This window comes from Indicator indicator, chromosome 17, assembly GCF_027791375.1.
Source record: "Indicator indicator isolate 239-I01 chromosome 17, UM_Iind_1.1, whole genome shotgun sequence".
Lineage (NCBI taxonomy): Eukaryota > Metazoa > Chordata > Aves > Piciformes > Indicatoridae > Indicator > Indicator indicator.
Window position 1 is genome coordinate 21,889,898 of NC_072026.1, and position 139,577 is coordinate 22,029,474.

The following is a 139,577-nucleotide window of genomic DNA, read 5'->3' on the forward strand; positions in this document are numbered from 1 at the left end:
TGAGTCTGAATGCAAGGGGAGTGTGTGTGAGGCTGTGAGTCTGAATGCAAGGGGAGTGTGTGTGAGGCTGTGAGTCTGAATGCAAGGGGAGTGTGTGTGAGGCTGTGAGTCTGAATGCAAGGGAGTGTGTGTGAGGCTGTGAGTCTGAATGCAAGGGGAGTGTGTGTGAGGCTGTGAGTCTGAATGCAAGGGGAGTGTGTGTGAGGCTGAGTCTGAATGCAAGGGGACTGTGTGTGAGGCTGTGAGTCTGAATGCAAGGGGAGTGTGTGTGAGGCTGTGAGTCTGAATGCAAGGGGAGTGTGTGTGAGGCTGTGAGTCTGAATGCAAGGGGACTGTGTGTGAGGCTGAGTCTGAATGCAAGGGGAGTGTGTGTGAGGCTGAGTCTGAATGCAAGGGGAGTGTGTGTGAGGCTGAGTCTGAATGCAAGGGGAGTGTGTGTGAGGCTGTGAGTCTGAATGCAAGGGGAGTGTGTGTGAGGCTGTGAGTCTGAATGCAAGGGGAGTGTGTGTGAGGCTGTGAGTCTGAATGCAAGGGGAGTGTGTGTGAGGCTGAGTCTGAATGCAAGGGGAGTGTGTGTGAGGCTGTGAGTCTGAATGCAAGGAGACTGTGTGTGAGGCTGAGTCTGAATGCAAGGGGAGTGTGTGTGAGGCTGTGAGTCTGAATGCAAGGGAGTGTGTGTGAGGCTGAGTCTGAATGCAAGGGGAGTGTGTGTGAGGCTGTGAGTCTGAATGCAAGGGGAGTGTGTGTGAGGCTGAGTCTGAATGCAAGGGGAGTGTGTGAGGCTGTGAGTCTGAATGCAAGGGGAGTGTGTGTGAGGCTGAGTCTGAATGCAAGGGGAGTGTGTGTGAGGCTGAGTCTGAATGCAAGGAGACTGTGTGTGAGGCTGTGAGTCTGAATGCAAGGGGAGTGTGTGTGAGGCTGAGTCTGAATGCAAGGGGAGTGTGTGTGAGGCTGTGAGTCTGAATGCAAGGGGAGTGTGTGTGAGGCTGAGTCTGAATGCAAGGGGATGTGTGTGAGGCTGTGAGTCTGAATGCAAGGGGAGTGTGTGTGAGGCTGTGAGTCTGAATGCAAGGGGAGTGTGTGTGAGGCTGTGAGTCTGAATGCAAGGGGAGTGTGTGTGAGGCTGAGTCTGAATGCAAGGGGAGTGTGTGTGAGGCTGGAGTCTGAATGCAAGGGGAGTGTGTGTGAGGCTGAGTCTGAATGCAAGGGGAGTGTGTGTGAGGCTGTGAGTCTGAATGCAAGGGGAGTGTGTGTGAGGCTGTGAGTCTGAATGCAAGGGGAGTGTGTGTGAGGCTGTGAGTCTGAATGCAAGGGGACTGTGTGTGAGGCTGTGAGTCTGAATGCAAGGGGAGTGTGTGTGAGGCTGAGTCTGAATGCAAGGGGAGTGTGTGTGAGGCTGAGTCTGAATGCAAGGGGAGTGTGTGTGAGGCTGTGAGTCTGAATGCAAGGGGAGTGTGTGTGAGGCTGTGAGTCTGAATGCAAGGGGAGTGTGTGTGAGGCTGTGAGTCTGAATGCAAGGGATGTGTGTGAGGCTGAGTCTGAATGCAAGGGATGTGTGTGAGCTGAGTCTGAATGCAAGGGGATGTGTGTGAGGCTGTGAGTCTGAATGCAAGGGGAGTGTGTGTGAGGCTGAGTCTGAATGCAAGGGGACTGTGTGTGAGGCTGTGAGTCTGAATGCAAGGGGACTGTGTGTGAGGCTGTGAGTCTGAATGCAAGGGGAGTGTGTGTGAGGCTGTGAGTCTGAATGCAAGGGGAGTGTGTGTGAGGCTGTGAGTCTGAATGCAAGGGGAGTGTGTGTGAGGCTGAGTCTGAATGCAAGGGGAGTGTGTGTGAGGCTGAGTCTGAATGCAAGGGGAGTGTGTGTGAGGCTGAGTCTGAATGCAAGGGGACTGTGTGTGAGGCTGAGTCTGAATGCAAGGGGAGTGTGTGTGAGGCTGAGTCTGAATGCAAGGGGACTGTGTGTGAGGCTGTGAGTCTGAATGCAAGGGGAGTGTGTGTGAGGCTGTGAGTCTGAATGCAAGGGGAGTGTGTGTGAGGCTGTGAGTCTGAATGCAAGGGGAGTGTGTGTGAGGCTGAGTCTGAATGCAAGGGGAGTGTGTGTGAGGCTGAGTCTGAATGCAAGGGGACTGTGTGTGAGGCTGAGTCTGAATGCAAGGGGAGTGTGTGTGAGGCTGTGAGTCTGAATGCAAGGGGAGTGTGTGTGAGGCTGAGTCTGAATGCAAGGGGAGTGTGTGTGAGGCTGAGTCTGAATGCAAGGGGAGTGTGTGTGAGGCTGTGAGTCTGAATGCAAGGGGAGTGTGTGTGAGGCTGTGAGTCTGAATGCAAGGGGAGTGTGTGTGAGGCTGTGAGTCTGAATGCAAGGGGAGTGTGTGTGAGGCTGTGAGTCTGAATGCAAGGGGAGTGTGTGTGAGGCTGTGAGTCTGAATGCAAGGGGAGTGTGTGTGAGGCTGTGAGTCTGAATGCAAGGGGACTGTGTGTGAGGCTGTGAGTCTGAATGCAAGGGGAGTGTGTGTGAGGCTGTGAGTCTGAATGCAAGGGGAGTGTGTGTGAGGCTGAGTCTGAATGCAAGGGGAGTGTGTGTGAGGCTGTGAGTCTGAATGCAAGGGGAGTGTGTGTGAGGCTGAGTCTGAATGCAAGGGGAGTGTGTGTGAGGCTGAGTCTGAATGCAAGGGGAGTGTGTGTGAGGCTGAGTCTGAATGCAAGGGGAGTGTGTGTGAGGCTGTGAGTCTGAATGCAAGGGGAGTGTGTGTGAGGCTGAGTCTGAATGCAAGGGGAGTGTGTGTGAGGCTGAGTCTGAATGCAAGGGGACTGTGTGTGAGGCTGTGAGTCTGAATGCAAGGGGATGTGTGTGAGGCTGAGTCTGAATGCAAGGGGACTGTGTGTGAGGCTGTGAGTCTGAATGCAAGGGGAGTGTGTGTGAGGCTGTGAGTCTGAATGCAAGGGGAGTGTGTGTGAGGCTGTGAGTCTGAATGCAAGGGGAGTGTGTGTGAGGCTGTGAGTCTGAATGCAAGGGGAGTGTGTGTGAGGCTGTGAGTCTGAATGCAAGGGGACTGTGTGTGAGGCTGAGTCTGAATGCAAGGGGAGTGTGTGTGAGGCTGTGAGTCTGAATGCAAGGGGATGTGTGTGAGGCTGAGTCTGAATGCAGGGAGTGTGTGAGGTGAGTCTGAATGCAAGGGGAGTGTGTGTGAGGCTGAGTCTGAATGCAAGGGGAGTGTGTGTGAGGCTGAGTCTGAATGCAAGGGAGTGTGTGTGAGGCTGAGTCTGAATGCAAGGGGAGTGTGTGTGAGGCTGTGAGTCTGAATGCAAGGGGAGTGTGTGTGAGGCTGTGAGTCTGAATGCAAGGGGAGTGTGTGTGAGGCTGTGAGTCTGAATGCAAGGGGAGTGTGTGTGAGGCTGTGAGTCTGAATGCAAGGGGAGTGTGTGTGAGGCTGTGAGTCTGAATGCAAGGGGAGTGTGTGTGAGGCTGTGAGTCTGAATGCAAGGGGACTGTGTGTGAGGCTGTGAGTCTGAATGCAAGGGGAGTGTGTGTGAGGCTGTGAGTCTGAATGCAAGGGGAGTGTGTGTGAGGCTGAGTCTGAATGCAAGGGGAGTGTGTGTGAGGCTGAGTCTGAATGCAAGGGGACTGTGTGTGAGGCTGTGAGTCTGAATGCAAGGGGAGTGTGTGTGAGGCTGTGAGTCTGAATGCAAGGGACTGTGTGTGAGGCTGAGTCTGAATGCAAGGGGAGTGTGTGTGAGGCTGTGAGTCTGAATGCAAGGGGACTGTGTGTGAGGCTGAGTCTGAATGCAAGGGGAGTGTGTGTGAGGCTGTGAGTCTGAATGCAAGGGGAGTGTGTGTGAGGCTGAGTCTGAATGCAAGGGGAGTGTGTGTGAGGCTGAGTCTGAATGCAAGGGGAGTGTGTGTGAGGCTGAGTCTGAATGCAAGGGGAGTGTGTGTGAGGCTGAGTCTGAATGCAAGGGGACTGTGTGTGAGGCTGTGAGTCTGAATGCAAGGGGACTGTGTGTGAGGCTGTGAGTCTGAATGCAAGGGGAGTGTGTGTGAGGCTGTGAGTCTGAATGCAAGGAGACTGTGTGAGGCTGTGAGTCTGAATGCAAGGGGAGTGTGTGTGAGGCTGTGAGTCTGAATGCAAGGGGAGACTGTGTGAGGCTGTGAGTCTGAATGCAAGGGGAGTGTGTGTGAGGCTGTGAGTCTGAATGCAAGGAGACTGTGTGAGGCTCTAAGTGTGTCTACCACCGTGACAGCTTTTCGCAAGAGAGACACAGAGGTTGGATATTTTGGTTGTTTCCTTCTACAATCTTTGTTCCTTCTCTCCTCCCTCTCTCCTTTCCTCCCTTCCCTGCCTCCCTCCCTCCCTCCTTCCCTCACTTCCTCCTTTCCTCCCTTCTTTCTTTTCTCTCCTCCCTCCCTTCTCTTCTTTCTTTTCTCTCCTCCCTCCGTTCTCTTCTTTCTTTTCTCTCCTCCCTCCCTTCTCTTCTTTCTTTTCTCTCCTCCCTCCCTTCTCTTCTTTCTTTTCTCTCCTCCCTCCCTTCTCTTCTTTCTTTTCTCTCCTCCCTCCCTTCCCTTCTTTCTTTTCTCCCCTCCCTTCCCTTCTTTCTTTTCTCTCCTCCCTCCCTTCTCTTCTTTCTTTTCTCTCCTCCCTCCCTTCTCTTCTTTCTTTTCTCTCCTCCCTCCCTTCCCTTCTTTTCTCTCCTCCCTCCCTTCCCTTCTTTCTTTTCTCCCCTCCCTTCCCTTCTTTCTTTTCTCTCCTCCCTCCCTTCCCTTCTTTTCTCTCCTCCCTCCCTTCCCTTCTTTCTTTTCTCTCCTCCCTCCCTTCCCTTCTTTCTTTTCTCTCCTCCCTCCCTCCCTTCCCTTCTTTCTTTTCTCTCCTCCCTCCGTCCCTGCCTCGCTCCCTCCGTCCCTCCGTTCTTCTCTCCCCTCCTTCCTTCCCTCCTTCCTTCCCTCTCTCCCTCTCTCCCTTTCTCCCTCTCTCCCCTCCTTGTGTTGGTTGGAATTGCTGATGTGTCTGCCTGGTGGCATGGAATTCTAGCAAGGTTGCTAGTTTTGTTTGAGCTTATTTTCAGGATTTCCTACTTCACAGATGGTAGGTGTTAGAAGGCAGCTCTGGAGACCAAGTCCAACCTGCCAGAGCAGGTCACCCAGAGAAGGAACACATCCAGGCAGGTTTTGAATGTCTCCAGAGATGGGGACTCCACCATCTCTCTGGGCAGCCTATCCCATCACCCTTAAATTGCAGAAGTTCCTCCTCATGTTTAAATGGACCTTCCTATATTCAAGTGTGTGCCTGTGACCCCTTTAAGTATTGATCAGTATTTATGAGATCCCCCCCAGTCTGTTCTTCTCCAGGCTGAACAGCCCCAATTCTCTCAGCCTTGCCTCACCAGAGATGTTTCAGACCCCTCAGCATCTCTATAGCCCTAATCAACTCACTTTATTTTTTTTTTTAAGACAATTTAATCCCTAATAAGCATCCACACTATGTCAGTTGCAATGAGCAGAGGGAGCTCAGGTCCATGCTGTCCTGCCCTGTCTATCCTCTTCCTTTTTCTCACCCCTTCAAAATCGACAGCACTGCTGAAGAGCAATGAAGGAGCAAGACCTTGTTGCAGCAGTGCTTCACATGCACCAAGAAGGCACTTTCTGTCCCCAAACCTCATGCTGCTGCTGCAGTCTCTCTTTCATCAGTTATTTTAGTGAGGTTTGTGGTGAGGTGACTACAGCTGAGTAACAAAATGGTTAATGTGCTGAGCAACAGACAACCACAGACTGCCAGCTTGGAAGGGACCTCACTAAAGAATTTCTTCCTCATCTCCAGTCTCAGTCTCCCCTCTCCCAGCTCAAAGCCATTGTCCCTCATCCTGGCACTCCCAGCCCTTGTTGAAAGTCCCTCCCCAGCTCCCCTGGAGCCCCTTCAGGTCCTGGAAGGCTGCTCTAAGGTTTGCCTGGAGCCTTCTCCAGGCTGAATCAGCCCCAACTCTCATCCTGTCCCCACAGGAGAGCTTCTCCAGCCCTCTGATCATCTTTTTGGCTTCCTCTGGACGCTCTCCAGCAGCTCCAAGTCCCTCTTATGCTGGGGGCCCCAGAACTGGAGGCAGTGCTGCAGGTGGGGTCTCATGTGGAGCATTACATGAGGTCTTCTGCAGAATGTCAACCCAGATCAGCTAGGTTGGTTGAGAGAACCTCAGTAATCACTGTCTCCATTGGCTGATCCTGAGGAAATAGGTTAGAAGGTACTTAAGAGCAGCTTGGCTGGTAACCTCCTGGCAGAGAGCAGGGCCCAGCAGCTGAGGGTGCTGAGCTCTTCATGGCACAACTGTGCTTAGAGGAGAAGACCTAAGCCCAGTGCAGAGGTTCAGGAGCTCAGAGGCCACTTGAGAGGCAGAAATGTGGCTTCTGCCCTGCAAATAACCCTGTGGTTAGAGGGGAAGGAGGAGAGTCCCAGGTCATTGTCCTTGTGGGGAATGGAAGCATGTCCTGGCTAGGCTGTAGGGCTCAGTTGGTGCAGAGTGAAAGAGGTGGTCACATTCAGCCTTGGGTTTGGGGCTGCAGGGATGGCTGCAGTGCCAGCACAGAGTCAGAGAATAACTTGGGTTGGAAATGCTCTTAAAGATCTTTGAGTCCAACCATTCCCTAACTCTGCCAAGGCTGGGGCTAAACCATGACCTTCAGCACCACATCTCTGCCTCTTTGACACAGCTCCAGGGGTGGGAATTCAACCACCTCCCTGGGCAGCCTGTGCCAGGCTTTCAGAACCCTTTCAGTGAAGAAGTTTCTTCTCATGTCCAGCCTAAACCTCTCTTGGTGCAACTTGAAGCCATTTCCTCTTGTCCTGTCACTTGTTACTAGGGCAAAGAGACTGACCACAGCCTGGCAGAGAGCAATGAGGTCTCCCTCAGCCTCCTCTTCTCCAGGCTGCACACCCCCAGCTCCCTCAGCTGCTCCTCCCCAGCCCTCTTCTCCAGAGCCTGCCCCAGCTTGGTTGCCCTTCTCTGGACCCAGTGTCAGTTCTGCTGGTGCTGGAGGCTGTGCCTAGAGGAGAGGCCATGCTGTGGTTGTAAGCAGCTCCATTACTAGCTCAGATTGTTTATTCATTAGTCAGATTAATGGTAGGAAGGAGTTGGGCCGGAAAATGCAAATGTGCCAGGGGGAGGTTGCATGGCAACACTTCACAGTCCTGAGTGTGGAGTCAGAAATAAAGAATGATGGAAAAAAATAAATGGGAGGAGGGGAAAAAAGGAAAAAAAAAAAGAGTGGGTTGGAGGAAAAATGCTATCTTTGTACTGACTTCATTGTTTCAGTGCCATCCCAGATGTGTCTAACAAGTCTGGCATTGTTGGAGCTTTCCATCACTGGGAGCCTTTCACAAGCCCTGTGCTGTGATGCTTCTGTGTCCCAGGAGCAGCCTGACACAGCCTCCCAGAGACACAGGTTGTGGTGGGTGCTGGGGAGCTTGCACCTTACAGACCTGCTGGCCATCAGGAACTGCTTCCTAACTACTTAGAATCACAGAGTGTTAGGGGTTGGAAGGGACCTCCAGAGCTCATCCAGCCCAACCCCTCTGCCAGAGCAGGGGCACCCAGGGCAGGGCACACAGAACACTTCCAGGTGGGGTTGGAAAGTCTCCAGAGCAGGAGACTCCACAACCTCTCTGGACAGCCTGCTCCAGGCTCCAGCACCCTCACAGGGACAAAGTTTTCCCTCCTGTTCCTGTGGGACCTCCTCTGCTCCAGCTTGCCCCCAGTGCCCCTTGTGCTGTCCTTGGCCATCCCTGAGCAGAGCCTGGCTCCAGCCCTGCACATCTTTATCCCCAGCCATGAGGGCAGCCCTCAGGCTCCTCTGCTCCAAGCTCCAAGCCCCAGCTGCCTCAGCCTGGCCTCCCAGGAGATGTTCCACTGCCTGCAGCAGCTTTCTGGCTCTGTGCTGAAATCTTTCAAGCAGTTTCCTGAGGTCCTTCTTGCACTGAGGGGCCCAGAACTGGACACAATATTCCAGCTGTGGCCTCAGCAGGGCAGAGCAGAGGGGCAGGAGAACCTCTCTGACCTACTCACCACAGCCCTTCCAATCCACCCCAGGCCGCCCTTGGCCTTCTTGGCCACAGGGGAACATTACTAGCTCATGAGCATCCTTCTGTCCACCAGGAACACCTTCTGCCTTTCTTCACCAAAGTGCCCCAAGAGACATCCTGAAGCCTTGTGCAGTCCATCCCTGACACATCAGTGTTCTGTTAGCCCTCCCTTGTGTGCATGGCTGGTGGCTGCCATGTGCAGACTTGCATCTGGAGCAAACAAAAGAATTGGACATGTTGTGAAGAGAAATACTGAAAGAAAGCTTCATGCATCAGCCAGCAATTAGCTCCTTAATCTTCAGGCACCTCCTTTGTTCTGCTTGTAAAGGTTGAATGTCTCAGAGGGTTTCATTCCTTGGCTGCTATCCTTATCTTAATCAGCAGTAGTTGGTTGGTTTGCAGTTTCCTGTGGGATGTCGTTGGGATGGGGTCATTGTTGTAGCTGGATGAAGAAGCCCAGGTCAGCAAGGGGTATGCAGGTGAAGAGAGGTTGTTCACTGCGTTGCAGGAGTGACTCTCACTCCTGCTGCTAGCTGGCTGTGCCAGGATCCAGGTGTGATGCTTCCATTCTTTTCTGAGAGGAAACCCAGAGGAAGGGAATGGTGGCAGCCCTATTCCAGCTTTGGGTCACTGCTCTGGTAGAATAAATAAAGGAAATGACTTCCCTTGCAAATGAGCTCATTGCCCTTGGCCTTTTGGGGCCAGCTTTTTGCTTTCCAGTTGGCTGAGCTACCTTGTCAGCATTAGGAAGAAAAGCAGTGCATCCCCTCAGCTTCCTCAGGAGCTCCTTCTGGCCACTGAGATGTCTTCCAAATGACTGTGAAACCCTTGGCTGTAATGTTGTGCTATTTCATATTGGGTTGGAAGGGAGCCTCAAAGGTCAGCTTGTCCAACCCCCTGCAGGCAGCAGGGACACCTCCAGCTAGAGCAGGCTGCACAGGGACACAGCCAGGCTCAGCTTGAATGTCTCCAGGGATGGAGCCTCAACCACCTCCCTGGGCAGCCTGTGCCAGTGTCTCACCAGCCTCACTGTGCACAACTCCCTCCTGATGTCCAACCTAACTCTGCCCTGCTCCACTTTCAAACCATTGCCTCTCATCCTCTCCCCACAGCCCCTTCTGAACAGTCCCTCCCCAGCCTGCCTGCAGCTCCCCTGCAGATCTTGAAATGCAGCTCTGAGGTCTGCCTGGAGCCTTCTCTTCTCCAGGCTGCACAGCCCCAACTCTCTCAGCCTGTCCCCACAGGGGAGGTTCTCCAGCCCTCTGATCATCTTCATGGCATCCTTCGGACCCTCTCTATCAGCTCCAGGTCTCTCTTGTGTTGGGGGCTCCATGGGGTCCCACATCTGGCCCCAGCCCTGCAGGTGAGGTCTCCCCAGAGCAGAGCAGAGCAGAGGGGCAGGATCCTCTCTCTCCAGCTCTGCCCACACTGCTTTGGATGCAGCCCAGGCTGCCCTTGGCCTTCTGTGCTGCCAGTGCCCATTGCTGGCTCCTGTCCAGCTTCTCCCCCACCAGCACCCCCAAGGCCTTCTCTGCAGGGCTGCTCTCAATCTCCTCACCCCCAGCCTCCTTTCTGAGTGGGGCTCTCTTTTTGCAAGCCCAGCCAAGCAGTTTCCAGCTGTGGTAGCAACTGTTGGGTGACTTTGTGGGAAGCTTGCTTGGCTTAGTGTCTAACCCAGGGGATGAGTGCTGTGTGCCCTCCTGTGCCTCCTGCCACTTGTGTGCATTTGGTGGGGGCTCTGCTTCTGACACCTGCAGAGACTGAGTGGTGTGAAAGCAAAAATTAACCCTGGCCTTTTTTTCTTTTTCCTTTTTTCTTTTGCACTGTTGCTGCAATGTCTTTTTTCTGCTCTTGCAGAATGTTGTATGGAATATTCTGACTAGATGGCAAAGAGCAGGATGCTGTAGATTGGTGGTGAGTGAGGGAACTTCCCCTCCAGGCAAGAACTGGGTCTGTCCAATCTTCCACTGGTAGTGGAGATGGAGCTCCAAGAGCTGCAGAAGCCAACAGATAACTCTGCTGGAGATGCTCTGCACTGCCCTTCTTGCAAAATAGCAGCTACAGTGAAGCACAGTCTGGAAATGCTTCTGACCAATGTTTTTTTCTCTTCCTGCACCTTGTTCTAGATGTCAGAATTAACCTGGACTACTTGGGAATGGCGAAACACAGCCCTGGGATCCTGCCATGAACAGTAAGAGAGTTGAGATGTGTTCTCTGTGCAAATAATGATGATTTGGTAATGGCTAAACCACAGTGATACTGCTCCTGTGCAGTTAGCACAGCAGGACAGCACAGTCCTGAGGCTGGTGCTTAGGATGTGCTCCCAGCTGTTCCTGCAGGGAAGAGGCAATCAGAGGAGGGTCAGCAGAGCTGTGCTCTCTGGGAAAACCTTTTGGGGAAGGCAGCATGAGCCAGCAATGGGCACTTTGCAGCCCAGAGGGCATCTCTGTGCTGGGCTGCATCCAAAGCAGGTGGTACAGGAACCATTACAGACTGGGACCTGGACTGGAAGTGTGGCCAGCAGCACAGGGAGGGGATTCTGCCCCTCTGCTCTGCTCTGCTCAGACCCCACCTGCAGCACTGCCTCCAGCTCTGGTGCCCCCAGCACAAGAAGGACCTGGAGCTGCTGTAGAGCATCCAGAGGAGGCCACCAAGATGATCAGAGGCTGGAGAAGCTCCCCTGTGGGGACAGGCTGGGAGAGTTGAGGCTGTTGAGCCTGAAGAAGAGAAGGCTCCAGGGAGACCTCAGAGCAGCCTTCCAGGACCTGAAGGGGCTCCAGGAGAGCTGGGGAGGGACTTTGGACAAGGGCTGGGAGTGCCAGGATGAGGGACAATGGCTTTGAGCTGGGAGAGGGGAGATTGAGACTGGAGATGAGGAAGAAATTCTTAGAGTGCCGTTGGGAGACACTGGCACAGGTTGCCCAGGGAGGCTGTGGCTGCCTCCTCCCTGGAGGTGTTCAAGTCCAGACTGGATGAGGCCTTGAGCAAGCTGTGCTGGTGGGAGGTGTCCCTGCCCATGGCAGGGTGCTTGGAACTAGATGATCTTTAAGGTCTCTTCCAACCCAAGGCATTCAGTGATTCCATGAAAATGTTCCCATGCTCCTAAGAGATGAGCTAAAGTACCAGCATGTGACACATCTTATTCAACTCTGATGTCATTTGTTTGGCTGAGGATGAAGCAGTGAGTGGTGTGTGCTGAATTGTGCTCTGGAGAGCCTTCTGACCTGGTGTTTCCTGAAGTATCAGTTGGGTGGTTTTGTCTTCTGAAGGTGTGCTCAGAAGAAGGGACAAGGAATGCCTTTCAGTTGACCTGGCAGCCTGACGTTCCTTTGGCCTCCACCTTCTTAGCAGCACTCCAGAATTAGTAAGCTTGCTGGTGGTGACTGGGGCTTGAAATCATGCTGACTAACTGGATCCAGAAGCATTTTTCCCACGCCTTTATCTGCATATGGAGATTTGGGATGTGGTTTATGTGAAGCCTGCAGGTGGAAGGCATGGCTGCTGAAAGTAACAGCTGACGAGAAGGCTCAGAATTCAGGGGAAAGTGATTCCAGGGTGGCTTGTGGTGAACCTTTTAATGGTAGCTGAAGGAAACACCTTGGCTTTAATCTGTCAGTGAAGTGTAGAATGGTAGTGGTTGGAAGGGACCTCCAGACATCACCCAGTCCAAGCCCCCTGCCAGAGTAGGGCCACCTGGGATAGGTCACACAGGAATGCATCCAGGTGGGGTTGGAAAGTCTGCAGAGCAGGAGACTCCACAACCTCTCTGGGCAGCCTGCTCCAGGCTCCAGCACCCTCACACCAAAGAAGTCTTTCTTCAAGTTGAGGTGGAACCTCCTGTGCTTCAATTTGTACTCCCTGCTCCTTGCCCTATCACAGGACACCACTGAAAAGAGCCTGGTTCCTTCTTGACCCCCAGCCCTCAGAGATTGACAGACATTGATCAGATCCCCTCCCAGCCTTCTCTTCTCCAGGCTAACCAGCCCCAGGGCCCTCAGCCTCTCCTCATCACACAGATGTTGCAGTCCCTTCATCATCCTCATAGCCTGCATTGGACACTCTCTAGTCTATCCCTGTCCCTCTTGAACTGGGGAGTCCAGAAGTGGACACAATACTCCAAATGTGGTCTCACCAGGGCAGAGTAGAGAGGAGAAGAACCTCTCTGGCTCTGCTGGCCACACTTTTCTCTATGCGCTCCAGGACACCATTGACCTTCTTGGCCACCAGGGCACTTGGCTGTCCCATGGAGAACTTGCTGCCCACCAGGACACACAGGTCCTTCTCCATGGAGCTGCTTTGCAGTAGGTCAACTCTTCACTCCTGGTGCATGCTGGTTTTCCTCCCCAGGTGCACGGCTCTTTTTCTTGTTGACCCTCATTAGGTTCCCTTTGCTCAGCTCTGGCTATCCAGAAGTCACTGCTCTAGACCATGAGATTCTGGGCTGGTGCAGTCTGTGGTATTTTACTGGGAGCTTCCTGGGGTTTCCCCTCCTGCCATGATCCCTTGTCTTCAGCCTGGTGGGAGCTGACCTCTTCGTTAACACTTCCAGAGCAGTGTTTAGTTGATGCCTCTAAATTTGTGGCTGGCAGTCCTCAGAATGGAGCTCGTGACAAATGGAAGGAAGCTGTGTGGGCTGAGTGACAACTCTGTGCTTCCAGGGCTGGTGAGAGATGATGATTCAAACCCTTCCTCTGGTCAGGACCATGGAGGCAGAAGTCCACATTGCCTCCAGCAGAGGAGTGGCAGGAGAGATGCTTGATGCTTACTTTGCAGTCTGGCCATGGGCAAACAGGAGTATGGGCATTGTCACAGCATCACAGGCTCACAGTACATCAGAGGCTGGAAGGGAGCTCCAGAGATCATCAGGTCCAACCCCCTGCCAGAGCAGCATCACCCAGGGGAGTCTGCACAGGAATGCATCCAGGTGGGGTTGGAAAGTCTCCAGAGAAGGAGACTCCACAACCCCCCTGGGCAGCCTGCTCCAGGCCTCCAGCACCCTCACACCAAAGAAGTTTCTCCTCATGTTGAGCTGAAATCTTCTCTGTTCCAGTTTGTCTCCATTGTTCCTTGGCTTATCACTGTGCACCACCCAAAAGAGCCTGGCCCCCTCCACGTGACCCCCACCCCTCAGCTATTGATAGACATTGATCAGATCCCTCTCAGCCTTCTCTTCTCCACACTAAACAGCCCCAGGGCTCTCAGGCTCTCTTCACAGGGGAGATGCTCAAGTCCCCTAAGCATCCTCCATGAAAGGAGGTTGGAACCAGGTGGGGGTAAGGCTCAGAACTGGACACAGGATTGCAGCTGTGGTCTCAGCAGGGCAGAGCAGAGGGGGAGCAGAACCTCCCCAGCCCTGCTGGCCACACTTTTCTTGCTGCCCCCCAGGATGCCATTGGCTCTCTTGGCCACAAGGGCACATTGCTGTCCCATGCAGAACTTGCTGCCCACCAGCACTCCAAGGTCTTTCTCCATGGAGCTGCTCTCCAGCAGGGCAGCCTCTGCCCTGTCCTGGTGCCTGTTGTTATTCCTCCCCAGATGCAGGACCCTGCCCTTGTCCTTATGGATCTCCATGAGGTTTGCCTGCAGCCAGCTCTCAGCCTGTCCAGGTCACACTGGATGGCAGCACAGCCTGAGGGGTGTCAGCCAACCCCCAGTTTGGGATCATCAGAACTTGCTGAGGGGACTCTCAATGCCCTCAGCCAGGTTGTTGATAAAGATATTGAACAAAACTGGACCCAGTACCCATCCCTGGGGAACACCACTGGCCACAGGCCTCCAGGTTGGCTCTGTGCCACTGCTGATGACCTTCTGAGCTCTGGTGTGGAGCCAGTTTGCAATGCAGCTCCCTGACAGCCATCTGAGCCACATCTCCTGAGCTGTTCTGTGAGGATGTTATGGGAGACTGTACCAAGAGCTTTCCTGCAGTCAAGATCTATGACACCCACTGCTCTGCCCTCCTCTACCCACTTGCTCACAACTTCATGGAAGGCTTTCAGATGAGTCAGACAGGGTCTCCCCTTGGTAAATCCATGCTGGCTACTCCTGATAACCTTCTTGCCTTCCATGTGGTTAGAGATGACCTCCAGGATGAGCTGCTCCATCATCTTGCCAGGGATGGAGGTGAGGCTGACTGCTCTGTAGCTGCCAGGCTCCTCCTTCTTGCCTCTTTTGAAGACTGGAGTGACATTTGCTTTCTTCCAGTCATGAGGCACCTCTCCTGCTCTCCAGGACTTTTCAGAGATGATGGAGAGAGGTCCAGCAGCAGTTAGCAGCAGCTCTTTCGGCACTCATGGATGCATCCCATCAGGGCCCATGGATTTGTGTGTCTTCAGATGGTGTAAGAGATCTCTAACCCTGTCCTCTGCAGGGACCTTCTCTGAACTGTGGCTGTAGGGATAGCAGCAGGAGGACAACAACATTTGAGAGGGCTTCCCTGCTAGGCCAGCTGGGTGCTGTGCACAGCTCTGAATGATGCTTTGAGCTGCAGCTGTGCATCAAGACATCATAAGGTCATGGAATCATTTTGGCTGGAACAGACCTTTAAGATCCCTGAGTCCAACCATTCTCTAACCCTGGTGCAGCTGTTTGGGCCTGGGGCAGAAGAGACAGAGCAATGCTACTGTTCAAACAGCAAAGACAGGGTGAGCCCAGCAGAGCTGCTGAGCTCTCAGCTCTGCATGACTCTGGCAGGCAGGTGGTTTGCCTCCCTCATGCTTCCCTGTGTTTTGGGGCACTGGTTCCTGCTGCTGCCACTCCTTGACCCCTCCCTGTGCTGGCTCCTTGAACTCTCTGCCACTGCAGTGTGTGTTATCTGCAGCTTTCTCCTTGGCCTTCTCCCCTGTGGTCCCAGGCTGGGATCTTGCTGTATGCAAAGCAAAGTCCATCACCCATTCCCTGGGGTTGGATTATGCTGGAATTGCTGAAGCTCCCAGTTTTGAGAGCCTGTTCTATGCCAGAGGGGCATAGAATTGCCTGCTGCCTATGGAGCAGTTCAACCTGCAGCTGTGTGACCTGGCTGTGATTTGTGAGCAGAGAATCATTGGGGCTGGAAAAACCCTTTCAGCTCATCCAGTCCAACCATTCTCTAACTCTGCCAAGGCTGGGGCTAAACCATGGCCCTCAGCACCACATCTCTGCCTCTTTGAAACACCTCCAGGGATGGGGATTCCACCACCTCCCTGGGCAGCCTGAGCCAGGCTTTGGGAACCCTTTCACTCAGGAGGTTTCTTCTAATGAGCAACCTAAACCTGCCCTGGGGCAGCTTGAATCCATTTCCCTTCATTCTATCACTTGTTCCTAGGGAGAAGAGACCAACCCCCACCTCACTGCAACCCTCTTTCAGGCAGTTAGAGAATGATCAGCTCTAAGCCTCCTCTTCTTCAGACTAAACAGCCCCAGGTCCCTCAGCTGCTCCTCACCAGCTCTGTTCTCCAGACCCTTCAATGCCTTCCTTGCCCTTCTCTGGACATACTGCAGCCTCTCAATGTCCTTCTTGGGGTGAGAGCCCCAAAACTGAACCCAGGGCTCAAAGTGTGGCCTCCCCAGTGCCTAGGACAGGGAGGCAGTCACTTCCCTGGTCCTGCTTGTCACCTTCTTGGCCACCTGAGCACACTGCTGGCTCTGATCCAGCTGTCAGTTAACAATGTGGTTCAGTCTTCCACAGAGAACAGTTTTTCTCTTGCTGTATGAGTGAAACACCATGCTGAGAGGCTTGGTTACTGAATCTTCTAAGCTTGTGTGAAGATACTGAAGCTTGCTTTATTTTGAGGTCCTGAGGGAGACTGAGTAGAACTTGTAGTGACCTTATTTGTGAGGTGCGTTTCCAAAGGACACTGTGTGATGGCAGTTCAGCAGCATGGGAGCATTGCTTCTGGTGGGTCAGGCTTCTTCACTTCATGCAGTGGCTACACTTCTGCTGGGGTGAGATCTGTTCTTCTACCTAGAGTTGTTTTTCAGTACTTTATTGGCTGCCTTTAGGACACTGAGTTTTTCAAAATGCAGTTCCTTGGCTGACTGAAGCAAATTGAGGATATTGAGGTGCTGAGTGTGTCCAAAGAAGAGCAGCAACCAAGTTAAACACAGCTCCACAGGGGCTGAGGGAATGGCTTTAAGATTGAGGAGGGGAGACTGAGATTGGAGATGAGGAAGAAATTCTTTCCAGTGAGGGTGGGCAGACACTGGCACAGGTTGCCCAGGGAGGCTGTGGCTGTCCCCTCCCTGGAGGTGTTCAAGGCCAGGCTGGATGAGGCCTTGAGCAAGCTGGGCTGGTGGGAGGTGTCCCTGCCCATGGCAGGGGCTTGGAACTGGATGAGCTTTGAGGTCCCTTCCAACCCAACCCATTCTGTGAGTCTATGATCTGAGGCTGTTTAACCTTCAGAAGAGGAGGCTGAGGGGAGACCTCATCACCCTCTGCAACTCCCTCGAAGGAGGCTGGAGCCAGGTGGGGGTTGGTCTCTTCTCACATGCAACAAGTGTCAGGACAAGAGGAAACAGCCTCAAGTTGCACAGGGGAGGTTCAGGTTGCATATTAGGAACAATTTCTTCCCATCAAGGGTTCTCAGGCACTGTCCCAGACTGCCCAGGGAGGTGGTGGAGTCTCCATCCCTGGAGGGGTTTCAAAGCTGCATGGATGTAGTGTTGAGGGATGTGGTTCAGTGGCAGTGGCTTAGCAGCAGTGGTGGATGGTGAGCTCTGGGTGAGCTTGGACTTGATCTCAAGGATCTCTTCCAAGCTCCACAGTGAGGTTGGTGTGCTCTGGTGTGTTCTGCAGGCTAAGAGAGGTGATTCCTTTTGTGCCTGGACCTATTTTTTACCTATTTATGTAATTGGTAGTTATCCTTCACAGGTGGAAAATGGCAAAGATTCTACTTGTTAATTATTGATCCCCAGGGGCCATTTGATAGATGTTAATCCTGCTCTCAGGTAATGCAACTCTGCTGCCTCCTCTGAGCACTGGGAGGCTGTGCTGATGTCCAGCAAACACAGAGTTCACTCTGAAAGGTGCCTGCAGCAGCCTGTCCTGCACCCTGCTTTCCAGACACAAATGTGGGGGTTAGCTAAATGTTCTGTGCTTAGAGGGTGCTGCTTATTTAGAGGAGAAAGGAGAGGAGACTGCTGGGGAGAGTTCAGCAGAGGCTATGAGGATGATGAAGGGACTGAAGCATCTGTCTGATGAGGGCAGGCTGAGAGACCTGGGGCTGTTTAGTCTGGAGAGGAGCAGGCTGAGAGGAGCAGGCTGACTCCTTGTAAGTGTCTACAAATTCCTGCAGGGTGGCTGTCAGGGGGATGGAGCCAGGCTCTGCTCAGTGATGTCCAGTGATAGGGAAGGGGGCAATGGAGGAGAAACTTCCTTGGTGTGAGGGTGCTGGAGGCCTGGAGCAGGCTGCCCAGAGAGGTGCTGGAGTCTCCTTCTCTGCAGACTTTCCAACCCCACCTGGATATGTTTCTGTGTGCCCTGCCCTGGGTACCCCTGCTCTGGCAGGGGGGTTGGACTGGATGAGCTTTGGAGGTCTCTTCCAACCCCTACCATTCTGTGATTCAGTAATTTAAGAGTGTCAGAGGTAAACAGCTGTGACTAAAAGGGACAATCCTGCTTGTTCCTGCTCTTTGCAGGGTTACTCAGTGGGTGCTGAGGCTGCTTTGCTCCTCTGATGGGAGGCAGCTTAGCTGTGCTGGGCACTGCTGGCCCTCCAACAACTGCTTCCTGTTCAGCACAGGGTGGTTGTTAGACCAAACAGTGTGATATGGTCCTGTATCCTGCATGAGTGTTCCCAGGCCAGAGCTCAACCTCTTGTTCCCTAGGGATCTAGTCACCAGTGCCCTTTGACTCTCCTCTGCTGAGTCCTCACCTCCAATCCTGCCTCCAGCTCTGGTGTCCCCAGCAGAAGGACACAGAGCTGCTGGAGTGAGGCCAGAGGAGGCCACAAAGATGCTCCAAGGGCTGGAGCAGCTCTGCTGTGAGGCCAGGCTGAGGGAGCTGGGGGTGTGCAGCCTGGAGAGGAGAAGGCTCCAGGGGGACCTCAGAGCTGCCTGCCAGGACCTGAAGGGATCCTGCAGGAAGGCTGCAGAGAGACTTTTGCTGAGGGTGTCTAGAGACAGGCCAAGGGGGAATGGTTTGAAGCTGAGGCAGAGCAGGGTTAGAGTGGAGCTGAGGAAGAAGTTCTGCAGTGTGAAGGTGGTGAGACTCTGGCACAGGCTGCCCAGGGAGGCTGTGGCTGCCTCCTGCCTGGAGGTGTTGAAGGCCAGGTTGGATGAGGCTTTGAAAAACCAAGTCTAGTTAAGAGGTGTCCCTGCCCATGGCAGGAGGGTTTGGAGTAGATGATCCAGAGATCATCTGGATCAGAAGTTCCCTTCCAACCTGAGCCATTCTGTGATGATTCTGTGGAACAGAAGCATAAAAATAATGTCACAGGGTGTCTGCTGTGGGAGTTGTGTGGCATAGAAGTTTTTATTTGCTTTATAGAGTTGGAGTAGTTTAACTTCTCTATTAATGAGGACAGGATGAGGGAGCTGGGATTGTTCAGCCTGGAGAAGAGAAGGTTCCAGGGACACCTTAGAGCCTGGTACTTGAAGGGGCTCCAGGAGAGCTGGGGAGGGACTTCTGACAAGGGCTGGGAGTGCCAGGACAAAGGACAATTGATCAGCCTCTGCTGATCAATTTTGTGTGGGTCTTAACCACATCCCTTTCAAATTGTCTCCCTAAATTCATGCTGAAGGTTGTTAAATACAATAGGCTATATGAGAAATTAAGTGTTACACATGAATATATGTTCCTGCTTTGGATATCTGAAAGAATGATGGCAAGAAATAACAGGAACAACAAAACTGAAAGCCACAAACCAGAGGGATCTGAGGAACTTGCACAGCACTGAGCTCCTAGCTCCCTGGCAGGGGGAGGCAAGTTAGTTATGATTCAATAGATTCACAGAATGCTCTGGGTTGGAGGAACCTCAAAGCTCATCCAGTTCCAACCCCCTGCCATGGGCAGGGACACCTCCCCCCAGCCCAGCTTGCTCAAGGCCTCATCCAGCCTGGCCTTGAACACCTCCAGGGAGGAGGCAGCCACAGCCTCCCTGGGCAACCTGTGCCAGTCTCTCCCCACCCTCACTCTCAACAATTTCTTCCTCATCTCCAATCTCAGTCTCCCCTCTCCCAGCTCAAAGCCATTGTCCTCATCCTGGCACTCCCAGCCCTTGTCAGAAGTCTCTCCCCAGCTCTCCTGGAACCCTTCAGGTACCAGGCTCTGAGGTCTCCCTGGAGCCTTCTCTTCTCCAGGCTGAACAATCCCAGCTCCCTCATCCTGTCCTCATAGCAGAGGTGCTCCAGCCCCCTGATTGTTTCTGTGGCCCTCTTTTGTACCCTCTCCATCAGGTCCATGTTCTTCCTGTGCTGAGGGCCCCACAGCTGGCCCCAGCCCTGCAGTGAGGTCTCCCCAGAGCAGAGCAGAGGGGCAGGATCCTCTCTCTCCAGCTCTGCCCACACTGCTTTGGATGCAGCCCAGGCTGCCCTTGGCCTTCTGTGCTGCAGGCACACACATGGCCATGGCACTTTTTGCCCATGTTGGTTTTGTGGTGGGGGATAGGTAAAGGAAGTCCTCTTCACTCTCAGGCTTCTTTAATTGAGGACAACCTGAAGCTTACTGGAAACAAGAGGACGTTGAAGGTGCAGCAGCAGCAGGAGGAGTTAAGGACAACCTTATCCTACCAGCTGCTCTAGCATCAGTGGGAAGCACTGCCTGAGGTGGATGCTGCTAAGCAATTCTGTTTGCTGCCTCCTTTGTGGTGTGCTGGAAGCACTGCAAGCACTCCCTGGGTTTCTAATTCATGCTTACAAACACTGTCTGTGATTTCCTTCCACTGCAGGTCTAAATTGTCTTTAACAAGACAGCCTTTGAGACAGGCTCCTAAATCAGCACTGCTGGTGACCTGTTCTGGGAAGGCAGAATTCTGTTTGTAATGCTGCAGAGCAGTTGAAGGGCAGAGGATGATCTGCAGAGGTTTCTGTTCTGTATAAACTGACTTGTTATTAGAATCTGTTACTGTGACTGATTGCACTGGGACCATGGCTGAAGATACTCATGGAATGGTTTGGGTTGGGAGGAAGCTTAAAGCTCATCCAGTTCCCACCCCCTGCCATGGGCAGGGACACCTCCCCCCAGCCCAGCTTGCTCAAGGCCTCATCCAGCCTGGCCTGGAACACCTCCAGGCAGGAGGCAGCCACAGCCTCCCTGGGCAACCTGTGCCAGTCTCTTCCCACCCTCACTGCAAAGAATTTCTTCCTCATCTCCAGTCACAATCTCCCCTCTCCCAGCTCAAAGCCATTCTCCCTCATCCTGGCACTCCCAGCCCTTGTCCAAAGTCCCTCCCCAGCTCTCCTGGAGCCCCTTCAGGTCCTGGAAGGCTGCTCTGAGGTCTCCCTGGAGCCTTCTCTTCTCCAGCCTGAACAGTCTCAACTCTCCCAGCCTGTCCCCACAGGGGAGCTTCTGCAGCCCTCTGATCATCTTGGTGGCCTCCTCTGGAGCCTCTCCAGCAGCTCCAGGTCCTTCTTGTGCTGGGGGCCCCAGCAGTGGAGGCAGTGCTGCAGGTGGGGTGTGAGCAGAGCAGAGCAGAGGGGCAGAATCCCCTCCCTGTGCTGCTGCTCTCCCTGCTCTGGATGCAGCTCAGCACACAGCTGCCTGCTGGGCTGCCAGGGACCAGTGCTGGCTCCTGGGCAGTTTGTCACCACCTGACACCTCCAAGGCCTTCTCCTCAAGGCTGCTCTTGAGCCACTTTGATCTGTATGTTAAAAGCATTAATTGAAGGAAAAGGAACTCCTACTTTGGACTGTGAATGAGTATTAAATTGCTTGAAAGAAATACCTGATTCATATGGCTGCTAATTTTTTCGTCTTAATTTACATTGATAGAGAAACTGAAAATATAAAGAAGACCAAAGCCCAGGAGTGTGCCTTTTTTCATTCAGGGGTATTGCATAGTTTCTATTTTGCAATGCTTGCTGCTAAATGATGTCAGCAAAATGAAATGTTGCAACTTTTTCCTTGTCCCTTTAAGGGGAATCAGGAGATCACAGACTTGAGTGCAGCCTGTAATCTTTGGGTTGGTTAATGGCTGGAAGATCTCACACTCTTGAGACAGGGGGAAAAAAAAAATCCCTGAAACAAAGAGGTTTTTTACTCAGCTCTATTCCATCTTAAAATTGGGAGTCATGAAAACGTTTCCCTCTTTCATACAAATGAAAGCATCTCTTGCACATAAACAACCTCAGCAGTTTCTCCCCTCTCTCTTTAAAGGTGGTTGGAATGAGTCACAGCTTCCAGTTCAGTAAATTGTTGATGGGGTTAGGCAGGTTCAGGAGCAACTGGGTTAAACCAAGAGATTATTTGAGAAATCTAGGCCATGTGCTCTGCCTGTGCACTTGATTAGTTTTCATAATTCAGCTCTGTTGGCACAGCAAGGAGCTGTGTGATGCATGCAAACAAGAAGCCTTCTCCCTTTTGTGCTGCTTCCTCTCTGTAATTTTACTGCAGGAGAGAGTTAGTGAACTTGGGAGAAAGTTGTGGTGTGTGGGAATGCTTTGAACAAATCTTGGCTGGTTTGGGCAAAATCCAAGGGAGCTGAGAGGCAGATGGCTGGAGAAAAGAAGGCTCCAGAGAGACTTCAGAGCAGCCTTCCAGGACCTGAAGGAGCTCCAGGAGAGCTGGGGAGGGACTTTGGACAAGGGCTGGGAGTGCCAGGATGAGGGACAATGGCTTTGAGCTGGGAGAGGGGAGACTGAGACTGGAGATGAGGAAGAAATTGTTGAGAGTGAGGGTGGGGAGAGACTGGCACAGGTTGCCCAGGGAGGCTGTGGCTGCCTCCTGCCTGGAGGTGTTCAAGGCCAGGGTGGATGAGGCCTTGAGCAAGCTGGGCTGGGGGGAGGTGTCCCTGCCCGTGGCAGGGGGTTGGAACTGGATGAGCTCTGAGGTCCTTTCCAACCCAGAGCATTCAGTGGGGGTATGACTGTGTGCTGTTTTGGGATGTCTGGCTGTGCTTCTCCTCTAGATTCACTGAATTCTTTGAATTCTTTCCTGTTTGACTGCAGGTGCATGAAGAACAGGGGAGACATTTCAGCTGATCAGAGATGATGTGGAGAGACACTTTGTGAGTAATTGCTGTTTGTTGTCTACAAAGCCCAAAGTGCTCCTGGAGCAATTAGTTATTTTTTTGTTTTATTGTTCTTTTCCTGACTTGGAATAACTCTGCCTAACAGTTGCCTGGGGAAGGTTTGGAAAGCAGAGAGAGAGCTGTTGAAATGAAGAGCTGGGAGGCAGAGCAATTGAATCTGTATGGATTCATACACAATGAGCCCTGGTGCTTAACTTTCCTGGAGTGATCAATCTACCAAAGGCTTTTACTCTTGACTGGTGAATGGATCTAGGCAGCAGTCACCACCTCTGACACTGGGTGTGTGGTAACCTTCAGGAGGGTTAACTTGGTACTTAGTGCAGCTCTTGTGTCGAGCTCACAGGCTCTTACTCTTCTACATGGCAGGTTATGAACACTTCAGTGTCCTTGTCCAGCTCTGACTGGAAGGCTGAGGTACTTGGCATAAAGGAGATGGGAATGATAGTCATCAGTAGAAGCCTTCCTGGAAGTTCTCAGTTCCTGGCTGCTGGAACACAACAATATTTAGTTTGTAGCATAGGGATGACATTACAGGATAGGAGGAGCCTCTGGGACAGAAGATAACTCTACCAAAACAAGTGCAGACAATCCCAGTGAGCTGATGCAAGGTCTTGTTTGTCAGATGGGCTCCATAAACACTCTGGATGTGGGTGCTGCAGACTCATTAGCTCTTTCCTTCCAAGCAATTAGGTCCAGTGTTTACTGGGGGGGATTGGTACAAATTTCCAGTTAAAGCAGCAAGTTAGTTTAGGATTTTCCATCACAATCTTTTGTTTCTTTTTTGTTTACTTGTATTATATTTAAAACCATGTGATCATCAGTGCCTTTTTTTGTGTTTTAAACCATAAGCTTTGATCCTCTGGAGCTCCTCTCTGATCCTGCTCTGGCAGGGGGGTGGAGTTGATCTCTGGAGGTCCCTTCCAACCCCTAACATCCTGTGAGCCTGCTTAGTTCTCCTGGTAGTTATCTAGGTGAATGGTGCCTTTTGTGGACAGCTTCAGTGCTTTAGTATCCTAGAGTGGCTTAGGTTGGAAGGGACCTTAGGAATCAGCTACTTACAGAGGAACTAGAAGATTTTTGTCAAGCTTTTGCCCCACAGCAGCCTTCTATCCAAGCTGGAGAGATGTGGGATGTGCAGTGGATGAGGAATTGCCTGGATGGTTGCATCCAAAGGGTAATGGTCAGTGAGTCCATGTCCAGGTGGAGATGGGTGACAAGTGGTGTGCCTCAAGGGGGGACCAGAGCTGTTCAATGTCTTCATCAGTGCTACAGAGAGGGAGAGTGAGGCACCCTCAGCAGGGCTGCTGCTGATAGCAAGCTGAGTGGTGTGGTTGGTAAGAGTGAAGGATGGGATGGCATCCAGAGGGACCTGCAGAGGTGGCTGAGGAGAACCTCATGAGGTTCAATAAGGCAAAGTGCAAGGTCCTGCACCTGGGTCAGGGCAACCCTTGATATCAGTCCAGGCTGGGGGTGAGGAGATTGAGAGCAGCCCTGCAGAAAAGGCCTTGGAGGTGCTAGTGATCATCTTTAAGGTCCCTTCCAACCCAAACCATTCTGTGATTCTATGTTTAAGAAATGTAGAGCTTGTCTGAAACCAGAGCAATTGAATTTTGTGACAGCTGGATGCAACCTGAGTAGCTGCTGAGGGAGCAAAGCTGCAGGAACAGCTATGAAGCCTTGTTGTGTATTGGACAGGAAATCTATGCAGGCAGTGGACACTTTGGTCACAGTTTATCCTAATTGATTTGATGACATGAGCTGATAAAAGTTAACTGAGCAATGTAACTGCATTTGTGTGAGGCTCTGGCTTGCCAGGATGTGTGGCTTCAAGATGGAAGCAGCACCCTTCATGTTTCATCTATCTTCAGCCTCTTGCCAAGGGGAAAGATGGTCAGAGGGCTGGAACACCTCTCCTGTGGAGACAGCCTGAGAGAGTTGGGGTTGTGCAGGCTGGAGGGGAGAAGGCTCCCAGGAGACCTTCTTGTGGCCTTCCAGGATCTGAAGGGGGCTCCAAGAAAGCTGGGGAGGGACTTTTGAGGGTGTCAGGGAGGGATAGGACTGGGGGGGATGGAGCAAAACTAGAAGTGGGGAGATTCAGATTGGGTGTTAGGAAGAAGTTGTTCCCCATGAGGGTGGTGAGAGACTGGCACAGGTTGCCCAGGGAGGTGGTGGAAGCCTCACCCCTGGAGGGTTTTGCAGCCAGGCTGGATGTGGCTGTGAGCAACCTGCTGTGGTGTGAGGTGTCCCTGCCCATGGCAGGGGGTTGGGACTGGATGAGCCTTGAGGTCCCTGACAATTCTGTGATTCTAAGATCTTGCAATTATGAAACCTTCTTTCTTTTTTCCCCAGCACACAAGGTACCAGTCAGGCAAAACTGCACATCCCTAATAACAAAGAGCTGCAGGCAAGATGAAAAACATCAATGCAGATCTGTGCAGACACTTGAGGCAGTGTGTGTGTAGCAAACAGGGCATGGAGAGATGATTTTGATGTCATTATTGCCACATTCACCCAAGGCTGAAGCCCTAGTTTGACCTTTGCATTTTGTTTTGATCCTCAGTGCTGGACTGGCAAAGAGAGCAGGCAGTGAGGGGCAGTGGGGTTTGCTTTTCTAGAAGACAGGATGTCTGCTTTGTTTAGAAGGTGGCAGCAGTGACTTCAGGTAGAGAATCACAGAATGGGTTGGGTTGGAAGGGACCTTAAAGCTCATCCAGTTCCAAACCCCCTGCCATGGGCAGGGACACCTCCCCCCAGCCCAGCTTGCTCAAGGCCTCATCCAGCCTGGCCTTGAACACCTCCAGGGAGGAGGCAGCCACAGCTCCTAGGGACTATGTGTTTTCTGCCAAACAGAGCAGAAAGCCCCCAGCTTTATTCTGAATGGTTCTAATACAAGCTTTCTGTGGATTTTTCTGATTTATTCAATCCAACTTTGCTGCCTTTAGGTATTTAAGCTCCAATTTTAGGAAAAGCAGGCAGTAATGATTGCTTCTCAAATCTTTTCATGTGCTGAGAGCATTCCTGGTAGGGCTGGAGAGGGTTTTCTGTCTTCAGATTATACTGAAAGGAGCCATTCTGTCTCTTGCTTACACTCTACCTCTTATTTAATCTTTCTGTGAGTATGATTTTCAGCAAGACACCCCCCAGGTTTAGGGCAGGAGTAGATATGATCAGCTTCTCCTGAAAGAAATTCCAGTAACCTGATTTCAGTGTCTGCCTTCCTTGAAAGGAAATTCTTAATAAAGGAGGAACTCTGAAAGCAGCTTCAGTTAGTTAAAGCAGCTGTAAAATGGTTAATTCCTTATCTTGTGCTGCACTTTGCAGATCTGTGAAGGTGGTTTGGTCAGATCCAATTAATTTGTTGGAGTGAATGGTTTCATTCTTTCAAAGAAGCTAGACTGGAGCTGAGGAGGAAATTCTTTAGAGTGAGGGTGGGGAGGCACTGGCACAGGTTGCCATGTGGATGCCCCCTCCCTGGAGGTGTTGAAGGCCAGGCTGGATGAGGCCCTGAGCAAGCTGGGCTGGTGGGAGGTGTCCCTGCCTATGGCAGGGGGTTGGAACTGGATGAGCTTTGAGGTCCCTTCCAAGCCTTTCTGTGATTCTGTGAGTCAGGACAATCTGTGTGTTCCTAGTGCAGCAGCTCTCTGCAGACAAGCTGTTGGGATGTGTGCTCTGCTTTTGTGAGCTTTCCTCTGAATCTGGGACTATGAATTGGGAGCTTCATGTTGAAATGGAAAAGCAAAGAGAAGGTTGGATGCCTGAAGTTTCTAATGAAATAGCTCCTGGTACAGAAGTTTCTGGCACTCCTTTGCAGCTTCCTGGTGCCAAGAATGTTAGCAGGGATCTGTTGGGTGCTTTCTGCACTGCTCTGTGGAATGCATCAGCACCAACAAGAGTGTTCCAGTGGGGCAACAGCCTTGGGAGGGTTTGTTTTCCCTTGGAGATGGTTCATGCGTAGAGCTGCATCAAAGGGCATTGCTCATGACTAGTGATTTGCTGTTAAGGGCATTTAAGACTTCCACATTCTTCATCCTGATTGTTAATGACAAAGCTGTGAAGGGCCTGGAGAACAGAGCTGGTGAGGAGCAGCTGAGGGAACTGGAGGAGAAGAGGCTGAGGGGGGACCTCATTGCTCTCTACAGCTCCCTGAAGGGAGGTTGTAGCCAGGTGGGGGTTGGTCTCTTCTCCCTGGTATCAGGTGATAGGAGGAGAGGAATCACACCTGGACACCAGAAAATCTTGCATTATGAACCCAACCAATAAACCAACCCCACCCACTGGTCTATTCCATTTTTTTTTCGTGTGTTGTGTTCCTGTGTGCAGCTTGGGAATGCGTTTGTGATGATTCCATTGCCTTTGGACATCTGGGCTGTGTCTGGGATGCAGGCTGTAGTTCACAGGGATGCAAACCCAGGCATATCTTAGGAAGTAATTGCACAGAGGAGGGGTCTGTGCTGGAAAAACAGGACAGCCACTCTGGCTTGGGTGATCACTGCATGGGGAGACAAGGAGGGTTTGCATCTGAAATTAAGGGATTTGCTTTAATGAGATGTGCTCCAAGCTTGCTGCTGTTGTTATCTTGTAAAAATGAGGAGTGCACCAATTTGCATTGGTGTCCTGCTCCCCATGGCGCATGGTGAAACATTTACCAAGCTTTCACCTGATTGCTGTAGCATGAGGGGTTACAGACAGCAGTCTGCAGCACCAGGAAGGCTGTTGGGACAGCCCTCATTATCAACCCAGGCTGGGGGGTGAGGAGACTGAGAGCAGCCTGCAGAGAAGGCCTTGGGGGTGCTGGGGGGGAGAAGCTGGACAGGAGCCAGCAATGGGCACTGGCAGCACAGAAGGCCAAGGGCAGCCTGGGCTGCATCCAAAGCAGTGTGGGCAGAGCTGGAGAGAGAGGATCCTGCCCCTCTGCTCTGCTCTGCTCTGGGGAGACCTCACCTGCAGGGCTGGGGCCAGGTGTAGGGTCCTTGACACAAGAGAGACCTGGACCTGATGGAGAGGATCCAGAGAAGGCCATGAAAATGATCAGAGGGCTGGAGAACCTCTGCTGTGGGGACAGGCTGCTGGGAGAGTTGGGACTGTTCAGCCTGGAGAAGAGAAGGCTCCAGGCAGACCTCAGAGCTGCATTTCAAGATCTGCAGGGGAGCTGCAGGCAGGCTGGGGAGGGACTGTTCAGAAGGGGCTGTGGGGATAGGATGAGAGGCAATGGTTTGAAAGTGGAGCAGGGCAGAGTTAGGTTGGACATCAGGAGGGAGTTGTGCACAGTGAGGCTGGTGAGACACTGGCACAGGCTGCCCAGGGAGGTGGTTGAGGCTCCATCCCTGGAGACATTCAAGCTGAGCCTGGCTGTGTCCCTGTGCAGCCTGCTCTAGCTGGAGGTGTCCCTGCTGCCTGCAGGGGGGTTTGTACAAGATGCCCTCTACTCTGCCCTGCTGAGACCACAGCTGCAATCCTGTGTCCAGTTTGGGCTCCCCAGTTCAAGAGAGACAGAGACCTGCTGGAGAGAGTCCAAGGGAGAGCCAGGAGGATGCTTAGGGGACTTGAGCATCTCCCCTGTGAAGAGATCCTGAGAGCCCTGGGGCTGTTTAGTGTGGAGAAGAGAAGGCTGAGAGGGATCTGATCAATGTCTATCAATAGCTGAGGGGTGGGGGTCAAGGGGAGGGGGCCAGGCTCTTTTGGGTGGTGCTCAGTGATAAGCCAAGGAACAATGGAGACAAACTGGAACAGAGAAGATTTCAGCTCAACATGAGGAGAAACTTCTTTGGTGTGAGGGTGACAGAGCCCTGGAGCAGGCTGCCCAGGGGGGTTGTGGAGTCTCCTTCTCTGGAGACTTTCCAACCCCACCTGGATGTGTTCCTGTGCACACTACCCTAAGTGACTCTGCTCTGGCAGGGGGGTTGGACCTGATGATCTCTGGAGCTCCCTTCCAACCTCTGATGTACTGTGAGACTGTGATACCTTTGAAGGCCCCTTCCAACCTGATGCAATCTGTGAAGCTGTTGAGGGAATCCACTCTGTTTCTCAGGCAGTAGGTTCTCCTACAGCCCAGTAACTGCCAGTGCCAGAATAGATGCACCTGCAGTCTGAAATCCAGCTGGCTGTGCTTCCTGCAGGTGACAGTGAATTTACCAACTGACAAGTGTGATGCTGAAATGCAGAAGTGTTTCTGTCAGAGCAACCTTTCAGCTGTGGCTGCTGCTGCTCTGCCTCGCTGCAGTGCTGCCTCACCTTCCCCTGACACTTCTGAAACTTGAGCAGCTTGCTAATCTCTTTCCATCTTCCAGGCTCTGTTACCACATCCAGCTCCTCCATGTTGGATTCCAAAACGTTTTCAGCAAGCAACTTCCCTGTTCCCAACTCCAGATTTCTGGCTTCTCTCCTCTGCTCCAGCTCACCTGCTGCAGGCTGAACCAGAGCTGGCAGCCAGGTGAGTGGAGGTGCAGCAGCCAAGGAGCTGGAAGGAAACTTCATTTGAAGTCAAAGTGTTAAGGCTTGAGATGCTCTCAGGTTACTTCTGCTGTCCCAAAATGCAGGGAGGTGATGTATGAACAAGTCAGGAGTGAGTCTGTGCCAGAGCATGTCCAGAGAAGGGCAATGAAGCTGGTGAGGGGGTTGGAGATCAGGGCTGGTGAGGAGAGGCTGAGGGAACTGGGGGGTTCAGCCTGGAGAAGAGGAGGCTGAGAGGAGATCATCCCAGATGTTCTCTACAGCTCCCTGAGAGGAGGCTGGAGTGGAGCTGGTGTTGGCCTCTTCTCCCAAGTAATTAACACAGGACAAGAGGAAATGGCCTGGAATTGTGCCAGGGGAGGGTTAGGTTGGAGACTGGGAAGAACTGCTGCAAGAGTGGTCAGGGATTGGCACAGGCTGCCCAGGGAGGTGGTGGAGTCCCCATCCCTGGAGGTGTTCAAGAAACCTGTGGCCATGGCACCTGGGGCCGTGGTTTGGTGGCCATGGTGGGGCTGGGTAGAAGGTTGGACTGGATGATCTTAGAGGCCTTTTCCAACCTAGGTGGTTCTGTGGTTCTTCAGTCCCTGAGCTGGACAAGGACAGCAGAGCTGTGTTTGCTGTTGTTTAAGCAGGACTGATGTGAGCTGAGTGAGTCAGAGCAGTCTGTGAGTGCAGCAGAAAATGAGAACTGGAGCAGGGGAGCTTGCAGGCTTTGGAGAGCTGTTCTCTCCTGTCTAGGGCAGCACCTGGGGCTGTCCTCTGGGCTCCTCTCTGTGCTCCCAGCAAGTTTTTCTCCTCTCCTCAGTAATGAGAGCAGCAGTGTGCCTGTGTTCAGTTCTGTTTCCAGGTAATTAGAGCTGGGCCCATTCAGTCAAATAGAGAGGAGCCTGTCTTGGCCTGGCCCAGGGCCTTGGCCAGGGCACCTCTGCTCTGTCATTGTGAGCCAGAAATCCTCTGCACTGCTGCCCTGCAGTGGGGTGTGACAGAGCTCATCTGGGGAGCAGTGATTAGGTGATGCAGACTGCCCTGCTCTGAAGGCAGCCTGCTGTGCATGGTTCAGGGGTAGTGAGGAGTTGGAGGAGAGGTGTGGCTTCCTCTCTGGACAGTTAACACACTGGGTTGGCAGCCCATTAACAATGCAGAGCTTGGAATCAGAGAATTGTTTGGGCTGGAAGAGACCTCCAAGATCATCAAATACAACCAGCAACCCAACCCCACCATGGCCACCAAACCATGGCCCCGGGTGCCATGGCCACAGGGTTCTGGAACACCTCCAGGGATGGGGACTCCACCACCTCCCTGGGCAGCCTGTGCCAATCCCTGACCACTCTTGCAGCAGTTCTTCCCAATCTCCAACCTAACCCTCCCCTGGCACACTTTCAGGCCCTTCCCTCCTGTTCTATCTCCTGATAGTAGGGAGAAGAGCCCAACCCCCACCTGACTGCAACCTCTGTTCAGGGAGCTGTAGAGAGCATTGAGGTCTTCCCTCAGCCTCCTCTTCTCCAGACTAAGCAAAGGGAGGCAGAAGGAGGCTCCATGAACCAAATCCCTGTTCTAAGGAGTTTCTTGTGTGCATTCATCAGCACAAAGCTAAGTGCAAGCTTAGTCACTGTGCCTTGTGCCTTGTTCTAGGGCACTGAGAGAAGGTCATCAGAAACAGGCCAGATTCAGTTGGTTTACATTGAGCTGCTTGATAAGACAGCTGAGAGTCTGCACACCTGCCTGGCTCTTGGTAGATGTTGTTATTTAACATCTTTGGTGCCCTTCACCAGCTGCTTTGAAGGGCACCAAAGCTGGAGAAGGGTCTGGAGAACAGGGCTGGGGAGGAGCAGCTGAGGGAGCTGGGGGTGTTCAGTGTGGAGAAGAGGAGGCTGAGGGAGACCTCATTGCTCTCTACAGCTCCCTGAGAGGAGGTTGGAGTGAGGTGGGAGTTGGGCTGTTTTCCCTACTATCAGGTGATAGAAGGAGAGGAAGTAGCCTGAAATTGTGCCAGGGGAGGGTTAGGTTAGAGATTAGGAAAAATACTTTGGTGCAAGAGAGGTCAGGGATTGGCACAGGCTGCCCAGGGAGGTGGTGGAGTCCCCATCCCTGGAAGTGTTCCAGAACCCTGTGGCCATGGCACTTGGAGCCATGGTTTGGTGGCCATGGTGGGGTTGGGTTGCTGGTTGGACTGGGTGATGTTAGAGATCTTTTCCAACCCAAACAATTCTATGAACATCCCTGGTAGTTGCCAAAGAAGTCTTTCCTTTCAAATTAATGACTATTTTGTGCTTAAATTGAGTATTGGCTTTGTACTTGCCCAAACACATCTCCTGAGTCACATTTTGGGACCCAACACATTTTTGATGTTTGGATTTATTTATTGCTGCTTTTTGTGCAGCAAAGTGTTGATAATTTGCTGATGTTTGTACTTCAGGGGGTGGGGGGGAAGAAAGGCAAACAGAAGAAGGTGTGCTGGTGCCTGTTACTGTTTGATGTAGGATATGAGTCAGAAGCTAAGTTTGCAGGAATTCCGTGAGAAGCAGTAAAGGAACAAATCCCCTACACCAGGATGGGTTGGGGGTGACCTGCTGGAGAGCAGCTCTGTGGAGAGGGAACTGGCAGTGCTGGTGGACAGCAAGTTCCTTGTGAGCCAGCAATATGTCCTCATGGCCAAGAGCAACCCCATACAGGCTGGGGACAGAGTGGCTGGAGAGCAGCCAGGCAGAGAGGGACCTGGGGGTGCTGGGTGACAGCAGCTGAACAGGAGCCAGCAGTGTGCCCAGGTGGCCAGGAGAGCCAATGGCATCCTGGCCTGGATCAGGAATAGTGTGGGCAGCAGGAGCAGGGAAGTCATCCTGCCCTGTGCTCAGCACTGCTCAGGCCACACCTTGAGTGCTGTGTCCAGTTCTGGGCTCCTCAGTTCAGGAGAGATGTTGAGATGCTGGAAGGTGTCCAGAGAAGGGCAGGAAGGCTGGGGAGGGGTCTGGAGCACAAGGCTGGGGAGGGGTCTGGGGCACAAGGCTGGGGAGGGGTCTGGGACACAAGGCTGGGGAGGGGTCTGGAGCACAAGGCTGGGGAGGGGTCTGGGGCACAAGGCTGGGGAGGGGTCTGGAGCACAAGGCTGGGGAGGGGTCTGGAGCACAGCCCTGTGAGGAGAGGCTGAGGGAGCTGGGGGTGTTCAGCCTGGGTGAGAGGAGGCTCAGGGCAGACCTCATTGCTCTCTACAACTACCTGAGGGGAGGTTGCAGCCAGGTGGGGGTTGGTCTCTTCTCCCAGGCACCCAGCACCAGAACAAGAGGACACAGTCCCAAGCTGTGCCAGGGGAGGTCTAGGCTGATGTTAGGAGGAAGTTCTTCACAGAGAGAGATTTGCCATTGGGATGTGCTGCCCAGGGAGGTGGTGGAGTCTCCATCCCTGGAGATGTTCAGCAGAAGCCTGGATGAGGCACTCAGTGCCATGGTCTGGTTGATTGGATAGGGCTGGGTGATAGGTTGGGCTGGATGAGCTTGGAGGTCTCTTCCAACCTGGCTGATTCTCTGATTCTATGAAGAAGGTCAGTGGTGTCCTGAGATGCATGAGCAGAGTGTGGCCAGCAGGTCAAGGGAGGTTCTCCTACCCTTCTACTGTGCCCTGGTGAGGCCACACCTGGAGCATTGTGTTGAGTTCCAGGCTTCCCAGGTCAAGAGAGAGAGGGAGCTGCTGGAGAGAGCTCCACTGGGGCCACAAAGGTGCTGAGAGGACTTGAACATTTCTGTGAGGAGCAGAGGCTGAGAGCCCTGAGGCTGTTGTGCCTGCAGGAGAGCATCTTGAGAGGGGATCTGAGCAATGCTCAGCAAGAGCTAAAGGCCAAGTCTCAGGAGCATGGAACCAAACTCTTCAGTGATGTCCAGTGACAGGACAAGGGGCAGTGGGCACAAACTGGAACCCAGGAGGTTCCATCTGAACATGAGAGGAAACTTCTGTGGTGTGAGGATGCTGGAGCCCTGGAGCAGGCTGCCCAGAGAGGTTGTGGAGTCTCCTCCTCTGGAGACTTTCCAAACCCACCTGGATATGATCCTGGGCAACTTGCTGTGGGTATCACAGATTTAGCAGGGGGGTTGGACTGGATGATCTCCAGAGGTCCCTTCCAACCCCCACCATTCTGTCATTCTTCTGTCCCAGTGTTTCTGTGAAACTCTCTGGTCATAGCTGCTGTAACCCTTGGTTGTTCTCCACAGGTCTGGGACTCACTGAACACTTTGGATTTCATCTTATCTCAAGCTTCCAGCCTCATTTCCCTGCAGTACACAGAGGTCCAGTGCTGACCTTGGTGAACCAGGGCCTGGCTTAGGGCCCTGCCTTCTCCCCTGCCTCATCTGACTGCTGGCTCCTATGCTTTGGGACTTGCAGTAGCCTGTGGCTGGCTCAGCAGAGATTCCCCAGGTGCCCCCAGAATTCACCTTGCCAGCCTGTGCCTCAAAAGCTGCAGCGTTCAAGGATTTTAGTGTCATGAAGGTACTGAGCTCACCTGAGATTACTTGTGAGTTGTTAGATACCAATTCTGCTTGGAGCTGGAGGTTTGAAATTGGGACCCAGTGTTCCAGTGAGTGAAGAAAGGCTTTGCTGAGCTGCAGAAGTCTCTTCAGTGGCAGTTAGAAATGGCTGTGAGGACATCAGCAGGCAGGAGCAGTTCGTCCATGACTGCTGCCACTGCTTGGCTGCCTTTATTTCTTCAATTTGATGCTTCAGAGCCAGTGACACCAGATTGGGTGGCAGTGTTGATCTGCTGGAGGTAGGAAGGCTCTGCAAAGAGGTCTGGCCAGGCTGGATCCATGGGCTGAGGTCAGCTGTGTGAGGTTTATCAGGGCCAAGGGCTGGCTCCTGCACTTGGGTCACAACAACCCCAGGAAGGCTCCAGGCTGGGGACAGAGTGGCTGGAAAGTGCCCAGCAGAGAAAGCCCTGGGGGTGCTGGGTGCCAGCAGCTGGAGATGAGCCAGGGGGTGCCCAGGTGGGCAAGAAGGGCACCAGCAGCCTGGGCTGGAGCAGCAATGGTGTGGCCAGCAGGAGCAGGGCAGGGACTTTGCCCCTGCATTCAACACCTCACCTTGATTCCAGGGTTCAGTTTTGGGCTCTCACTCCAAGAAGGACATTGAAGGACTGAGGCAGGGCCAGAGAAGGGCAACCAAGCTGGGGAAGGGTCTGGAGAAGAGGGCTGGGGAGGAGCAGCTGAGGGAGCTGGGGGTGTGCAGTGTAGAGAGGAGGAGGCTGAGGGAGACCTCATTGCTCTCTACAGCTCCTGAGAGGAGGCTGCAGCCAGGTGGGGCTTGGTCTCTTCTCCACAAAAACAAGTGATAGGAGGAGAGGAAATGACCTGAAATTGTGCCAGGGGAGGGTTAGGTTGGAGATTAGGAGAATTTTTATTTCCTGCAGGAGTGTTCAGGGATTGGTCAGGCTCAGTTCTGCTGGGCTCTATCCCATTGCTCTTGTAGAGCAGTTCTGAGGAGAGCCAGGAGGTGGCAGAACTGATTGTGCTGAAAGTGCTTTGGTTGTAAGAGGCTCCCAGGATCTTACTGAGGGTATTTGAAAGCTGCTGGGGACATTTGGGTCTAAGGAAGGTTGCATCAGTGTAACCCTTATATAAAGGGAGCTATTTGAAGGTGTGGTCACTGAGTCACAGAATGGTTTGGGTTGCAAGGGACCTCCAAAGCTCATCCAGTCCAACCCCCTGCACTCAGCAGGGACATCCTCCCCTGGATCAGGTTGCTCAGAGCCCTGTTCAGCCTCACCTTGAAGATCTCCAAGGATGGGGCCTCAACCACCCCCCTGGGCTACCTGTTGCAGTGTTCCAGCAGCCTCCTGGTGCAGAACTTGTTCCTCACATCCAATCTCAATCTGCTCTGCTCTAGTTTGAAGCCATTGCCCCTGGTCCTGTCCCTGCAGGCCTGTGCAAACAGTCTCTCTGCAGCCTTCTTGTAGCCTCCTTCAGGTACTGGGAAGCTGCTATTAGGTCTCCCCAGAGCCTTCTCTCCCCCATCCTTCTTCCAAATATGAACTCTGGTGGGATTCAAGCTGCCTTTTCCATCTGAAGTTGAGGGGTTGTCTATCATGTGTGCAGTGGAATTCTTGCCTGAGCTGCTCCCCAGACTCCTGGCTTGCCACAAGCAGGTTGTTGCTTTACCAGTTTGCAAAGTGAGACCAGACCCTGCCTGTTTTCAGCTCTTCAGGTCAGCAGGGGCTGGGCCAGGAGAAATTAGCAATACAGTAAGCTGGAGTTTTCTGCTCTAACCAGAGCAGAAAACCCCCAGAGAGGTTGTGGAGTCTCCTTCTCTGGAGCCTTTCCAGCCCCATCTGGATGTGTTCCTGTGTGACCTGTGCTGGATTCTCTGGTCCTGCTCTGGCAGGGGGGTTGGACTGGAAGATCTTCTGAGGTCCCTTCCAACCCCTGGCATCCTGTGAGCCTGTGAACCAGGTGCAGTTTTGCAGGTGTGCCAGTACTAAGTGTTAGGAGTAAGTGGAAATAGTGTGCAGAAGAGACCAATAAACACTGAAATGAAAATCTCTCTCCTTCAGCTGCTCCTGACTGTGCTCCAGGCCTTTCATGAGCCTCATTGCCCTTCTCTGGATACATTCCAACACCTCAATGCCCTTCCTACAGTGAGGGTTCCAAAACTGAGCACACTACTCAAGGTGTATCCTCATCACTGCTGAGTACAGGGGGAAAACGTAAACACGAGGAGAGACTTCTTTAAAGGTGCTGGAGCCCTGGAGCAGGCTGCCCAGAGAGCTTGTGGAGTCTCCTTCTCTGGAGACATTCACAAACCCATCTGGATGTGTTCCTGGGTGACCTGCCCTGGGGGTTGGACTCAATCTCTGGAGGTTTCTTCCAACCCCTGCCATCTTGTGATTCCTTGAAAGTAGGTGTTCTTTCCATTCAGAGCTGCAAGGGGACTTCTTTGTACAGTATGGGACAGTGACAAGTGGTGTCCCTCAGGGGGATCAGCAAGTGTGCAGATGGCAGCAAGCTGAGTGGTGCTGTTGATACACCAGAGGGACAGGAGGGCATCCAGAGGGACCTGGACAGGCTGCAGAGGTGGTGCCCAGGTGAAGCTCCTGAGGTTCAACAAGAGCAAGGGCAGGGTTCTGCCCCTGGGCTGGAACAACCCTCACTGTCAATACAGACTGGGGGAGGAGGGGAGAGAAACAGCCCTGAGGAAAAGGACTTGGGGGTGCTGGTGGGGGAGAAGCTGGCCAGGAGCAGGCAGTGTGAGACTGCAGCACAGAAGGCAAATCACAGCCTGGGCTGCATCCAAAGCAGCACTGCCAGAGAGCCAGAGAGGTGATTCTGCCACTTTGCTCTGCTCTGCTGAGACCTCCCCTGGAGTGCTGTGTGCAGGTCTGGAGCCCTCAATACAGGAAGGACCTGGACCTGATGGAGAGGGTCCAGAGGAGGCCACAAAATGCTCAGGGGGTTGGAGCAGCTCTGCTGTGAGGACAGGCTGAGGGAGCTGGGGGTGTTCAGAATGGAGAGGAGAAGGCTCCAGGTAGACCTCAGAGCAGCCTGCCAGGACCTGAAGGGGCTACAAGAAGGCTGCAGAGGGACTGTTTGCAAAGGCCTGCAGGGACAGGACCAGGGGTGATGGCTTCAAACTAGAGCAGAGCAGACTGAGATTGGATGTGAGGAACAAATTCTTTACTATAAGGGTGGTGGAACACTGGAACAGTTTGCCCAGGGAGGTGGTTGAGGCTCCATCCCTGGAGATATTCAAGTTGAGGCTCAGTGAGGTTCTGGGTAACCTGATCTAGTGGAGGATGTCCCTGCTGAGTGCAGAGGGGGTTGGGCTGGGTGAGCTTTGGAGGTCCCTTCCAACCCAAACCATTCTGTGATTCTATGATATTTAGCAGGGTTTTGGCAGAAGGCTGTTGGGGCAGGGGTGCCCTGTGTGGCTGAGGCTGTGACCTCCCTGTGCCAGACACAGCAGGGCTGATTTTGCATTGAAATCTTTTTTTGTTCTAAAGAGTTACATTAATTGCTGCAGGCCAAATCCCCAACTTTCCCAGCAGGGAGATCCATGGATTTTTTTTTTCCTTCAGCTCCCTCTGGCAGGCAAGCACCGAAATTACAGCTGCTTTAATTCCAACACCAGGGAAAGGCTGATCCCAGCTGGGAGTTACCCAGAGCTATCCCAGCTCTTTGACTAGGTGACTGCAGCTGGGAATTGTGCTAAAATGCAAAGCTTTCTTGGCTGAGCTGCCTTCTGCCCACTCTGCTTCTGCCACACAGCACCAATGGCAATGCCATTTCACCACCAGGACCACTGCACCACACTCCATCTCTATTTCTCTTCCTCTGTTGTGATGTCTGCTGAGCTTGCTGGGACTCAGCAGAGCAGCACAGCTGAGAGGTGGATGTTTTGCACAGTTCACCTTTGTTTGTGGAGTTGTTAGAGCCTTTTCTTTCCCTGCTGCTTGACTACCAGGACAGGTGCAGCTCTGGTAGCTATCACTTAGACTGAGCCCACAGCAGGGACACCTCCCCCCAGCCCAGCTTGCTCAAGGCCTCATCCAGCCTGGCCTTCAACACCTCCAGGGAGGAGGCAGCCGCAGCCTCCCTGGGCAACCTGTGCCAGTGTTTCTCACTCTAAAGAATTTCTTCCTCATCACCACTCTCAATCTCCCCTCTCCCAGCTCAAAGCCATTGTCCCTCATCCTGGCACTCCCAGCCCTTGTCCAAAGTCCTTCCCCAGCTCTCCTGGAGCCCCTTCAGGTCCTGGAAGGCTGCTCTGAGGTCTCCCTGGAAAGGCTCTTCTCCAGGCTGAACAGCCCTAACTCTCTCAGCCTGTCCCCACAGGGGAGCTTCTCCAGTCTCTGATCATCTTGGTGGCCTCCTCTGGATGCTCTCCAGCAGCTCCAGGTCCTTCTTGTGCTGGGGGGCACCAGAAGTGGAGGCAGTGCTGCAGGTGGGGTCTCACAAGGGTAGAGCAGAGGGGCAGAATCCCCTCTCTTGTCCTGCTGGTCACTGTTTTGGATGCAGAAACCTGGTCTAGTAGGAGGTGTCCCTGCCAATACTATAGGGATAGGACTAGATAATCCTTCAGGTCCCTTCCAACCCAACCCATTTTACGATTTTATGAATCTCTGAACTGCCCAGAGTGGTAAAATGGCTCAGCAGTGGGACCTGGGGAAGCTACATTGGACATTTGTGAAAGCTCTGAACTTCAATGTTCATTAGGAGTCAGGGGTTTGAAGTTCTGTGAAATAAAAATTTATCATCCAGGAGACTTCAAATGATTTGATTGAAATATTTTATAGTTTTTTTAAATTTCCAAATGAGATTTACAGGGTTGGGTCAGTCTGGAGAAGAGAAGGCTTCGAGGAACCTCTTACTACCTTATTACAGCTCCAGCAGTATAGAGAGGATGGCTGCCAGGAGGATGGAGACTCAACCACTTCAGTGCCATTTCTCTTTGAGGGCTGCCTGCAGCTCTCTAGGCAGGCATGGCTGTGGCTCAGGGAGTTTCTGCTAGCCCTGATCCTAGCACTGCTGGGGTGGTGAGGAGGACAATACCTACTTCCCTGCCCTGAAGCATGAGGCTGGTAGCTGGCAGTTCCATTTTCCTCTGTGGGCACCAGAGGTGTCTGGTGCTTGCAGTTCTGGGCAGGGAGAGATGCTGAGAGGCTGCTTCTCCTTGCCAGAAAACTGTGCCCATGGAGTTTGAGATTGGATGTTAAGTAAAATTGGAGATGAGGAGAAATGTCTTTCCTGGCAGAGTGGTCAGGGATTGGCACAGGCTGCCCAGGGAGGTGGTGGAGTCCCCATCCCTGGAGGTGTTCAAAAAAGATGTGGCCATGGCACTTGGGGCCATGATTCAGTGCCAGGGTGGTGCTGGATTGATAGCTGGACTGGATGGGTCTGTAATTACCTCTGTGCTCCTTGGAAACCTGCTTGTAGATGGGGGCAGCAGCCTGGAGGAGAGCAGGCTCAGGGGAGACCTTATCCCCATGGAGCAGGACACAGAGGGTGGCTGCCAGCAGGATGGAGACTCCCTTTGTACAAGGAGTGCCATGGAACAGACAAGGGAGGATGGGGACAAGTTACTGCTGGGGACATTCCCTTTGGACTGCAGGAGAAAATGTTTGCCATGAGCACAGTCAGAGCCTGGAATCATCTCCCAAGGGCAGCAGTGGAGTGCCCTGCACTGGGCAGTTTGAGACTCAGCTTGCCAGGGTGCTGAGCCAGCTCATGGCAACTGCACTGCCACCCAGAAAGGTTGGAGCAGAGGATCCTTGGGGTCCCTTCCAGCCTGGCAGTCTGGGATTGTGTGAGATCAGCATCCTGCTGTGGGCCTTGCTAAAGCCCAGCTCCTGCTTAGCCTTCCCCTGCTGTGTGCTGTGTTCTGTGCCCCAGTCCCTGTGTCCTGATTGATCCTAACAGATCTGGGTGGGGACTTTGTCGCTGCATGGGGATGTTGTGGCTGCCAAGTTGTTCCAGTCTGGTGAGTGACTTAAAGCTGTCACTTGAAATCTGCTTTCTGAGATGAATTTGGAGCTCACACATTTGCCCACCAGAAAAAATGAGAATGAAGTAATTAACTTCCATCTTGGGAAACATGGCCTAGGGAACCTACGGTTTTCTTCCTCTCCTCAGAGCTTTGCTGATTTTGTTCCAGTTCTGTATTTTCTAAGAACAGTTTGCAGGGTGCAGTTGTGGTCACAACTGCAGCACTATAAATTCATAGAATCATAGAGTGGTTTGGGTTGGAAGGGACCTTAAAGATCAACCACTTCCAACCCCCTGTCATGGGCAGGGATGCCTCCCAGCAGTCCAGGTTGCTAAAGGCCTCATCCAGAATGGCCTTGGGCACTTCATAGAATGAATCAAGTTGAGCCACCAGGATGAGCAGAGGGCTGGAGCTGCTCTGCTCTGGAGACAGCCTGAGAGAGTTGGGGTTGTGCAGTCTGGAGAGGAGAAGGCTCCCAGGAGACCTTCTTGTGGCCTTCCAGGATCTGAAGGGGGCTCCAAGAAAGCTGGGGAGGGACTTTTGAGGGTGTCAGGGAGTGATAGGAGTGGGGGGGATGGAGCAAAACTAGAAGTGGGGAGATTGAGATTGGATGTTAGGAAGAAGTTGTTCCCCATGAGGGTGGTGAGAGCCTGGCAGAGGTTGCCCAGGGAGGTGGTGGAAGCCTCATCCCTGGAGGGTTTTGCAGCCAGGCTGGATGTGGCTGTGAGCAACCTGCTGTAGTGTGAGGTGTCCCTGCCCATGGCAGGGGGGTTGGAACTGGCTGAGCCTTGAGGTCCCTTCCAACCCTGACAATTCTGTGATTCTGTGATTCTAACTTGGAAGAGACCTCCAAGATCATCAAGTCCAACTGATCACCCAACAGTAACCTCCAGGGAGGAGGCAGCCACAGCCTCCCTGGGCAACCTGTGCCAGTGTCTCCCCACCCTCACTCTAAAGAATTTCTTCCTCTTCTCCAGTCTCAATCTCCCCTCTTCCAGCTCAGTCATTGCCCCTGCTGCTATCACTCCAAGGCTTGTAAGAAGACCCTCCCCAGCACTCTTGCAGCCCCTTCAGCTGCTGGAATAGAATGGTGTGTTTGAGAGCAGTGCAGCTCTTGAACATGGAGTGTCACTGTTGTGATCCTTTCTGGAGAAGTCTGAATATCAGCAGTGTCTACAATTTGAAACTCTTTATCACCATTGAGTCCAACCATTCTCTAACTCTACCAAGGCTGGGGTCTTTCCCAGCCTGATCCCACAGGGGTGGTTCTCCAGCCCTCTGATCATCTTCATGGCCTCCTCTGGACCCTCTCCAGCCCAATTATTACTGCTTCGTTTTCAGCCAGCTCAGGCTGGCTGCTCTGGCTGTGCAGTCAGATTTCTGTGCTCATTTATTAAATGCAATCTCCCAGAGAAGGGCTTTGAATTGGTGTTAACTCAAAACTATTTCTTCTTAACCAGTCTGTTCTCAGCAGAGTACAGAGGCCTTGATGAGAAGCTGGAAAGCTTCATTACCTCATTTTGTTTCAGTTCCAACTAAGTGTTTTGCAACCATCTGTGTAAGGCCTTTTCTGTAATGGTAGATTACTGAATCATAGAATTACAGAATTCTCAGGGTTGGAAGGGACCTCAAGGCTCAGCCAGTCCCAACCCCCCTGCCATGGGCAGGGACACCTCACACCACAGCAGGTTGCTCACAGCCACATCCAGCCTGGCTGCAAAAACCTCCAGGGATGAGGCTTCCACCACCTCCCTGGGCTGCAGCCAGAGGAGTGTGGGCAGCAGGGCAGGAGAGGGGATTCTGCCCCTTGGCTTTGCTCTGCTGAGACTTCACCTCCAATCCTGCCTCCAGCTCTGGGGTCCCCAGCACCAGAAGGACACAGAGCTGCTGGAGTGAGGCCAGAGGAGGCCACAAGGATGCTCCAAGGGCTGGAGCAGCTCTGCTGTGAGGCCAGGCTGAGGGAGCTGGGGGTGTGCAGCCTGGAGAGGAGAAGGCTCCAGGGGGACCTCAGAGCTGCCTGCCAGGACCTGAAGGGATCCTGCAGGAAGGCTGCAGAGAGACTTTTGCTGAGGGAGGCTGGAGACAGGCCAAGGGGGAATGGTTTGGAGCTGAGGCAGAGCAGGGTTAGAGTGGAGCTGAGGAAGAAGTTCTTCAGTAGGAGGGTGGTGAGATTTTAGAATAGGCTGCCCAGGGAGGCTGTGGCTGCCTCCTCCCTGGAGGTGTTGAAGGCCAGGCTGGATGAGGCCTTGAGCAAGCTGTGCTGGGGGGAGGTGTCCCTGCCCATGGCAGGGGGATTGGAGGAGATGATCTCTGAGGTCTCTCCCAACCTGAGCCATTCACTCAACACCATCACTGCTCAGCCAGCTTCTGCCTTTTTGGTTTGCTGCAGAAGATGTGTTGTGGGATTCTCAGAACCAGGTGAGGAGGTGAATGTCTGCTAGCTGAGGTGTCTGGGAGGGAAGGGGAAGTGGCTGTGCCAGCTTCAGGGTAGCAGCCATTTGTCCTTTGTTTGTCCATAAGCTGCATGTCTGTGCTGTCTGTGTACACACATGCTGGGGACACAAACACAGACATATTTATAGTGTGCCTATGGAGATTCATGGCTAAAAATAATTCTCTCTGAACTGACTCATCCTGCAATGTTTCTCCAGCAATTTCCTCATTTATCCAGGAAAAAAAAAAAAAAAAGGAAGAAGCTGGGTGGGTGGACATGAAATTGCAGTGCCTCTTGTCAGGCACATGGGACATGCCCTGGATGCCTAACTTCAATGTTTTAAGATGTGGGGACCTGATTCCTGTTTTAGAAATGGCCCTGCACAGATTGCTGTAGAGACAGCAACCCATGGTGATTGCAGCAGCCTGGCAGCAGAAGGGGTTGGCTGCAAATGTGGTTTGTCTCAGGTCCTTGTCGGGGTGGCCACAGGAGCTGTTACCCAGGGCTCAGTGCTGGGACCACTGCTCTTTAATGGCTTTACCTATGATCTGGGTGAGGAGGTCAAGGCACCCTCAGTCAGGCTGCAGGTGATGGGAAGTTGAGTGGCAGTGTTGATCTGCTGGAGGTAGGAAGGCTCTGCAAAGAGGTCTGGCCAGGCTGGATCCATGGGCTGAGGTCAGCTGTGTGAGGTTTATCAGGGCCAAGGGCTGGCTCCTGCACTTGGGTCACAACAGCCCCAGGAAGGCTCCAGGCTGGGGGCAGAGTGGCTGGAAAGTGCCCAGCAGAGAAAGCCCTGGGGGTGCTGGGTGCCAGCAGCTGGAGATGAGCCAGGGGGTGCCCAGGTGGGCAAGAAGGGCACCAGCAGCCTGGGCTGGAGCAGCAATGGTGTGGCCAGCAGGAGCAGGGCAGGGGTTGTGCTCCTGTGTTTAGCACTGCTGAGGCCACACCTTGGGTGCTGAGTTCAGTTTTGGGCCCTTCACTCCAAGAAGGACGTTGAGGAGCTGGAGCAGGTCCAGAGAAGGGCAACCAAGCTGGGGAAGGGTCTGGAGAAGAGGGCTGGGGAGGAGCAGCTGAGGGAGCTGGGGGTGTGCAGCCTGGAGAAGAGGAGGCTGAGGGAGACCTCATTGCTCTCTACAGCTCCTGAGAGGAGGTTGGGGCCCGGAGGGGCTTGGTCTCTTCTCCACAATAACAAGTGATAGTAAGAGAAGAAATGGCCTTGAGTAGCTCCAGGGGAGGTTTGGATTGGATTTTTAGAAGAAACTTCTTCCCTGAAAGGGTTCTCAAAGCCTGGCACAGGCTGTCCAGGGAGGTGGTTGAATCCCTACCCCTGGAGGTGTTTCCAAGAGGCAGAGATGTGGTGCTGAGGGAGATGTTTTAGCAGCAGCCTTGGTAGGGTTAGAGAATGATTGGACTGGATGACCTTAGAGGTCTTTTCCTTTCTGTGGTTCTGTAATTTGTGTCTATTCCTTTTTTCCTTCATCATTCAGCTCAGTTGAAAAGAACTGAATGTATTTGACAGTAACTACTTTGGGAGCATCTCTGTTCCATTTTGGAGGCTGTGTGCATCTTGGTGTCTAGAGTGCTGCTGCTTCCCAAAGATGCAAAGGACAAAGAAAAAATCCCCTCAGTTATCAACAAAAAGAAATCCTTGGAGGCAACACAGTGGATAGGAAGTCAAAGTCTATGTGTCAGTCTCAGGAATGTCTTCAGCTACTTGAGAACTTATTTCTTAATTTAATTAGAGCTTTAATTAATAGATTGGGTGGTGAATGGCTTGAGCAGCCTTGAGGAGAAGTCCTTGGGGGTGTCAGGTGGTGACAAACTGCCCAGGAGCCAGCACTGGTCCCTGGCAGCCCAGCAGGCAGCTGTGTGCTGAGCTGCATCCAGAGCAGGGAGAGCAGCAGCACAGGGAGGGGATTCTGCCCCTCTGCTCTGCTCTGCTCACACCCCACCTGCAGCACTGCCTCCACTCTGGGGCCCCCAGCACAAGAAGGACCTGGAGCTGCTGGAGAGGCTCCAGAGGAGGTCACCAAGATGATCAGAGGCTGGAGAAGCTCCCCTGTGGGGACAGGCTGGGAGAGTTGGGGCTGTTCAGGCTGGAGGAGACAAGGCTCCAGGGAGACCTCAGAGCAGCCTTCCAGGACCTGAAGGGACTCCAGGAGAGCTGGGGAGGGACTTTGGACAAGGGCTGGGAGTGCCAGGATGAGGGAGAATGGCTTTGAGCTGGGAGAGGGGAGATTGAGACTGGAGATGAGGAAGAAATTCTTTGCAGTGAATGTGGTGAGACTCTGGCACAGGTTGCCCAGGGAGGCTGTGGCTGCCTCCTCCCTGGAGGTGTTCAAGGCCAGGCTGGATGAGGCCTTGAGCAAGCTGGGCTGGGGGGAGGTGTCCCTGCCCATGGCAGGGGGTTGGAGCTGGATGAGCTTTGAGGTCCCTTCCAACCCAACCCATTCTGTGAGAGGCTGTTCCTTTGTAAGGGAGATCCTTGGGCCGTGCAGAGAAGCTGTGCTGTGCCCTCACTCGGTGCATTCCCAGGTGCAGTTCCCCAGTTGCTTTCTGTTCTCCAGTGTCTGGGGAGTGTTGCAGTGCTGCTGTCAGGGGACCCCAAACAGGGCTGCCCTGGTTTCCTTTGCTTCCCTCTTGAGGCAGAGATTTGCTTTCCCTTGCTGTGAATTTTGGTGTGAGTATTGTCATGCTATGTGGTCAAAGAAATTGCATTAATTAACTGCCTTGTGTGGAGGGCAGTGCTGTCAACACTGTCTTTTAATTATTGTCTGCCAGTAACTGAGCAGCTGCAGTGTAATAGATGGCAAAGCCAGAGGCAGCGGCCTGAGAGGCATCCACCTGGTGGGGAGAGAGCTGAAGAAGGAAACCAATTAAAGCATCACTGACAAAGTCAGATATAAACTCCAGCACAGGAGGTTCCACCTCACCATGAGGAGAACCTTCTTGACTGGGAGGGTCCCAGAGCCCTGGAGCAGGCTGCCCAGAGAGGTTGTGGAGTCTCCTTCTCTGGAGCCTTTCCAGCCCCATCTGGATGTGTTCCTGTGTGACCTGTGCTGGATTCTCTGGTCCTGCTCTGGCAGGGGGGGTGGACTGGAAGATCTCTGGAGGTTTCTTCTAACCCCTAACATCCTGTGATCCTGTGAAAGTCTCTGGGATCCTGAGCAGCAACCCTCTGCAGCCTTGTTTGCTCCTTTTCTGCTTCCAGACTTGTTCCTTTGCAGGCAGATGTGCAGTGCTGGGATGCTGCAGTGGTTATTGCAGTTCAGCTCCATTGCTCTGGGGAGATTCTACCACATTAGGGCTGCTGCTTTATTTTCTTGGCTATCAAAAGGTGGAGTAGTGTTGATCATGAGCCAGCAATGTGCTGTTGGGGCCAAGAAGGCCAATGCCATTCTGGGGTGGTTAGTGGGGTGGGCTGTGGTTAGTAGGTTGAGAGTGAGGTTCTCCTCCCCCTCTACTCTGCCCTGCTGAGGCCACATCTGGAATATTGTGTCCAGTTCTGGGCTCCTCAGTTCAGGAAGGACCTCAAGGAGCTGCTTGAAAGAGTCCAGCACAAAGCCACAAAAATGATTAGGGGAGTGGAACACAGAATCACAGAATCCTAGAATCAGTCAGGGTTGGAAGGGACCACAAGGCTCATCCAGTTCCAACCCCCTGCCATGGGCAGGGACACCTCACACTACAGCAGGCTGGCCAGAGCCTCATCCAGCCTGGCTGCAAACACCTCCAGGGATGGGGCCTCAACCACCTCCCTGGACAACCCATTCCAGGCTCTCACCACTCTCATGGGGAACAACTTCTTCCTCATGTCCAGCCTGAATCTCCCCACTTCCAGCTTTATCCCATTCCCCCCAGTCCTGTCACTCCCTGACAGCCTAAAAAGTCCCTCCCCAGCTTTCTTCCTTACGAGGAGAGACTGAGGGAGCCTGGGCTGGTGGGAGGTGTCCCTGCCCATGGCAGGGGCTTGGAACTGGGTGAGCTTTAAGGTCTCTTCCAAACCAACCCAACCCATTCTATGACTCTGTATTTCCAGACCAGTGCAGTTTTACACTGCCAGTGGACTCTGACACTTTGGGACAAGGTTTAATGTCCATGGTGGAGTTAGGTCAGTGGTTGGACTTGATAACCTTAGAGGTCTTTTCCAACCCAAACAATTCCATGTGTCTATGATCTTTCTTGCTGTGACTTTTTCTTCTTTGAAGTGTGAGGAAGGAAATTCTTGTGGGAAAGGCAGAGATGGTGTAAAAGTTTTGTTGAAAGGATGCATGCCCCAGAAATGAAAGCAAGAGGAGAACTTGTTTCATAGTGCAGGTAGAAGGGAGCAAAGGGACAGCTGTTGGCAGTCAGTGTATAAGAAACAATGCATAAGAAAAAATTCCTTTATGCATTCAAAGTGCATAAAGGAAGGGAGAGAGCATCACAAGCAGCAGGCAGAGAATCAGAAGGGAATCAGCTTCAGCTGCATTGCTGCCCTGAAGCTCAAGGGGAGCCTGCAGAAGCAAAGCTGCTGTGATCAGCTGTCCTAGTTTAGAGCTGGACAGAAGCTCTGTTGCCCCAAAAATGGGCAAAAGAATGACCCTCACACAGATGGGTTGCATAGGAATGGAAAGTTTAAATGGAAAAGCAATTAATATGCTACAAAAAACTACAAAGCATCGTGGTGAGCATATCCCAAGTGTACAGAGTTGCCTTATACCACACCCAGAAAACCCCAACCCTTCCCTTCTCCCCCCCTGAGGGTGCACCCACACCCCCAAAGGCTCTTTCTTCTTCCCCCACTGCTAGGCTGGTCTCAGGTCTGAGACTGACACCCCTCCCCTTTCTTCTTATTCTGGCATTAGGCCTAAACAGGCCAAAGAGGCCTGAGGGTTGAGGGCTCTGCAGAGGGACCTTGCCAGGCTGGACAGATGGGCAGAGTCCAACAGGATGGCATTCACCAAGTCCAAGTGCCAGGTGCTGCACTTTGGCCACAACAACCCCATGGAGGCTGGGGACAGAGTGGCTGAGAGCAGCCAGGCAGAGAGGGACCTGGGGGTGCTGGGTGACAGCAGCTGAACAGGAGCCAGCAGTGTGCCCAGGTGGCCAAGAAGGCCAATGGCATCCTGGCCTGGATCAGGAATAGTGTGGGCAGCAGGAGCAGGGAAGTCATCCTGCCCTGTGCTCAGCACTGCTCAGGCCACACCTTGAGTGCTGTGTCCAGTTCTGGGCTCCTCAGTTCAGGAGAGATGTTGAGATGCTGGAAGGTGTCCAGAGAAGGGCAAGAAGGCTGGGGAGGGGTCTGGAGCACAAGGCTGGGGAGGGGTCTGGGACACAAGGCTGGGGAGGGGTCTGGGGCACAAGGCTGGGGAGGGGTCTGGGGCACAAGGCTGGGGAGGGGTCTGGAGCACAAGGCTGGGGAGGGGTCTGGGGCACAAGGCTGGGGAGGGGTCTGGAGCACAGCCCTGTGAGGAGAGGCTGAGGGAGCTGGGGGTGTTCAGCCTGGAGAAGAGGAGGCTCAGGGCAGACCTCATTGCTCTCTACAACTACCTGAAGGGAGGTTGTAGCCAGGTGGGGGTTGGGCTCTTCTCCCAGGCAAGCAGCACCAGAACAAGAGGACACAGTCTCAAGCTGTGCAGGGGGAAGTTTAGGCTGGAGGTGAGGAGAAAGTTCTTCCCAGAAAGAGTAATTGGCCATGGAATGTGCTGCCCAGGGAGGTGGTGGAGTCACTGTGCCTGGAGGTGTTCAAACAAAGCTTGGCTGTGGCACTTGGAGCCAGGGTTTAGTTGTCAGGAGGTGTTAGGGATTAGGTAATAGGTTGGACTGGATGATCTCTGGAGTCTTTTCCAACCTGGCTGATTCTGTGATTCATTCTGAGATGCTCCTCCACCATTATCCCATAGGAAAGCATCTCCCCCGGGAGCAGAGAGGGAAGAAAGAGAACACAGTGACTTTGACCCAGCTGTGTGAGGCTGCAGGGTTTCTGGGTAGCACTACACTATTGCCTGTGTCCACCCACTAGGCTGGGCACTGGAGGTGTAACTCTGTGCCTTCAGTTTAGGAAGCACCCAGCCTCAGCTGCCACCTCAGCACCCTTGGCAGGGGTGGTTCTGTGTCCCTCTGTGCAGTACGGTGCCACTTGCCTGCTGCTGCCCTTTTGGGGCCAAATCCTGCTTGCATGGTCAATAGCGATGAAGGCTTTGGGGTGGGAGGTGGAGGAGGAGGGCCAAGAAATGTCACTCCTGTGGTAGCTCTTGTGGTGGGAGCAGAGCTGCTGTGTTGTGCATCCTGCCAGCAGCTTCTGCCCTTGTCTGTGAAATGGCAGCTTGGGTTTTTGCCTTTGACCTTTCTCTTTTCTCTTCTTTTCTTCTTCTGCCACCTGTGCAGTGAGTTTGTGGAGGATTTTTCTGCACAAGTGCCTGAGAGCCTGTCAGTTACTTTGCTGTCCTTCTGCCTGGTGCAGAAATTGGGAAAGGCTGCTGTGGAAGGGGTTGCATAGAACCCAAAGACTTTTTTTCTCATCTTGTGTATACAGAACAAAAGCTAAGGAGGAGACTCACAGAATGGCTCAGATTGGAAGGAACCTCAGAGATCATCTCCTCTGACCCCCCTGCCATGGACAGGGACACCTCTCAACTGGACTCAGCTGCTCAAGGCCTCATCCTGGCCTTCAACACCTCCAGGCAGGAGGCAGCCACAACCTCCCTGGGCAGCCTGTTCCAGAGTCTCACCACCCTCCTACTGAAGAACTTCTTCCTCAGCTCCACTCTAACCCTGCTCTGCCTCAGCTTCAAACCATTCCCCCTTGGCCTGTCTCCAGACACCCTCAGCAAAAGTCTCTCTGCAGCCTTCCTGCAGGATCCCCTCAGGTGCTGTCAGGCAGCTCTGAGGTCCCCCTGGAGCCTTCTCCTCTCCAGGCTGCACACCCCCAGCTCCCTCAGGCTGGCCTCACAGCAGAGCTGCTCCAGCCCTTGGATCATCTTTGTGGCCTCCTCTGGACTCTCTCCAGCAGCTCTGTGTCCTTCTGCTGGGGACACCAGAGCTGGAGGCAGGATTGGAGGTGGGGTCTGAGCAGAGCAGAACCAAGGGGCAGAATCCCCTCTCCTGCCCTGCTGCCCACACTCCTCTGGCTGCAGCCAGCACACAGCTGCCTGCTGGGCTTCATCAGACTCCAAGTACAGTCTCTGAAGCAGAATGGAACTTGAAGCAAGTTATAAATGCTGGTTGCTTTTAATCTTCAACATGCAATTGTTTGTGAGAAAAACAGAGCAAACAAGTCCCTTGAATGGTCCCTGGAAGCTGTTTAATCTGTGCAGTCCTTGTGGAATTTCAGCATTTTAGAGTTTTAAAAGCAAATCTCCAGCTTGGTGTTTCCATTGCACTTGTCTACAAAGAGCTGTGAGTAGGGTTCTGCACAGAGCTGTCAAGCTGCTTTTGGCCCTCAATAGCACTTAGTCTGGGGGTGAGTGGCAAAGTGGGTGCAATGCACTCCAGACCAGGTCATTTTCCCATATTTTTTATTCTGTATGTAAAAGTGGGGTTTTTTGGTTGGTTGGTTGGGTTTTTTAGTTTTTATTAGCATAACAACATTACACCAGCTTGGTTGCTCTTCTTTGAACCTTCTCCAGCACCTTGATGTCCTTCTTGGAGTGAGAAGCTCAAAAATGAGCTCCAGGACTCCAGGTATAGCCTCAGCAGTGCCCAGTAGAGGGGGAAGCACTTCCAATGATGTGTAGAAGAGCTTCAGTTCCCCTGGAATAAAGCATTTAGGTTTCTTAGCTTTCTTCTGCTTCAGTGGCTGCTAGCACCAGAGAGCTGTTGAGCTTGGAAGAGATCCTTGAGATCAAGTCCAAGCTCACCCAGAGCTCACCATCCACCACTGCTGCTAAGCCACTGCCACTGAACCACATCCCTCAACACTACATCCATGCAGCTTTGAAACCCCTCCAGGGATGGAGACTCCACCATCTCCCTGGGCAGTCTGGGACAGTGCCTGAGAACTCTTGATGGGAAGAAGTTGTTCCTAATATGCAACCTGAACCTCCCCTGTGCAACTTGAGGCTGTTTCCTCTTGTCCTGTCACTTGTTGCATGTGAGAAGAGACCAACCCCCACCTGGCTCCAGCCTCCTTCGAGGGAGTTGCAGCTTAGTCTACAACTAAGCAGTTAGTCTGAAGACTAAAGGGCCCCAGTTCCCTCAGCTACTCCTCACAGGACTTGGGTTCAAGGCCCTACACCAGCTTGGTTGCTCTGGTTTGGACCTGCTTCAGCTCCTCAGTGTCCTTCTTGGTGTGAGGAGCCCAAAAACGAACTGCAGGACTCCAGGTGTAGCCTCAGCAGTGCCAGCTGGAGGGGAAGCACTTCCCATGGTGTGTAGAAGAGCTTCCATGCCTGAAATCCTCCATTTCCCAGTGGGCTTCCATGGAGAGAAGTCCAGAAACAACAGCACATGGATGTGACCAGCTGGGAAAACACAACCAGCAGCAGCCCTGCCTTGCAGCAAGGGAATTCCTGGTGGCTGGCAGAGCTGAGCCCAGTGTTGATGCCAAAGTGCCCCAAAACCAGTCCCAGGGCAGCTCCTGCACACTGTGGCTTTGTGCTGCCTTAGGCCTGGGTTGTGCAGAGCACAGAACCCCTGCAGGCAGCCTTGGCCCTGGCAGTCCCTGGCTGACTGGGGACTGGCAGGGAGAGAAGAGCTCTGGGTTGTTTCTTTGAATGCTTCTTTGCTCCTCTCCTTGTGCCTCCCCTGGCTCTTCTCTTACAAAGGGCTTAAAGCAGTTCCCTGTTCTTAGTCTCCCTGGCCCTGCTGCTCAGCACTTTGTGCATTGGGCACTTGTCAAGTGGGGTGAGCTGGACAGGAGGAGGAGATGAAGCTGGGCAGTGCTGAGTGTTCACAGGCTTTAAAGTTGATCCTGATTGCTCCTGTTGGTTCTGAAAAGGTTTTATTCAGGGTGATTGTATAGGAAATGGCAAAAGAAAGAGGAATAGAAGCACCCAGAGGAAAGTGTTTGAGCAACATGAGCCTGAGAGGGTGAATGATCTTGGTAGGGGTAGAAGTAGAGCTAGAGAATGGTTGGACTCAGTGGTCTTACCACTGAGGGTAGTGAGACTCTAGAACAGGTTGCCCAGGGAGGCTGTGGCTGCCTCCTCCCTGGAGGTGTTGAAGGCCAGGCTGGATGAGTCCCTGAGCAAGCTGGGCTGGGGGGAGGTGTCCCTGCCCATAGCAGGGTGTTGGAGCTGGATGATCTTTAAGGTCCTTTCCAACCCAAACCATGAAATGAATCTGTGAATGTCCAAGGTCTTTTCTAACCAAAACCAGTCTATGATTCTGTGGCTATTCAGTACCTCTCTAATGCAGTAAACAAGCTTCAACTGAACCTAAGAGATGTCTGGTGAAAACAAAGAAAGAAAACCACAGCAAGAGAACAGAGGAAATAGCTGAGATCATAGAATGGTTTGGATTGGAAGGGACCTCCATAGGTCACCCAGTCCAACCCCCTCTGCAGTCAACCCCTTCCACTAGATCAGGTTGCTCAGAGCCCTGCTGAACCTCACCTTGAATATCTCCAGGGATGGAGCCTCAACCACCTCCCTGGGCAAGCTGTTGGTGTTCCACCACCCTCATGGTGCAGAACTTGTTCCTCACATCCAGTCTAAATCTGCTCTTCTTTAATTTCAAACCCTTGTCCCTTGTCCTGTCACTCTAGGCCTTTGCAAACAGTCCCTCTGCAGCCTTCTTGCAGCCCCTTTCAGGTTCTGGAAGGCTGCTCTGAGGTCTCCCCAGAGCCTGCTCTTCTCCAGCTCCCAGCTCACAGAGAGTGCTTGGGAATGGCTGTGTGGCTAGAGCTGACTTTTATTTTAGTGGTCAGAAGGGTACTTCCAGAGCTCCTTTTTGAAACTGTGGCCCATTGATTACCCTTAACCCTGTGCTCTGGAAGGGCAGGGAGCTGGAAACTTGAAAAGCAGTTAGCAGTTGCAGTGTGAAGGAGGGCAGGACCAGCCTTTGCCTGCTGGACTTTTAAGACAAATGCTGTACCATGCCAACCAAATGCAACTGCAAACTTGAGTGTGAGATTCAAACCCATGATACCTTTCTTTGTGCTTTGTAACAGCTCCTGTCCCACAGCTCTCAGCTTTTATGCCTTCAGTGCACACAGAAGGTGTGGTCGAGTGGTCTGCTGGTCTGTGTCTGGGTGAGACTGCAGCAGGCATGGAGTCATAGTCACAGAATGGAAGGGGTTGGAAGGGACCTCCAGAGATCATCTAGTCCAACCCCCCTGCCAGAGCAGGTCACCCAGGGCAGGTCACACAGGAACACATCCAAGTGGGGCTTGAATGTCTCCAGAGAAGGAGACTCCACAACCTCTCTGGGCAGCCTGTTCCAGGGCTCCAGCACCCTCACACCAAAGAGGTTTCTTCTGTTAGGTGAAACTTCCTGGGTTTCAGTTTGTGTCCATTGTTCCTTGTCCTAGAGCCTGGCCCCTTCTTGCCCCCCACCCTTCAGATGCTTACAGACATTGATCAGCTCTCCTTTCAGCCTTCTCCTCTCTAGGCTGGACAGCCCCAGGGCTCTCAGCCTTTCTTCATAGCAGAGATGTTGCAGTCCCTTCATTATCCTTGCAGCCTCCACTGGGCACTCTCTAATATATCCCTGTCCCTCTTGAACTGGAGAGCCCAGAACTGGCCACAGCACTGCCGATGCACCTGGGGGCAGAGTGGAAGGGCAGAACCTCCCTTGACCTGCTGGCCACACTCTTCTGGCGGGTGGCATCTAAGCACATGAAGTCTTTTAGTGAAAGTAAGCCTTTTTCACACTAAACCTGCCTGTTTCTCTGTGCAGCATGAGTGGTCCTTAGAAATTGTCCCACCTAAGCACTGTCTGAGCAGTGTGCAAGGAGCAGTTTGTGTGACATTTACTGCCTGTGTTAATGCTTTGGAACTTCTTTAGAGAATCCTGGAATGGTTTAGGTAGGAAGGGACCTCAAGGATCATCCAGTTCCAAGCCCCTGCCATGGGCAGGGACACCTCCCCCCAGCCCAGCTTGCTCAAGGCCTCATCCAGCCTGGCCTTGAACACCTCAGGGAGGAGGCAGCCACAGCCTCCCTGGGCAACCTGTGCTAGTGTCTCCCCACCCTCACTGCAAAGAATTTCTTCCTCCTCTCCAGTCTCAATCTCCTCTAAATACCTCTGGTACTCCTTTAACAAAGCCTAATCTTTCCCACAACTTTGAACAACACAGGAAGTGGGAGAGGGCTCCTCAGTTGTTTCTCAAATAGGTGCATTCAGTTTCAAATTCATCCTCAGCTCTGCTCATCCTGGGTGATTTTATTTCCTTCCCTGTGCTTCTGGTAACAGCTTCAAATGCCCCAAACAATTCTGGGCAAACGTTTTCAGTCACGATCAGAAGCAGCAATTAGTCCTGGGTGATTTCATCCCCAAAATAAACTTAACTGTGGCTTTTACCATTATGGTAAAAAAACCCCAAACAACCAAAAAACAAAACCACAATCCCTAAGCCTATCAGAATGTTATTTGGTATTAATAAAATGATGAGATTTCTAGAAACTCTACTCCTGCTTCTGTTCTTCCTTGCTGAGCAGTGTGACAGGGTGTTGGCTTTTTTTTTTCCTCTGTGTGTGTGTGTGTGGTAGGATTAAGCTGCCCTGATGAACAGAAAAATTGCCAGGCTGTACAAAGGCTATTCTGAAATCTGGAGATTAAACATCTTCACCTTGACTCAGTCTGCTCTGGCTGTACATCAGAAGTGATTTTTTTTTGGATTGGGTTTATTTTTTGGTTGGTTGGTTTGAATTTGATTGTTTCCCTGTGAAGGAGTGAGTCTCACTGGAGCTCTACCACCTTTTCCCTGGAAACCTGCTCTCCTTGTGCACATTATGCTGTTAAATTCTCTGCTCCCTTTTTAACAGCCTGTCTTGTATGCACCCCACTGCCTGCAGCCCTGGGAGGTCAGCAAGTGGAGCAGAGAGTTGCAGAGTGGTCCCTGGTGGACACCTGCCTGACCGTCTGCTCCCTGGGTCCTTCAGGCAATCTGTGAGCTGCTGGGGGTGGGTGTCGAGAATTAGATTGTTGATAGCATCCCTACAAAGGCTGCTATTAACACTCTGCATCTCTGCTGCAGGAAGACAGAGTGGGATTTGTGTTTCCATAGCATGTTGTAAAATGCATGAGATTTTTTTTTTTTTTTTAAATCCTCATCCTCCTTGGAAATGAGAATAGGAAAATGAGAGCATCCTGAAGCAGAAGCTGTTAGAAGAGCATGCAGCAACCTGCAGCCATTTGTGCTTTATTTTCTCTTTCTAGCTATGGATTAGAAGGACTGATATATATATTTTTTTTTTTTTTTTTTTTGCAATGGACTTTTTTTTTCCTCCATCATGGCATTCTTGTGTTGTTTGGTCAGAGCTTTGCACAGGAGGAAAACAGGCTGCTGAATTTAGTCACTGATCTCTATTAGCCGTGGCCTAAGGCTATGCTGAGATTTCTATCCCGTTTGTATTGTTGCAGCTCCACAGAAGACTGCTCAGAGGATGACAAGTGTATTCTGAGTAGGTATGTGGCTTCATTTTCATCTGAAAACCCATCCATTTGATTTATCTGTTTTTCCTGCTTCCATTGGTCAGAAACGAGGTTAATACCAAGAGAAATCTAGCAGAGTGCTGCAGTGTCCCTGGGAAGGTAGAACAATAGCCTCAGAAAAGAGTGATTTAGGAATTAGCTGCTGTGCTGAAAGAAGCTGCATTGTGCTGGGGGGGCACAGTTGCAGTCTTCCCCCCTTTTTTTTTTTTCCTTTCCCCTTTCCTTTCCTTCCCCTTCCCTTCCCTTCAACATCCACTGCAGTCAGCTCTTCCCTAACGAGGTGGCACTATTGTTGAGTTAGGAGGAGAGAATCATCAGCGTGCTTCAGGGGACAGCAGGATTTAAAAAGGAGAGAGAGAGAGATGCCTTCCAGCCCCGCTTTACAGATTGGGAGCATCGGTTTAAGGGCATTGGCAGAAGCATTTCCTCGCTCTTAGCAGCAGCCAAGCCACTGCTGTGTGTCAGTAGTGTGTGGAATGGAAGTCCTAGTTGGTAGTCTGTTATGGAAACGCTGTTTACTGTTATTGTAGTACCGTGGTGACAACATGCCATTGAAATGGAAAACGAGCTCTCCTGCTATCTGGAAATTCCCAGTTCCTGTGCTTAAAACATCCAGGTCATCGCCACTTTCTCCAGCCTACATGTAAGTGAGAGAAACTCAGGATGGTGATAACGAGGTGGGGATTGCTTTCGGGAGACTGCCCTGTGGCAAAGTACCCTCTTGTCTTTTAAATGACATCGGCACCCAGAATTTTTACCTTGTTTTCTGTGTAGACCCCTCCTGCCCCCCCACCCCCCTCCCCATCCCCCTCCCCGCCTAGATTTTATCCTGGCTGTTTCCTGATGGATGTCGTGTGTCGAGTCTTTCCCTCTCCGTTGAAACACAGAGAATCTGTGCAGGTGAAGCCATGCTCCTGATAATGTTGTTTGTGTTCGTTTGCAAAGTTCATGCTGCTGCTGATTTGTAGAGCTGATCTCGAAGGGACAGGTCAAGCTCCAAGGCAGGCTTGCTCTGTAGCCTTTCTGCTAATCCTTTCCTCCTCCTGGCTACTGCACTTGGAAAGGAAAGAGGAATTCACCTGCTGTATTGTTGCTGCACTTTCGTTCCTCTGAGTGCTCCTGTGACAGAAATGGTCCTGCTTTGGGCTTGGTTTTGTTGTTGGAAATCTGAGCCTTCCGTTCAAATTGAATAATCTTTTGACAAAGTTGGAATCAAAGCTGGGAGCAGAGCTATCAGCCATTGCTATCTGAACACTCAGCTAGCTGTGCAGCTTGCTCCCGGGAAGTAGCTTCACCTGAGAGTAACACACATGGCTACAACCTCCCTTTGTCTTGCCAGCGGAGCTTTTGTTCACCTTTTGTTGCTCTGGCTTGGCAAATGCAGGTGGCTTTTGTCCCTCCAGTCTGATAAAGGTTGCTGGGCTGCTCCTTTCCCCATGAGCAAGAGCTGCTTTCCAGTGCAGATGACTTCCCTAGCTGGAAATTACTACAGAGACTGTGGCTTTACTGTTCCAACCCAATAGCTACAATATTAGTACTCTTCAGCTTGCATTGTCTTGCAGGCTTTTGCTTCAGGCACTGTAGTAGGCACCTGATGGAAGAAATAGGCATTCACAGGTCCTTTAAATGTCAGATGGGTTGGGTACTGCTGAAAACTGCATGGGTAAGCAGTGGAGCTGAGACAAGGAATAGGTAATTTACAGGTATTTTAAATGTCTGATTGGTTGGGTGCTGCTGAAAACTGCATGGATAAGCAGCGGAGCTGAGACAAGGAATAGACACAGGTATTTTAAATGTCAAATTTGTTGGGTGCTGCTGAAAACTGCATGGATAGGAAGTGGAGCTGAGACAAGGAATAGGCATTCACAGGTCCTTTAAATGTCAGATTGGGTGCTGCTGTAAACTGCATGGATAGGCAGTGGAGCTGAGCCAAGGAATAGGCATTCACAGGTATTTTAAATGTCAGGTTGGTTGGGTACTGCTGAAAACTGCATGGATAGGCAGTGGAGCTGAGCCAATACAACGTGTGCATGGTCACTATTGTTCTCTGGCAGCAGGGCTGGGCTTTAAGGAGCTGATCTGGCTGTGTGGAACCTGTGCTGTGCATGCTCCAGTGCAAGATTAATTTTCATGGGAGTGCTTCAGCTGTTTCACTCCCTGCCTGCATCCAGTATGCTGAAGGCTACCACAAAATAAGCTGCTTCCAGGAAAATGCTACTTAGCTGAGTTGATAAAAACCCACAAAACACCCAAACCTCCAAATAGAAAGCAAGTATCATGACAGAAGAAGAGTTGTGAGGCTTTTCAGCCTCTTTCAGGGAAACAGTGTTGCATGTTCTGCTGTTGGTTTTTAAGCAACTCTACTTGTTAAAGGCAAGAAACATCAGAATTAGCTGAGTCTGATCTATTGGCTGCTCAAACTGAGCATTTCTTTTGTTGTTTTAAACAACTCTACTTGTTAAAGGCAAGAAAAATCAGAACTAGCTGAGTCTGATTTGCTGCTCAAACTGAGGATTTTTGATTTTTTTTTTAAACAACACTACCTGTTAAAGGCAAGAAAAATGAGGATTACATGAGTCTGATCTATCTGCTGCTCAAACTCAGGATTTGTTTGGTTTATTTTTAAGCAACACTATTAAAGGCAAGAAAAATCAGAACTAGCTGAGTCTGATCTATCTACTGCTCAAACTGAGGATTTCTTTTGTTGTTTTAAACAACACTACTTGTTAAAGGCAGGAAAAATGAGAATTACATGAGTCTGATCTATCTGCTACTCAGACTGAGGATTTCTTTTATTTTTTATCACTAATCATTAAAGACAAGGAAAAGCAGAATTAGCTGAGTCTTATCTGTCTGCTGCTCAAACTGAGCATTTGTTTGGTTTGTTTTAAGCAGCACTAATATTAAGGGCAAGAAACATCAGAACTGAGTCTGACCTATCTGCTGCTCAAACCAAGCATTTCTTTTCTTGTTTTAAGCAACACTACTTATTAAAGGCAAAAAACATCAGACCTAGCTGAGTCTGACCTATCTGCTGCTCAAACAGCATTTCGTTTGTTTTTTAAGCAACATTACTTGCTAAAGGCAAGAAACAGCAGAGCTAGCTGAGTCTGACCTATCTGCTGCTCAAACCGAGGATTCCTTTCGTGTGTCGCCCTTTAAGTTGCTCATCCAGCTCTGTGTCTGCTCTGGCTTTTATGATGGGGATCATGTAGCTGATTATCTCACTGTGTGGAAAGTATGTGAACAGGTTTAGTGATCCTGCTTAAACCCTCTGAGGCTGAGCTTATGTGGAGCATGAGAAATACGTGATCAGCAGCCTTAATCACCTTTTGGTAATGAGTCAGAGTGTCCCAGGGTTTATGGAGATGTCACTTCGCTGGCACACGACCTGCCATTAGCAGGGCTCTGGAATGTAATGTTAAATTAGTCAGATCCTTAATAATAAAGAATGAGGAACGTTGCAAAATGGAACCTATTGGATCTGGGAAGTGCTGGGAACAACCTTCTCCTTTAGGCTGCCCAGGTGATGGAATTCACTCTCTTCATTGCAGTTCGCCGCTGGTTGGATGTCCTCTGCTGCTTTCTCCCAGGCATATTTATCAATGCTGTCTCCTTTGCACCCTGGCAGAAGGCTTCTGGAGTAAAAGTTTGAGGAGGAAGTGCTGTGTGGAACAGCATTTAGTGATGTTAAGAGGGATGCCCAGAAAACTCTTCACTTCACAGCTGAGCACTTGGTGTTTTGGAGCTGGAGTGTCCAGGGGGATAATTGAGCTTTAAATCCTCTTAATACTCGATGGCTCAATCCTAGAAAATAGGTTTGGAGTGTAATTTGGGCTATAAAGTAGGGAAGTCCTAAAGGTGATTGATTGATTGATTGATCTATTTATTGATTTAATTTTTGGTACTTAAAATGAACTTCCTATTTATCAGCTGCTTCTAAGGAAGTTAACTTTAACTTTGAAAGCTTATCCTGCTCATGATGCACAAAGGAAACTTACCTGGAGGTTTAACAGGATGTCAGGACACATCTATTTGTTTTTGTTTTTGTTTTTTTTTTTTTTTTTAGCGTTTTATTGGTGTTTATTAGATTTTATTAGTGGCTCATGTTGTCTGTGTACCCCATAGCTGAACTCTGCCTTAGTTTCCCAGTAGCCCAAATGCTGCAGTTGGTGGTTCCCAGCACGTTTGGCTTCTTGGATGAAGCCAATCACCACTGTAAAGCAGTAACCTGTCCTGCAGGCTGTGCAGCTGGGCCACTTGAGCTGCAGGCTCTGCTTGCAAACCTCAGGAGAGTTCCAGAGGTGGGGAGTGAGTGCCAGGAGCTCATCCCTGCGAGTTCTGTGGGAAGCTTGTGCCTGAGTGTAGCACAGGAAACAAAGAGCCCGTGAGGTGAGCTGTGGCTGTGTAGAGGAGGCTGTGGGTCTGGTACTGGGAGGTCTGCTGGTTGTGCTGGCTCTGGCTCAGCCTTCCTGGTGATGGGAAGGAGCAGCAGTGAATCCTTGCCTCCTGCCTGGAGGTTTTGTTTAACCAACACTGCTTTCAGGATATCCTGCCTTCAACAGGTCACTTTCTACTGAGGGATTAGGGTGCCCCGAAGGGGAACACAAATGTCCACTGGCTTTTGGTGGAACTGCTGCAGAGCAGCCTGAGCTTTCCCCTGGGATGGTGGAGAGATCCAGAGCCATGGCATAGGAAAACTCAGTGAGCAGTAGTCTTGGAGCACTGGCACATGCCTGGTATGGGGAGGTGGAGTGCAGCCTGGCAGCCTGGGGGAGTAAAGAAGGGGGACTCACAGAGGGGTGCTCTCAGGGGATGCTCACAGGGGCAGTGTCCTCACAGGTACAGGGGCAGTGTGCTCTGAGGGTGTGCTCTGAGGGTGTGCTCTCAGGAGTGTGGTCTCAGAGGTGGGCTCTCAGGGGATGCTCACAGGGTCACTGTCCTCACAGATGTGTCCTCACAGATGTGTGCTCACAGGTACAGGACAGTGTACTCCCAGGAGTGTTCTCTCAGGATGTACTCTCAGGATGTGCTCTCAGGCTGTGCTCTCAGGCTGTGCTCTCAGGCTGTGCTCTCAGGATGTACTCTCAGGCTGTGCTCTCAGGATGTGCTCTCAGGATGTACTCTCAGGATGTACTCTCAGGATGTGCTCTCAGGCTGTACTCTCAGGCTGTACTCTCAGGGTGTGCTCTCAGGCTGTACTCTCAGGCTGTACTCTCAGGATGTGCTCTCAGGCTGTACTCTCAGGATGTACTCTCAGGCTGTGCTCTCAGGCTGTACTCTCAGGCTGTACTCTCAGGGTGTGCTCTCAGGCTGTACTCTCAGGATGTGCTCTCAGGATGTGCTCTCAGGCTGTGCTCTCAGGATGTGCTCTCAGGATGTACTCTCAGGATGTGCTCTCAGGATGTGCTCTCAGGATGTACTCTCAGGATGTACTCTCAGGCTGTACTCTCAGGCTGTACTCTCAGGGTGTGCTCTCAGGCTGTACTCTCAGGCTGTACTCTCAGGATGTGCTCTCAGGCTGTACTCTCAGGATGTACTCTCAGGATGTGCTCTCAGGATGTACTCTCAGGCTGTGCTCTCAGGCTGTACTCTCAGGCTGTACTCTCAGGGTGTGCTCTCAGGATGTGCTCTCAGGCTGTGCTCTCAGGATGTGCTCTCAGGATGTACTCTCAGGATGTGCTCTCAGGATGTGCTCTCAGGCTGTGCTCTCAGGATGTGCTCTCAGGCTGTACTCTCAGGCTGTGCTCTCAGGATGTGCTCTCAGGCTGTGCTCTCAGGATGTGCTCTCAGGATGTACTCTCAGGATGTGCTCTCAGGATGTGCTCTCAGGCTGTGCTCTCAGGATGTGCTCTCAGGCTGTACTCTCAGGATGTACTCTCAGGATGTGCTCTCAGGCTGTGCTCTCAGGATGTACTCTCAGGTGTGCTCTCAGGATGTGCTCTCAGGCTGTACTCTCAGGCTGTACTCTCAGGATGTACTCTCAGGCTGTACTCTCAGGATGTACTCTCAGGCTGTGCTCTCAGGCTGTGCTCTCAGGATGTGCTCTCAGGATGTGCTCTCAGGCTGTGCTCTCAGGATGTGCTCTCAGGATGTACTCTCAGGATGTGCTCTCAGGATGTGCTCTCAGGATGTGCTCTCAGGATGTGCTCTCAGGCTGTGCTCTCAGGATGTGCTCTCAGGCTGTACTCTCAGGCTGTGCTCTCAGGATGTGCTCTCAGGCTGTGCTCTCAGGATGTGCTCTCAGGATGTACTCTCAGGATGTGCTCTCAGGATGTGCTCTCAGGCTGTGCTCTCAGGATGTGCTCTCAGGCTGTACTCTCAGGATGTACTCTCAGGATGTGCTCTCAGGCTGTGCTCTCAGGATGTACTCTCAGGTGTGCTCTCAGGATGTGCTCTCAGGCTGTACTCTCAGGCTGTACTCTCAGGATGTACTCTCAGGCTGTACTCTCAGGATGTGCTCTCAGGCTGTGCTCTCAGGCTGTGCTCTCAGGATGTGCTCTCAGGATGTGCTCTCAGGCTGTGCTCTCAGGCTGTGCTCTCAGGCTCAGGCTGTGCTCTCAGGATGTGCTCTCAGGATGTACTCTCAGGCTGTGCTCTCAGGCTGTGCTCTCAGGCTGTACTCTCAGGCTGTACTCTCAGGGTGTGCTCTCAGGCTGTACTCTCAGGCTGTACTCTCAGGATGTGCTCTCAGGCTGTACTCTCAGGCTGTACTCTCAGGCTGTGCTCTCAGGATGTACTCTCAGGCTGTCTCTCAGGTGTGCTCTCAGGCTGTACTCTCAGGATGTACTCTCAGGATGTACTCTCAGGCTGTGCTCTCAGGATGTGCTCTCAGGATGTACTCTCAGGATGTGCTCTCAGGATGTGCTCTCAGGCTGTGCTCTCAGGATGTGCTCTCAGGCTGTACTCTCAGGATGTACTCTCAGGATGTGCTCTCAGGCTGTGCTCTCAGGATGTACTCTCAGGGTGTGCTCTCAGGATGTGCTCTCAGGATGTACTCTCAGGCTGTACTCTCAGGATGTACTCTCAGGCTGTACTCTCAGGATGTACTCTCAGGCTGTGCTCTCAGGCTGTGCTCTCAGGATGTGCTCTCAGGATGTGCTCTCAGGGTGTGCTCTCAGGGTGTACTCTCAGGATGTGCTCTCAGGATGTACTCTCAGGCTGTGCTCTCAGGATGTGCTCTCAGGCTGTGCTCTCAGGATGTGCTCTCAGGATGTACTCTCAGGATGTGCTCTCAGGATGTACTCTCAGGATGTGCTCTCAGGATGTGCTCTCAGGGTGTGCTCTCAGGATGTGCTCTCAGGATGTACTCTCAGGATGTGCTCTCAGGATGTACTCTCAGGATGTGCTCTCAGGATGTGCTCTCAGGGTGTGCTCTCAGGATGTGCTCTCAGGATGTGCTCTCAGGGTGTGCTCTCAGGCTGTGCTCTCAGGATGTGGTCTCAGGCTGTGCTCTCAGGCTGTGCTCTCAGGCTGTACTCTCAGGCTGTGCTCTCAGGATGTGCTCTCAGGCTGTACTCTCAGGCTGTACTCTCAGGCTGTGCTCTCAGGATGTGGTCTCAGGCTGTACTCTCAGGCTGTACTCTCAGGCTGTGCTCTCAGGATGTGGTCTCAGGCTGTACTCTCAGGCTGTGCTCTCAGGATGTACTCTCAGGCTGTGCTCTCAGGCTGTACTCTCAGGATGTACTCTCAGGCTGTGCTCTCAGGATGTGCTCTCAGGATGTCCTCTCAGGATGTACTCTCAGGATGTGCTCTCAGGATGTACTCTCAGGCTGTGCTCTCAGGCTGTACTCTCAGGCTGTACTCTCAGGATGTGCTCTCAGGCTGTACTCTCAGGCTGTGCTCTCAGGGTGTGCTCTCAGGATGTGCTCTCTGGATGTGCTCTCAGGATGTACTCTCAGGCTGTGCTCTCAGGCTGTGCTCTCAGGATGTGCTCTCAGGATGTGCTCTCAGGATGTACTCTCAGGATGTACTCTCAGGATGTGCTCTCAGGATGTACTCTCAGGCTGTACTCTCAGGCTGTACTCTCAGGATGTACTCTCAGGCTGTACTCTCAGGCTGTGCTCTCAGGCTGTGCTCTCAGGCTGTGCTCTCAGGATGTGCTCTCAGGATGTCCTCTCAGGATGTCCTCTCAGGATGTACTCTCAGGCTGTGCTCTCAGGCTGTGCTCTCAGGCTGTACTCTCAGGATGTGCTCTCAGGATGTACTCTCAGGCTGTGCTCTCAGGATGTACTCTCAGGCTGTACTCTCAGGCTGTACTCTCAGGATGTACTCTCAGGCTGTGCTCTCAGGCTGTGCTCTCAGGATGTGCTCTCAGGATGTGCTCTCAGGATGTACTCTCAGGCTGTACTCTCAGGATGTACTCTCAGGCTGTACTCTCAGGCTGTACTCTCAGGGTGTGCTCTCAGGCTGTACTCTCAGGATGTACTCTCAGGCTGTACTCTCAGGATGTACTCTCAGGCTGTGCTCTCAGGCTGTGCTCTCAGGATGTGCTCTCAGGATGTGCTCTCAGGGTGTGCTCTCAGGCTGTACTCTCAGGCTGTGCTCTCAGGCTGTGCTCTCAGGATGTGCTCTCAGGATGTACTCTCAGGCTGTGCTCTCAGGATGTACTCTCAGGCTGTACTCTCAGGCTGTGCTCTCAGGATGTACTCTCAGGCTGTGCTCTCAGGATGTACTCTCAGGCTGTACTCTCAGGCTGTACTCTCAGGATGTACTCTCAGGCTGTACTCTCAGGCTGTGCTCTCAGGCTGTGCTCTCAGGATGTGCTCTCAGGATGTACTCTCAGGATGTACTCTCAGGATGTACTCTCAGGCTGTGCTCTCAGGCTGTGCTCTCAGGCTGTACTCTCAGGATGTGCTCTCAGGATGTACTCTCAGGCTGTGCTCTCAGGATGTACTCTCAGGCTGTACTCTCAGGCTGTACTCTCAGGCTGTGCTCTCAGGCTGTACTCTCAGGATGTGCTCTCAGGATGTGCTCTCAGGATGTACTCTCAGGCTGTACTCTCAGGATGTACTCTCAGGCTGTGCTCTCAGGCTGTACTCTCAGGCTGTACTCTCAGGGTGTACTCTCAGGGTGTGCTCTCAGGCTGTACTCTCAGGGTGTGCTCTCAGGCTGTACTCTCAGGATGTACTCTCAGGCTGTACTCTCAGGATGTAGTCTCAGGCTGTGCTCTCAGGCTGTACTCTCAGGCTGTGCTCTCAGGATGTGCTCTCAGGATGTGCTCTCAGGGTGTGCTCTCAGGATGTACTCTCAGGCTGTGCTCTCAGGCTGTGCTCTCAGGATGTGCTCTCAGGATGTGCTCTCAGGATGTACTCTCAGGCTGTGCTCTCAGGATGTACTCTCAGGCTGTGCTCTCAGGCTGTGCTCTCAGGCTGTACTCTCAGGCTGTACTCTCAGGCTGTACTCTCAGGATGTACTCTCAGGCTGTACTCTCAGGCTGTGCTCTCAGGATGTACTCTCAGGATGTACTCTCAGGCTGTGCTCTCAGGCTGTGCTCTCAGGATGTGCTCTCAGGATGTACTCTCAGGATGTACTCTCAGGCTGTGCTCTCAGGCTGTGCTCTCAGGATGTGCTCTCAGGATGTGCTCTCAGGATGTACTCTCAGGCTGTGCTCTCAGGCTGTACTCTCAGGCTGTGCTCTCAGGATGTACTCTCAGGATGTGCTCTCAGGATGTGCTCTCAGGATGTACTCTCAGGATGTGCTCTCAGGCTGTGCTCTCAGGCTGTGCTCTCAGGATGTGCTCTCAGGATGTACTCTCAGGATGTACTCTCAGGCTGTGCTCTCAGGATGTGCTCTCAGGCTGTACTCTCAGGATGTACTCTCAGGATGTACTCTCAGGCTGTACTCTCAGGCTGTGCTCTCAGGCTGTGCTCTCAGGATGTACTCTCAGGATGTACTCTCAGGCTGTGCTCTCAGGATGTACTCTCAGGCTGTGCTCTCAGGCTGTGCTCTCAGGCTGTGCTCTCAGGGTGTGCTCTCAGGCTGTGCTCTCAGGATGTACTCTCAGGATGTACTCTCAGGCTGTGCTCTCAGGATGTACTCTCAGGCTGTGCTCTCAGGCTGTGCTCTCAGGATGTACTCTCAGGATGTACTCTCAGGCTGTACTCTCAGGCTGTGCTCTCAGGCTGTGCTCTCAGGATGTGCTCTCAGGATGTGCTCTCAGGATGTACTCTCAGGCTGTGCTCTCAGGATGTACTCTCAGGCTGTACTCTCAGGATGTGCTCTCAGGATGTACTCTCAGGATGTGCTCTCAGGATGTGCTCTCAGGCTGTACTCTCAGGCTGTACTCTCAGGATGTACTCTCAGGATGTGCTCTCAGGATGTACTCTCAGGCTGTGCTCTCAGGATGTACTCTCAGGATGTGCTCTCAGGATGTACTCTCAGGCTGTGCTCTCAGGATGTACTCTCAGGATGTGCTCTCAGGATGTACTCTCAGGCTGTGCTCTCAGGATGTGCTCTCAGGATGTACTCTCAGGCTGTACTCTCAGGATGTACTCTCAGGATGTGCTCTCAGGATGTACTCTCAGGCTGTACTCTCAGGCTGTACTCTCAGGCTGTGCTCTCAGGCTGTGCTCTCAGGATGTGCTCTCAGGCTGTACTCTCAGGATGTACTCTCAGGCTGTACTCTCAGGCTGTGCTCTCAGGCTGTGCTCTCAGGCTGTGCTCTCAGGCTGTGCTCTCAGGATGTGCTCTCAGGATGTACTCTCAGGATGTACTCTCAGGCTGTACTCTCAGGCTGTGCTCTCAGGCTGTGCTCTCAGGATGTGCTCTCAGGATGTGCTCTCAGGCTGTGCTCTCAGGCTGTGCTCTCAGGATGTACTCTCAGGCTGTACTCTCAGGATGTGCTCTCAGGATGTACTCTCAGGATGTGCTCTCAGGATGTACTCTCAGGCTGTGCTCTCAGGCTGTGCTCTCAGGCTGTACTCTCAGGCTGTGCTCTCAGGATGTGCTCTCAGGCTGTGCTCTCAGGATGTACTCTCAGGCTGTGCTCTCAGGATGTACTCTCAGGCTGTGCTCTCAGGCTGTGCTCTCAGGATGTGCTCTCAGGCTGTACTCTCAGGCTGTACTCTCAGGATGTGCTCTCAGGATGTACTCTCAGGCTGTGCTCTCAGGCTGTACTCTCAGGCTGTGCTCTCAGGATGTGCTCTCAGGCTGTGCTCTCAGGATGTTCTCTCAGGCTGTGCTCTCAGGATGTACTCTCAGGCTGTGCTCTCAGGCTGTGCTCTCAGGCTGTACTCTCAGGCTGTACTCTCAGGATGTACTCTCAGGCTGTACTCTCAGGATGTACTCTCAGGCTGTGCTCTCAGGATGTACTCTCAGGCTGTGCTCTCAGGATGTGCTCTCAGGATGTACTCTCAGGATGTACTCTCAGGCTGTACTCTCAGGCTGTACTCTCAGGCTGTGCTCTCAGGGTGTGCTCTCAGGATGTACTCTCAGGCTGTGCTCTCAGGATGTACTCTCAGGCTGTGCTCTCAGGATGTACTCTCAGGCTGTGCTCTCAGGATGTACTCTCAGGCTGTGCTCTCAGGCTGTGCTCTCAGGATGTACTCTCAGGCTGTACTCTCAGGCTGTACTCTCAGGCTGTGCTCTCAGGATGTACTCTCAGGCTGTGCTCTCAGGCTGTGCTCTCAGGCTGTACTCTCAGGCTGTACTCTCAGGATGTACTCTCAGGCTGTACTCTCAGGCTGTACTCTCAGGCTGTGCTCTCAGGATGTGCTCTCAGGCTGTACTCTCAGGCTGTACTCTCAGGATGTGCTCTCAGGCTGTACTCTCAGGATGTGCTCTCAGGATGTACTCTCAGGATGTACTCTCAGGATGTACTCTCAGACTGTACTCTCAGGATGTACTCTCAGGCTGTGCTCTCAGGATGTGCTCTCAGGCTGTGCTCTCAGGATGTACTCTCAGGATGTGCTCTCAGGCTGTGCTCTCAGGATGTGCTCTCAGGATGTACTCTCAGGCTGTACTCTCAGGATGTACTCTCAGGCTGTACTCTCAGGCTGTACTCTCAGGCTGTGCTCTCAGGGTGTGCTCACAGTGGTGTGCTCTGAGGTGCCCCTGGCGAGGTGCTTTGCCTCTTCTTGCATGACTCGTGTGGCTTCAGTGTTCAGAATTTCGAGACCTTTAGTCCAAATGTGAGAGAAAGCTGTTCCAGCAGCTGGTGAAATCATGCTCGTGCTGTGCTCCTGTTGAGCAGCCAGGGCCAGAGCCCAGTGACAGTGTCTCACATGGGCAGGTGAGCAGTTTGCTTCAGCAAAGGACCAAGTGACTAATGTGGAGCTGGAGAAATTCTGTTTGTTGGCTTTGTAGCTGTGTGTTGAAGGCCACAAGCTGACAGGATGTGAGGGGTTGGAAGGGTCCTCCAGAGATGGAGTCCAACCCCCCTGCCAGAGCAGGCCACATGTCAACCCCTCCCCAAAAGTCCATTGACTGAGAGAAGCAGAGGTTAAGAACTGAGGCACTGCTTCAGAGGGCTTCACAACTTGGCTGTGTATAACAGCTTTGAGGTGTAAAGGATGGACAAGGAACTGCTGGACTGGGTCCAGAGGAGGCCACCCAGATGATCAGAGGGCTGGAGAAGCTCCCTTGTGGGAACAGGCTGGGAGAGTTGTGGCTGCTGAGCCTGGAGAAGAGAAGGCTCCAGGGAGACCTCAGAGCAGCCTTCCAGGACCTGAAGGGGCTCCAGGAGAGCTGGGGAGGGACTTTGGACAAGGGCTGGGAGTGCCAGGATGAGGGAGAATGGCTTTGAGCTGGGAGAGGGGAGATTGAGACTGGAGATGAGGAAGAAATTGTTGAGAGTGAGGGTGGGGAGAGACTGGCACAGGTTGCCCAGGGAGGCTGTGGCTGTCCCCTCCCTGGAGGTGTTGAAGGCCAGGCTGGATGAGGCCTTGAGCAAGCTGGGCTGGGGGGAGGTGTCCCTGCCCATGGCAGGGGGTTGGGACTGGATGAGCTTTGAGGTCCCTTCCAACCCAACCCATTCTACAAGTCTCTGGATCCCATCCATGCAGCCACCCAGGTGTTTTGCTACTGAACCTAATAAAGAAAACCAAAACAAAGCTTGCATTGGAACTGGATGATCTTTAAGGTCCCTTCTGTTAGAGGGTAGGAGGGCTCTGCAGAGGGACCTTGCCAGGCTGGACAGATGGGCAGAGTCCAAGTGCCAGGTTCTTCACATTGGCCACACCAACCCCAGGCAGTGCTCCAGGCTGGGGACAGAGTGGCTGGAGAGCAGCCAGGCAGAGAGGGACCTGGGGGTGCTGGGTGACAGCAGCTGAACAGGAGCCAGCAGTGTGCCCAGGTGGCCAAGAAGGCCAATGGCATCCTGGCCTGGATCAGGAATAGTGTGGGCAGCAGGAGCAGGGAAGTCATCCTGCCCTGTGCTCAGCACTGCTCAGGCCACACCTTGAGTGCTGTGTCCAGTTCTGGGCTCCTCAGTTCAGGAGAGATGTTGAGATGCTGGAAGGTGTCCAGAGAAGGGCAAGAAGGCTGGGGAGGGGTCTGGAGCACAAGGCTGGGGAGGGGTCTGGAGCACAAGACTGGGGAGGGGTCTGGAGCACAAGGCTGGGGAGGGGTCTGGAGCACAAGGCGGGGGAGGGGTCTGGAGCACAGCCCTGTGAGGAGAGGCTGAGGGAGCTGGGGGTGTTCAGCCTGGAGAAGAGGAGGCTCAGGGCAGACCTCATTGCTCTCTACAACTCCCTGCAGGGAGGCTGTAGCCAGGTGGGGGTTGGGCTCTTCTCCCAGGCACCAGTGACAGAAGGAGAGGACACAGTCTCAAGCTGCACCAGGGGAGGTTTAGGCTGGAAGTGAGGAAGAAATTCTTCCCAGACAGAGAGATTGGCCCTTGGAATGTGCTGCCCAGGGAGGTGGTGGAGTCACCATCCCTGGAAGTGTTTAAAACAAGCCTGGATGAGGCACTCAGTGCCATGATTCAGTTGATCAGATGGTGTTGGGTGACAGGTTGGACTGGATGATCTCTGAGGTCTTTTCCAACCTGGGTTAATTCTGTGATTCTGTGATTTTCCACAACACAAATGGAAGGAATGGGTTGTGGGAACTCTGGCGTACTGTGATGGACACCTACAAAGAATTCCAGGGTGCAAAAAATAGGATAGTCAAAACCAGTATATCACAAGAATAGTCTATTATTGAAATATTCTTTTTCCCCAATGTCATGTGGGAAGACTTGTGAGGAGAAATGAACAGATGTGGTGATCCACAGAGAATGCTGGCAAAGGCCTGGCCACAAAGCCTCTCGATCCTGAGTGGTGTGGATGTGAAATTGGTCCAGGAAATTCTTTCAGGAGTGGAAATTGGTTATTGTTGAGAAGTTCCCAATCCTCTGGAGTAATCAGTGGTGCTTTTAGCTGCTGATGTATGCTGTAGAGGTTAATGCCTCTGTGTCTGCTTTCAGATCTCTGATGAGCTCTTTGCATTTCTGTTATAACAGATTTTGTGTATAGTCACAGGGCAAGCTCCTGCAGCTGGGTCAGGCCAACCCCAGGCACCAGTCCAGGCTGAGTACAGAGTGGGTTGAGAGCAGCCTTGCAGAAAAAGCCTTGGGGGTGTTGGGTGCTGATCAGCTCCCCAGGAGCCAGCAGTGCCCTCCTGCAGCCCAGCAGGCAGCTGTGTGCTGGCTGCAGCCAGAGGAGTGTGGGCAGCAGGGCAGCAGAGGGGATTCTGCCCCTGGGCTCTGCTCTGCTGAGTCCTCACCTCCAATCCTGCCTCCAGCTCTGGGGTCCCCAGCAGAAGAAGGACACAGAGCTGCTGGAGTGAGTCCAGAGGAGGCCACAAAGATGCTCCAAGGGCTGGAACAGCTCTGCTGTGAGGCCAGGCTGAGGGAGCTGGGGGTGTGCAGCCTGGAGAGGAGAAGGCTCCAGGGTGACCTCAGAGCTGCCTGCCAGGACCTGAAGGGATCCTGCAGGAAGGCTGCAGAGAGACTTTTGCTGAGGGTGTCTAGAGACAGAGATCATGTCAGGATATCAGCCCAGGCTGGGGTTGAGGAGATTGAGAGCAGCCCTGCAGAGAAGGACTTGGGGGTGCTGGTGGGGGAGAAGCTGGACAGGAGCCAGCAATGGGCACTGGCAGCACAGAAGGCCAAGGGCAGCCTGGGCTGCATCCAAAGCAGTGTGGGCAGAGCTGGAGAGAGAGGATCCTGCCCTCTGCTCTGCTCTGGGGAGACCTCACCTGCAGGGCTGGGGCCAGATATGGGACCCCAACAGAAGAAGGACGTGGACCTCATGGAGATGGTCCAGAGGAGGCCATGAAAATGATCAGAGAACCTCTGCTATGGGGACAGGCTGGGAGAGTTGTGGCTGTTCAGCCTGGAGAAGAGAAGGCTCCAGGCAGACCTCAGAGCTGCATTTCAAGATCTGCAGGGGAGCTGCAGGCAGGCTGGGGAGGGACTGTTCAGAAGGGGCTGTGGGGATAGGATGAGAGGCAATGGTTTGAAAGTGGAGCAGGGCAGAGGTAGGTTGGACATCAGGAGGGAGTTGTGCACAGTGAGGCTGGTGAGACACTGGCACAGGCTGCCCAGGGAGGTGGTTGAGGCTCCATCCCTGGAGACATTCAAGCTGAGCCTGGCTGTGTCCCTGTGCAGCCTGCTCTAGCTGGAGGTGTCCCTGCTGCCTGCAGGGGGTTGGACAAGCTGACCTTTGAGGCTCCCTTCCAACCTGATGCAATCTGTGAAGCTTCCCAGCTCTAGTGGCTTTTCTGGGCAGACCTTATAGGGGAAGCTGTAACCTACAGATCCTCCAAGCCACATCGTCCTCCTCAGGGAGCAGAGTGCTGCAGTATTGATACTCTGTTGTGACATGCTAAAGCCCATGGCACGGGGGTTGCAACTAGATGATCTCTAAGGTCCCTTCCAACCCAAAACATTCTATGCATCTATGAATCTGTAGTGATCTGTCTCAGCCTGGATGTCAGCTCTGCCACTTGGTCACTTGGCTCTTATTTCCCATCTTCCGTGTTAAAACCTTTTGTCCAATCACTTCCTACTCACTGTGCAGTATTTTCTGTTGAAGCTGGGGTGGGGATGGCTTTAACCAAGTACTTGGTGAATATTAAGGTGATGAAAATAATAGGCAGTCATTCTGGATGGGAATGGTGGGAATTGCAGTGTAGTGATGTGTAGCTCTAACAGTAAAGAGGAGCTGCACATCTGCATTGTTGCTGCAATGTTTTGCCCAGCAGTGCCTGAGAGCCCTGTGGTGTCTAAGGTGGAAAAATGTGTGTGGGTTTTCATGAGATTCACAGAATGGCTTGGGTTGGAAGGGACCTCCAACATCATCCAGTTCCAACCCCTGGACCAGGTTGTTCAAGTCACCCACACGGATCTGTCATGTTCAGATGGAAACTCTTTATCATGGAAGGGGAAAAACATTTTACAATTTAAAGTAATTTAGTGTCCCCCTACATTCTCCCCAGGATATATATTCCTTTATGAATTCTGAAACAGCTTTGAGAATTGAGAGCAGCCTCAGCAGGTTTGCTGCTGGCACCAAGCTGTGTGCTGAGCTGGACTCACTGGTGAGTAGGGATGGCATCTTGAGAACTGGCCAGGGCCAGCTGCAGCAGGTTCAACAAGTCACAGGGCAAGGTCCTGCAGCTGGGCCAACCCCAGACACAAATCCAGGCTGGGTGCTGAGTGGGTTGAGAGCAGCCCTGAAGAAAAAGCCTTGAGGGTGCTGGTTGGTGAGAAGCTGCAGGACTTTTCCTGTGGATGTCTGGAGACAGGCCAAGGGGGAATGGTTTGAAGCTGAGGCAGAGCAGGGTTAGACTGGAGCTGAGGAAGAAGTTCTTCAGTAGGAGGGTGGTGAGACTCTGGCACAGGTTGCCCAGGAAGCTGAGGATGCCTCTTCCCTAGGGGTGTTCAAGACCAGGTTGGATGAGGCCTTCAGCAGCTGAGTCTAGCTGAGAGGTGCCCCTGCCCATGGCAGGGGGGTTGGAAGAGATGATCTCTGAGGTCCCTTCCAGCCTGAGCCATGCTGTGGTCCTGTGCCTTGATGGCGCAGGTGGTAGAGCAGAATTAGGCAGCAGAAGGAGCAGGGCTTGAGTTGTAAACACCACTGGCAGAACTTTACTGACTTTTTTTTGGCTGCCTTTGAAACTATCAACATTTTTCTGTGCAGTGTAGAGGGGGAAAAAACCCAACAGTGTGGGCAGTTGTGGTTCCTAAATCTGTTAGAGGAATACAGCAGAATGTGTGTTCTGTGACCAAGTGGCCAGATGTCACCTGAGACACCTACACAGTTTAGGCTCTAAGGAACCATTCCTCAGGCTTAACTTCTACATCTGAGAAAAATACAGAGCCAGGAGGTAGCACGGGAATCCCCAGTGGTGCACTCACAGACTGACAGAATGGTTTGGGTTGGAAGGGACCTCAAAGCTCATCCATTTCCAACCCCCTGCCATGGGCAGGGACACCTCCCCCCAGCCCAGCTTGCTCAAGGCCTCATCCAGCCTGGACTTGAACACCTCCAGGCAGGAGGCATCCACAGCCTCCCTGGGCAACCTGTGCCAGTCTCTCACCACATTCACTGCAAAGAATTTCTTCCTCATTTCCAGTCTCAGTCTCCCAGCTCCAAGCCATTGCCCCTCAACCTATCACCCCCAGCTCTTGTCCAAAGTCCCTCCCCAGCTCTCCTGGAGCCCCTTCAGGTCCTGGAAGGCTGCTCTGAGTTCTCCCTGGAGCCTTCTCTTCTCCAGCCTGAACAACCCCAACTCCCTCAGCCTGTCCATAGGTTCTTCCCCTCTTAGCAACAAAGCAAATCTTTTGCCTTTCTCTTCTGCATTTTTTTTCTTTCCTTGTTTTCTTTTTCTAGCAAGGAAGCCAAACCCTCACAGCAGTGCATCAGGTCAGAGGGGTTTTACCCCTGCCCATGGACCACTTCCAGTCATGCTGATTGCTGAGACATCCTGGGGAATGGTTAGGCTGCAGAGCTCCTCTGAAGCTCTTCTCTCAGGGACAAGAATCACACAGGGCAGCACAGCACTGTTTGTGCTCTAGCAGAACTCTTTCATGCTTTGAGATGTGCTGTGCCCTGCTCCACATCCCTCTCATGCCTTTGCTGAGAGTCCAGCAGAGCAACCTTGCTGGTGGAAAAGGTCTGGATGCAAGAAATAAACAGAAATCTGGATTATTAAATTCTGAAGGGATTAAGTGGGATAATAATATATATATATATATATAAAAACATGGAGTTATCCATTCCACTCCTTATTTCACATTAGTTTTAATTAAGGGTGTCCTCACTCACTGCAAAGCTCTGAGGTCTCTCTGGAGTCTTCTCTTCTCCAGGCTGACCAGCCCCAACTCTCTCAGCCTACCCCCACAGGGGAGGTTCTCCAGGCCTCCTCTAGACCCCCTCCAGCAGCTCCAGGTCCTTCTTGTGCTGGAGGCCCCAGCAGAGGTGGGGGGCAGAATCCCCTCCCTCACCCTGCTGGTCAGACTGCTTTGGATGCAGCCCATCGATCTCCATGAGGATTTCCAGATGATCTCCAGATGTCTCTTCCAACCCCCACCAGTCTTAGATTCTTTTTCTTCTGTGTTTAGCAGTGCCCAGCATGCATTAAGCTGCCCAGGTGAAATGATGATTTGCCCTTTGAATACTTAAAACCAGTTATCAAGGGCAGAAACCAGGAGGTCAGTGTCTGCCCAGCCTGAGCCCTGAGCCCTCCGAGTGCCTGCTGTGTTTTTTTCCCTTTTGAACCTCACAGCCACAAAGTATTTCTGCCTCTGTAGCAGAGCTCCAGACCCTGGGTATTTGCTTTGCATTTTCTGTCTCTAATAGTTAGGAATCAATAGACTAACACCAACTGGGGCAAAAAGTCATTAGAGAGCCATTGCTAATTTAGCATCGTTAAACAATCCAGGTCTGCAAATTTGAGCTGCACAGGGCTGGATGAATGGAAACTCTTTGCCCAACAGATAAAAGTGGATGTGATACTGAGGCTCCCAGAGGGGCTCAGTACTGATAGGAACAAAACCTTTACAGCAAAGGCTGAGCCAAATCTTGCTTTGTTTCTGTGGAAAACAAATTGGAAGTAATCAGCAGGCTGCAGTTATCCTGCAAACAGCCTGAGACTTCTCTTGCTGAAGGAGGAGTTCTGAGGAGAGTATTTTCTGTGTCTGCAGCCTTGGGAAATCCTGCTGGGTTTCCCTCTTACAGATTCATAGATCATAGAAAGTTTTACGTTGGAAGGGACCTCAAAGCTCATCCAGTTCCAAGCCCCTGCCATGGGCAGGGACACCTCCCCCCAGCCCAGCTTGCTCAAGGCCTCATCCAGCCTGGCCTTGAACACCTCCAGGCAGGAGGCAGCCACAGCCTCCCTGGGCAACCTATTCAGAGTCTCACCACCCTCCTGCTGAAGAACTTCTTCCTCAGCTCCATTCTAACCCTGCACTCCCTCAGCTTCAAACCATTTCCCCTTGGCCTGTCTCTAGACACCCTCAGCAAAAGTCTCTCTGCAGCCTTCCTACAGGATCCCTTCAGGTCCTGGCAGGCAGCTCTGAGGTCCCCCTGGAGCCTTCTCCTCTCCAGGCTGAACAGCCCCAGCTCCCTCAGCCTGAACTCACAGCAGAGCTGCTCCAGCCCTTGGAGCATCCTTGTGGCCTCCTCTGGACTAGCTCCAACAGTTCCATGTCTTCCTTCTGCTGGGGACACCAGAACTGGCTGCTGTTCCTGTGTGACCTGCCCTGGGTGTCCCTGCTTTGGTGGGAGGGTTGGACTGGATGGTCTCTGGAGGTCCCTGCCAACCCCTACCCTTCTGTGATTCCAAGTGTAAAAGTGACTTCCTTGGCAGAATAAAGGATTTCCTGAAGTTTTGTGGGTAGCAGATACAGGATGGCAGAAGTGTGACCCACCATGACTGGGTCATTTGCTCACCTTTTTCATGTTGATATTTTCATTTCCTAACAGATGCAGGATGAGGTTTGTCTCATGCTGCTGTGTCAGTTGTGCTTATTGAGCTCCTAGGTGGGCCTGGGGAACTTTTCAATTCATCACTTGCAAAGCTGGAGCATCTGTTCCTAATGGGAGGACAGTGGGATGATCAATAGGTAAATTATTTTTTTGGCAGGCTGAGCATAGTAAAAAATGTTGTTGACAGGTGATGCATACAAAGTGAATTCCTCTGTACCTAATGAGAAATGCAAGTTCCATTTTGGTTTTCATTAACAGGATCAGTAGCAAAACACCTGGGTGGCTGCATGGATGGGATTCAGAGACTTGTAGAATGGGTTGCGTTGGAAGAGACCTCAAAGCTCATCCAGTTCCAACCCCCTGCCATGGGCAGGGACACCTCCCCCCAGCCCAGCTTGCTCAAGGCCTCATCCAGCCTGGCCTGGAACACCTCCAGGGAGGAGGCAGCCACAGCCTCCCTGGGCAACCTGTGCCAGTCTCTCCCAACGGCACTCTAAGAATTTCTTCCTCATCTCCAGTCACAATCTCCCCTCTCCCAGCTCAAAGCCATTCTCCCTCATCCTGGCACTCCCAGCCCTTGTCCAAAGTCCCTCCCCAGCTCTCCTGGAGCTCCTTCAGGTCCTGGAAAGCTGCTCTGAGGTCACCCTGGAGCTGAACAGCCCCAACTCTCCCAGCCTGTCACCACAGGGGAGGTTCTCCAGCCCTCTGATCATCTTGGTGGCCTCCTCTGGAGCCTCTCCAGCAGCTCCAGGTCCTTCTTGTGCTGGGGGCCCCAGAGCTGGAGGCAGTGCTGCAGGTGGGGTGTGAGCAGAGCAGAGCAGAGGGACAGAATCCCCTCCCTGTGCTGCTGCTCTCCCTGCTCTGGATGCAGCTCAGCACACAGCTGCCTGCTGGGCTGCCAGGGACCATTGCTGGCTCCTGGGCAGTTTGTCACCACCTGACACCCCCAAGGCCTTCTCCTCAGGGCTCCTCTCAACCCACTCCTAGCCCAGCCTGGATTCATGCTTGGCATTGCCCTGACCCCACTGCAGGACCTTGCAGCACAGCCCTGTAACACACCAGGTTTTTTTTGGATGGATCATAAACCAGTAAAGATTTGCCTCATGATCAGAATATCTCCATCTGCAATGGAAATCTCCTTTGGTTGCTGCCAACCAGCAGAGTGCTAGCTGATGGCAGCAGTGATTGCTGTGGATCCCCCTTCCCAGTGACCAGGACTCTGGCAGCCGTGGCTCATTGAGCAGTAATTTGACAGAGAAAAGCAGGTTCTAATCCTTTCTAACCAAGCTCTTGAGCTTCAGCAGCTGAAGGCTTCAGGCTGGCTGCTCTGGCTTTGGCAAGCTTTCAGAGAGTTATGTAAAGACTGTAGGTTTTAAATAAATCACAGAACATGCACTCCAAAATATCTGTGGCTGTAGGCTGATCTCCTTAATTTGCTTTCAAAGGCTGTGCTCTATCCTCTGACAATTCCAAACAGATCAATGCTTTACTGATGTCAATGAGCAAATCCCCAATACTAGTCATAGCTGCCGTGGTTCTGCTGGATCAGGAGGAGTTCAGCTGCTTCTGAAGGCAGGCTGCTAGCAGGATATTGTTTGCTTGCATTCCTCAGCTCTGTGCATTGTGGCACCTCCATAATCTGAATGTTCTAGCTGGGAGGCAAATGTGTCAAACAGGTCCTTGTTTGCCTTGGGTCTTCTGGATGCCTCTGGTCTGTTTTAACAGGTTAAGGTTTGCTAAGTTCTTTAGAAAGCTGTTTGCCTCCATCAGTCAAGAGGTAACTCCAGCCAGTTCAAAACCAGTCAGCAGAGCTTGCTGGAAGCTTTTTAGAGCATGGTTTGAAGGGAGGTGCAAGTTGCAGTGATGCTGGGGATGTGCACAGCTGTGTTTGTCAGCAAGCTGCCAGCTAAGGATTGAGGGAGTAAGGTCCAAGTTCTGGTGTGCACACAGGGTCTTGTGTCCTGCCCCAGCTCACAGGGCTGGTGGCTTTTCTGCCATGCACATGTTGCTGTTTCTCCTTGAAAGTCAGTTCCTGACAACATCTGCACCATCAGGGTGGTGGAACACTGGAACAGGTTGCCCAAGGAGGTGGTTGAGACCTCATCCCTGGAGATACTCAGGGTGAGGTTGTACAGGGCTCTGGGCAACCTGATCTAGTTGGGGATGTCCCTGCTGACTGCAGGGGGGTTGGACTGGATGAGCTTTGGGGGTCCCTTCCAGCCCAACCCAACCCAACCCAATCCATGATTCATGGTTTGATAATTCACTGCATTCAGTCCAGAGAGCTTGCATGCAGAGCTGGGAGCAGTGGTGGACAGAAGTCCTGTGTGGTTCCCGAGGGAATATTTGGTGTTCTTCAGAAATAGTGAGCTCCCTCTCCTTTGTGCCAGCCTGGGTATTTCCTGATGCCACCTGGGTGTGCAGGTGCCAGCCATTAAACCCAGAGACTCATGAAGAGCCGTTGAGAGAATTTTTCACCTTCCAGTCTCACAATGGTAGGGGTTGGAAGGGACCTCTGGACATCATGAGTCCAACCCCCCCCAACACAGATTCACCTAAAGGAAGTCACACAGGAACATGGCAGGCAGGTTTTGAATGTCTCCAGAGATGGAGACTCCACCACCTCTCTGGGCAGCTCCTCCAGGGCTCCAGCACCCTTAAACTGAAGAAGTTCCTCCTCATGTTTAGATGGAACTTCCTGTGTTCAAGTCCTGTCCCTGGGCACCACTGAACAAATCCTGATCCCATCCTCCTGACACTCACCCTTTAGTGGGTGAGAGCTCTGCATGCAAGCTCCCTGGACTGAATGCAGTGAGTTATCAACCCATGAATCATGGAATGGTCTGGATTGGAAAGGACCTCCAAAGCTCATCCACTCCAACCCCCCTGCAGTCAGCAGGGACATCCTCCACTAGATCAGGTTGTCCAGAGCCCTGTCCAGCCTCACCTTGAATATCTCCAGGGATGGAGCCTCAACCACCTCCCTGGGCAACCTGATCAGCATTGATGAGGTCCCCCCCAAGTCTGCTCTTCTCCAGACATAAAAGTTCTGATTGCAAACCCTCCTGCACATCTCCTGTAAGATTCCTATTGATCAGAGCAAGAAAATTAATTAGAAAATGGATTAACTTTCTTTCTTTTTGGTAAAATGCTTCATTGTGACGTAGTGGACAATAAAGTACCCAAATCAATATGTTTACATTCCTTATTAATTACAGTGTTCATCAGACCTCTGTTAAGGAATGTAAATAAGGCCTTTGGTAAGGATCCAAAGCAGACAGAGGTTCTTGATGTGGGCCACACAGAGCCTGTTGCCCATCTGTGCTGGTGTGACAGAGCTCCTTGCTGTGGTTCTGTTGCATTGGTCACACAGAGCTGTTCCCCATCTGTCCTGGGTGTGACTGGCACTACTACTTCTCAATACTCACTTTACAGCCCCCCAAACTAAAGTTCTGTCTGAGCAGTGTTAAATGTCTTGGCAGGGTAGTTTTTTGCTCTTTCTTTGTGTGTTGTTATCAAAGCAGAGCCTGAGGGCTGCTGTGTTACCACTTCTGTCTTGCAAAGATAGGGTTCTGGACTGCAGTTAGAGTGTGGGCAGCAGGGCAGGAGAGGGGATTCTGCCCCTTGACTCTGCTCTGCTCAGACCTCACCTCCAATCCTGCCTCCAGCTCTGGGGTCCCCAGAAGGATACAGAGCTGCTGGAATGAGTCCAGAGGAGGCCACAAGGATGAGGAGACTGCACCCAGAGAGTGGCTCTCAATGGCTCCATGGCCAAGTGGAGTCCCTCAGGGATCAGCACTGGGACCAGGCCTGTTCAACATCTTTGTTGGTGCCATGGACAGAGGCATTGAGGCAGCCTCAGCACCAAGCTGTGTGGTGCTGCTGACAGCTGGAGGGAAGGATCCATCCAGAGGGACCTGCACAGGCTGCAGAGCTGGGCACAAGCCAACCTCAGGAGGTTCCACAAGACCAAGGACAAGGTCCTGCAGCTGGGGCAGGGCAATCCCAGGCACTGCTATAGGCTGGACAGGGACTGGCTTGAGAGCAGCCCTGAAGGAAAGGCCTTGGGGGTGCTGGGGGAGGAGAAGCTCAACATGAGCCAGAAGTGAGCACTTGCAGCCCAGAGAGCCAAGCAGAGCCTGGGCTGCAGCAAGAGAAGTGTGGCCAGCAGGGCCAGGGAGGGGATTCTGCCCCTCTGCTCCACTCTGGTGAGACCACACCTGGAGCTCTGTGTCCAGTTCTGGTGTCAGGTAGGGACAGGACTGGAGGGAATGGAACAAAGCTGGAAGTGGGGAGATTCAGGCTGGACACGAGGAAGAAGTTGTTCCCCATGAGAGTGGTGAGAGCCTGGAATGGGTTGTCCAGGGAGGTTGGTTGAGGCCCCATCCCTGGAGGTGTTGAAGGCCAGGCTGGATGAGGCCTTGAGCAAGCTGGGCTGGGGGGAGGTGTCCCTGCCCATGGCAGGGGGCTTGGAGTAGATGATCTCTGAGGCCCCTTCCAACCTGAGCCATTCTGTGGTTCTCTTCTTGTGTGAAGATAAATGCTGACACCAGGACAAAGCAAATGACAAACTCATCATCTCTGCTTGCTCTGGGAGTGCTCTTTCCATCTCTGTCAATGTCACAAGGCTGGGATTCAGGAGATCACTGCACTCTTGCCAGGTCTTACTGCTGACTTGAGCTGGAACTGCTGCCAAAACCAGCTCTTGAATGTCACCCTCTGCATAATGGCAGAGGGTGCTCAGCCCTGCCACACTGTTCAGCTGCAGGTAAAAAAGGTTGGGGTATTTAAAACAAATAGCAAAAAATCCCCCAAACAAAGCCAAACAACACCCCCCTTCGCCCCAACCCAACCCAAACCCCAAAAAATACCTCAAACCAAAAACCAACCAACCAAAACCTCCAAAAGAAACAAAACATCACCCCCCAAAAAAAAAACCCCACCCAAACCCTCATCCAAACCAACAACCTAATCACCAAACCACCAAAAAACCCAACCACAATATTTTTGGGGGTCATAGTTGTTTAGATACAAAGTGAGAATGGAATGCACACACACAAGGTCCTCTTCCACCTAATGGCAAATGTGGAAGAGAAGTAGTGAAAATCTCTTAGTCTGGAGAAGAGGAGGCTGAGAGGTGACCTTCTGGCTCTCTACAGCTCCCTGAAAGGAGGTTGGAGCCAGGTGAGGGTTAGCCTCTTCTGCCAAGTAACTAAGGACAGGACAAGAGGTAAATGTCCTCAAGTTGCACCAGGGGGGGTTGGACTGGAGATGAGGAAAATGTCTTTGGTGCAAGAGTGGTCAGGGATTGGCTCAGGCTGCCCAGGGAGGTGGTGGAGTCCCCATGCCTGGAGGTGTTCAAGAAACCTGTGGCCATGGCACTTTGGGGCATGGTGGTGTTGGGTTGATGGTTGTGGCAGATTACGCAGGAACACATCCAGGTGGGGTTGGAATACCTGCAGAGAAGGAGACTCCACAACCCCCCTGGGCAGCCTGCTCCAGGGCTCTGTCACCCTCCCAGTGACAAAATCTCTCCTCCTGTTTCCATGGAACTTCCTATGCCTCAGCTTCCACCACTGCCTCTTGAGCTGGCACTGGGCACGCAGATGGGTTTTGAAGTTAGGCTTTTAAATTGTATTTCAAGTTTCTTTGTGCTTGTGAAGTTCTGGTTAAGCTCTTTGCCTTCTTGTGTAAAACTCAGAAAGTCTGTTGTTTGTTGGGAAAGAAAACAGGATGGGGAGTGTGGAAAACATGGGAAACAGCCCACACCAAGGAGCCAAGGAAGTTGGATTTGGGAAATCTTTATTTCCTCAGTGATTTTAAGTGCTGTCTACAGCTCCTGTTTTCTTCTGTGTTCAGAAAAAAAGTATTTAAGAAGGCTCCTTCACATGAGGGCTATCTGAGCTGACAGTTCAGGAAGAGCTTTCAAGAGCAGCTAGTCACATTGATGCTGGGTGAATCTGCAGTGCCTGCCCACCCACTCTTCCCAGGCCCTCCACATCACTTGGTGTTTCTTCTAGGAAGACATAGCCACATTTAGAGACTGGGTGTCCTCTGCAATTATCTTAGGTTCTTTCCTTGCTCTCCTTATGAAAACCAAACAAAAAAAAAATCACCCCAGACCCAAAAGATCTAAGAGCAAAGCCAACAAAAAGCAACCAGCACTGTTCAATGTCTTTATCAGTGCCCTGGGTGAGGGCACAGAGAGCACTGTCAGCAAGTTTGCTGATGACACCAAACTGGGAGCAGTGGTGACACCAAGCAGGTGTCATTCAACCAGACCTGGACAGGCTGAGAGCTGGGAATGGAGGAAAAATGGAATGAAACACAACAAGGGTAAGAGTAGAGTCTGGCATGTGGGGAAGAACAACCCCAGGTTGGGGGCTGAGCTGTTGGAGAGCAGCACAGGAGAAAGGCCCTGATGGTCCTGGTGGACAGAAGGCTGCCCATGGGCCAGCAATGTGCCCTTGTGGCCAAGAAGGCCAAGAGCATCCTGGGGGAGGATTAGAAGAGCTGTGGTCAGAGAGGTTCTCCTGCCCCTCTGCTCTGCCCTGCTGAGGCCACATCTGGAATACTGTGTCCAGTCCAGTCAAGAAGGACCTCAGGAAACTGCTTGAGAGAGTCCATCCCAGAGCCAGAGGCTGCTGCAGGCAGTGGAACATCTCCTGTGAGGCCAGGCTGAGGCAGCTGGGGCTTGGAGCAGAGGAGCCTGAGGGCTGCCCTCATGGCTGGGGATAAAGATGTGCAGGGCTGGAGCCAGGCTCTGCTCAGGGATGGCCAAGGACAGCACAAGGGGCACTGGGGGCAAGCTGGAGCAGAGGAGGTCCCACAGGAACAGGAGGGAAAACTTTGTCCCTGTGAGGGTGCTGGAGCCTGGAGCAGGCTGCCCAGAGAGGTTGTGGAGTCTCCTGCTCTGGAGACTTTCCAACCCCACCTGGAAGTGTTCTGTGTGCCCTGTCCTGGGTGAGGCTGCTCTGGCAGGGGGTTGGACTGGGTGATCTTTGGAGGTCTCTTCCAACTCCTAACATGCTGTGACTGTGAAAAATATTTGGAGTCATGAGCCAGCAACTGCTTTGCTGTTGTATTCTGTTGTTGGATGCATTTGTGGGGTGCCAAAGGTAGTTTGGAGAGCACTTTGCTAAGGTGTACTCCATAAAGCTTTATTTAAGCTGCACTCTGGATTTGGTCTCTAAACTAGAGCTGAGTTTGTCTCCCAAATGCCACAGCTCTTGCCTGCTGCAGTGCAGCCACAGTTGTTCTGCCAGGTGTCTGAGTGCTCCCTTGGAAGTCCAAGCTGCTTAGCTGTACCCTGGTGCCTACAGTCTGCTGTGTCTGTGCACAACAACTGCCTGCTCCAAACCCCTCTGCACTGCTGAGTGCTGGACTTCTTGTGAAGATGTTTTCCTGGCTGACCTTACGTACTGATGGCCTTGAATGGTGCTCTCAGGGGCATGTATGAGCTTCAGAAACTGCTCTACCTGATCCACCTTGGGTTGGTGTTTGGACTTGATGATCTTAGAGGTCTTTTCCAACTTTCATGGTTCTGTGAGGGACATGAAGCTGCTGGAGAGGGTCCACAGGAGGCCACCAAGAGGATCTGAGGGCTGGAGAACCTCCCCTGTGGGGACCTGCTGAGAGCTGCAGCTGTTCAGCCTGGAGAAGAGAAGGCTCCAGGGAGACCTCAGAGCAGCCTTCCAGGGCCTGAAGGGGCTCCAGGAGAGCTGGGGAGGGACTTTGGACAAGGGCTGGGAGTGACTGGACAAGGGACAATGGCTTTGAGCTGGAAAAGGGGAGACTGAGAGTGGAGAGGAGGAAGAAATTCTTTCCAGTGAGGGTGGGAAGACACTGGCACAGGTTGCCCAGGGAGGCTGTGGCTGCCTCCTGCCTGGAAGTGTTCAAGACCAGGCCGGATAGGATAAGGGACAAAGGCTTTAAGCTTCAGGAGGGGAGATTGAGACTGGAGAGGAGGAACAAATTCTTTGCAGTGACTGTGGTGAGACACTGGCACAGGTTGCCCAGGGAGGCTGTGGCTGCCTCCTGCCTGGAGGTGTTGAAGGCCAGGCTGGATGAGGCCTTGAGCAACCAGGGCTGGTGGGAGGTGTCCCTGCCCATGGCAGGGGGCAGGAACTGGATGAGCTTTGAGGTCCCTTCCAACCCAACCCATCCTATGAAACTATGAATCTTATGATTGTGCACAAAGGAGGGAGGGTAATTTATTTATTTTTAAAAGAAACAAGACTTTTCTTCTTGGAGAATAATAATGGTATGAAAATAATTTTTCATCTGCAAATTCCCTATTTCCCCCTTACATAGAACCATGGAACTGCTTTGGTTGCCAAACAGCTCTAAGACCTTTGAGTCCAACCATCAATGATCATCAAAGTGATCCCAGTCAAAACTGGGGGTGGAAAGGAAGGAATTTAGTCACATTCTTGTCACTTATTAAAGTAATTTTTTCAAAGCAGCTGAAGGGCAATGTTCTAACCTGCATGTTGGCAAACCTCTGTTGGCTGAGCTGGCAGTAGTGATGTCAAACTGCTGGGAGGGTTCTTCTTTGCACTGTGGAATCTTCCTTAATAATGAAGATGTCCTTACCTGTGGATTAGCAGCTTCTGGTTGATAATTATCATTGGGTGCACTCTGCTGCTCTGCCTGCTAATGGGAGCTACATTAGATCATGGGAATCACAGAGCTGCTTCTTGTCAGTGGTTCTGCAGCTGAAATTTATTTACATTCCCTAATAATTACAGGTGAGAGGAGTTAGGATCTCCTATGCATATCTCTTTCTGTGAACCTCATTTACATCTCAGGCTTCAAGTGGAAGGCTGATAATAGTGCAGACATTCCTTAACACTTCTACCTAAAATTAGCCTTTCCTGTCTAGGTTTGGACACTAATTGCTTGGAATAAGAACCATTAAAGTGTTGTCTTCACACTAACACATCTTGACTTCGATTTATGAGGTAGTTGCCTGTAGCAGCAAAATGCTGGATCTCAAATCCGAAAGGGACTTCTTCCAGGTGTGTGTTTCTAAAGCTGCCTTGGATTTACAGCTTGAAGCTCCTCTAGGTCTGTTTTCTGTTGCCTTATTCAGACTTGATCAAGATGATGCAAACCAAAAAGAATTCAATTCCTGACCTTTACTATGGAAAACTTGCAGTCTTTTAGGTTTCCTTGGCAATCTGGGAGGAGAATTGATTTTGAAAACTGGATGCGAGCCCTGCCAGCATCCTACAATGCTAGAAGCACACACAGAGGAATATAATAGTGTGGAGGGAGGTGGGGGTGGAAAGGAAGATTGCATCTGAGGAAGAAGTTCTACGATATGGGGGTGGTGAGACACTGGAACAGGTTATCCAGGGAGGTAGTGGATGTTCCCTCCCTGGGGTGTTCAAAGCCAGGTTGGATGAGGCCTCGATCAGCCAAGTCTAGTTGAGAGATGTCTGTGCCTGTGGGAGTGGGGTTGGAGCAGATGATCTCTGAGGTCCTTTCCAACCTGAGCTGTTCTGTGATTCCATGAATAGGGAAAAAAACGTTAGCCCCAATTTGTTGGGAAGTTGCAGAGATTTAGAGCCTGTTGGTGTTTCACTTCCTTAGGTTAGCAGCTGGGAAGCACTAAGGACTGATTCTGTCTCCTGCTGGTTTTTTGACCTGTGGCCCCTGTGCTGCTCGGTGTCATCCCAGAAGCCTCAGGTTTGATTGAGCACTGAATGAACACTGAGTTTGATCTTCAAGTTTGTGTGTTGTAATCTTCTCAGATCTCTGGTGGAAGAGGAGGACCCTCATATGAAAGTGTCTCTCGGGAGCAGCGATATGGGCGTCTCTGCCCACCTGCAGGCTTCCAAGACAGGGACCACAAGATTCTTCACCAGCAATACTCACAGCTCTGTGGTGTTACAGGTAACTGCATCTCCTTGTGCCACTACTGATCTCTACTGAGGGGGTGAGCTGCTCCAAACAATGCCTTTGCTCACGAGAATTGATCAGCCCTACTCATTTCTAAAAAGCCCCAAAACTACTGCCTGGCATTGGGGTTGTGGAGTCTCCCTCTCTGGAGACTTCCCAACCCCACCTGGATGTGTTCCTGTGTGAGCTGCCCTGGGTGCCCCTGCTCTGGCAGGGGGGTTGGACTGGATGAGCTTTTGAGGACCCTTCCAGCCCCTATCATTCTGTGACTCTGTGAAGGTTCTGTGCTGACAATGCCCACAAGCAGGCAAGGCTTGTGACTTCTTGCCCTGCAGCTTGATAGTTTGACTTTTAGCAACAACCTAGAACAAAACCTTTGGCCTTCTGCTTGGCTTGTATCCCTGTGCACTCCCAGTCTGCTCAGAGATAGCATTGTTCCATCTAAGAAGTGACAGCTGTGTAAAGAAACTGAAAGAGAATCATGGCTGGCAGCCCAGAAGGCAGCCATGACCTGGGCTGCATCCAGAGCAGGGAGAGCAGCAGCACAGGGAGGGGATTCTGCCCCTCTGCTCTGCTCTGCTCACACCCCACCTGCAGCACTGCCTCCAGCTCTGGGGCCCCCAGCACAAGAAGGACCTGGAGCTGCTGGAGAGGGGCCAGAGGAGGCCACCAAGATGATCAGAGGCTGGAGAAGCTCCCCTGTGGGGACAGGCTGGGAGAGTTGGGACTGTTCACAGCCTGGAGAAGAGAAGGTTCCAGGGAGACCTCAGAGCAGCCTTCCAGGACCTGAAGGGACTCCAGGAGAGCTGGGGAGGGACTTTGGACAAGGCTGGGAGTGCCAGGATGAGGGACAATGGCTTTGAGCTGGGAGAGGGAAGACTGAGACTGGAGATGAGGAAGAGATTCTTTGCAGTGAGGGTGGGGAGAGACTGGCACAGGTTGCCCAGGGAGGCTGTGGCTGCCTCCTGCCTGGAGGTGTTGAAGGCCAGGCTGGATGAGGTCTTGAGCAAGCTGGGCTGGGGGGAGGTGTCCCTGCTATGCTGGCTGATCCTTGAGGTCCCTTCCAACCCAACCCATTCTGTCAGTCTATGATTCCATGTGATTCTGTGAGACACACACTTGTATCACCTTCCTTGTGGAAGCTGCCTCAGTGGTGTGGAGAGTTCCATGCTCCTTGTCCATGTCCCTGGGATGGCAGAACCCTGTCAGACAGGCTTGGTGGAATGTCCTGTGCTGGCTCTGGTTCTGTGGCACTACCATATGGCAGAACATTGGATGGAAGTGCTCTACTCTCTCAACCTTGAAGAATTTGGAAGTGAAATAATTTGCTCTCTTTGTTTCTGCTGGAGCTTGTACACACAGAGTGCAGCTCACTGCTTGCTGCTTTCCAGTGCAGTCCTTCTCAGGAGTGCAGATGATTCATGGATTTACAGAATGGTTTGGAAGGGAGCTAAAAGATCCCCCCCCTGCCCTGGGCAGGGACACCTCCCACTAGCCCAGGTCACTCAAGACCTCATCAGGGCCACTGAGGGCCTCATGATATCTCTATGGCACAGCTCATTTGAGAGCTGCCACTTAATTTTTTGATATACTGCCTAAATAGCCAAAGTTTTGGGACAAAAAGTTGCCTTTGTGCCTTTTTTTTTCTGCTTGAGAGAAGATAGCAATTGTTTTGTTTCAGTTTCTGTGACTGCATAACTCTGCCTCCTTTGGAACACTGCACAAAGCCTTCAGAGCTTTTTTCTTCATTCCATTTTCTTTTTCCCTTCCCATTTTGAGCAATTGAAGAAGCAGGAATTGTGAGTCCTTGTTTGCAGAACTACAGGCAAGTCTTTGAAATACATTAGTTTGGTATAGGGAGACCTCAGAGCTACATTCTGGTATCTGAAGGAAGGCTGGGGAGGGACTGTTCAGAAGGGCTTGTAGGGATAGGAAGAGGGGCAGTGCTTTGAAACTGAAGCAGAATGGATTTAGGTTGGACATCAGGAGGGAGTTGTGCACAGTGAGGGTGGTGAGACACTGGAACAGGCTGCCCAGGGAGGTGGTTGAGGTCCCATCCCTGGAGACATTCAAGATCAGACTCAGCCCTGTGCAGCCTGCTCTAGCTGGAGGTGTCCCTGCTGAGTGCAGGGGGATTGGACAAGATGCCCTTGGAGGGTCCCTTCCAACCCAATGCAATCTGTGAATCTGTGATATTACCCTGGGTTTGGCTTCTGATTTATTTAGCTCAGATCACTCGTTTTTATATCTGCACTCTGCTCTTTGTGACAAATTGGAATCTTAATTCCTGCTTAGCTTTGCAGTTTTAAAACTACAGCCGTACTGTAAGGTAACTTAGATTTGCAACCATGTGGGCTGGTGCCCAGATTTCTTTTAAGTGTTAAATCTATAAAGACAATATTTACATTCTTAGTAGTGCCAGAAAAGCATCAGCTATGCCCAGCTGAAGTAAATTGTTTTATGTTTGAGCTTCTGTTCTGCAGTGCATGAAGGAGGTGAATTATCTCACCCATCTTCCAGAATCTCCAGCCAGGCATAGCTTTAGGGGAAAAATCGAACTGTAGGATGCTATTGTAGGTTGTTGTGGATGCACTGTGCCCAGATCTGGAGCCCTCACCACAGGAAGGACATAGACCTGATGGAGAGAGTCCAGAGGAGGCCACAAAAGTGATCAGAGAGCAGGAGAACCTCTGCAATGGGGACAGGCTGAGGGAGCTGGGGGTGTTCAGCCTGGAGAAGAGAGAGAAGGCTCCAGGGAGACCTTAGAGCAGCCTGCCAGTACCTGAAAGGGGCTACAAGAAGGCTGCAGAGAGGCTGTTTGCAAAGGCCTGCAGTGATAGAATGATGACAATGGTTTGAAATAAGAGCAGATTTAGATTGGATGTGAGGAACAAGTTCTGTACCAGGAGGGTGGTGGAACACTGCAACAGGTTGCCCAGGGAGGTGCTTGAGGCTCCATCCTTGGAGGTGTTGAGGCCTTGGGCAACCTGGTCCAGTTTTTTTCTTCCTAATCTGCAGTCTCAATTTCTTGGTGGTTTTTTTTGGAGCTACAGTCCATGTGTAGATTGAGATACATAAGGGGAAGGAGGGAGGTTCCTCCTTTCCTCCCAAACCTTTCCGTGGTGGTGGTGTTGTTGCAGGGTTTCGACCAGCTGCGAGTGGAGGGTTTGCTCTGTGACGTGACTCTTGTTCCTGGAGATGGTGATGAAGTCTTTCCTGTTCACAGAGCAATGATGGCTTCTGCAAGTGACTACTTCAAGGCTATGTTCACAGGTGGTGTTTCAGTTGAATGCTGCATGCTGCTACCCCCCAGCTGCCATCACTTGGGCTCTCGGAGACATGCTCAGTGTCCAAAGCTCTTCTGTCCTCTCTGCTGGCCCTGCTGTTGTAACAAGGCCTCAGGTGCCATAGAGGACATCTTGGGCCAAAGCTTGGGCAGTTGTATGTCCTGTGGCCTCTTCTTCTATGATGGCTGCATGCTGCTATCCCCCAGCTGCCATCCCTTGGACACTCAGACACATGCTCAGTGTCGTGTCTGGATCAGCCCAGGGCTGCAAACAGCTCCACTCAGCTGTGCCCTGTCTACTCTTGCTACTGGCTTTGGAAGTTAGGCTTTTAAATTGCCTTTCAGTTTGCTCTAAGCTTATGAAATTATCTTAATCAAAAGTGATGATGGAAACTTCCCTGCCTGTCTTTTTTTCAGGAGGAATGAAGGAGCAGGATTTAATGTGCATCAAGCTTCATGGTGTGAACAAAATAGGCCTCAAGAAGATCATTGATTTCATTTACACTGCAAAACTTTCCCTTAACATGGACAACCTTCAGGACACTCTGGAAGCTGCCAGTTTTTTGCAGATTTTACCTGTTTTAGACTTCTGTAAAGTGTTTCTTATCTCTGGGGTAAGACTTGCTGCTTGTTTCACATTTATAACCATTAAAGCCTCCAGGGTTGTTTTTTTTTTTGGTTTGTTTATTTCTGGTTTTGGAGTTTTGGGGGTTTCTTTGCTTGCTTTGAGTTTTGTTTATGGTGTTGGTTTTACTGAGGCAATGACTGTGTAATGCTCAAAGTCTAAAACTTGCCATTCTTCAGAATTTGGATACATAGAGAAGTTTGCTTTGTAGCTCTCTGAAAATCCTTGTGGGTTTTTTCTTTTCCACCTGAGTCTAATGCACAGTGTGAGTGTGGTATCAATGCTACACCACATTAAAATCCTTCTCATTCCAAAGCACCTTGCAGTGAGGATAGCAGCCATGAGAATTGTTGTTTCCCAGGTTCCTCACTGGGTTTCATAGTTCATGCCCTCACACTCTGTCACAGGGTAAGGCTGGGCTGCCCACTAAATGAGTGACAGAAGAGAAAGGGAATAAAGGAGAGGAACTGGTGAAATGGAAAAGCAGACTGAAAGTAGTTTAATGAAAAGAATAACAATGAAGTGAAATAGACCCAAATCCATGCAAACCAATATTGAGGCCAGCCCCGCTGAGGGCAGTTTGTCACCTCACCACTCATGCTGTGGTACAAGTCCCAGGCTGGCCTCAGCAGCAGATGGGAACCAGATTCAGGAGCTGGATTCTGGAATTCATGGATCAGGATGGAAGGCAGAATGGACAGAGTTCTTCAAGTTGGCCATTGAAGAAGAGAAAGAGAAGAGAGCTTAACCCTGGTGATCCCTCAGCTGTATACTGAGATGGAATCCTTTGTTGGTCAGTTTAGGGTCACCTCTCCTGCCTCCTCCTCCCACCAGGTGCAGCCTTTTACTCTGCACCCCAACATGGTGCAGAAGTTTAATGGTGCCCTTGGTCTGCACCCCACTCCCTGATCTGATCTAGAATCACTGAGGGTTAGCACTCCTGGAAGCAGCCACTGCAAAAAAAAAAGTGCTGCTGACTGCAGGCAGTGCAGCTCCTAGGCAGAGGCTCAGCTGGAAGGTGACACCACTGGCCTGGAATGTGGCACCAGCTCTGGCCTGACTCAAACAGGACACTTCCATAGGGAAGCTACTTGGTGAGTTAAACTGGGAAAAAGGAATACACTGAGCTGCTGTTGCTATCTGCTGGATACTTACCTGGAACCTTTTTGTTTTGAGGAATGAAGCCCCCAGTTGTCATGATTATCACAGAGACCTGTGCATCTTTGTTGTCAACCAGGGCCATGGTCATGTGCTTAGAAAAACACCCTCTGAAGGGACTGCAGAGCCCTTGGTTGTATGAGAGGAGCAGCCACAAGCATTTTGGCTGCCACATTTAGAGCACAAGTCTTATGAGGAGTGCCTGAGGGAGCTGGGGTGGCTGAGTCTGGAGAAGAAGAGGCTGAGGGGAGACCTCATTGCTCTCTACAGCTCCCTGAGAGGAGGCTGCAGTCAGGTGGGGGTTGGGCTTTTCTCCCCAGGATCAGGTGATAGAAGGAGAGGAGATGGCCTGAAATTGTGCCAGGGGAGGGTTAGGATGGAGATGAGGAAAAATGTCTTTGGTGCAAGAGTGGTTAGGGACTGGCAGAGGCTGCCCAGGGAGGTGGTGGAGTCCCCATCCCTGGAGGTGTTCAAGAAATGTGTGGAGATGGCACTTTGGGACATGGTTTGGTGGCCATGGTGGGGTTAGGTCAATGACTGGACTGGATGACCTTAAAGAGCTGTTCCAACCCAAACAATTCTATGTTTCTGTGATTTTATTAGAACTGGAAATAGCTCTGAATGTCTGCTCAGCAATATTTTTCTCACAGTCACCAAAATAAGAACTTTTGTAAATGGGGGACAGCCCTCAAAGCAGCAACCCTCTCATCTTCTCCCAGCAGCAGTGAGTTACATGAACAAGACTTGAGCAGCACAATTGCTTTTGTGCAGCTGGAACAGAGTTTGCCCTGCAGAGCAGCACTCTGTAGCTCAATGCAGCACAGTCTGTTCATGGCTTAGAGCTGCCCTGATCATTTTTATGTATTAGAAAGATTAAAATCTCAGGTCCTGACCCCACTATTTGGGGAGGGGGAACTTTGATAACACCTTTTTTTCCTCCTCCTTCACTCCCCTTTTCCAGACTTGGTGTATTGCTTAGTTTTGAGGCTGTGCTGAGCAGAAGAATGCCATGCTCCCTTCTCATTGGCTGGCAAACCAATCCCTCACTGTTTGCTGGTTTGGCAAGAGAGAGCTGTGGCAGATTCTGCTGGGGAACTGGGAACTGGCTTCTTGTGTAAGCTTTTTCCTGGCTTCTGCCTGCATGGATGGGAAAGGCACATGAGGAAAGAGATATGTGACATCTGAGTCAGTCTCAAGCACACATCCAGACTGGGTGAGGAGTGGGTTGAGAACAGTCTGGAGGAGAAGGCCTTGGGGGGGGTGTCAGGTGGTGACAAACTGCCCAGGAGCCAGCACTGGTCCCTGGCAGCCCAGCACCAGCTGTGTGCTGAGCTGCATCCAGAGCAGGGAGAGCAGCAGCACAGGGAGGGGATTCTGCCCCTCTGCTCTGCTCTGCTCACACCCCACCTGCAGCACTGCCTCCAGCTCTGGGGCCCCCAGCACAAGAAGGACCTGGAGCTGCTGGAGAGGCTCCAGAGGAGAACACAAGGATGATCAGAGGGCTGCAGAAGCTCCCCTGTGTGGACAGGCTGAGAGAGTTGGGGCTGTTCAGCCTGGAGAAGAGAAGGCTGAGAAGGGTATCCAAGTGAATTACAGCACTCAGGCATGGTCTAGGCTGATGGAGAAGGGGATGTGATGCTGTAATTAAAGACAACATTCCAAAGCAGTGGATATTGATGTCTGGGCTGTCCCTTTCAAACAGCTGCATAAGAACATGGGATTCCTTCTGCAGTTCATCTCTGTACCAGCAAACTCTCCAATACTGACATCTCAATGTTTGCAAGTCCTCCTGCCACAAGAACTTGGTTAGCTGAGAATGGAGCAAGATGGTCTCTGTTTTCATCATGTGTCCAGTTCTGGGCTGCCCAGTTCAAGAGGGAGTAGAGTGTGCAAGGGAGAATATGAGGAGCATGAGGGTACTGTAGCATCTGTCTGAGGAGGAGAGGCTGAGAGCCCTGGGGCGGTTAGCCTGGAGAATAGAAGGCTGAGAGGAGATCTGAGCAATGTCTATCAATACCTGAAGGGTGGGGGCAGGAAGGTGCCAGGCTCTTTTGTGTGGTGTCCTGTGATAGGATAAGGGGCAGTGGGCACAAACTGGAACACAGAAGGTTTCACTTGAAATTAAGGAGAAATTTCTTTGGTCTGAGGCTGCTGGAGCCCTGGAGCAGGCTGCCCAGAGAGGTTGTGGAGTCTCCTTCTCTGGAGACTTTCCAACCCCACCTGGATGCATTCCTGTGCAGACTACCCTGGGTGAGGCTGCTCTGGCAGGGGGCTTGGACGGGATGGTCTCTAGAGGTCCTTTCCAACCCCTACCATTCTGTGATTCATAGATTCATAGAATTGTTTTGGTTGGAAAAGACCTTTAAGACCACTGAGTCCAACCATTCTCTAGCTCTACTTCTACCCCTACCAAGATCATTCACCCTCTCAGGCTCATGTTGCTCAAACACTTTCCTCTGGGTGCTTCTATTCCTCTTTCTTTTGCCATTTCCTATACAATCACCCTGAATAAAACCTTTTCAGAACCAACAGGAGCAATCAGGATCAACTTTAAAGCCTGTGAACACTCAGCACTGCCCAGCTTCATCTCCTCCTCCTGTCCAGCTCACCCCACTTGACAAGTGCCCAATGCACAAAGTGCTGAGCAGCAGGGCCAGGGAGGCTAAGAACAGGGAACTGCTTTAAGCCCTTTGCAAGAGAAGAGCCAGGGGAGGCACAAGGAGAGGAGCAAAGAAGCATTCAAAGAAACAACCCAGAGCTCTTCTCTCCCTGCCAGTCCCCAGGCAGCCAGGGACTGCCAGGGCCAAGGCTGCCTGCAGGGGTTCTGTGCTCTGCACAACCCAGGCCTAAGGCAGCACAAAGCCACAGTGTGCAGGAGCTGCCCTGGGACTGGTTTTGGGGCACTTTGGCATCAACACTGGGCTCAGCTCTGCCAGCCACCAGGAATTCCCTTGCTGCAAGGCAGGGCTGCTGCTGGTTGTGTTTTCCCAGCTGGTCACATCCATGTGCTGTTGTTTCTGGACTTCTCTCCATGGAAGCCCACTGGGAAATGGAGGATTTCAGGCATGGAAGCTCTTCTACACACCATGGGAAGTGCTTCCCCTCCAGCTGGCACTGCTGAGGCTACACCTGGAGTCCTGCAGTTCGTTTTTGGGCTCCTCACACCAAGAAGGACACTGAGGAGCTGAAGCAGGTCCAAACCAGAGCAACCAAGCTGGTGTAGGGCCTTGAACCCAAGTCCTGTGAGGAGTAGCTGAGGGAACTGGGGCTCTTTAGTCTTCAGACTAACTGCTTAGTTGTAGACTAAGCTGCAACTCCCTCGAAGGAGGCTGGAGCCAGGTGGGGGTTGGTCTCTTCTCACATGCAACAAGTGACAGGACAAGAGGAAACAGCCTCAAGTTGCACAGGGGAGGTTCAGGTTGCATATTAGGAACAATTTCTTCCCCTCAAGGGTTCTCAGGCACTGTCCCAGGCTGCCCAGGGAGGTTGTGGAGTCTCCATCCCTGGAGGGGTTTCAAAGCTGCATGGATGTAGTGTTGAGGGATGTGGTTCAGTGGCAGTGGCTTAGCAGCAGTGGTGGATGGTGAGCTCTGGGTGGGTGCTTGGACTTGATGATCTCAAAGACCTCTTCCAAGCTCAACAGCTCTCTGGTGCTAGCAGCCACTGAAGCAGAGGGAAGCTGAAACCTAAATGTTTTGTGGTGCTGAGCTGGAGGACTCAGCTCCGTTGTGGCTGTTATTTTTCCTGAGTTGTTCTCCAGGGTTCTCCTGCTTCCAGTCACTTTGCTCTGTGCCCAGTTGTGCAGCATTTTATAGGCAGAAGCTCTTAGGAGAGTTTGGGCAGCGATTGCTTTTGAATTTCAAAGCATTAAATCAGCTGCTTTCTCAAGCAAGGGCTTTGGCTTTTACATTTGGCTTTCCAGGCTGTATTAAGGCTGTGCTGTGCTTGACCTTTATTTTATGGAAAGCTTTTTAGTATTTTCTGGAACTCCTGCTTTGTAATGAGCAATTACAGTGAGTAATGGGAATGAACAGCTCTGCTCAGTAGTCAAAACCCAAGGAAAATAAGATTTAGTGAAAATTCCAACCTTCTGATGAAGTGTTTGGCTGGTGGAACAGTTACAGCTTCTAGCTCTCTCTGTGTGATTGTAGTTGGTAGGTATTGGGTTCACTCTACAGCCACTTTTGGTCTGATACTTCCATTCCTCTGTCTCATGGATTCACAGATTCTTTGAATATTTTAGGTTGGAAGGGGCCTTAAAGCTCAGCCAATTCCAACCCCCTGCCGTGGGCAGGGTAACCTCCCACCAGCCCAGGTTGATGTTGCATGGGTATTTTTATAAGAGAACTCACAGGATGTCACAGAATCACTGAATATCTTTGGTTGGAAGAGACTTTCAAGCTCATCCAGTCCTATCTTCAACCTGGCACTGAAAGGACAACACTAAACCATAGAATCACAGAATCACAGGAACATTCAGGTTGGAAAAGAGCCTCAGGATCACCAAGTCCAACCATTGACCCTACTCACCCCTAAACCATATCCCCAAGCACCACATCCAAACCAACTTTAAAGACATCCAGGCTTGGTGACTCCACCACCTCCCTGGGCAGCTATTCCAATGCCTGACTACTCTTGATGGGAAAAATGTTTCCTCATGTCCAGTCTAAGTACCAGGTCTACAGCTGCTGGAACCCCCCAGGGATGGTGACCCTAGCACTGCCCTGGGCAGCCTGTTCTGAGGTTTGAGAACCCTTCCAGTGCAGAAATATTTCCTAATATCTAACTTTCCTAATACCTAACTCCTGAGAGTCTGCCACACATTCATCTTATAGAAAGGACCTGATCATGGGATTAGTGTTCCTGGAGATGAAGAATAAGATTTGGAAGCTTTGACTGGATGAAGGTTTTCTGGATGTGTGAAAGAAGACTTTGGATGATTGCAGCTTTTAATAGAGGACAGGTTGGCTCAGTTTCTAGTGAATTACAGAAATCTCCTGTTCCCATGCTCTTCAGACTTTTGAATTGTCTGGTGGGAAAGGGCAATGATCAGATTGAGTTCTACTGTATTAAATCCTGGGAGTCTTTGTCATGACCTGAAGGTCATTTGAAGATTACAGTCCTCAGTCTTTATACTCTTTAAAAAGCACCATGAGGTTCAAAAGCTTACATTCTTTTGGCATTACAAATATGATGAGAAGCAGAGTCTTGGATGTAGTCAGCATTGAGTAGGACTGACGTGTGCAGAGACTTCATGGGTGAGAGAAGCTGGGGGTAGAATAAGGACTGAGTGCAAAGAAGCTGCAATTCTCAGCAAGAAGGGTTTGAAAATTGACTTGCTTTGAAGATGTACCACAGAGCTGGCTGGAGTGAAGGGGCTGGGTTCATGGAGACCACTGAGAGATATGTCCCATAGATGGATAGAATCACAGAATGCCTGGGTTTGGAAGGGACCTTAAAGATCATGCAGTTCCAAACCCCTGCCATGGGCAGGGACACCTCCCCCCAGCCCAGCTTGCTCAAGGCCTCATCCAGCCTGGCCTTCAACACCTCCAGGGAGGAGACAGCCACAGCCTCCCTGGGCAACCTGTGCCAGTGTCTCTCACCCTTACTGCAAAGAATTTCTTCCTCATCTCCCCTCTCAAATCTCTCTCTCCCAGCTCAAAGCCATTGTCCCTCATCCTGGCACTCCCAGCCCTTGTCCAAAGTCCCTCCCCAGCTCTCCTGGAGCCCCTTCAGGTCCTGGAAGGCTGCTCTGAGGTCTCCCTGGAGCCTTCTCTTCTCCAGCCTGAACAGCCCCAACTCTCCCAGCCTGGCCCCACAGGGGAGCTTCTCCAGCCTCTCATCATCTTGGTGGCCTCCTCTGGAGCCTCTCCAGCAGCTCCAGGTCCTTCTTGTGCTGGGGGCCCCAGCAGTGGAGGCAGTGCTGCAGGTGGGGTGTGAGCAGAGCAGAGCAGAGGGGCAGAATCCCCTCCCTGTGCTGCTGCTCTCCCTGCTCTGGATGCAGCTCAGCACACAGCTGCCTGCTGGGCTGCCAGGGACCAGTGCTGGTTCCTGGGGAGTTTGTCACCAACTGACACCCTCAAGGCCTTCTCCTCAAGGCTGCTCTCAACCCACTCCTCACCCAGCCTGAATTTGTACTTAAATTTGTGCCATCCCTGCCATCTTTCTCTCTTACCCTGCCTTGGATGCAAGTGACCTCCAAAATTCAGGAGGCAAAGACATCAGACAGGTAGATGCAGCGGCATGGGTAAGAGATGGGTGCCAAGGTTTGCTCAGTTCAGTACTGAATTAGTAGGGTTTGATCCATGCTGCTAAAGCATTTCATCTGCTGGGTATTTCTAGGGGAAATCTTCCTAGGTTCCTTTTTTTGTTTTAACTGAAATAATAATAAAAAAGTAGTTGCTGCCTTTGAGTTATTTTTGTCATGTTTCATTTTGAACACACTCTGTAAGAGCACTGCTGTGAGTTAGCACAGACCCAATTCTATCCCTTCCTAAGCAAAGCATTGATGGCACTGAACACTGCACAGAGGCAGCTGAGCCCTGAATTACTTTGGTTGGAAAAGCCCTTTCTCATCACCCAGTCCAACATTCCCTAACTCTGTCAAGGCTGGGGCTAAACCATGGCCCTCAGCACCACATCTCTGCCTCTTTGAAACACCTCCAGAGGTGGGAATTCAACCACCTCCCTGGGCAGCCTTCAGTGAAGAAGTTTCATCTAACATCCAGTGATGACAATGTTAATAACATTAGAAAACATCTGATGTTGAGACCTACTTTTGCATTACTCTCTCTGCCTTTGGCTGATGGCCCCTCCCTTAGCTCTATTTCCCCCCCATCTTTCTTACCAAGATGTTTGCAGAGCTTTGCAAAGGTCAAGTGCTGTATAATTGCTGTGTCTCATGCTTGGATAATGGATTTGCCATCATTAATTTATGCTAGCTGCTTGTTACTTGTCTCCTTGCTACAAAATGAGAAATAGAGAATCACAGAATACATCCTCAGAGATCATCCAGTCCAAACCTCCACCCAGCACTGAAGGGTCACCACTAAACCATGTCCCTAAGCTCCAGCTCCACAGCTGCTGGAACACCCCCAGGGATGGTGACTCCAGCACTGCCCTAGGCAGCCTGTTCCAATGTTTGAGAAGCCTCTCAGTAAATAAATATTTCCTAGCATCCAGCCTGAGCCTCCCCTGCTGCAGCTTGGAACCATTCCCTCTGCTCCTGTCCCTTGCCCCCAAGGAGCAGAGGCTGTCCCCTCCTCACTCCAACCTCCCTTCAGGGAGCTGCAGAGAGCAATGAGGTCTCCCTCCGCCTCCTCTTCTCCAGCCTGAACACCCCCAGCTCTCTCAGCCCCTCCTCTTGCCCAGGGGCTCCAGGCCCTTCTCCAGCCTCATTGCCCTTCTCTGGACAGGCTCCAGCCCCTCAATGTCCTTCCTGTGGTGAGGAGCCCAGAACTGAACACAACACTGGAGCTGTGGCCTCCCGAGTGCTGAGCACAGGGGGTAGTCTAAACATGGGAAGGAACTTCTTTAGGGGTGCTGGAGCCCTGGAGCAGGCTGCCCAGGGAGATTGTGGATTCTCCTTCTCTGGAGACATTCAGAACCCACCTGGATGTGTTCCTGTACAGGAGGATGATCACCTCACTGCCCCTGCAACTATGAATATATAAATCCCATTGAACATTTGCTCAGGTGTAAAAGCACCTGGAGCACAGCAGAATGCTGAGACCTTGCTGATTCTCTAGGATCCCTTACACCCTCCCAGGTGATGCAGACAGCACACTGAGAGTGTTTTGATTCACAGAATCACAGAACCAACAGGATGGAAAAGACCTCAGAAATCTTTTCCTGAGGGTGTGTGGAGACAGGCCAAGGGGGAATGGTTTGAAGCTGAGACAGAGCAGGGTTTTGAGCTGGGAGAGGGCAGATTGAGACTGGAGCTGAGGAAGAAGTTCTTTAATGTGAGGGTGGTGCTGCCCAGGGAGGCTGTGGCTGCCTCCTTCCTGGGGGTGTTCAAGTCCAGGCTGGATGAGGCCTTGAGCAAGCTGGGCTGGTGGGAGGTGTCCCTGCCCATGGCAGGGGGGTTGGAGTAGATGATCTCTGAGGTCCCTTCCAACCTGAGCCATTCTGTGACCCTATGCCTTGATCCTCAAGTCCAACCCGTTACGTGACAGCTCCAGACAGCTCCACCAGGGCTCCAAGTGCCACGTCCAAGCTCTTTTCCTGTCTCTCTGCTTCCCCAGGTGTCGTTGGAGAACTGCGTGGAGGTCGGGCGGATCGCCAACACCTACAACCTGACGGAGGTGGACAAGTACGTTAACAACTTCATCCTGAAGAACTTCCCTGCCCTGCTGAGCACCGGGGAGTTCGTCAAGCTGCCCTTCGAGCGCCTCGCCTTCGTGCTCTCCAGCAACAGCCTTAAGCACTGCAGCGAGCTGGAGCTCTTCAAGGCGGCCTGCCGCTGGCTGCGCGCCGAGGAGCCCCGCATGGAGTGCGCCGCCAAGCTGATGAAGAACATCAGGTTCCCCCTGATGACCCCCCAGGACCTCATCAACTACGTGCAGACCGTGGACTTCATGAGGACCGACAACACATGCGTCAACCTGCTGCTGGAGGCCAGCAACTACCAGATGATGCCCTACATGCAGCCGGTGATGCAGTCGGAGAGGACGGCCATCCGCTCCGACAGCACCCACCTGGTCACCCTGGGAGGGGTGCTGAGGCAGCAGCTGGTGGTCAGCAAGGAGCTGCGGATGTATGACGAGAAGGCTCACGAGTGGAGGTCCCTGGCCCCCATGGACGCCCCCCGCTACCAGCACGGCATCGCCGTCATCGGCAACTTCCTCTACGTGGTGGGGGGGCAGAGCAACTACGACACCAAGGGCAAGACGGCGGTGGACACGGTGTTCAGGTTCGACCCCCGCTACAACAAGTGGATGCAGGTGGCCTCCCTCAACGAGAAGAGGACCTTCTTCCACCTCAGCGCCCTCAAGGGACACCTGTACGCGGTGGGGGGCCGCAACGCCGCGGGGGAGCTCGGTGAGTGCTGACCCTGGGGAGGGGTAACAGCAGCCAGCGGGACAGGGGACAACAGTGTGCCCAAGAGAGCCAATGGCATCCTGGGGGGCAGCAAGAAAAGTGTGGCCAGCAGGGCTGGGGAGGTTCTGCTCCCCCTCTGCTCTGCCCTGCTGAGAGCACAGCTGCAATCCTGTGTCCAGTTTGGGGCTCCCCAGTTCAAGAGAGACAGAGAACTGCTGGAGAGAGTCCAAGGGAGAGCCAGGAGGATGCTTAGGGGACTTGAGCATCTCCCCTGTGAAGAGAGCCTGAGAGCCCTGGGGCTGTTTAGTGTGGAGAAGAGAAGGCTGAGAGGGATCTGATCAATGTCTATCAATAGCTGAGGGGTGGGGGTCAAGTGGAGAGGGCCAAGATGAGAAGGAGCAATGGGTACAAACTGGAACCCAGAAGGTTTTACTTGAACATGGGGAAAAAATTCTTTAGTGTGAGGGTGCTGGAGGCCTGAAGCAGGCTGCCCAGAGAGGTTGTGGAGTCTCCTTCTCTGGAGACTTTCCAAATCCACCTGGATGCATTCCTGTGTGGACTACCCTGGGTGATGCTGCTCTGGCAGGGGCTTTGGACCTGATGATCTCTGGAGGTCCCTTCCAACCACTAACGTTCTGTGATTCTATGATTCTCCAGAAGCATGGCTCCTTGCTTTGCTTTACAGCACTTGGAATATTGTGTCCAGGTCTGGGCCCCTCACATCAAGAAGGACCTCAGGGAACTGCTTGAAAGATTTCAGCACAGAGCCAGAGAGCTGCTGCAGGCAGTGGAACATCTCCTGGGAGGCCAGGCTGAGGCAGCTGGGGCTTGGAGCTTGGAGCAGAGGAGCCTGAGGGCTGCCCTCATGGCTGGGGATAAAGATGTGCAGGGCTGGAGCCAGGCTCTGCTCAGGGATGGCCAAGGACAGCACAAGGGGCACTGGGGGCAAGCTGGAGCAGAGGAGGTGCCAGGGGAACAGGAGGGAAAACTTTGTCCCTGTGAGAGTGCTGGAGAGAGGTTGCAGGAGAGAGGTTGCTGCTGGAGAGCAGGCTGCCCAGAGAGGATGTGGAGTCTCCTGCTCTGGAGACTTTCCATCCCCACCTGGATGTGTTCTGTGTGCCTGTGCTGGTTTGAGGCCAGCCAGAACATCTCTTGCCCCGAAAGGGACAAAAGAATGACACACGCAAACGGATTGGAGAGTGATGGAAAGTTTGAATGGAAAAGCAATTGGTGAAACTACAGAAAAACTACACAGCATAGTGGCAAAGAACATCCTAAAGCATACAGAATCCCTTATATAGTACCCAGAGGCTTCCCAATCCTTCCCTCCTCCCACCTGAGGGTCTACCCAAACCCCCAGGGCTCTTCCTTCCCCCCCTCCCGCTGCTAGGCAAGTCTCAGGCTGGCCAGGTCTGAGACTGCCCCCCCCTCCATTCTCCTCCTGGCATTAGGCCTAGTCAGGCCTTGAGGATACTCCCCTGGCATTACCCGATAAGAGAGGACATCTCCCATGGGAGCAGAGAGGGAAGAAAGAGGAAGAGGATGACTCTGCAGGTGGATTGATAGGGTGCAGGATTTATGGGTAGAAATACGTCGTTTCCTGTGTCCACCCCTGTGGGTGGGCACCCAGGACACCAGAGGTGTTTCTCATGCAGCAGTGGCAGGGGGCACCCAGCCCAAACTGCCAGAGTGCCCTGCCATGGGTGACTCTGCTCTGGCAGGGGGTTGGACTGGTTGAGCTTTGGAGGTCCCTTCCAACCCCTACCATGCTGTGATTCTGTGAGCTGTCTGTAGAGGATGGCCCATAGCAATCCACTGCATTCCCCAGAGCCACAGAGGTTGGCACCTGCAGTCCAGTCTGGGAATTTACACTCTGCTGTGAAATAGTCTGTGCCATAAAACTGAAATGTTACAATGGTTATGGTTGGCAATCTGGGGTAATACTGCATCTAAACCAGCTGTGACATTTCACTGTTCTCTTTGCTGCTTTCAGCTCAGTGCTTAACTGTGTCTTGGCAGCTCTTTGTGGCAGTACCTTGTCCTGCTGAGATTGGCTCTTCAGAAACACGCTGACATCTTCAAGTGCAGGGAGAAATGTGTTCAAGTGAAGCAAGAGAAAAGCTCCTTTGTGCTGCAGGGTCTCTGATTTCTAAATGGTTCCATTTTTTTGGTTGTCAGGGCATGTCAGTCATGCCCAAAGATGCTTTGGTTTGTTATTGGACTGCAAAGCTGAGGGGCAGTGGTTTGAACGTGGAGCAGGGCAGAGTTAGGTTGGACACCAGGAGGGAGTTGTGCACAGTGAGGCTGGTGAGACACTGGCACAGGCTGCCCAGGGAGGTGGTTGAGGCTCCATCCCTGGAGACATTCAAGCTGAGCCTGGCTGTGTCCCTGTGCAGCCTGCTCTAGCTGGAGGTGTCCCTGCTGCCTGCAGGGCGTTGGACAAGATGCCCTTGGAGGCTCCCTTCCAACCCAGTGCAATCTGTGACTCTGTGACACACAGAATGCATTGATTCCACACAGAAAACTGGGCTGGTTTTGCTAGGAGTTTAAAATCCATTCCAGTATTAGATGAAATGAAACCTTGGGAAGTGTCTTTTTTTTTTTTCACTTCAAGAGTGGTCAGGGGTTGGCACAGGCTGCCCAGGGAGGTGGTGGAGTCCCCATCCCTGGAGTTGTACAGGAACCCTGTGGCCATGGCACCTGGGGACATGGTTTAATGGCCATGGTGGTGTTGGGTTGCTGGTTGGACTGGATGATTCTGGAGGGCTTTTCCAACCTTAGATTTAGTCTTTTAGATGTTGCACTTGGCCACATGGTTTAGTGATGAACTTGGTAGAGTAGGGTTAATGGCTGGACCTGATGATCTCAAGGATCTCTGAATGATTCTATGGTTGCAAAAAGCCACCTGTTTGCAAACCACATGGGAAACTGGTTTGCAATCACTTGTTTGCCCTACACAGCCATTTCCTGATGCAGATCCAGAGGTTTTCAGGGTTCTTCTTTATCTGGCTGGAAACAAAAAGCAACCTTAATGCCCTGCCAGGGAGCAGATGTACAAACCAAAGTGCAGTGATCTTTATCTTGAGGAGCAGAAAACCTGATCTTCATGGAGCTGTTGTCTAATGGTCTGAATTAATAAGCAGCTCATCAGATTGCTGTCCCTGTGTCCTGGGCCATCTAAACAGAGCAGGGGTTGTGGCAATGAAGAAGTTGCAAGCCTAACAAAATCAATTTGAAATAGCAGTGTCACTGAGGCAGGGCAGCCTGGGTGTGCAGCAGCCTTGGAGCTCAGGGAGGTGAAGCAGGATCCTTCTGCTAACCTCAGCAATTCTGCAGTTCCAATCCACATGCAAAATCCATCACCTGTCTACAGTTCTGCTGCAAAGATGTTATTAAAAATGCTGCAAAGATATCCACCCACACCTGGGAAATGGCATTGGATCATGTCCTGGGCTGCAGCAAGAGAAGTGTGGCCAGCAGGGCCAGGGAGGGGATTCTGCCCCTCTGCTCCACTCTGCTCAGACCACACCTGGAGCTCTGTGTCCAGTGCTGGAGCCTCTGTTCCAGGAAGGCTCTGGAGGTGCTGGAAGGTGTCCAGAGAAGGGCCATGAGGATGAGCAGAGGGCTGGAGCTGCTCTGCTCTGGAGACAGACTGAGAGAGTTGGGGTTGTGCAGTCTGGAGAGGAGAAGGCTCCCAGGAGACCTTCTTGTGGCCTTCCAGGATCTGAAGGGGGCTCCAAGAAAGCTGGGGAGGGACTTTTGAGGGTGTCAGGGAGGGACAGGACTGGGGGAAATGGAGCAAAACTAGAAGTGGGGAGATTGAGATTGGATGTTAGGAAGAAGTTGTTCCCCATGAGGGTGGTGAGAGCCTGGAATGGGTTGTCCAGGGAGGTGGTGGAAGCCTCATCCCTGGAGGTTTTTAAGACCAGGCTGGGTGTGGCTCTGGGTAACCTGATCTAGTGGAACTGGATGATCCTTGAGCTCCCTTCCAGCCCTGTGATTCTATGTTGTACCTGTCAGGTGCTAGATTTGGGGCTTCAGTTTCTTTCTTGTTAATTTGAAGGCACTTTGCATCTGCATGTTCCTTTCACAAACCTTGGCAGCTGCAAGATGAGATCCAGATGAAACTTCCCATTCCCCTCAGATGAGAATAAAACTTTCAGGATTTTCATGTGTGTTGAAGTGGTATTAAAGGAGTTGCCCTTGGGTTCAAACTAATTTCAGTGTGCTGTTGGAGAGGAGAAATTCCCCAACCTAAATGCAGCTTTGCAGAAGATCAGCTCCTGTGCAAAAGGGCCAAAGGATTAAAGTTACTAAAATGAATTTCTTTAACATTTTATTTTTGCTCCTGACATTCACTGCAATAAGACTTAGGCTTTTTAAAGGCTCTTTATCAGTCCTTCCCAAAACTTCTCAGATGTTTCATCTTCTGATAACTTTGTAATACATCACTTTCTACCCCAGGAAGTGCTTCAGCAGTGATGAGCAGCTGCTGTTGGACCACTGCATGATCCTGAGGGCAGCTTGGTTCATTGGTGAGGACAAGTGAACTACAAGTGAACTGGCATGGATGTGATTCATGCCTGGGAATGTAGGAGATGTGCCTTTGAAAAGTGCTGAATTCTGAAAATACAGTTCACAGTTTGCAACCCCCTGACAACTTAGAGCTCTGCAGAAACCTGCAGCACTCCTCCAAGCACTGTGCATGATTCTGGCTGCTTCTTTGGAAAAGTCAAAGCAGGCACCTGCCAGAGATACTCCCAGAAGGCAGGGAGGACAGGACTCTGTCACCAGGAGGAGACCAGCCTCCTCATGAGGAGAGGAAAGATACAGAGGTGCTGCTCTTCTGCTGGGGCCCCTGGCATAAGAAGGACATGGAACTGCTAGAGAGGGTCCAGAAGAGGCCACAAGGATGATCAGAGGGCTGCAGAACCTCCCCTGTGGGGACAGGCTGGGAGAGTTGTTGCTGTTCAGCCTGGAGAAGAGAAGGCTCCAGTGAGACCTCAGAGCAGCCTTCCAGTGCCTGAAGGGGCTCCAGGAGAGCTGGGGAGGGACTTTAGACAAGAGCTGGGAGTGCCAGGATGAGGGACAATGGCTTTGAGCTGGGAGAGGGGAGATTGAGACTGGAGATGAGGAAGAAATTCTTTGCAGTGAATGTGGTGAGACACTGGCACAGGTTGCCCAGGGAGGCTGTGGCTGCCTCCTCCCTGGAGGTGTTCAAGTCCAGGCTGGATGAGGCCTTGAGCAAGCTGGGCTGGTGGGAGGTGTCCCTGCCCATGGCAGGGGGTTGGGACTGGATGAGCTTCAAGGTCCCTCCCAACCCAACCCATTTTGTCTCTGAATAACAGAGAGTAAAAATGGTCATTTCAGCTAGGACAGTGTCAGCAGAATATGGAAATGCTCTTCAAGGTCCCTTCCAACCCAAAGCAATCTCTGATGCTATGAATAAGAGGCCAGAGACCAAGGGAATGTGAGGTTTGGTCACAGAGCCATGGAGCAGAGCTCCCAGGCAGTTCCACGTGTGCTGTTGTGCAGGGCATTGGATGCTGTTTCCTCAGACCAATAACCTTTTTTAGCCCATTTATGAAGCCTGACAGTGGTGTCAGAGGCTGTGCCTTTGGGCACTGGAACATGTGTGAAGTGAGCTGTTGTCCACATACTGCAGGCTCTGAGTGGAGCTTGGGAGTTTTCTATGTGGGCTTCTCCTGAGCACTTCAGGGGATCACAGAATCATTGTGGTTGCAAAAGACTTCGAAGATCTTTGAGTCCAATGATTAACTCTACCAAGCCCAGTGCCATGTGTTGGGTTGTGACTAAACCACAGATCCTCCAGCACCTTCATTCCCATGTTGCAATAAAGACACAAAGAGAAGACTTCTAGTCCAGGACAGGACAGTCACATGCTCTTCTGACCCTCTGCCCAACAAAGGGGAAGTCATTGATTTTCCAGGTGCCCTCTGTGGTGTTTAAGCCTCAATTCAAACACCTCCTTGGTTGTGTAAAAGCTTCTCTTGTGGTCATGCACACTAAGAAGAGGAAATGGGCTCTAGTTGCACAGGGGAGGTTCAGGTTGCATATTAGGAACAATTTCTTCCCATCAAGGGTTCTCAGGCACTGTCCCAGGCTGCCCAGGGAGGTGGTGGAGTCCCCATCCCTGGAGGGGTTTCAAAGCTGCATGGATGTGGTGCTGAGGGCTGTGGTTAGTGGCAGTGGCTCAGCAGCAGTGGTGGATGGTGAGCTCTGGGTGAGCTTGGACTTGGTGATCTCAAAGGTCTGTTCCAACCTCTATAGATCATTACCCAGGTGGGCTGTTTGCTGTCTGGGGCTGTCAAGCCAAAGTGGGAACTGGAAGAGGAGCCAGCAGTGTGCCCAGGTGGCCAAGAAAGCCAAAGGCATCCTGGCTGGGATCAGCAATGCTGTGTCCAGCAGGAGCAGGCAGGGGATTGTCCCCTGGGACTCAGCTCTGCTCAGGCCACACCTGGAGTGCTGTGTCCAGTTCTGGGCACCTCAATGCCAGAGAGATGTGGAGGTGCTGGAGCCAGGGCAGAGGAGGGCAAGGAAGCTGGGAAGGGCCTGGAGAAGAAATCTGATGAGAAGAGACTGAAGGAGCTGGGGATGGTTAGTGTGAAACAGAGGAGGCTGAGGGAGACCTCCTGGCTGTCCACAGCTCCCTGAAAGGAGGTTGTGGAGAGGCTGCTGCTGGTCTCTTCTCACAGGGAATTAGTGACAGAACAAGAGGGAATGGCCTCAAGCTGCCACTGGGTAGGGTTAGACTGGACAGTAGGAAACATTTTTGCCATCAAGAGTGGTCAGGGATTGGAATGTGCTGGGCAGGGAGGTGGTGGAGTCCCCAAGCCTGACTGTGTTTCAAGGTGGTTTGGATGTGGTGCTTGGGGCTATGGTTTAGGGGTGAGCCTTGTAGAGTAGGGTTGTGAGTTGGACTTGGTGATCCTGAGGCTCTCTTCCAACCTGAATGTTTCTGTGACTCTGTGGAGGACCTCTTCCATAGGAGCTTACTTTGAAGTGGCTCCATGCTGTGCTAGGGACAGAAGGAGTCAGGACTCAGTTTAACTTAGCCCTAAGGCAGCTCTGAGTTCTACACAAGCAAGCTGCTTTCTAGGAGTAGGGTAAGAAAATGAAGGTCCTGGGCTTTGGGACCCTTTGGGACCTTTGGGACTATTGCAGTGCTGCTGTAATAAACCTTTTGGGACTTTTGGGACTATTGCAGTGCTGCTGTAATATACCTCTTGGGACCTTTGGGACTATTGCAGTGCTGCTGCAATAAACCTCTTGGGACCTTTGGGACTATTGCAGTGCTGCTGTAATATACCTCTTGGGACCTTTGGGACTATTGCAGTGCTGCTGTAATAAACCTCTTGGGACCTTTGGGACTATTGCAGTGCTGCTGTAATAAACCTCTTGGGACCTTTGGGACTATTGCAGTGCTGCTGCAATAAACCTCTTGGGACCTTTGGGACCTTTGGGACTATTGCAGTGCTGCTGCAATAAACCTCTTGGGACCTTTGGGACTATTGCAGTGCTGCTGCAATAAACCTTTTGGGACCTTTGGGACCTTTGGGACTATTGCAGTGCTGCTGCAATAAACCTTTTGGGACCTTTGGGACCTTTGGGACTATTGCAGTGCTGCTGCAATAAACCTTAGGACAGGTGAGAAGCTGTAGAGAGAAGTGGTAGATACCTTTGTCCTCCTCAAGCAGCATTCCAGATGGCACTGCAGGAGGAGTGCAGAGCCAGCATCCCCTGGGACTGCCAAAGCTTTGAGTCTTCTTCAGATTGCTTGATTCTATTCAAATGAGGCCTCCCCTGGATTATGGTAATGAATAGATCAGAAGCTCCACTGTTCAGCACAACTAAAGCCTGATTGGAATCAGTCATGCTGTCAGCAGGGTGAATCCATCAGTCTCATGCTGCATAGGAGACAAACTTAGCTTCAGGAAGCAATTCTGAGTGCTCTGTGAAGGAAGCTTTGCCTGGAGATGGTGTTGAGAAATCCTGGTGGCTCTCCTAAGCCAGCAGGCACCTCTGGCAGCTGAAATTGTGTACATTTGTGTTGCTTTTCCTTGTTAAGGGAGACAGGGAGGAGCTTGCAAGCAAATAGGGAAGCAGCTCTGCACAACAACCAAAAGGAACAGGAGGGAGTTTTTCAGCTGGGAAATAATGAGCTTTGTTTGGGAGCACAGCAGATTGGAGATTTGAGTGGGAATGAGTTGTCTGAAAGGCTGTCAAGCAGAACTTGAGTTCTGCTGGGGGGGGTTGACAGGGTTTTGAAGCCACATCAGAAACTGAAGGGTCTTGGTGTCGACAGCCTCCTTTCTCAGGTGACCAGCATCTTTACACTGTGGGGATAGTGGGGACCCTGCAAGAGAGCAGGGAAAGGACTTGGTACAAGGGCTGGGAGTGCCAGGATGAGGGACAATGGCTTTGAGCTCCAGGAAGGGAGATTGAGACTGGAGATTAGGAAGAAATTCTTTGCAGTGAATGTGGTGAGACTCTGGCACAGGTTGCCCAGGGAGGCTGTGGCTGCCTCCTGCCTGGAGGTGTTGAAGGCCAGGCTGGATGAGGCCTTGAGCAAGCTGGGCTGGGGGGAGGTGTCCCTGCCCATGGCAGGGGTTTGGCACTGGATGAGCTTTGAGGTCCCTTCCAACCCAACCCATTCTATGACTCTGTGAATGTAAACCCATTCCATCTTTGCTGACATGAGGACTGTGCCATCCATAGTGCAGGGTGAGACAAACAGTTGTCCAGCACTGAATGCCATCTTAATCTGCTTGCTGATGGCTTTGCAACTGCTTTCACAGAGTACTAGAATGGGTTGGGTTGGAAGGGACCTCAAAGCTCATCCAGTTCCCACCCCCTGCCATGGGCAGGGACACCTCCCCCCAGCCCAGCTTGCTCAGGGCCTCATCCAGCCTGGCTTTGAACACCTCCAGGCAGGAGGCAGCCACAGCCTCCCTGGGCAACCTGTGCCAGTCTCTCCCAACGGCACTCTAAGAATTTCTTCCTCATCTCCAGTCTCAATCTCCCCTCTCCCAGCTCAAAGCCATTCTCCCTCATCCTGGCACTCCCAGCTCTTGTCCAAAGTCCCTCCCCAGCTCTCCTGGAGCCCCTTCAGGTACTCCATCCCATGCTCTGCTCTTTCCCTCCTTAGGGTGTATCAGAAGTGTAAGTTCTTCACCTTGGCAAGGAGTGAAGCACAGCAGGAAGGAGAATCCTTTTGTTCTTGTGAAAGCCAATGGAATGCTGATTTTTGGTGCAGCACAGCAGTGAGCAGCAGGTTGGGAGGGCCCTGCTGTCAGGGCAGAACTGGGCCAGCTGTAATTACTTGCACATCAGACCTGTTTTTCTCTGCTCTGGAAATTTCTCTTTGGTTGTTTTTTTTTGTTTGTTTGTTTGTTTGTTTTGTTTTGTTTTAATTTCTTTCAGTTGCTAAATAGAGCAGAGGCAGAATGGAGTTTCCCTTTTTAGCAAGCAGTCTCCACATGGATTCAACATTTATCCAAGCAAGAGCAAAGGTTTACCTAGGGACTGGGCAAACACTGCATCTGGTGTCAGATGGCAGCAGCCAGGAGTACAGCTCCTAGATGTAAGCATAGATGGAGTTTTGTGGCATCCATTCTTTGTGCCTCTGTTTGGGCAAGAGCCTGTCTCTGGCTTTATAGCTGGATCAGTCATTGCTGGATGGACAAAGCCTGCAGGATACCCAAGAGGGCAAAACACTGAACATTTTAAAGGAGGCTGAGAAGGCCACCAGCAGCCTGGCCTGGATCAGCAGTGGTGTGGCCAGCAGGAGCAGGGCAGGGATTGTCCCCCTGGACTCAGAACTGGTGTGGACATACCATGAGTCCTGGGTTCAGTTTTGGGCTCCTCACTCCAAGAAGGACATTGAGGAGCTGGAGCAGGGCCAGAGAAGGGCAACAAAGCTGGGGAAGGGTCTGGAGAACAGGGCTGGGGAGGAGCAGCTGAGGGAGCTGGGGGTGTTCAGTGTGGAGAAGAGGCTGAGGGTGGTGATTTGTCAACATGCACAGCTGAAAATCCAGCTGTTACTTCTTTTCCAACATGGAATTCCTCCAGTTGAATGCAGTAAGAAATGCACACTGCAGACCTGAGAACTCATTGCTCTCTACAGCTCCCTAAAAGGAGGTTGGAGTGAGGTGGGGGTTGGGCTCTTCTCCCTAGGATCAGGTGATAGCAGGAGAGGAAATGGCCTGAAACTGTGCCAGGGGAGAGTTAGGTTGGAGATGAGGAAAAATGTCTTTGGTGCAGGAGTAGTCAGGGATTGGAAGAGGCTGCCCAGGGAGGTGGTGGAGTCCCCATCCCTGAAGGTGCTCAGGAATGGTGTGGCCGTGGCACTTGAGGCCATGGTTTTGTGGCCATGGTGGGGTTGGGTTGCTGGTTGGACTGGGTGATCCTGGAGGTCTCTTGCAACTGAAACAATTCTATGATTTTTTACTTCATTAAAAATAAAACTCAAGCCTGACTTAAACAAACTCTCATGGTAGAAGAATGCTGGAATGTCTTTTTGTGCCTTTCCTTATGCAGATTTATATCTACAGGAGGGACTTGTGACAAGGGCTGGGAGTGCCAGGATGAGGGACAATGGCTTTGAGCTGGGAGAGGGGAGATTGAGAGTGGAGAGGAGGAAGATATTCTTTGCAGTGAGGTTGGGGAGAGACTGGCACAGGTTGCCCAGGGAGGCTGTGGCTGCCTCCTCCCTGGAGGTGTTCAAGTCCAGGCTGGATGAGGCCTTGAGCAAGCTGGGCTGGGGGGAGGTGTCCCTGCCCCTGGCAGGGGGTTGGGACTGGATGAGCTTTGAGGTCCCTTCCAACCTAAATCATTCTAACATCCTATGAATGAAAGCTTGCTCTAGAGCAGATGAAATGCTACTTTCCAAGCCATTCAGTTTTACACTCCTAGCTCATAAACATCTCTCTTCAGTGCTTTTGGGTTGTGTAACAAGCATGAGAATATCCTTCCTTAATCTTAATTATTGAAAATGATTTTTAATTTGCCTGTAAGAGAACAGAACTGTTGATAATTGCTGTGTTCATTGTGAGCTGCCTGTACTGCAGGGCTTTCCAGGATCCCTCACCCCTCTGGTCACATTGAAGTTGCCAATCTCTAGAGCTTCCTCAGATCCATTATTAAATCTGTTTTCTCTTTCTGTTCTTATTGCTCAGCCCTTTTTTTTTGCTGCAACCCCATGTCCCTTCCATCCCACTTGGAAGAGAGAATCCCTTCTCAGAAATGCTTTCTTCCTGGGGATTTCTTTTTATCTCAGCACTAAGCTCCGTGATGTCTGATGTGTGCAGAGAGCTCACAAAGGGAGCTGTCCCTCCACACAGGCTCTGCTTCTCTCTGGGGTTCACTGATGGTTTCCTCTTCTGTTTTTTCCAAGCTTGGCTTTCCTGAGCTGCCTGAATGAGTCACTTGCATGTGCTGCTCTGTGTGAGAACTTCATGAAGCACTGCAAGATTACAGATGGAGCCCTTGAGCAAGCTGGGCTGGGGGGAGGTGTCCCTGCCCGTGGCAGGGGGGTTGGAACTGGATGATCCTTGAGGTCCCTTCCAACCCAAACCATTCTATGACTCTGCGATTCTGTAACAGAAAACTAGTCAAGAGTTCTCTCCCCCTTCTGAGGGCTTAGGAGCATTTCAATGCAAAGTGCCAAGAAGAAAGCCTAGCCTGATTTTCTGCATGGGGGGGACAGTGCTGGCTCTGTTCTGGTTGCCAGATGTCTTCCTCCCTGTGCTAGGTTTAAGTTTGTTCCCTGTCTCTCAACAGCAGACACTGAAGGGAGCTGTAAAAGAGGGAAGAAGGGTAAAGAAAGGGTGGAAAAGCTAAATTCAGCCTTGAGAAGAGAAGGCTTAGAGGAGACCTTATCCCCATGGACCAGGACATGAAGGGTGGCTGCCAGCAGGATGGAGACTCCCTTTGTACAAGGAGTGCCATGGAACAGACAAGGGGGATGGGGACAAGTTACTGCTGGGGACATTCCCTTTGGACTGCAGGAGAAAATGTTTGCCATGAGCACAGTCAGAGCCTGGAATCATCTCCCAAGGGCAGCAGTGGAGTGCCCTGCACTGGGCAGTTTGAGACTCAGCTTGCCAGGGTGCTGAGCCAGCTCATGGCAACTGCACTGTCACCCAGAAAGGTTGGAGCAGAGGATCCTTGGGGTCCCTTCCCACCTGGCAGTCTGGGATTGTGTGACCCATTCACCCAGCTTGGTTGCTGTTTTCTCTGATGCCCTCAGCTGTACCTCTGAGGTGATCCTGAGCCAGGACAGATTGTGTGTCACACAGCAATGGGAATGAGCCAAGTGGATACCAGAAGGATTTTTGTTCCTTTTTGCTCCTCTGGCACAAACCTGAGGTTTTTCTGTGCTGTCTCCTGAAACTCCCTCCACTCCTTCTCAGCTCAATAACGTTTCTCCTTGGTTCTTCCTCTGTTTGTGAACATATTGCTGCCACTGCAGCTGGAGTGCAAAGCAGCCTGCTGTGCCAGTCTCACCATGGCTGTCTTCTCCTTTGTCCCAAACAGCCACTGTGGAATGCTACAACCCCAGGATGAACGAGTGGAGCTACGTCGCCAAAATGAACGAACCTCACTACGGCCACGCTGGGACTGTCTATGGGGGACTGATGTACATCTCAGGTAAAGACTTCCTCCCCTCTTCTGGGCTGGGAGGGCATCTGCTGAGAGCAGCCCCAAGGAGAAGGGCCTGGGAGTGCTGGTGGGCAGCAAGTCCTGCATGGGTCAGCAGTGTGCCCTGGGGGCCAAGAAGGGCAAAGGGGTCCTGGGGGGCATTCAGAGGAGAGTGTCCAGCAGAGCCCTGCTGAGACCTCACCTGCAATATTGCATCCAGTTCTGGGCTCCCCAGTTCCAGAGGGACAGGGATCTGCTGGAGAGAGTCCAAGGGAGGGCTCCAAGGATGCTGAAGGGCCTGGAGCACTGCCTGGTGAGGAGAGGCTGAGAGCCCTGGGGCTGTTTAGTCTGGAGAGGAGAAGGCTGAGAGGGATCTGATCAATGTCTATCAATAGCTGAGGGCTGGGGGTCAGGAGGGAGGGGACAGGGCCAGGCTCTGCTCAGTTGTGCCCTGGGATAGGACAAGGGGCAATGGATGGAAACTGCAGCACAGGAGGTTCCACCTCCACATGAGGAGGAACTTCTGCACTGGGAGGGTCCCAGAGCCCTGGAGCAGTCTGCCCAGAGAGGTTGTGGAGTCTCCTCTGGAGCCTTTGCAGCCCTGTCTGGATGTGTTCCTGTGTGACCTGTGCTGGATTCTCTGCTCCTGCTCTGGCAGGGGGGTTGGACTTGATTTCCAGAGGTCTCTTCCAACCCCTAACATCCTCTGAGCCTGTGAGCTCACTTTGCCTCCTTCAGTGGGAGGCAATACAAACCAGGCTCTGCTTGGGGCAGCTTTGCTGTGGTTAAGCTGTGATGCAGTTTGCTATGAAGCCAGTCCAAAAGGCTCTGTGCTGCAGGGTCTGGGGCAGTTCCTTCAGCTGATGCTGTGCATTGCCATGACAAGTGAGAGCTCTGAGTCCCAGAGCAGTTCCTCACTTTATCAGTCAGAATCCATTTTTGTGTGGCCACAGCAAGTGAGAGCTCTGAGTCCCAGAGCAGTTCCTCACTTTATCAACTAGAATTCAGTTTTGTGTGGCCACAGCAAGTGAGAGCTGTGAGTCCCAGAGCAGTTCTTCACTTTATCAGTCAGAATCCATTTTTGTGTGGCCACAGCAAGTGAGAGCTCTGAGTTCCAGAGCAGTTCCTCACTTTATCAGTCAGAATCCATTTTTTTCTGTGGCCACACTACCTCTATAGATTTCTGTAGCAGTAAGCACTCAGCAGATCCTCTTCTGGAGAGCACTGAATTCTTTACAGAAGATCTTCTGCCTTGCTTGAGCCACTGGAGGAAGGGAGAAGCCTTCATATTATTCACAGTGTACAAATGGGCTCTGTCCCTTTCATTGGCAGTGTGCTCTCTCCTTGGTGTCACTGAGATCAAAATTTCACCCCAGATTTTACCAGACTGGGAGCAATAAGTTTTCTGAAAACCCTATTTCTGCTCAATTCTAGGAGAAGATTCAAGCTGGCAGGGCTCACAGACCTCTGTCTGTTCTCCTACTGGGATTTTAAGGGTTAGCCTCTAAGGACTAAGCTGAAATTCAGGACAGGAGGTGGGATGAGGTTGCTTAGCTGTAAAGAACTGCATTGGAGCAGGCTGATCCTCAAAGTATTTGGAGCCAGGGGCCTTGTAGTGGCAGATTTGGAGGGGTTTGGTTTAAAATTGAGTGTAAGCTGCAGCTTGTTCTTTTCCTGTGGTGGATCACAGGATGTTACCTCCACATGAGGAGGAACTTCTGCACTGGGAGGGTCCCAGAGCCCTGGAGCAGGCTGCCCAGAGAGGTTGTGGAGTCTCCTTCTCTGAAGCCTTTCCAGCCTTGTCTGGAAGTGTTCCTGTGTGACCTGTGCTGGATTCTCTGGTCCTGCTCTGGCAGGGGGGTTGGACTAGAAGATCTCCAGAGGTCCCTTCCAACCCCTAACATCCTGGGATCCTGCTTCTACTCATGGTGATGCCACTTGCACTATTTTGCCCCTGCTGCTTGCTTTGCTGCAGGTGGCCCCTGTGTCTGCTCCCTCCTCTCTGGGTTCATGTAGGTGCAGTGTGTTTCTGTTTCATGAGTAGACAGATTGCTCTACTGCTCCAGAAGGGGCAAAAGAATAACACTGACACAGCTAGGTTGGGTAGTGATGGAAGGTTTCAATGGAAAGGTTGTTCCCAGACTGCAATGCCAGAGTTCCATGGTGGTGGGCAGAGTCAGGTTGGACACCAGGAGGGAGTTGTGCACAGTGAGGCTGGTGAGACACTGGCACAGGCTGCCCAGGGAGGTGGTTGAGGCTCCATCCCTGGAGACATTCAAGCTGAGCCTGGCTGTGTCCCTGTGCAGCCTGCTCTAGCTGGAGGTGTCCCTGCTGCCTGCGGGGGGTTGGACAAGATGCCCTCTACTGTGCCCTGCTGAGACCACAGCTGCAATCCTGTGTCCAGGGCTGGGCTCCCCAGTTCAAGAGAGACAGAGACCTGCTGGAGAGAGTCCAAGGGAGAGCCAGGAGGATGCTTAGGGGACTTGAGCATCTCCCCTGTGAAGAGAGACTGAGAGCCCTGGGGCTGTTTAGTGTGGAGAAGAGAAGGCTGAGAGGGATCTGATCAATGTCTATCAATAGCTGAGGGGTGGGGGTCAAGGGGAGGGGGCCAGGCTCTTTTGGGTGGTGCACAGTGATAAGCCAAGGAACAACAGGTTCAAACTTGAACATAGAAGGAGAAACTTCTTTGGTGTGAGGGTGTTGGAGGCCTGGAGCAGGCTGCCAGAGAGGTTGTGGAGTCTCTTCCCTGGAGACTTTCCAACCCCACCTGGATGCATTCCTGTATGGACTACCCTGGGTGGTGATGCTCTGGCAGGGGGGTTGGACCTGATGATCTCTGGAGGTCCCTTCCAACCTCTAACATTGTGTGATCTGTGCAAGCATATAAGATAGAAAGAAATCCACAGCAAAGCCAAAACTTCACACACAACTCCCTTTACACCAGGCCACCCCAGTTCAGACCAATACCCCAATGCTCTTCCTTCCTCCCACCTGGGCTTTACCATAAGCCCCAGGGCTCTTCTCCCCCCCCCTTCCCCTTCCATAGTAGGCTCCAACAGGCACAATTGTGCAGGAAAATTTGTCAGGCCTTGAAGGCTGCAGATAAGACTGGAGCCAGCCTTCCCCACACACCAGAGAAGGGAGCTCACTGCACCCAGGGAGAAGAGAGGGAGGAAAAGAGGAAGAGTCAGGCTTTGCAGCCAGATTGAGAGGGATGCAGGATTTTGGGGAAGAAGGATATCATTTCCCATGTCCACTCACTGGGCTGGACACTCTGTGGCTCTCTTGAAGGCACCCATTGCCCTCACACTGCCACAGTTCCCCACTGATTTTTCTTTTCCACCTGTCCTCTCAAATATCCCCCTGAATCTAGAGACTTTTGGGGTTGAAAATGTGAAGATAGATTCCTTTGTCTTTAAAAACTCTTCTGTCCCCCTGAATCTAGAGACTTTTGGGATTGAAAATGTGAAGACAGATTACTTTGTCTTTCAAGCCTCTTCTGTCCCACTTGAGTCTAGGCACTTTTGGGGCTGAAAATGTGAAGATTTATTCCTTTACCTTTAAAACCTTTTCTGTTCCCCTGACTCTGGATGCTTTTGGGGTTAAAAATGTGAAGATTGATTCCTTTTTCTTTAAAACCTCTTCTGTTCCCCTAGACTCTAGGCTCTTTTTGGGGTTAAAACTGTGAAGATTGATTCATTTGCCTTTAAAACCTCTTCTGTCCCCCTGAGTCTAGGCACTTTCGGGGTTGAAAATGTGAAGAGTGAATCCTTTGCCATTCAAACCTTTTCTCTCTGACAGGCTCCCAGGCACTGCCACTGCTGTGGCTCTCCTGAAGCATCAGGGCTGGACAGTCCTGTTTGTATTTGATTCTTCTGTCCAGCTGAAGGGTTTCTTGCACATGATGGGGACAGGATACAGTGGGGTCCTGGGGGGCATTCAGAGGAGTGTGTCCAGCAGAGCCAGGGAGGTTCTCTTCCCCCTCTACTCTGCCCTAGTGATGCCTCAGCTGGAATATTGCATCCAGTTCTGGGCTCCCCAGTTCCAGAGGGACAGGGATCTGCTGGAGAGAGTCCAAGGGAGGGCTCCAAGGATGCTGAAGGGCCTGGAGCACTGCCTGGGGAGGAGAGGCTGAGAGCCCTGGGGCTGTTTAGTCTGGAGAGGAGAAGGCTGAGAGGGATCTGATCAATGTCTATCAATAGCTGAGGGCTGGGGGTCAGGAGGGAGGGGACAGGGACAGGCTCTGCTCAGTTGTGCCCTGGGATAGGACAAGGGGCAATGGATGGAAACTGCAGCACAGGAGGTTCCACCTCACCATGAGGAGGAACTTCTGCACTGGGAGGGTCCCAGAGCCCTGGAGCAGGCTGCCCAGAGAGGTTGTGGAGTCTCCTTCTCTGGAGCCTTTCCAGCCTTGTCTGGAAGTGTTCCTGTGTGACCTGTGCTGGATTCTCTGGTCCTGCTCTGGCAGGGGGGTTGGACTTGGTGAGGTCCCTTCCAACCCCTAGCATCCTCTGAGCCTGTGTCACCAAGCCACCTCTGCCTGCTCCCCTCCCAGGCATGATGGCTCAGTGTGGGCAGTGCAGCAGGAGGCTGCTCAGCAGCAGCCTGCTCTCTGCATGGTTTTTAGCACCTCAGGTAGAGTTGCCTCATGGTCTTTAAACCATGGCTAATAAGCCTACAGTGTCTGAAATTGGTGTGACTGCTTCCTGACATGCCTGGTGACCTTGTGGAAAGGTGGAACATTGCATCCACTGATGGGAAATTGCCCTCTGATTTCTCCTGAAACCTCTCCAACTGCTTTTTCAGGCAGCCATGGTCAGTGACTGGCTGGAAAGTAGCCCTGAGGAGAGGGACTTGGGGGTGCTGGGAGATGAGAAGCTCAACAGGAGCTGTCAATGTGCACTTGCAGCCCAGAGAGCCAAGCAGAGCCTGGGCTGCATCAAGAGAAGTGTGGCCAGCAGGCCAAGGGAGGTGATTCTCCCCCTCTGCTCAGCTCTGCTGAGACCCCACCTGGAGTACTGCATCCAGTTCTGGAGCCTCTGTTACAAGAGGGATCTGGACATGTGGAAGGTGTCCAGAGAAGGGCCACCAGGATGAGCAGAGGGCTGGAGCACCTCTCCTATGAGGACAGACTGAAAGAGTTGGGGCTGTTCAGTCTGGAGAAGAGAAGGCTCTGAGGAGACCTTCTTGTGGCTTTCCAGTATGAAGGGGGCTCCAAGAAAGCTGGGGAGGGACTTTTTAGGCTATCAGGTAGTGACAGGACTGGGGGGAATGGAACAAAGCTGGAAGTGGGGAGATTGAGACTGGACGTGAGGAAGAAGTTCTTCCCCATGAGAGTGGTGAGAGCCTGGAATGGGTTGTGCAGGGAGGTGGTTGAGGCCCCATCCCTGGAGGTGTTTGCAGCCAGGCTGGATGAGGCTCTGGGCAGCCTGATGTAGTGTGAGGTGTCCCTGCCCATGGCAGGGAGGTTGGAACTGGATGAGCCTTGTGGTCCCTTCCAACCCTGACTGATTCTAGGATTCTGTGATTCTAAGTTGCAAAGATAAAGAGTGCCCTAGGCAGCTGTTGGAATATTTTGCATGTTTGAAATCTCTGTGTCCTCTCTCTCTTCACTTCAAGTTGAGGAAAAAATTTTTCTGAAGCAAATTCTGCTCTGGGGGTAGGACCGCTTGAAAGACAATAGTATGGGATGGAAAATCTGACAGGGCAATGGGCTCCTGGTTTCTTGGTGCTGAGAAACAGAAGCAGAAACCTGAACAAAGAAACCTTATTGCCAAAATGAACCACAGACACAATTTGGTTGTTCTTTGGATCTGCCAAAAAGCAGATGTGATGAGGCACTGTGGGAGAGGTGGCTCCTCTCCATGTTCAGGTGGCTCCTCTCCATACTCTGGTAGCTTCTGTCCATACTCAGGTGGCTTCTCTCCGTATTCAGAGGGTTTCTGTCCATACTCAGGTGTTTTCTGTCTATGTTCAGGTGGCTTCTGTCCATATTCAGATGACTTCTGTCCATGTTCAGATGTTTTCTGTCCATATTCAGGTGGTTTCTATCCATATTCAGGTGACTTCTGTCCATACTCAGGTAGCTTTTGTCCATATTCAGGTAGTTTCTGTCCATATTCAGATGACTTCTGTCCATATTCAGGTGGTTTCTGTCCACATTCAGAGGGTTTTTCTCCATATTCAGATGACTTCTGTCCATATTCAGGTGGCTTCTGTCCACACTCAGGTGACTTCTGTCCATACTCAGGTAGCCTTTGTCCATACTCAGGTGGCTTCTGTCCATGTTCAGGTGGCTTCCATCCATATTCAGATGACTTCTGTCCATATTTAGATGGCTTCTGTCCATACTCAGATGGCTTCTGTCCATGTTCAGATGACTTCTGTCCTTATTCAGGTGGTTTTTAGCCATATTCAGATGACTTCTGTCCATGTTCAGGTGGTTTCTGTCCTTACTCAGGTAGCTTCTGTCCATGTTCAGGTGGTTTCTGTCCACACTCAGATGACTTCTCTCCATACTCAGGTGGTTTCTGTCCCTACTCAGGTAGCTTCTGTCCATACTCAGGTGGCTTCTATCCATTCTTAGGTGGTTTCTATCCATATGCAGGTGGTTTCTGTCCATACTCAGGTAGCTTCTGTCCATGTTGGGGTGGTTTCTGCCCACACTCAGATGACTTCTGTCTATGTTCAGGTGGTTTCTGTCCATACTCAGATGACTTCTGTCCATGCTGGGGTGGTTTCTGTCGACACTCAGATGACTTCTGTCCATGCTGGGGTGGTTTCTGTCCATACTCAGATGACTTCTGTCCATGTTGGGGTGGTTTCTGTCCATACTCAAGTAGCTTCTGTCCATGTTGGGGTGGTTTCTGTCCATACTCAGATGACTTCTGTCCATGCTGGGGTGGTTTCTGTCCATACTCAGATGACTTCTGTCCATGCTGGGCTGGTTTCTGTCCATACTCAGATGACTTCTGTCCATGCTGGGGTGGTTTCTGTCCATACTCAGATGACTTCTGTCCATGTTGGGGTGGTTTCTGTCCATACTCAGGTAGCTTCTGTCCATGCTGGGCTGGTTTCTGTCCATACTCAGGTAGCTTCTGTCCATGCTGGGGTGGTTTCTGTCCATACTCAGATGACTTCTGTCCATGCTGGGGTGGTTTCTGTCGACACTCAGATGACTTCTGTCCATGCTGGGGTGGTTTCTGTCCATACTCAGATGACTTCTGTCCATGCTGGGGTGGTTTCTGTCCATACTCAGATGACTTCTGTCTATGTTCAGGTGGTTTCTGTCGACACTCAGATGACTTCTGTCCATGCTGGGGTGGTTTCTGTCCATACTCAGATGACTTCTGTCCATGCTGGGGTGGTTTCTGTCCACACTAAGATGACTTCTGTCCATGTTGGGGTGGTTTCTGTCCATACTCAGATGACTTCTGTCCATGCTGGGGTGGTTTCTGTCCACACTAAGATGACTTCTGTCCATGTTGGGGTGGTTTCTGTCCATACTCAGATGACTTCTGTCCATGCTGGGGTGGTTTCTGTCCATACTCAGATGACTTCTGTCCATGCTGGGGTGGTTTCTGTCCATACTCAGATGATTTCTGTCCATGCTGGGGTGGTTTCTGTCCATACTCAGGTAGCTTCTGTCCATGCTGGGGTGGTTTCTGTCCATACTCAGATGACTTCTGTCCATGCTGGGGTGGTTTCTGTCCATACTCAGGTGACTTCTGTCCATGTTGGGGTGGCTTCTGTCTGTATTCAGATGACTTCTGTCCATGCTGGGGTGGTTTCTGTCCACACTCAGATGACTTCTGTCCATGTTGGGGTGGTTTCTGTCCATACTTATGTAGCTTCTGTCTGTGTTCAGGTGGTTTCTCTCCATACTCAGATGACTTCTGTCCATACTCAGATTTAAAGCCCCAAGGTGCCTCGAGAAGTCACTCGAAATGGAGTCCATCTGTGACAGCACTCTGAGGGCTTCTAGGGGAGGTGGCCTTGCTCACTGCAGTGTCTGTTTGCTGTGGCTCTCTGCTGGCTGTGCTGCTGAGCACCCCTCTGAGATGTGTTTTCTTCCTCCAGGGGGGATCACCCATGACACTTTCCAGAAGGAGCTGATGTGCTTTGACCCCGACACGGACAAATGGACTCAAAAAGCTCCCATGACGACGGTGAGAGGCCTGCACTGCATGTGCACAGTGGGAGACAAGCTGTATGTGATTGGAGGCAATCACTTCAGAGGAACCAGTGATTATGATGATGTCCTAAGCTGTGAATATTACTCCCCAACCCTCGACCAGTGGACTCCCATCGCCGCCATGCTGCGCGGGCAGAGCGACGTGGGGGTGGCCGTCTTCGAGAACAAGATCTACGTGGTGGGAGGCTACTCCTGGAACAATCGCTGCATGGTGGAGATAGTGCAGAAGTATGACCCAGAGAAAGATGAGTGGCACAAAGTCTTTGACCTGCCAGAGTCCCTGGGGGGCATCCGGGCCTGCACGCTCACCGTCTTCCCCCCGGAGGACAGCACAGGCTCCCCGTCGCGAGAGTCTCCTCTCTCCGCGCCTTAGACACCACCCCTGGACTGCTGAGCTCCTGGCAACACCACCCCTGGACTCCTGTGGTTGTACCAACACCACCCCTGGACTGCTGAGCTCCTGGCAACACCACCCCTGGACTCCTGTGGTTGTACCAACACCACCCCTGGACTGCTGAGCTCCTGGCAACACCACCCCTGGACTGCTGAGGTAGTGGCAACACCACCCCTGGACTCCTGTGGTTGTAGCAACACCACCCCTGAACTGCTGAGGTTTTAGGAACACCACCCCAGGACTACTGAGGTTGTAGGAACACCACCCCTGAACTGCTGAGGTTTTAGGAACACCACCCCAGGACTACTGAGGTTGTAGGAACACCACCCCTGGACTGCTGAGGTTTTAGGAACACCACCCCAGGACTACTGAGGTTGTAGGAACACCACCCCTGGACTGCTGAGGTTGTTGTAGGAACACCAAACACCTCTGCACTGCATCATGGAAGTCTCTTTTTTTTTTCTTTTTTTTCCCTTCAGTAGTTTCTTGGTAGGCTTAGCCTACAGCATTTCATACAATTACTGTGAGGAAAAAAAACCAACAAAACAACAAAAGGACAAAAAAAAACACCCCAAAACAACCCCAACCCAAACCCAGAGCAACCAAGACTTTGCCATTGTTTGTGCTGTCTGTTTGGCCTAGAATGTTTGTCCAGTGGTTAAGCAAACCAGGTGTGCTCCCCTGAGCCAGGTGGGAAGATGCTGTCTGTGACCTGTCTGAGCTGGGTCTGTTCTCCCTGCTGTGGAGTGGCTCTTAAGGTCACCTCTTAGCTTGCATTTGGCAGCCCCACCAGGCAAACCTGAAGGCTTTGGACACAGCCTTGTCAACTAAAGCTCAGAGCTGAAATCCCTTTTCCTTTCCTGTTTTTGACCCACCCATGGCAAGGGGAGGTAGACCACACTGCTGTGAAGAGTAGAGTTGCCCCCAAGGGGGCCTGAGCTACCTCCCTCTTTTTCACAGAGTCTTTTGGACATCTCTCTTTTGCCCATCCTTGCCTTCCTGGGGTGCTTTCAGAGCAAGCTGAAAGTTCCCCCAGGCAGAGGGGAGAAATTCCAATCACTTGACAGTTACATTAGCACTGTACAAGAAGTGAACCTTGCAGAGGCTGGGAGGTTTTTATAACCCTACATCAAATGTTTTGGTTGGGTGGGTTGGTTGGGTGGGTTTTCCTTGGGCAGTTGAGTGATGCCTCAAAGAGAAGATTTAAAATACTGGAGGGGGGAGGGAGGGTTTAATTTGGTTGGGTTTTTGCTCTTTTTAATCCAGGAATTGGCCTCCATGGGAGCAAACTCACACCATGAAGTAGTGGGAATTCAGTGCAGTGGTTTAATCTGGCTGGCTTTTGCTCTTTTTAATCCAGGAGTTAGCTTCCATGGGAGCAAACTCAAACCATGAACCAGTGGGAATTCAGTGCAGTGGTTGAATTTGGTTGGGGTTTTGCTTTTTTAATCCAGAGACTGGCTTCCATGGGAGCAAACTCACACCATGAAGCAGTGGGAATTCAGTGCAGTGGTTGAATTTGGTTGGGGTTTTCCTTTTTTTAATCCAGGAATTAGCTTCCATGGGAGCAAATTCACACCATGAAGCAGTGGGAATTCAGTGCAGTGGTTGAATTTGGTTGGGGTTTTGCTTTTTTAATCCAGAGATTGGCTTCCATGGGAGCAAACTCACACCATGAAGCAGTGGGAATTCAGTGCAGTGGTTGAATTTGGTTGAATTTGGTTGGGGTTTTCCTTTTTTTAATCCAGGAATTAGCTTCCATGGGAGCAGAGACACCCACACACCATGAAGCAGTGGGAATTCAGGGCTGCCTTCTGTGGGATGCCTGTACTGAAGATAAGGTAGATAAGGGCTAGAAACATTTAACATCAGCCACTCAATTTGACCAAACCATTCCATCAGATCAAATCTAATCTAATCTACCTTTTTTTGTGTCCTCCTTTGCTCTCCAGATAACTTGCATAATGTGTCCTCTGTAGAGTCTCAGTTGATAAAGTTATTTAGCACAAAGTGCAGCTTCAGCCAGAGAGCTGCTTTTGCTCAGTGAATTTGGGACTACCACCTTTGACCTTCTATTTGTTTTGGGTTTTTTTGTTTTGTTTTGTTTTGGTTTTGTTTTGTTTTGTTTTTGTTCAATAAAACTTTAAACTGCACTCCTTCAGTCTAAGCTACCTCATTCAGCTCTTTGCTTCTCTTCCTCTGCCTTGTGTCTTTATCAATGACCTGGAGTGAGGGTTCACTGATGGGACAAAACCTGGGGAGTGAGGGGGGGGTTGGCTGACACCCCTCAGGCTGTGCTGCCATCCAAGGAGAGCTGAACAGGCTGAGAGCTGGCTGCAGACAAACCTCATGGAGATCAACAAGGACAAGTGCAGGGTCCTGCACCTGGGGAGGAACAGCAGCAGGCACCAGGACAGGGTAGAGGCTGCCCTGCTGGAGAGCAGCTCCACAGAGAAAGATCTTGGAGTGCTGGTGGACAGCAAGTTCTGCATGGGACAGCAATGTGCCCTGGTGGCCAAGAGAGACAATGGGATCCTGGGGTGCAGCAAGAAAGGTGTCCAGCAGGGCTAGGGAAGTTCTTCTCCCTCTCTACTCTGCCCTGCTGAGACCACAGCTGCAATCCTGTGTCCAGTTTGGGGCTCCCCAGTTCAAGAGAGACAGAGACCTGCTGGAGAGAGTCCAAGGGAGAGCCAGGAGGATGCTTAGGGGACTTGAGCATCTCCCCTGTGAAGAGAGCCTGAGAGCCCTGGGGCTGTTTAGTCTGGAGAAGAGAAGGCTGAGAGGGGATCTGATCAATGTCTATCAATAGCTGAGGGGTGGGGGTCAAGGGGAGGGGGCCAGGCTCTTTTGGGTGGTGCACAGTGATAAGCCAAGGAGCAATGGAGACAAACTGGAACAGAGAAGATTTCAGCTCAACATGAGGAGAAACTTCTTTGGTGTGAGGGTGCTGGAGGCCTGGAGCAGGCTGCCCAGGGGGGTTGTGGAGTCTCCTTCCCTGGAGACTTTCCAACCCCACCTGGATGCATTCCTGTGCAGACTACCCTAAGTGACTCTGCTCTGGCAGGGGGGTTGGACCTGATGATCTCTGGAGGTCCCTTCCAACCTCTAACACTCTGTGTATCTGTGTGATAGGAAACCAGCACAGAGGGTGAGCCTGCCTTGGGTGGGTTTCATCTACTCCCGAGCAGCTGTTTTGACCTGATCTGCTCCTTTTGTTGTTGTGAGCTGACAAAAGGACAAACTGGCTTGGTTTTATTGATTGATTGATTGATTGATTGATTGATTTTCCCCTTGGAGAAGTCCTGCTTACCTGTGCAGCCATCTTGATCTGCTCCAGAATGCAGGACCCTGCAGACACTGCAGCTCTGGGTGCCTCTGGAGGATCCTGCCCCTGTGCTCTGCTCTGGGAAGACCTCACCTGCAGGGCTGGGGCCAGCTGTGGGACCCCAGCACAAGACATGGACCTGATGGAGAGGGTCCAGAGGAGGCCACAAAGATGATCAGAGGGCTGGAGAACCTCTGCTATGGGGACAGGCTGGGAGAGTTGGGGCTGTTCAGCCTGGAGAAGAGAAGGCTCCAGAGAGACCTCAGAGCTGCATTTCAAGATCTGCAGGGGAGCTGCAGGCAGGCTGGGGAGGGACTGTTCAGAAGGGGCTGTGGGGATAGGATGAGAGGCAATGGTTTGAACGTGGAGCAGGGCAGAGTTAGGTTGGACATCAGGAGGGAGTTGTGCACAGTGAGGCTGGTGAGACACTGGCACAGGCTGCCCAGGGAGGTGGTTGAGGCTCCATCCCTGGAGACATTCAAGCTGAGCCTGGCTGTGTCCCTGTGCAGCCTGCTCTAGCTGGAGGTGTCCCTGCTGCCTGCAGGGGGTTGGACAAGGTGACCTTTGAGGATCTCTTCCAACCCAATGCAATCTGTGATCACTGCAGTGTCAGGTGTGGAAGTTCTCCTATTTATTCTTCATGCAGTGTCCCAGCACTGCTCACTCCCCGCGTGTCTGGCTAAGCTTCAGGCTCTATGGTTGCTTTAGTTAAAATAAACCCCAATTCTTCCCCCTTAAAAACCTCTTATTTTTAATTCTGTGTGGCTGTGCTTGCTCCTGGTGTCAGCAGTGGCACTGGTGGGGCCTCTTGGGCAGCAGCTAGTCAGGATGGATTGACTCATCACCCTCAGAGCACTCCTCGCATGCTGTGCAAAGCACCAGGCAGGGCAATGTTGTCTCTTCAGTGTCATTTGTTTTGCTGCCACCTGCTACTAATTATTTTTTTTTTCCCCAGCTCAGAGACCAGATTTCAGAACCTGCTTGAGTTTAACCCCCCCTGAAGTCCATCTTCAATTTCTGTTTTATTAATTACACTGAAAAGTCATCCAGGCAGTTGCACCTCCTGTTGGGTGATGGAAATGCAGCCTGCTGCCTCTGGGCTGAAGCTGAGGAGCTGCACTCCAGTGAGGCTCTTCACTGGTGTTCTCCTCAGCCTCTGGGGCCTAACCATGATGAGATGGTTTGAAGTCAGCTTCACAGATTGCATTGGGTTAGAAGGGAGCCTCCAAGGGCATCTTGTCCAACCCCCTGCAGGCAGCAGGGACACCTCCAGCTAGAGCAGGCTGCACAGGGACACAGCCAGGCTCAGCTTGAATGTCTCCAGGGACAGAGCCTCCACCACATCCCTGGGCACTGGAGGTTGGATCCTTGGAGGCCACCCCTGGAGATGGCCTCCCCTGGGGTCCTTGGGCTCCTCAGGAGGGACTTTGGCCACAGCCACCTCCACCATGTGGCTGTAACTGGCTGGGCACAGGGCAGGGCTGTGGGGGAGGTCAGGGCTGGGGTCAAGGAGTGTTGGCCACTCCCTGCTGGGACCCCCTGCCAGGGGTAGGAGATGCTTTGGTGGCATCTGGGAGGGCTTTAGACATCAAAGATTCATGGAAGGCCTTCAGGTGGCTTCTGGTGGTTGCTTTTTTTTGGGGCCTCCAAAGGTCCTAGAGGGGCTCAAAGGTGGTTTTGGAGGAGGGTCATGGAGGAGGCTGGGTCCTTGGGGGCCACCTCTGGAGGTTGGATCCTTGGAGGCCACTCATGGAGGTGACCTCACCTTGGGGTCATGGTGGAGGTTGGGTCCCTAGAAGCCATTCCTGGAGGTTGGATCCTTGGAGGCCACCCCTGGAGATGGCCTGCCCTGGGGCCCTTGGTCTCCTCAGGAGGGACTTTGGCCCTGGCCGCCTCCACCGTGTGGCTGTCACCAGCTGGATACACAGCAGGGGCAGGGGCAGGGGCAGGGCCATGGGGGAGGTCAGGGTTGGGGTCAAGGAGCATTGGCCACTCCTGGGCAACCTGTTCCAGTCTCACCACCCTCCCTCTGCAGAACTCCCTCCTGATGTCCAACCTAAATCTGTCCTGCTCCAGTTTCAAACCATTGCAGGTCCAGGTCCTTCCTGTGTTGGGGTCCCACATCTGGTCCCAGCCCTGCAGGTGAGGTCTCCCCAGAGCAGAGGGGCAGGATCCTCTCTCTCCAGCTCTGCCCACACTGCTTTGGGTGCAGCCCAGGCTGCCCTTGGCCTTCTGTGCTGCCAGTGCCCATTGCTGGCTCCTGTCCAGCTTCTCCCCCACCAGCACCCCCAAGGCCTTTTCTGCAGGGCTGCTCTCAATCTCCTCACCCCCAGCCTGGACTGATATCAAGGGTTGCCCTGACCCAGGTGCAGGACCTTGCACTTGGCCTTATTGAGCCTCATGAGGTTCTCCTCAGCCACCTCTGCAGCCTGTCCAGGTCCTTGATTGCTCACAGGAATGTCTTGGATCTTGGCTCTCCAACACAGACTTGAGCTGTAATGGCCATGGGCAGAGGGCATTAGAGGATGTCTGGGCAATAGCTCTCAGTTTTAGTACTCCTCAGCTTCTGATTCTGAGGAAGGTCAAGACTTCCCCCCCCCCCCTCCCCCCATTTTCTGTCAAGTCATTGAAATATTTCTCACACATGGAAATGTCTTTGGTGCAAGAGTGGTCAGGGGTTGGCAGAGGCTGCCCAGGGAGGTGGTGGAGTCCCCATCCCTGGAGGTGTTCCAGAACCCTGTGGCCATGGCACTTGGGGCCATGGTTTGGTGGCCATGGTGGGGTTGGGTTGCTGGTGGGACTGGGTGATCCTGGAGGCCTTTTCCACCCTGAACACTTCTCTGATTCTGTGATTTTGTAACTGATGCCAGGCAGGTTGGGACCTGCAGAGACTGAGTAGTCAGGAATGTGACTGAGACTTGCTGGTGTCACCAAGCTTGTGTCCTGTCCTTAGGGATGCTGATACCAAGAAAAAAAAAAGCTGTAGTCTGTTTTGTGCTTCTCCTCACTTCCTCCCCAAGAATACTCCTCCTTGTTGTAGCCACAGAGTCACAGTCACAGAATGTTAGGGGCTGGAAGGGACCTGCAGAGACCACCCAGTCCAACCCCCCTGCCAAAGCAGGGGCACCCAGGGCAGCTCACACAGGAACACATCCTGGTGGGGTTGGAATATCTCCAGAGAGGGAGACTCCACAACCCCCTGGGCAGCCTGTTCCAGGGCTCTGTCACCCTCTCAGTGACAAAATCTTTCCTCCTGTTCCCATGGCACTTCCTATGCCTCAGCTTCCACCACTGCCCCTGGTGCTGCCATTGGGCATCCCCCAGCAGAGCCTGGCTCCAGCCTCTGGGCACTCCCCCTGCACATCTTTAGCACCAGCAATGAGGTCACCCTCAGGCTCCTCCTCTCCAAGCTCCAGAGCCCTCAGCTCCCTCAGGCTCTCCTCCTAAGGAAGATGTTCCACTGCCTGCAGCATCTTTGTGGCTCTGTGCTGGACTCTTTCAAGCAGTTCCCTGAGGTCCTTCTGGAGCTGAGGGGCCCAGAACTGGACACAATATTCCAGATGTGACCTCAGCAGGGCAGAGCAGAGGGGCAGGAGAAGCTCTGTGACCTACTCACCACAGCCCTTCTGATCCACCCCAGGCTGCCCTTGGCCTTCTTGGCCACCAGAGCACATTGCTGGCTCATGGTAACCTCCCACCCACCAGGACCCCCTAGCATCTGATGGCTCAAGATGCAGCTGGCTGAGAGGTCAGCAGACTTTTCCTTGGTCATTCACCTGGAAGGTGAGGGAAGCCTTCTCACCCTGCCTGTGGCAGTGCAGCTTCAGTAGGGCTCAAGCTCAGCACCAGCCAAATGTGACACCCAGCCAGGCTGCAGCCACCTCCCACACTGGAGCAGGGATGGCTGAGAGCCAGGAGGAGCAGCCTGGAGGAGGTTAGACATTTTAATCTGTACCACAACAGCTTCTGCATCACTTTCTCCTGCAACAACTCCTGCTCCTTGCTGCACTTCATTGTTCTCATAAAACATCCACTGCCTCCTCAGGAGCTTCTCCTGTGCCTGCCCTGTGTGGCCAGAGCAGATCCCTGACAGCATAACCTTTGCTGTTGACACCAAAAGAAGGTCTGGCCTTGACCCATCATCTACCCTCAGGCACACCAGAAGGTGTTAGAGCTTTTGAGGAGGGGGGGGAAATGAAATAAATTATCAATAACAGTTGGGGAAAACAAGGCACAGAGTCACAGATTGTTAGGGTTTGGAAGGGACCTCCAGATATCATCCAGTCCAACCCCTGCCAGAGCAGCATCACCCAGGGCAGGTAGCCAGGTAGGGCTTCAAAGTCTCCAGAGAAGGAGACTCCACAGCCTCTCTGGGCAGCCTGCTCCAGGCCTCCAGCACCCTCCCCATGAAGAAGTTCCCCAAACCTTGGATGCTAACAAGCTTGGAAAAGAAACAGGAAGACCAAACTCTTCCCTTAGCAAACAGAAGAATTAGCAAAACCAATCTGGTTGGACTAGAGGATCCTTGGAGGTCCCTTCCAACCCAGACCATTCCATGATTGGGCAGGATAGCACCCCTGTGACCCAAGAGGAAGCAGCAAGGGAGGTCAAGGGCATGAGATTGAACAAGTCCCAGTGCCAGGTGCTGCACATTGGCCACACCAACCCCAGGCAGTGCCACAGGCTGGGGACAGAGTGGCTGGAGAGCAGCCAGGCAGAGAGGGACCTGGGGGTGCTGGGTGACAGCAGCTGAACAGGAGCCAGCAGTGTGCCCAGGTGGCCAAGAAGGCCAATGGCATCCTGGCCTGCATCAGGAATAGTGTGGGCAGCAGGAGCAGGGAAGTCATCCTGCCCTGTGCTCAGCACTGCTCAGGCCACACCTTGAGTGCTGTGCCCAGTTCTGGGCTCCTCAGTTCAGGAGAGATGTTGAGATGCTGGAAGGTGTCCAGAGAAGGGCAAGAAGGCTGGGGAGGGGTCTGGAGCACAAGGCTGGGGAGGGGTCTGGGGCACAAGGCTGGGGAGGGGTCTGGAGCACAGCCCTGTGAGGAGAGGCTGAGGGAGCTGGGGGTGTTCAGCCTGGAGAAGAGGAGGCTCAGGGCAGACCTCATTGCTCTCTACAACTCCCTGAGGGGAGGCTGTAGCCAGGTGGGGGTTGGGCTCTTCTCCCAGGCAAGCAGCACCAGAACAAGAGGACACAGTCTCAAGATGTGCAGGGGGAAGTTTAGGCTTGATCTTGGAAAGAATTTCTTCCCAGACAGAGAGATTTGCCTTTGGAATGTGCTGCTCAGGGAGGGGGTGGAGTCAGCATCCCTGGAGGTGTTCAAGAAGAGCCTGGATGAGGCACTCAGTGCCATGGCCTGGTGAATTAGTTAGGGTTGGGTGCTCAGTTGGACTTGGTGATCTTGGAGGTCTCTTCCTGGTTGGTTCTGTGGTTCTATGATTCTATAAAGACAAACCACAGCCTCCTCCCAAGCCCCAGAACTCAGCTCATGGGGAGCCAGGGCCAAGGGTACCCTTCCAAGACTCTGGCTCTGCTCTCCCCAGATCTCCAGCCAGAAGCTGTCTGCAGAGCTCTTGACAAGGCAGCAGCACTTAATGTGCAGCTGAAGGGCCACACTCTTGGGAGGCCAAATCCTGCTGGAGGTTCTCAGTGCTCCTGCTTTTGCCCAGCAGCTGGAGCTTCCTCAAGCAGGTTCCTCCCTCTGCTCTCCTTGGACATGTACCAGTAAGAGGTTTCTCTCCCATGTTTGCATCTCACACACTGAGCATCCTCTGCTTACCCCAACCCATTTCCAGTGGCTGAGGAGCAAGGGGAAGGCAGGGGGGCTGAGGGGCAAGGGGAAGGCAGGGGGGCTGAGGGGCAAGGGGAAGGCAGGGCTTGATGTCTTGGCATTGCAAAGCCAGCTCTGGGGGTGGGGGCATGAGGAGAAGACTCTGAGCAGAGCCTTCTGTGAAAACAACTTTCTCTCACTTTTAATTAGTTTTCTAACTGCTGCTAGGCTGATTTCATACTGCTCCAAAGAGGAACTGCCACTTCCCTCCAGCCAGGGGCCTGGTAATGAGGCTGGAAGCTGTCCCAGGCACCATATGGCACAGGTCATCTCCATCAAGCCAGCCCAGTTCCAGCAGGTCCACATCTGCAAGGCTAGCACTGTGGAAGAGGAAAATGAAATGCCAGGCCTTCAGAAGTGCATTTCCTGGAGCTGGAGGAGGCAGCTCTGGACTGGATGGCTAAAAACTCATCTCCATTTGGAGCAGGCAGCAAGAATGGGCTGGAGAATAAGAGACAACTCCTGAAAGCTCCCAGATCTGCTGCCTGCTCTGCCATGCAGCCAGACCTGGACAGACTGAGAGCTGGGCAGGGGGAAGTTGAATGAAATCCAACAAGGGCAAGGAGTGAGTCTTTCACCTGGGAAAGAACAACCTCATGGAGCAGGAGAGGTTGGGGACTGAGCTGCTGGTCAGCACTGAAGGGGAAAAGGCCCTGGGGGTCCTGGTGGGTGGGAGGCTGCCCATGAGCCAGCAATGTGCTCTGGTGGCCAAGAAGGCCAAGGGCAGCCTGGGGTGGATCAGAAGGGCTGTGGTGAGTAGGTCACAGAGCTTCTCCTGCCCCTCTGCTCTGCCCTGCTGAGGCCACAGCTGGAATATTGTGTCCAGTTCTGGGCCCCTCAGCTCCAGAGGGACCTCAGGGAACTGCTTGAAAGAGTCCAGCACAGAGCCACAAAGCTGCTGCAGGCAGTGGAACATCTTCCTTAGGAGGAGAGCCTGAGGGAGCTGAGGGCTCTGGAGCTTGGAGAGGAGGAGCCTGAGGGTGACCTCATTGCTGTTGCTAAAGATGTGCAGGGGGAGTGCCCAGAGGCTGGAGCCAGGCTCTGCTGGGGGATGCCCAATGCCAGCACCAGGGGCAGTGGTGGAAGCTGAGGCATAGGAAGTTCCATGAGGAAAAGCTTTTGTCCCTGTGAGGGTGCTGGAGCCCTGGAGCAAGCTGCCCAGGGGGGTTGTGGAGTCTCCTCTGGAGATGTTCCAACCCCACCTGGATGTGTTCCTGTGTGCCCTGCCCTGTGTGCCCCTGCTCTGGCAGGGGGGTTGGACTGGAGGATCTCTGCAGGTCACTTCCAACCCAACCCATTCTATGCTTTCATGATTTGTCCTGTCCAGACCTTTCATACTGCCTGATGTTTTTGTGCCTCATTTAGCAGTTTTCTAACAGGAGGTCTCTGGTTGTGTGCTCTCAGGCAGCTGGCATGGGTTCAGCCCAGGACAGCAGTAGAGGAGAAGCTGCCTTCTGTAGGCACACAGGAAAGCTCGACAAGCAGTCACTGAGAAGAGCCCAGCCCCATCTCCTTGACCTCCAGCCTGGAGAGGGACTGAGCAGCACAGATCAAATCCCCTCTCAGTCTGCTCTTCTCTAGGCTAAACAGCTCCATGTCTCTCAGCCTCTTCTCCTAAGAGAGATCACAGCATCACAGACTGCAGCAGGCTGGAAGGGAGCCTCAAAGGGCATCCTGCAGGCAGCAGGGACACCTCCAGCTAGAGCAGGCTGCACAGGGACACAGCCAGGCTCAGCTTGAATGTCTCCAGGGATGGAGCCTCAACCACCTCCCTGGGCAGCCTGTGCCAGTGTCTCACCAGCCTCACTGTGCACAACTCCCTCCTGGTGTCCAACCTACCTCTGCCCTGCTCCACTTTCAAACCATTGCCTCTTGCCCTACTGCTACAAGCCCTTGTAAACAGTAATTGTGCTTACTCAGGACACCTCCCACTGCTACTGGTGTGCTCACGGACAAGGAAAGAAATGAACAGGAAGGGATGTGGCAGGGGAAATGATTTCCCTCAGCTGGAGAAGATGCAGTGAAGTTTTGTGTCCATTTAATGTCCTTGCAGCTCCAGTGAATGCTGTGGAACAAGGTGAGATCTTTGCTTGGGGGGGTGGGGGTTACAGATCTGATTTCTCTGTCTTGATGGAAAGCTGCTTCAGGTGATTTTAGGCTCAGGGGAGGGAAAAAATTGAGAGATCTGCCTGCAGGCACAATCAGAGGGTGGTGTGAGTTTTGTTTGTGGCCAAGCAGTGAGAGAGGGGCTGCCTCCTAAAACTCTGTGACTAAATTGTTGGTCAGAAGAGAGTTTTGTGAAAGCCACACTGACATTTAAAGCAGCTGTAATAAAAATCTTGCTTACCTTTCTTGAACCTGCCTGCTGGGGTCTTGGGGTTTTGCTGCTTTGCCATGGGTTGTTAGACCAATGAAATGCTCTCTATGAGCTCCTCTCACCTCCCCAAAGGGCAGAGAAAGGGGATAAGGGAGAGAGACTGATGGGCTGGAGGAGAAAACGAAACAGCTTTAGTGAAAATAAAAACAAGAGAAGGAAATAGAGACAAAGAGAGGCAAAGCAATATCCAACCCAGCCCCAGACAGACAGACAAAGCAATGTCCAACCCAGCCCCTCTGATGGGAATAGAGACAAACAAACCAATGTCATGACACCAAGCTGTGTGGTGCTGCTGACAGGCTGGAGGGAAGGGATCCATCCAGAGGGACCTGGACAGGCTGCAGAGCTGGGCACAAGCCAACCTCAGGAGGTTCAACAACACCAAGGGCAAGGTCCTGCAGCTGGGTCGAGGGCAATCCCAAGCACAAATCCAGGCTGGGCAGGGACTGGCTGGAGAGCAGCCCTGAGGAGAGGGACTTGGGGGTGCTGGTGGAGGAGAAGCTCAGCAGGAGCCAGCAGTGAGCACTTGCAGCCCAGAGAGCCAAGCAGAGCCTGGGCTGCAGCAAGAGAAGTGTGGCCAGCAGGGCCAGGGAGGGGATTCTGCCCCTCTGCTCCACTCTGCTCAGACCACACCTGGAGTACTGCATCCAGTTCTGGAGCCTCTGTTACAAGAGGGATCTGGACATGTGGAAGGTGTCCAGAGAAGGGCCACCAGGATGAGCAGAGGGCTGGAGCTCCTCTCCTATGAGGAGTGCCTGAGAGAGTTGGGGCTGTTCAGTCTGGAGAGGAGAAGGCTCTGAGGTGACCTTCTTGTGGCCTTCCAGGATCTGAAGGGGGCTCCAAGAAAGCTGGGGAGGGACTTTTGAGGGTGTCAGGGAGTGACAGGACTGGGGGGAATGGAATAAAGCTGGAAGTGGGGAGATTCAGACTGGATGTGAGGAAGAAGTTCTTCCCCATGAGGGTGGTGAGAGCCTGGAATGGTTTGTCCAGGGAGGTGGTTGAGGCTCCATCCCTGGAGGTGTTTAAGGCCAGGCTGGATGAGGCTCTGGCCAGGCTGATGTGGTGTGAGGTGTCCCTGCCCATGGCAGGGGGTTGGAACTGGATGAGCCTTGTGGTCCCTTCCAACCCTGACTGATTCTAGGATTCTATGATTCTATGTCCAGCCCAGCCCTGGTCAGACAGACAAAGCAATATCCAGCCCAGCCCCTCTGATAGGAATAGAGACCAAGACAGACAAACCAACACCCATCCCAGCCTCTCTGATGACAGTTACATCACTGTCACCACTGATGCTGGGGCCAGGCACTGGGGGAATCCCAGACTGGACTCATTGGCAGATAGGAACCAGATTCAGGAGCTGAAGTCTGGAGCTGGATTCAGGAACTCATGGACTTGGGCTGAAGGCAGAATGGAGGGAATCCTCCTCGATGGAAGAGGACAAATCTTCAGTCTGCCAGGCAAAAGGTAGGAATCTGAGGCTTGGGGATTAATTGGTGGTGATTGGCTGGATGTGGCTCTCCAGGCTGGATGTGGCTCTCTAGGTTGGATGTGGCTGTAAGCAGCCTGCTGTGGTGTGAGGTGTCCCTGGCCATGGTAGGGGGGTTGGATCTGGCTGAGCCTTGAGCTCCCTTCCAACCCTGACAATTCTGTGATTCTATGACCTGTCCTGGTGGGCAGCAAGTTCTGCATGGGACAGCAATGTGCCCTTGTGGCCAAGAGAGCCAATGGCATCCTGGGGGGCAGCAAGAAAAGTGTGGCCAGCAGGGCTGGGGAGGTTCTCCTCCCCCTCTGCTCTGCCCTGCTGAGACCACAGCTGCAATCCTGTGTCCAGTTTGGGGCTCCCCAGTTCAAGAGAGACAGAGACCTGCTGGAGAGAGTCCAAGGGAAAGCCTGTCCAGGTTTGGCTGAATGGCTCTCACACTCCAGCCCATCATGAGAGTGTCAGAGAGAACTAAAATAGAGCATTACAGCAAATTAATGAATGTCCAAGGCCACATAAGAGCCCCACAGCCTTCAGTACTCACCAGCAGCCTGGCACCCCCAGAACAGTAATTTCCAGTTTCACCTTCTCTGGCTGACTGCAGCTCAGAATTCCTTCCAGTGGCAAGGAAGGGATTCAGTGTTTATTTCACAAGAAGGAAAAGCTGCTGGGGAATTAGATTAGATCCTTAAATTAAATATCAGCCTGTGCAAAGGCTCTGGGAGTGCTCCCAGGCTGTCTGCTTGATAAATCCCTGCAGTAATAAACCAAATTGGGATCCAGCATGTGGCAAAGTGCTGAGGCACTGCCCCCAGCTGCAGGAGCTGGACTCAAGGATCTCTGGAGGTCCCTTCCAACCTCTAATGTTCTGTGATTCTGTGACAGAAGTGCACTGACCTTTTGGGGAATAAACTGAAAGATTTCACTCTGCCTCCTTGATGTGCCTGAGGACTGGAAGAAAGCAAATGTCTTCAAAAGAGGCAAGAAGGAGGAGCCTGGCAGCTACAGAGCAGTCAGCCTCACCTCCATCCCTGGCAAGATGATGGAGCAGCTCATCCTGGAGGTCATCTCTAACCACATGGAAGGCAAGAAGGTTATCAGGAGTAGCCAGCATGGATTTACCAAGGGGAGACCCTGTCTGACTCATCTGAAAGCCTTCCATGAAGTTGTGAGCAAGTGGGTAGAGGAGGGCAGAGCAGTGGGTGTCATAGATCTTGACTGCAGGAAAGCTTTTGATACAGTCTCCCATAACATCCTCACAGAACAGCTCAGGAGATGTGGCTCAGATGGCTGTCAGGGAGCTGCATTGCAAACTGGCTCCACACCAGAGCTCAGAAGGTCATCAGCAGTGGCACAGAGCCAACCTGGAGGCCTGTGGCCAGTGGTGTTCCCCTGGGATGGGTACTGGGTCCAGTTTTGTTCAATATCTTTATCAACAACCTGGCTGAGGGCTTTGAGAGTCCCCTCAGCAAGTTCTGATGATCCCAAACTGGGGGTTGGCTGACACCCCTCAGGCTGTGCTGCCATCCAGTGTGACCTGGACAGGCTGAGAGCTGGCTGCAGGCAAACCTCATGGAGATCCATAAGGACAAGGGCAGGGTCCTGCATCTGGGGAGGAATAACAACAGGCACCAGGACAGGGTAGAGGCTGCCCTGCTGGAGAGCAGCTCCACAGAGAAAGACCTTGGAGTGCTGGTGGGCAGCAAGTTCTGCAGGGAACAATGATGTGCTCTTGTGGCCAAGAGAGACAATGGGATCCTGGGATGTATGAAGAAAGGTGTCCAGCAGGGCTGGGGAGGTTCTGCTCCCCCTCTGCTCTGCCCTGCTGAGACCACAGCTGCAATCCTGTGTCCAGTTTGGGGCTCCCCAGTTCAAGAGAGACAGAGACCTGCTGGAGAGAGTCCAAGGGAGAGCCAGGAGGATGCTTAGGGGACTTGAGCATCTCCCCTGTGAAGAGAGCCTGAGAGCCCTGGGGCTGTTTAGTGTGGAGAAGAGAAGGCTCCAGGGAGACCTCAGAGCAGCCTTCCAGGACCTGAAGGGGCTCCAGGAGAGCTGGGGAGGGACTTTGGACAAGGGCTGGGAGTGCCAGGATGAGGGACAATGGCTTTGAGCTGGGAGAGGGGAGATTGAGACTGGAGATGAAGAAAAAAATTCTTTCCAGTGAGGGTGGTGAGGCACTGGCACAGGTTGCTCAGGGAGGCTGTGGCTTTCCCCTCCCTGGAAGTGTTCCAGGCCAGGCTGGATGAAGCCTTGAGCAAGCTGGGCTGGGGGGAGGTGTCACTGCCCATGGCAGGGGGGTTGGAACTGGATGAGCTTTAAGGTCTCTTCCAACTCAAGTCATGCTCTGGTTCTATGAAGCTATCAAGGATTCTGCATCCCATTTTAAACAGGTCTCAAAAAACCCTTTCTATAATGGAGTGTCTGAGTGTGCTCCATGATTAAGGAGCATGGTCCAGAGGGTTCTGCCTGTGGAGGAGGAGGAGGAGGAGAAGGAGAAGAGGAAGGAGAAGGAGATGAGGAAGGAGAAGGAGAAGGCAAAGAGGAAGGAGGAGGAGAAGGAGAAGGAGAAGGAGAAGGAGAAGGAGAAGGAGAAGGAGAAGGAGAAGGAGAAGGAGAAGGAGAAGGAGAAGGAGAAGGAGAAGGAGAAGGAGAAGGAGAAGGAGAAGGAGAAGGAGAAGGAGAAGGAGAAGGAGAAGGAGAAGGAGAAGGAGAAGGAGGCAGAGCCTGTGCTCTGCTGCTGTCTTCCTGACTCGGCAGAGGATGCTTCAGAGGCCTGTCACAACAGAGATAAGGACAGAGGCAAATTAAGATTTAGCAACTTCTTCTGGGGCTTTCCTAGGCAAACTGAGGGTGTTTTTAATTGGTTTTCATTTCTGAGGCCACCAAAGCTCTGTAATTAGCTTTTACCTCCCTTCCCCCCTCCCCTACCACCTCTCTTCTTCTCTGCTTATCCCACTGCACTTTAGCCTTCTTGAAGCAGCCCCAGTTTTGCTCTTGTCCTTGTGGCAAGCAATCAAGGTGCTGAGGGAATCGATGTGAGTGCTAAAGAGCAGGCAAATGATCACCACCTCTGCCTGCTGAAGAGTCCACTGCTGCTGCTGCACTCAACTGCTATATTTAGCTTGCCTGATAAATGGCCCTGTTAAAGCTCTCCTGACTCTGCCTCTGGTTTGGTTGCTTGGTTGTTTGCCTTGCAGTGTTTAGCTGCTGAGCTGCCTGGAAGGTTTTTAGCTGCAACACTTCATTTTTGATTGATTTGTTGTTGTTTTTTTTTTTTTTCCATTAAAGAAAAAATAATTATTTCAATTTTAAAAAATTATTTATTCTTTTAATAGTGGAGTGTGTCCAGAGAAGGGAGCTGGGGGTGAGGAGGGAGCAGAAGTTGTTCCTAATACCCAACCTGAACCTCCCCTGGCACAACTTGAGGACATTTCCTCTTGTCCTATCACTTGCTGCATGTGAGAAGAGACCAACTCCCACCTGGTTCCAGCCTCCCTGTGAGGTATCTGTAGAGGGGGTGACAGGAAGACACTAGATCCTGCTCTGGGAGAATCCAGCAATGTGCTGGGGAATGTGCTATCCATGCTCCTCATGCTCCTCTGCATCCCCTCCACTGCATTTGGGTCTCAGTGACCTCCTGCCTGAGCCTTTTGTCCTCCAGCCTGGGCTCATGGGGGTCCAGAGGTGCCCCTGCTTTAACAGAAGGTGCTGTGAGATCAGAATGACTCTGGCATAAACTGGAGAGCTTTGCAATGTGCTCTGGTGGCCAAGGCCAAGGGCAGCCTGGGGTGCATTAGAAGGGCTGTGGTTAGAAGGTCAGAGAAGTTCTCCTGCCCCTCTGCTCTGCCCTGCTGAGGTCACAGCTGGAATATTGTGTCCAGTTCTGGGCCCCTCAGCTCCAGAAGGACCTCAGGAACTGCTGGAGAGAGTCCAGCACAGAGCCACAAAGATGCTGCAGGCAGTGGAACATCTTCCTTAGGAGGAGAGCCTGAGGGAGCTGAGGGCTCTGGAGCTTGGAGAGGAGGAGCCTGAGGGTGACCTCATTGCTGGTGCTAAAGATGTGCAGGGGGAGTGCCCAGAGGCTGGAGCCAGGCTCTGCTGGGGGATGCCCAATGGCAGCACCAGGGGCAGTGGTGGAAGCTGAGCCATAGGAAGTGCCATGGGAACAGGAGGAAAGATTTTGTCACTGTGAGGGTGACAGAGCCCTGGAGCAGGCTGCCCAGGGGGTTGTGGAGTCTCCTCTGGAGATATTCCAACCCCACCTGGATGTGTTCCTGTGTGAGCTGCCCTGGGTGATCCTGCTCTGGCAGGGGGGTTGGACTGGATGAGCTTTGGAGGTCCCTTCCAGCCCCTAACATTCTGTGATGTTGTGAAATTAGTGCAGATTGTTGGTGCAGTTGATAGCTCATTAGGGTGGCTGTTAATGATTGTGACCACTGTGACTCTGTGGCCCAGAATCTGCCCCAGCTGAGCCTTCCCAGAGCTGGGGCAGGACTGGCAGGCTGAGCTCTGGGTGCCCATCCTGGCAGCAGGCTGTGTTGCTGCTCCTGCACAGCCCTCTGCCCTGATGGTTTTGGCTGAGCTGAGGAAATCCTGCAAACCTCCATGGGTTTGGTGAGTGTAGGCAGATCACCAGGAGGCCTTCTGGCTTGGTGCAGGACCTTCTGTCACCCCTGTGTGGACTAAAGCCTTGGCCCCAGCTGAGCCCTTGCTGGTGCTCACTGTGGGGCTGCACCTCTGTAGCTGGAGGTATAAAATCCTTTGGGATTTTTTTTCTCTACTGCTTGATTATTTAGATGTGAAGTTTTCCTGGGAGCCCTGTGTGCTCCATGCCCTGCACATCTCCTTGCATGGAGGAGCTGAAATGTCAGCAGGGCCCCCCGGGCTCAGCAGACAGCACAGACAGCAGAGGTGACCCAGCAGTGCCCCTGCCCGCTCGGGGCTGGCTGGCACAGCATCAGCCTGGCTGCTAAGGGCTCAGGCAGGCAGGATGGGACCCTTCAGCAGCAGTGCTGATGGCTCTCCAAGAGGGGATGAATGCTGCTGGAGTGGCTTTCCATTTGTTCCCGGCACAGACACCTCTCCTCCTCTGCAGGGTGGGAGAAATTGCTTCATTATGAGCTAGCATAAGGAATGTTGGTCTGGTGTGACAGCCCATGGATGAGAACACAGAACCTCCATCCCTGGGGGTTTTTGCAGCCAGGCTGGATGTGGCTGTGAGCAACCTGCTGTGGTGTGAGGTGTCCCTGCCCATGGCAGGGGGGTTGGGACTGGATGAGCCTTGAGCTCCCTTCCAACCCTGACAATTCTCTGATTCTATGATTCTAAGTTGGAAGAGACCTCCAAGATCATCAAGTCCAACTGATCACCCAACAGTAACCTCCATGCAGGAGGCAGCCAGAGCCTCCCTGGGCAACCTGTGCCAGTGTCTCCCCACCTTCACTCTAAACAATTTCTTCCTCATCTCCAGTCTCAATCTCCTCTCTTCCAGCTCAGTCATTGCCCTTCCTGCTATCATTCCAAGCCTTGCAAGAAGACCCTTCCCAGCTCTCCTGGAGCTCCTTCAGCTGTCTGGAGAAGAGCAGGCTCCAAGGAGACCTTCTTGTGGCCTTCCAGGATCTGAAGGGGGCTCCAAGAAAGCTGGGGAGGGACTTTTGAGGGTGTCAGGGAGGGATAGGACTGGGGGGAATGGAGCAAAACTAGAAGTGGGGAGATTCAGATTGGATGTTAGAAAGAAGTTCTTCCCCATGAGGGTGGTGAGAGACTGGCACAGGTTGCCCAGGGAGGTGGTGGAAGCCTCATGCCTGGAGGTTTTTGCAGCCAGGCTGGATGTGGCTGTGAGCAACCTGCTGTGGTGTGAGGTGTCCCTGCCCATGGCAGGGGGTTGGGACTGGATGAGCCTTGTGGTCCCTTCCAACCTGACAATTCTTCTATGATTCCAAGTGTTCTCCACTTCTTTTGGTCCTGCTGTCTTCCAGCTGATTATTATATTCTGATAGAAAACCAGAAATGCTGTGTGTCCTCCCCCCCTTAATTAGATGGATCACAAATGCCCAGCCTCCCGACTACTGACACCTAACAACTGTTCCTCAGATGGAGGCAGTTGTCCAGTCTAAGGAAGTGTGATAAAGCAACAGAGAGATTAATAAAACACCTCCCCAAGTCTGGATAAATGTGAGGCTGTCTGAGCTGGGTCTTCTCAAAGCCAGCAAGCAAATAATAAGGTGAGTCGGGGGGGGCGGGGGGGCAGATTCATCACCACTGTGAAACCAAATTGATTTTTATAGAACTGGGTGATTGAATAAGATTCTTGCAGGCTGATCTGGCCAGAGGCCAACCAGACATGATTGAAGGTACTGGGGAGGTGGCAGCTTCCTTGCTGCAGCCTGCAGTCATTACTCTGAGCAAGAAGCTTGCTCAGTAGCCACACAGGACTCTGCTTCATATTGCCTATAACTCATTTGACCTCAGTTGGACTTCTTTCCAAAAGTGTTTTGGTTTTTTTGGTATTCTGCACTGTGATGAAGCAACAAAAATCTGCCTGACTAGCAGCTTGTAGTCATAGATTCATAGAATGGGTTGGGTTGGAAGGGACCTCAAAGCTCTTCCAGGTCCAACCCCCTGCCATGGGCAGGGACACCTCTCCCCAGCCCAGCTTGCTCAAGGCCTCATCCAGCCTGGACTTGAACACCTCCAGGCAGGAGGCAGCCACAGCCTCCCTGGGCAACCTGTGCCAGTCTCTCCCCAACCTCACTGCAAAGAATTTCTTCCTCCTCTCCAGTCTCAATCTGCCCTCTCCCAGCTCAAAGCCATTGTCCCTCATCCTGGCACTCCCAGCCCTTGTCCAAAGTCCCTCCCCAGCTCTCCTGGAGTCTCTTCAGGTACTGGAAGGCTGCTCTGAGGTCTCCCTGGAGCCTTCTCTTCTCCAGGATGAGCAGCCCTACCTCTCTCAGCCTGTCCCCACAGGGGAGCTTCTCCAGCCCTCTGATCATCTTGGTGGCCTCATACAGCGTGGGAAGTTGTCTAACACCCATAGCACACAGATGAGCTCAGCAGCTGACAACTTGATCATAGACTTTCAGACTTGTTTCAGTTGGAAAAGGCCTCTAAGATCACTCAGTCCAACCAGCAACCCAACCCCACCATGGCCACCAAACCATGGCCCCAGGTGCCATGGCCACAGTTTTCTTGAACACCTCCAGGGATGTGGACTCCACCACCTCCCTGGG

At 52.3% G+C, this 139,577-nt stretch overlaps 1 protein-coding gene across 3 annotated transcripts; it reads left to right on the forward strand.

Moving 5' to 3' along the window:
- Positions 1 to 22,160: 22,160 nt before the first annotated feature.
- On the forward strand, positions 22,161 to 119,792 carry KLHL13 (kelch like family member 13). 3 transcript variants are annotated; one of them, XM_054388457.1, is made up of 7 exons: positions 22,161 to 22,197; positions 83,823 to 83,964; positions 87,111 to 87,243; positions 87,674 to 87,870; positions 97,289 to 98,084; positions 110,643 to 110,756; positions 118,827 to 119,792. In XM_054388457.1, exons 1-7 carry the CDS (start codon positions 22,178 to 22,180, stop codon positions 119,312 to 119,314), a joined length of 1,890 nt encoding a protein of 629 aa, XP_054244432.1. In that variant the 5' UTR covers positions 22,161 to 22,177; the 3' UTR covers positions 119,315 to 119,792. The 3 variants fall into 3 exon arrangements, with proteins under 3 accessions (XP_054244432.1, XP_054244431.1, XP_054244430.1); XM_054388456.1 differs by lacking the exon at positions 22,161 to 22,197 and adding an exon at positions 54,038 to 54,117; XM_054388455.1 differs by lacking the exon at positions 22,161 to 22,197 and adding an exon at positions 54,690 to 54,787.
- The last annotated feature ends 19,785 nt before the right edge of the window (positions 119,793 to 139,577 follow it).

What these genes read in the sequence shown, in the direction of transcription:
- KLHL13 (XM_054388455.1), top strand. Translation starts at nt 54,690, where the DNA reads ATGCCATTGAAATGGAAAACGAGCTCTCCTGCTATCTGGAAATTCCCA. An exon ending in ACAGCTCTGTGGTGTTACAG is followed by an intron (nt 83,965 to 87,110) that starts GTAACTGCATCT and finishes GTGTTGTTGCAG; the next exon opens with GGTTTCGACCAGCTGCGAGT. An exon ending in CAACGCCGCGGGGGAGCTCG is followed by an intron (nt 98,085 to 110,642) that starts GTGAGTGCTGAC and finishes TGTCCCAAACAG; the next exon opens with CCACTGTGGAATGCTACAAC.